This window comes from Seriola dumerili, unplaced genomic scaffold (assembly GCF_002260705.1).
Source record: "Seriola dumerili isolate Sdu_G_001 unplaced genomic scaffold, Sdu_1.0 BDQW01000309.1, whole genome shotgun sequence".
NCBI lineage: Eukaryota > Metazoa > Chordata > Actinopteri > Carangiformes > Carangidae > Seriola > Seriola dumerili.
In genome coordinates, this window is record NW_019174564.1 from 740,970 (window position 1) to 884,491 (window position 143,522).

The 143,522-nt window shown below is 41.0% G+C and overlaps 6 protein-coding genes across 10 annotated transcripts; all 6 read left to right on the forward strand.

Moving 5' to 3' along the window:
• The first annotated feature begins 294 nt into the window (after positions 1 to 294).
• sepsecs (Sep (O-phosphoserine) tRNA:Sec (selenocysteine) tRNA synthase) lies at positions 295 to 10,696 on the forward strand. Of its 3 annotated transcripts, none has more exons than XM_022758824.1 (12): positions 295 to 398; positions 1,330 to 1,445; positions 1,523 to 1,677; positions 2,023 to 2,141; positions 2,619 to 2,777; positions 2,973 to 3,126; positions 3,295 to 3,397; positions 3,593 to 3,722; positions 4,716 to 4,807; positions 6,671 to 6,764; positions 7,408 to 7,498; positions 9,986 to 10,696. In XM_022758824.1, the coding sequence occupies exons 2-12, from the start codon at positions 1,332 to 1,334 to the stop codon at positions 10,230 to 10,232; spliced, it is 1,458 nt and encodes a 485-aa protein (XP_022614545.1). In that variant the 5' UTR covers positions 295 to 398; positions 1,330 to 1,331; the 3' UTR covers positions 10,233 to 10,696. The 3 variants fall into 3 exon arrangements, with proteins under 3 accessions (XP_022614545.1, XP_022614547.1, XP_022614546.1); XM_022758826.1 differs by lacking the exon at positions 295 to 398 and adding an exon at positions 1,164 to 1,180 and having other exon boundaries at positions 1,311 to 1,445; XM_022758825.1 differs by lacking the exon at positions 295 to 398 and adding an exon at positions 1,185 to 1,252.
• Positions 10,697 to 13,935: 3,239 nt separating this feature from the next.
• On the forward strand, positions 13,936 to 20,043 carry lgi2 (leucine rich repeat LGI family member 2). The gene is made up of 8 exons (XM_022758758.1): positions 13,936 to 14,181; positions 14,429 to 14,500; positions 15,576 to 15,647; positions 16,424 to 16,495; positions 16,784 to 16,855; positions 17,026 to 17,195; positions 17,418 to 17,582; positions 17,679 to 20,043. The coding sequence occupies exons 1-8, from the start codon at positions 14,003 to 14,005 to the stop codon at positions 18,494 to 18,496; spliced, it is 1,620 nt and encodes a 539-aa protein (XP_022614479.1). The 5' UTR covers positions 13,936 to 14,002; the 3' UTR covers positions 18,497 to 20,043.
• A 1,324-nt stretch (positions 20,044 to 21,367) lies between these two features.
• On the forward strand, positions 21,368 to 27,616 carry LOC111231613 (serine/threonine-protein kinase/endoribonuclease IRE1-like). 2 transcript variants are annotated; one of them, XM_022758794.1, is made up of 6 exons: positions 21,368 to 21,492; positions 24,248 to 24,411; positions 24,497 to 24,720; positions 25,922 to 26,051; positions 26,128 to 26,228; positions 26,417 to 27,616. In XM_022758794.1, exons 2-6 carry the CDS (start codon positions 24,349 to 24,351, stop codon positions 26,643 to 26,645), a joined length of 747 nt encoding a protein of 248 aa, XP_022614515.1. In that variant the 5' UTR covers positions 21,368 to 21,492; positions 24,248 to 24,348; the 3' UTR covers positions 26,646 to 27,616. The 2 variants fall into 2 exon arrangements, with proteins under 2 accessions (XP_022614515.1, XP_022614514.1); XM_022758793.1 differs by lacking the exon at positions 21,368 to 21,492 and adding an exon at positions 22,925 to 24,123.
• A 500-nt stretch (positions 27,617 to 28,116) lies between these two features.
• Positions 28,117 to 34,722, forward strand: LOC111231614. Its single transcript, XM_022758795.1, has 6 exons — positions 28,117 to 28,274; positions 29,734 to 31,576; positions 31,690 to 31,853; positions 31,936 to 32,159; positions 32,651 to 32,751; positions 33,490 to 34,722. The coding sequence occupies exons 2-6, from the start codon at positions 29,776 to 29,778 to the stop codon at positions 33,516 to 33,518; spliced, it is 2,319 nt and encodes a 772-aa protein (XP_022614516.1). The 5' UTR covers positions 28,117 to 28,274; positions 29,734 to 29,775; the 3' UTR covers positions 33,519 to 34,722.
• A 931-nt stretch (positions 34,723 to 35,653) lies between these two features.
• ccdc149 (coiled-coil domain containing 149) lies at positions 35,654 to 49,270 on the forward strand. The gene is made up of 12 exons (XM_022758813.1): positions 35,654 to 35,767; positions 37,217 to 37,378; positions 37,513 to 37,551; positions 38,606 to 38,713; positions 38,852 to 38,968; positions 40,077 to 40,249; positions 40,604 to 40,676; positions 40,872 to 40,956; positions 41,665 to 41,809; positions 42,041 to 42,117; positions 46,146 to 46,250; positions 48,110 to 49,270. The coding sequence occupies exons 1-12, from the start codon at positions 35,717 to 35,719 to the stop codon at positions 48,649 to 48,651; spliced, it is 1,677 nt and encodes a 558-aa protein (XP_022614534.1). The 5' UTR covers positions 35,654 to 35,716; the 3' UTR covers positions 48,652 to 49,270.
• A 6,007-nt stretch (positions 49,271 to 55,277) lies between these two features.
• Positions 55,278 to 80,869, forward strand: LOC111231623 (pre-mRNA-splicing factor ATP-dependent RNA helicase DHX15-like). Of its 2 annotated transcripts, none has more exons than XM_022758811.1 (14): positions 55,278 to 55,499; positions 57,354 to 57,696; positions 58,720 to 58,913; positions 59,200 to 59,359; positions 60,660 to 60,878; positions 64,260 to 64,427; positions 70,245 to 70,331; positions 70,793 to 70,942; positions 71,371 to 71,479; positions 76,086 to 76,277; positions 77,337 to 77,459; positions 77,548 to 77,738; positions 78,643 to 78,812; positions 80,232 to 80,869. In XM_022758811.1, the coding sequence occupies exons 1-14, from the start codon at positions 55,492 to 55,494 to the stop codon at positions 80,347 to 80,349; spliced, it is 2,232 nt and encodes a 743-aa protein (XP_022614532.1). In that variant the 5' UTR covers positions 55,278 to 55,491; the 3' UTR covers positions 80,350 to 80,869. The 2 variants fall into 2 exon arrangements, with proteins under 2 accessions (XP_022614532.1, XP_022614531.1); XM_022758810.1 differs by lacking the exon at positions 55,278 to 55,499 and adding an exon at positions 55,526 to 55,673.
• Positions 80,870 to 143,522: the final 62,653 nt, after the last annotated feature.

Consider the following 143,522-nt stretch of genomic DNA (forward strand, 5'->3'; position numbering starts at 1 on the left):
ATGCCATTGGTTTCTGGTGAAAAAATATGAATAAATAAAAACTACCAATGTACCAATATATCAGCTTAATAAGTAAGTTCAACTAAGGGTTTTTAGCAATAAAATAATTTTCATTAAAATGTTATTTCTTCCTTTCTTTTTATATATATATTTTTTTCTTAAAACTATTAATTGAAATTTTTTATTGAGTTTCAAGTTGACCGGCTCACTCCTCTGTGCAACACTATTGACTTGAACTCTGGTCACATGATCCGCGCTTAGAGGTCATGTGACTCCGTGACGTAGTGTGTTCGCTGATCTTCCTCCTGCTCCTGTGTCTGCTCCTGCTGCTCCTTCACGCTAGGTTATAGTCTGGAGTCGGTTCGACGGTTTCAAACACGAGGGTTTGAAAGGGAAAGGTAAGAAGACATGTAAAAACTGCCCCCTTACAACTGCACGGTCGTGTTCTTCGCATGAAAACATTAGCTTAGCAGAGCTGCTAGCAGCCTCGTTCCCAAGGTAAACAACATGAGTATCAAACTGAAACCATGCTTCCTGTAACTTTATATAGCAGCGTTTGATTTACAGTCTCTGTGGCTGGGAAAAGGAAGTGTAACACTGGTATAACCGACGTTTCCTGCTCGTATGTGCTTCTCTTTGATGCTCCGCTGTGAAGATGTGGCAGCAGACAGAAAACTAACACTTGGCAGGTGACAGAAGAACAAGCAACATTATATATGACTTGATTTATCCAGGAGAGGGCCTTGCTGAGATTAAACATTTTGAATGAGTGTCCTGACCAAGATAGCAGCACAAGATATGAAACAAAACATAGAGTTACAAAACATCCATTTGCAGTGAATTAGTTCAAAAATATAGGCTGTGTGTACATTTCTATTTCCCCGCAGCCGTGTTGATCTGTTTCATGAACATGATTATTTTGGACACTGGATGCACCAATGTGTATCAGCACACTTGCCCTCATCAGGGTGTCTTTACACACGATGAACCCAAACTACGACTATATACACCAGTGTGCCTGTATCTAAATATATATATATGTGTATACAAAAACAACATTCAGTACCAACATGAAACATGAAAGCTACTAGAATAATCATTAAGAGATTCACATCACATCATTTCTCCAGATGCCGATCTCCTGTTCAACCACATCTCAGAGGTGCTGGATTCAGATCTGGTGACTGGGGAGGCCACTGAAGTTCACTGAACGCATTGTCATGTTGATAAAAACCATACTTAAGCAATGAAGGTATTTTTGGTTAAATATGTGCCAAAAGTATATGAAAATTATCAGCTAATGTTATCAGGATTATCTGTGTTTGACAGAGATGAACAGTGAAAACTTCACCCTGAGTGAGAAGATAGTGTCACCCTCCTACATTCGACAGGGGTCTCAGGCGCGTCGTAGCCATGAGCAGCTCATCAGACACTTACTGGAGCAGGTAAAGTCAACTGCTGACATCGGGCTTATTCAAGGTCGCTGCAGACACATCCACATTTCACCTTATGTGTGTTGCAGGGTAAGTGTCCGGAGGAAGGGTGGAGTGAGAGCACCATAGAGCTCTTCCTGAATGAACTGGCTGTGATGGACAGCAATAACTTCCTCGGCAACTGTGGAGTGGGGGAGAGGGAAGGCCGGGTGGCATCCAGCCTTGTGGCAAGACGACATTACAGGTGCATGTTTTATATCAGCTTAATTATATTTGGCTCCAAATTTAAAAAATATCATTCATATTATATATTTTTATATTTCAATACTTTATAAGGCATCTAAAATTAGAGCTCAGCAATCACTAAATTTGAGAGTTAGATATCAATATTTGAGATATTGATATTTAAAAAAAAAAAAACTGGTAATGATGTATGTCAGCTGATATTTGTTTGAACATAAACAAATTAACATATAACATTTTCTTACTAAAGAAATGTAACCTAAACATGTACTCATTCTTGTCCACATCACAAAGTTTAGTAAGTTGTTTCATGGTTCCTGTTGTGACATTCAGCTGCTTTGTGTAGGTTGATCCATGGCATAGGTCGATCAGGTGACATTGCTGCTATTCAGCCCAAAGCCGCAGGATCCAGTCTGTTAAACAAGCTGACCAACTCAGTCGTCTTGGACATCTTAAAGCTAGCAGGTGTGTATGTCTTAGCAGCTAAACAAAGACTATTAAACTGTGCAAGAATGTTTAATATTTGTGCTAAATATGAACTGTTGAAGAAAGGTGTGCTTTGAAAAATTGAAATCTTAAAAGCCCATTGCAGCAATTTAATATTACACTTCCAGAAAGTTTGGGGATTCAAAAGAGACAAAAATTCAAGATCAAAACCACAGGATCCTACATTTCCCACAATGCAATTAAATCATTCATGAGGCCCTACCTGTTTCATAAATTTCTGCTCCTTGCAAACCTCACTTCCATCTCCAGTTTGTGATACAGAAGTCTTAGGTCCAAGCAGAAATAACACCGATGACATCACCAGGGTTATTTTCTTCAAAGAAGACACAATCCAGATGTTTCCACAGGCTGACTATTACTCCTCGTGTGGACTTTTTACTTGCAGGTGTAAATGGGGGGAAAAAATAAGCATGTTGTGTTTCTTCTGGGTATCAGGTGTGCGGAGTGTGGCAAGCTGCTTTGTAGTTCCCATGGCAACAGGAATGAGCTTGACTCTGTGCTTCCTGACCCTTCGTCATCGGAGGCCCAAGGCTCGCTACATCATTTGGCCTCGCATCGACCAGAAGTCCTGTTTCAAAGCCATGATCACAGCAGGTGATGATATGACTTTAATACCCAATGTCATGTTGCCCTTACGTCCTGTTCACAGGCTAGGCTGGTGTTTGAAATATGGCAGCAGATAGAGTTTCAATATTGTTGGGAGAATTTAAAAAAAAACTCCAAAAATCTGAAAGTGTGAAAACACACACACAATCCCACCTGAGGGCTTACATTCGACTGTTTTATCAGGCTTTGAACCGGTGGTGGTGGAGAACGTCCTTGAAGGCGACGAGCTGCGGACGGACTTGGAAGCAGTCGAGCGCAAGATGGAGGAGCTCGGAGCCGAGAACATCCTGTGTGTTCATTCAACAACTTCCTGCTTTGCCCCGCGAGTCCCTGACAGGTCATTTAAGCTTTCAGTCATGCTCTTAGGCTTTTCAAGGTGTCACAATAGGATTACACATATTTAAATGACTCACAGGTGCCTTTTTTTTTCTTTTTCTTTTTTTTTCAAATAATGTAAGCTTTTTAATTTTGTTCATTTCTGAAAGTCCAGTATCTTCTCTTGCAGGCTGGAGGAGCTGGCCACTCTATGTGCCAAATATAACATTCCCCACATAGTAAACAATGCATACGGCGTTCAGTCGTCCAAATGCATGCACCTTATACAGCAGGTATGTACCTCTCATTTGTATTTTTGAAGCAGCAGAATACCTGAGCTAACGGAACGCAGCAGGTTGAACTGGAGCTCACCTCTGAATATAACAAATAAATCATGTAGAAGCACCTTCACTGTCATCAAATGTACTTCACTCACTGGTGACAGTTGTGGAGGTCAGTGAAATCTTTCCTCGACTGTCTTTGATCAGGGGGCTCGTGTCGGAAGAATCGATGCCTTTGTACAGAGCTTGGACAAGAACTTTATGGTTCCAGTAGGTGGCGCCATAATCGCAGGTTTTGATGAGTCCTTCATACAGGAGATAAGCAAGATGTACCCAGGTGAGTGGTGAGTGCTGTTGTAAACATTTTTGCATTTGTTTATACAGATTTGGATGTGTGCATAAGTATGTAAGATTAAATACACATATACTGTGTATATCTGTCTTTACTGGTGTATTACTGGGTTTCATCGTATTAAGGACACACCTCTTTGTGACTAGATTTCACAGTTTTACATTTATGTTACAATTTTAAAATGTGATGAATTTTGGGGGTATGACACAATTCATTGAATAAATTAATAACAATGATGTATGATAAAAGTATTAACAATACTGCCATATTCTTCCCATTTATCATCTTTTTTGTGTTTTCAATAAGCAATGATACTAGAAGGATTTTTATACCTTCAGGATTAGAAACATTTGTCTGTATGGAAGACTTTTCATGTATATATTATAGTCTAAAATTATGAAGTTGAAGCTGGTGATATTCTATATTTAAATTATTGTCAACAAATATCTGTAAGCACTCTCTGGCTTCCCCTCCCTGTCTGTTGCTTTCAGCACCGAAGCCCAGTAAAGCACAGGGCTTATGTTTGTCTTGTTCGTCGTTCTGAAGAAGCATGTCACACAGGGCAACAGTGTGGTTCACTGATGTGATTTAAATCTCTGTGGCACATTTGAATACACTATATTAGACTTTGGCTTTTGACAACAATCAAAAATATACAATAACATTAGAATTGTCCTTTAAATCAAGAAATAGATCCATCCGCTCAAAAAAGGAGTAAACAAAACTTAGAGTCTAATGCCAGTTTTTGACTCTTTCCAATACTCTAGCATACACACAGTCAGAGAAAACTGATACCTGGTCTGCCCTAGACATATACAAGATGCTTCACCTTCATAGCCTATGATTCTTATTGTATTGTTGTTAAAAAGTGAATGTGAGGAGTGGATTTTTAAACCTATAATTAGGTTTGCACATCGCAGACTGTGTCTAGTTTCTGTAACTGCTCGACAAAGTCACTTCTTGGCCTTCTGTGTCCAGGTCGAGCATCGGCCTCACCCTCCCTTGATGTCCTTATCACCCTTCTCACTCTGGGAGCCAGCGGCTATAAGAAACTCCTGTCAGAAAGAAAGGTGAGAACATGCACACATCATTTTATAAGGCTAAGTATAGTGCAAGACACACTTGAGGTAGGGTGTGATATCTGCTGGATCCTCTCAGATGGTTTGATTAGATCAATGTAGATTGGTATAAAAACACTGCGGCAATGTCAGTCATGCATTAGAATCATTCTGAATACCGCTCTGTGCGTGCTGTGGCAACATGTTTCCCCTGAAGACGGCAAAGAACAGCTTACATAAGTTGGATTGAATTGCAGGATCACATGGTGTGTGTGTATGTGTGTGTGAGTTTTGCTTTACCTGCAGTCTGACTGAAGAGGAGTGAGACTGTCAGCTTGAACAAGCAGTGAGCTTTGTAGAGGGAGGAGTATGCTATAGCAAGATAAAATTGATCCAGAAGTTTCAGAAAACATCCCCTGGTGGCTCCCTGCTTTAAAGCACAGTTGCTCACAATGCAGCATCCCCCTCTTTAAATGGGAGGCACTGCAGCATTCTCACACCTCCGAACTGCTGTGCCATAAATGTACTGTAAATGTGCTAGACTATATCTGTTTCTGGTGATGCTCAGACCTTGGGAAGACTTTTTTTAAGAAGCTGGAGAAGATATTTTTTGTGCAAATAACCTCAAATGGAAATGTACAGTAATCACAAATTAGACTCAACCTGCAGTAATCATATCTAAAGATGATACTATTACGGGATGGCGTACAATACACAAAATGCTGTGAATGTAAAATTGACTCCGTAGCAGAAATATACATCTAGGAAATTCCTCTGGCCTCTCGAATGACCCGGCGCCATCAAGGCTTATTGATTTCTCTTGGTCCACATTATGCATAATTAATGTACAGGACCTGTTTTTCCATGGTGTGTGAAGAACTGAGTGATTTCCACACATCCCTCCTGGGGTCAAAAGCTTTAAATAATTCAAACATTTCATCTGCGGAGGTTCATTTACAGCCTCGTGCATTTTAGCAAATGTCTAGATGCTGAAAAGAACCAACAGCTGATGTGTGTTTTTGGTACACACACACACACACACTTATTGTCTGCAGAGTCGCAGCCATGCACACTCCCCACCACGAGCACCCCTCCTCTAAGGATAAGAAAGTCGTCCATTGTTATTAGAGAACAACGAACACTTAGACACACTTGACATCATTGAAAGGCTGTTTGTGTTTGATTCATGACAGAGAAAATATTTTCCTTCTTGATGCTTTAGAATTAGGAAAGTATGAGTCAGCAGAGTACGCTGACACACACACACACACACACACACACACACACACACACACACACACAGCCAGTGTTGCAGAGAGCAGATCCTTTAATGTGCGACGCTTCACTGGGGAATCTGGCGCCAGTAGCCAGCAACAAAGACACTGCGATTTGTTGTTGTGCAGCTTCCCCTCCCAGCCTGGTCTGTGTTCAAAACCCCATCGTCCTTGTTCAGCCTTCCACACACTGCTTTGATCCTCTGAGCTAAACACTCTTTGTCAGCATATTTGAAAACGTGCGGATGCTAAAATCTTAGGTTACAAGCATGTGTTCATCCTCTCCTGCCTCTGTAATTGATCCTAGAGATGGATGTGTGATGTGAGCAAAGATCGCGGCCAGGGATGGAGAGGAAGTTTGGTGGGAAACAGGCACACAGAGAGGAAGTGAGGGGGGGGGGTTGGACATTGAGCGGCCCGCTTGTGGGTAGATCTGCTCGATTAGCAATAAAACCAAGGCTGCTGCTGCTAAAATAAGGCTGTGACAGTGTGTGGAAGCAGCAGTGTGCTACTATTTATAGTTCTTTTGTATGGCCCTTGTTCCCTCTCTATCTGTCGCTTCATGTTTTTTTGTTTTTTTTTCTGTCTGCCTGGCCTGCAGGAGATTTATTTATTCCTCGCTCAGGAGTTGAAGAGTCTGGCCTCTGCACACGGGGAGAGATTGCTTCACACCCCACATAACCCCATTTCACTGGGTAAGCTCGATGCACTGGTTACACGCCACAGACTGTATAGTTTGTCCATATATTTAGATTTATTTTGGGTTTCTTTGAGCAGTGAAGGTTATATTCCTACATTTCTTTAAATGCACAATGGCATTTGCTGCTGCTAGGGGTCTCTGAATCAAAACAATAATAAAAGATGAAATTTAATGACATCGTGAAGTAGTAGGATCATGGGATTTGTTGTCTTCACTTAGAATTCCTTGAGTGTTAATCATTCAGGAGTTTTTTACCAGGAGCTTAATTATCTGCAGAGGTCTCCTCCTCTAAAACAAATGGACCATGTGATTAAAACATGTGAAGTAAAAACTTAAGATCCAGACGTCTAATGACAAAAATCTGTCATCTTGAAAAAATACAAGATTTGAAAAGTGTATCATAAGAATGTAGCTTCAAACTGGGTAGATGTCAATTTAGGCCATTTCTGACAGACAACCCCGACACTGCCGCATGTGCGAAGTGGATATGACGCCATTGACAGCTGACCAAATTAAACTGACTGTTACCTTGGTTGAAATGAATGCAGAAAAGCTTATTATTATACATTTTTAGTGAAATAATTATGTGTGTGTGTGTGTGTGTGTGTTGGGTGTGTCATCTTTCATCTTTCTTCTAGCCATGTCTCTGGATGGTCTCCAGGCTGAGAGCGACAAGGCAGTGACTCAGCTGGGCTCCATGTTGTTCACCCGGCAAGTGTCTGGAGCCAGGTATGAAAACTTTAAAAGGCCATCGACACGATCTGGCCTGCAAATGGGGGGGAAAAAAGGGGAGGGGAGGAAGAACAAGGGTGTGTTTGTGTGTGCGTGTGTTGTGGGTAGGGACGAAGCTTGAAAAGACACTGCAAGTCAAAATAGGGTTTGTTGGTGTCCTCAAAAACAAGGGGACGAGCCTGTGCTGCCAAATAAAATGGCCAGTGGAAATCAGCAATCAGGCAGATGGATCTGCTGAATATGATGGAGCAGAAACTACTTTAGATGATTACACAGCCCACCCTATCAGGCCTGCCTCCTAATTTAACAGGATTTTTCCATTACCATCCACAGAGCTACGTCGTCTCCACAACAGGCACAAACTGTAATGCAGCACTGACGAGCCATGTTCTCGCTCCCATCCCACCTCTAGGGCTGTTTCTTAGCAGTAGGGAGGAGGATTTATCAATTCTTCTCTGTTGCCTTCTGCTTCAGTCACTCATGGCCGCATGAATACCAAATTTCAAGTTTATGGTCATTTGTTTCTCTGTTTTTCCCTTCACTAGTTTTTGACCAAGCGTGGGAGCCCGTTTAAATATTTTAGATATCCAGAATAAATGATTTATTTGGGTCATTCTATCGTGATTGTTTGGCGTTGTTAAGATTCAAATGCACTCATGGCTCAATTGCATAATTAATGCATCAAAGAAATTCCTCCACACTTCCACCTTCCTCCCTTGCTTTCTTCCAAATGAGCATTTTTCCAAGGTCAGGGTGTAGCGCCTGCTCACGTCTTTTATCCTTGTGTCTCAGCAGCATACGAAATGAGAGGCGTTGACTTCTAAAGTTTATGCTTCAATGACACACATTAATCTTTATATTTACACTCCCATTAAGTTAAGTATCCTCAGTTCTGACTGTGAACACTGTGAGAGGGAGCTGGCGTAGCTGTAGCTGTAAGCTATCCCCTTATCCAGAAAAACATTAACAGAGATCTACATCTTATTACAATGCATGTCTCCACCAAAACAGTCTTTCACATACACATAGTCCAAATTGCTGGCCAGTAATTGATTTCACATTAAAGTGAGTGTAAACTGTGCTGACAGTGGTGAAACCCTGCCAGATTTCAGAAGCATAGGTGTGGCAGAGTTTGACTCTTTGAAATCAACTACAGTTTAAAAGTTTACCAGTTTTCACTTCAGAGTTTCACTTTCAGAGTTGCAGTATGTTGATAATGTAGCACTGCCTCAGGTCTCTAGTCTCTGCTTTTTAAAAACTGGCAAGTTTGGGAAATGTACAGTACTTTGCTAAATGAAACCTTCCTTCCTTTACTTCTTTCCTCTCCTGAAGCTACCTTTCTTGTAAGGATCTTGGAGACTTGTTTGACACAACTAATATATGTTTTCAAAGTCTTTGGCAGAACTGTCACATGCTACCTGCCTATGGTTATCAGGCCGGATCAGATACCAGTCAAGACAGCCAAGAATGAGCTTCATTAAAGAAACTTGCTCTTTGAAGCTGCTGTAATCAGTAATGAATATTAACAGTGGATCCCATGACATTTGTATCTGAAAACGGTTTCTCATTGTGATGAGCACACAGAGAATTATCACCCAACTCTGCAGCACTGCAACACTTTATCGTGTCTTCGAGGTCGTCGCTTTGGGTTCTCCAGCACACAACAGTTTTGGGTCACACTCGCCGCTCCTATAATGAAAATACACGCTACGTGGCCAGCACCAATCAACAGACTGACAATGTTAGCTGGTGAACATAGTGGAGCATTTAGCAGCTAAAGAGCCAGATATTTCCCTCAGGAGTTGGTGGAGATCAAAACAGAACTAAAAGGTGACAGGATATCAGAACTAGCATTCACCGGGTGCTCAGAAACATGACTCCAAAGAAATGTTAAGTGGTTTGATAGTTACCATATTAACTTAAAAGATGATGGTGTGTCAGTGTTGTGTTGATAGGTTGTTTTCGCTGCCCTCAAGTTGCTGAAAAAATCAGTTAGTACAGGTTTAATTTTACACATTCAACATGCAGTATTTGTAATATAACATACATTGTATTGCAACATTTACAGTAGCATCTTCTGTATAACTGAGAACAGATTATCTCCGAGACTTAATACAGTAAATTGTTACAGTCAGACAGAGTGATGGGTGATAGGTGCTGCTTGTTTTGAAAGTGACATTTTCTGAGTTAAACAGTAAGTTTGATGATGCTTAGTCTGCATTGTAATATTGAGTAAGTAATACAAATGTTAAGCTCGTTTGACTTCCCTGGTGAATATTCTTACTGCCACATCTTTTAATTAAATGAGTAGAGTAGATTAAATGAGTAGCAGTACTTGGTTGTCATTGCCTAAGTGAAGTTTTGGCCAGGTCATAAAAAAAAATTTAAAAATCCTGCTTTAAAAAAAAATTAACGGTAGTTGTTCCCTGTCAGGTTAAATAATTACCAAACTACATCATTCTTGTTCTTCATCCATGCTCCTAGGGTAATACCGCTGGGCAAGGAGCAGACCATAAGCGGACACACGTTCCGCGGCTTTATGTCACACTCGGAGGCATACCCCAGCCCCTACCTCAATGCTGCCTCAGCTGTGGGCATCACTCGGGAAGACGTTACACTGTGCATCAAACGGCTTGACAAGTGCCTGAAGACTCTGAAGAAGGAGTTAAATGTGGCTAAAAGTAGTTCCCCAGCGCCTCCGTCGAGCCAGGAGGACACCGCAGGAGAATGATACAACTAAAATAAGAACATTTCAACAGCCAAAAGTACACAAAGTGATTTCTACTTCCCTCTGCTGCCTGCGCTTACGTCTTCTGATTCGAAGTGTGTGTGTGTGTGTGTGTGTGTGTGTGTGTGTGTGTGTGTGTGTGTGTGTGTGTGTGTAAAATAAGGTCAGAGACACAAGCTCACCTCCAACAGCTTCCGATGAAATGGTGTGCAGGTGTTTGTTTCAGACAAAAAAGACGCTGATGTCACTGATTAATTCCCTCCTCTATGAAGGTTTGCTAATTAGTAGAAATGACATACTCTGCACACAAATGCATCTCGGGAGCACATGGTTATATGCCACTGATCTAAAGTTAGACCAAATGCTTTAATTTATTATGGATTTTGGACTCAAAATAGATTATGTATCTCTCATTTAAGATGGTCTTTACTGTGCATCGTGTCTTAATTAAAGTCATCTAAAACCTCCACATTGCAGTTATTGGATGGAATATTCTATAAACTAGCCAGTCCTTCATTTTGAAATGAACTGAGATGCCTCTTTTTTTCTTTGCTAATGGAAAACAGTCATACTTTATCTGCGTTCTGTTTTGGGAATACATTAAGCTTTTCCAACTGCAGTATGTTGTTCTATGTCTTCTGCTGTGTATTGTAATGTGATACAGGCGCTGTTGAGCCATTAACTCCATCTGAACCCTGTGTATTGGATTAGCTTGTTTATTTTCAGGCTTGGTAACAGATAGCAAGTAACAGATAATCAATGAAGTACACCAAACATAGATCTCTATTGTATTGAGTGAAGGAAATATTCATTATTAGTCTAAGTAAGAGCCTATACTGTATGTAACATCAACAATTTAACAGATATGTAGGTAACTCCTGTACTGTATTTTACGTTTAACAATGTAGGATGAACTTACATTTCAGGGGAATTGATCTTTAATCAAACAAGTCTCCTCCATATTTGCACATTTCAGAGGTTTTTTTTTTTTTTTTTTAAACATCTTCTGTCTCTTCCCGCTGCTCTCCGGTCTCAGTCATTAGGAAGCAGGGAAGATAGTGCTCCGAGGCACAAAAATAGACTACTACTAAAGCCTCTCTGACTGATGACTAATCTATATCTCGCTACTGCACTGTCCAAGTTCTCCCTGTGCCTTCCCCTTCATCTGCTGCATATTATCAAGGTTGATTGCCTTTATGAAAATCTTGGGCCAATGTTAAAAAGATGCCGCTGCGTGTTTTGGAGTGGAAACAATCGTGTGTGTGTGTGTCGGAACGGGAAGTACAGACTGTCACAGTTGCTGCATCTGTGCTGGGCCCATGTGCGATGGGTATAGCAGTGAATACAATCAGCACATGTCATGCAGGTTGGAATACGTATGTAGCAATAACAACAGCAGAGCCAATCTGCCCGACAGCCTTTGAAAGTGGGCTGGAGTCAGATAGATAAGATTGCTGTATCAGCACACTTTGACTGTTCCCAAGCTGTACTGAGCCATTAACAGAGTATAATAGGAAAACACTGTGCACTGTCACAGAGCTGGTACAGGGCAGCTTTCTGAAAAGCTGAGGTGGCTTTCAGGAAAGAGCTTAATGTTCAGTCTTCAGTCAGAATTAAGAAATAATTTGCTCTATGTGGAACAGTACATGTGGTTTACAGGAACACGTGGTAGTAATATTAAGAAAGTGTTTTGATGTCCTAAAAACTTGATTTGCTTTTTGTCTTTCTCTTCTCTCTCCATTCCCTGTCACCAGTTTTCTATGTTTCCGCCTATTTTGCTGATGTAGCAGAGATGCTGTGAGGATAGAGAGCCAGGCCCATTATTCTGTGCTGGACTGTTTTAAAGGACCCCTCTCTATTGATCAAATCTGCTGCAGTGTGTAAATCAGAAAATGGCTATACCACTGAGAAACTTGCACAAGACATTACATTGTGTTTTTTTATGCAATCACGTAATCAGTTTGATAGTTAAAGTCTTTTCTCAATGTTTGAATGGTTAAAGATTCTTGCCGTCTCTTTGTTTACCTTAAGTGATTGTTTACCATCAGTCCTCCTCACCAAAATAGACTGCCTTTAAAAATATTCCTCCTGAATCCGCACTCCACACACTCAATCATAAGTCTAAGTACCCCAGGGATGTTGCTGCTTGACAAATGGCCCTTCACTCCTGGGCTCTCAGCAGCTGCCAGCTAAAGTTCAGTGATGATGGAGTGCAAGTGCCACGAATGAGCAACCTGGTACCAAAAGGACCACAGTTTACCAAACCACCCACTGACAATATCAAAGCAGCAAAGTTGCCTTCTTTAGCTTTCGAATTATATTAATAGTATATATGTGGACCCATATTTAACAGAATTACACTTGAAAATGCTCCAATTTAGAAAAAGAAAAATGTCTTCACTGAGTGTTAACAGTAAGTGATTTACTCCTGTAATAACTTTGAAACACAATGCATGTTCAGAGAAGGAACAGCCAATGAAATACAAGGATTTAACCTCCCTGTATCCCACCATTCATTCTTTTTTAAAAATTCTAATACAATTGAAAGTTCATTTTATTTGGATGAAATCTTTAAGATCTCCAGTCGCAATTTACCCGTCAACAACAAATTCATATATTTCTAATATATAAATTTGTAAATAGGGATGGAAGGATGGAAAATTGGCTGAAATACAAACAAAAAGAAAAACTGGAGAGTATAGCACCATATTGACAAGATACATGGAAATAATCAATACCAGCTTTATTCTTGATGTTTGAAACCCTGATAAATGCCAATAAATGCAATAAAATAAAAACATGAAGTTTATTTAGATTGAATGAAAAATGATTGGAAAATATCTTGTTAAAACCAAAATAAAGGACATATGAAACAAAAGTTATGTCCTGAATGATAGGTCCAAATTTACACTTGTAGCAGTTTGATGCAGGTGCACTGCACATATACTATAAACATACTGTAGGCTATACTGTATATACAGACAACATATGTAACCACTCAGACTGCTATTGTATTTAGTTTTAAAGGATGTATCAGCAGAGCAGCTCTGCGTGGACTGGCTCAGAGGCGCTGTCCATGGTGCTGCAGTTATGCGCCTCAGAGAGCTTCAGTGTGGAGGAGGGGTTCAGTACTGTACAGCTGACTGTATGTGAAAATTACCTGTGTAACAATATATCACGTCTCAATGTGCTTGGCTCGAGTCGAGGGACTTTTATGTCATGTATTTGATAATAAATCTTTTGGACAAACCCACAATGTAAAACGCTGCCAGAAATAAAACACATTTACATTTTGTTGCCAATTTTGACATGTTAAGAAACATATAACTGAGGTCATTTCACATGTATTTTTCAAATCTGCAATTTCACTACATGCTCCACATCTGCTGATATATTAAACTATATGTGGATAAATGCCATCTATGTTCGTTTGCATGCTTTTAAGCGCTTTTTTGAATGTAACATTAACTCTAAATCTATGAAACGTACAGGTTAGCAGATCGGCTGTTGTAGCCTGAAGCAGCTTCACAATGGCCTATTTTTTATTTCATTTTTTGTGCCATGTATGGTTGTTGGTTGTTTAACCAACAGTTAAACTGGAGCTGGAGCTGTGGCTTAATAAATAATGAAAGTGGACGGAGGGGAGCTGCAGCTGATTTGCTGATGTCAGGGAGCCAGTGCAGCATTTCATGGTGCAGGGTGGAAACGCGCGGTGCCATCTGCCTCGATCGGTGCTCTCAGCGAACATCACACATGCGAGCCCGGCAAGGAAGATGCTGCCAACTCTCAAGATTTGGGCATTGCTTTCTGTGTCGCTGTGCTGCCTGTCTCAACCGGGTCATTTGAAGAAGGGTTTTCGATGTCCTTCAACATGCAGCTGTTCCAAGGAGTCTATCATTTGCGTAGGGTCCTCTTATGTCCCAAGGATATCCCCCAACGAAATCAATTCTTTGTGAGTAGCCTCCCCCTGTGATCTTTTCACTAAACAAGATATCCTTAAACAGTGTATGTATAAAATGCTGCAATATTGGCTTATAGTTTGATTTCTGCTGTCCCTTGCTGTATTTCACAATGTACACCATCTTAATAAGAGCTAAGGCAGAAAGGCAATGCAGTCCTGCCTTCTCCTGTTAATCACTTCACTGCATTTTATTTCCTGTGGTGGCTTCATGTTTATCATTTCTGCTTCTTCTTTTCAGGAGTATCGTCAATGGAACTTTCACTGAGGTCAAAGAGGCTATGTTTAGTCACATGCCATCTCTCCAGCTACTGTAAGGATACCCCAACTGCCTGTAAAACCTCTCTATGACAAGATTTCACGGGCCACCCTTTACTTGTAGCTACTGCTAGCTCCTTTCAAAACGAAAATATGGAGGCAGATTGAGTTTGAAACTTATTTCAAATTGGTGACTTTGGAAGATTAAATGCACCTTTTAATGTGGGTGTTTTAGATGACGAATGCATCAGATTGTGTACAGCCATCTAAAGCTGTAATACACACAACAAAACACTCATTACAAATAAAGAATTAACTAGTGTTGGCATATAATATCACAAATTAATTAAGGCTTGTTTGCTATTGAAGCACTGTGACTAACGATCTGTTGTAATACAGATACAGTAATGCACCTTTTAAGTCTGTTTAGTGCGTGTTAAAGCTATTAGCAGGGACAGCCTTTAAGGATTGGATTATATGATGATTATACTTATGATAAAGCATTGCACACCTGCAAATGAATAATGAAAATCAAGTTTTGAGCTTTCAGTGAAGTCCCATACTGTACTGTACTTAACAGAGGCCATCACTCTGGGATGTCAGCACAAACAAAGGCGTGGCAGATATAGAGCACTTAACGAAAGTGATGACACACTTGATGAATTACGTCTTGTTTTCTGTGTGCTGTTTCTGTTACAATTTAGTGTTTGTTTGTTTTTTTTGTTTGTTTGTTTGTTTGTTTGTTTGTTTGATTTTTTTGGTAGCTTCATACCATTCCTTATGATGAAATGGACCATTTTCATGAGATAAGAGATATATGGGCGTTCTGTCTTAGTAACAATATAATTAACTGTGGTTTACATCCTCTGTGACTTCTTTGTTCTTGTGCGTTTGTGCGATAAGATGTGTTTTTCTTAACAGTGTGCTGAAATGGTGATAGAGGTCAAAAGAATCATTATGTTGTATAGTTACTTTGTGTCCAGTCTTGATTTCATCAGTGTCAGCATTAATAACTGGGCTGAGAGCATTTGGAGTTGACTGTGTGTTGTCTGCTGATTTGATTGTGTTGTTGTTAAGCAAGCTAAATCACAATCTGAGAAATTTCATCTGATCTTCATTATTCATTACAGGCTTTTGAATTCTAACTCGCTAACAACTATAAGGGATGATGCATTCACAGGCCTTTCACATCTGGAGTACCTGTAAGTTCTGTTATTGTTTTGTTTTTTTATTTAATGCAAAGACATTCATTGAATTAGTATAATAATTACATATATTGGATACACACACGTGTTTGCTATGAACTAATTATCTGTAGCTGGGTAAAATTGCACACTTTAATCTGACATAACACAGCAGTATACTAGCAATGTTGTTATGGGCATGAGGTTATGTGGTTGAATGTTAGTCTTTCAGAGTGAATGAGACAGGAAAGTATAGACTGTACGCCCTCTAGTGGTTTTAGTTTTTTCTCCCCAGTACAAAATCTTCAGTCATTTGTCAACATCAAATTTATAGAAAATGTATTACAAATCTGTATCAGTACAATTACAGATGTATTTATTAGTTTGTTACAATCCCCAAGCCTGATTGAAGTGAAATTGTTGTTTAAAGTTATTAGTCTAAAACTGCACAAAGCTCACCAGAATCAGTATAATTTTCATAAAAGTCCAAATGTTTCTTCCTGAGACGTGAATGCCACAGGAAAGAAGGATGTGACTTGATCACTTTCTCTCTTCATTGACAGAAACAGGTGCTTATTGTGTTCAGTATGTGTGTGACTACTTTTTTCATGTGTCTTGAGAGGCAACAAAAGATTAATTACAAGCAACATTATTGAAGACTTATACTATAACTTATAACTTATAATATCCCAAGTGCATTATCAGTTATACACAATGAGTTCTTTGGTGCTGTAGATGTGACATACTCTAAACTGATCACAAAATTCACAGTATTTTCTTTTTATCTTCCACAGGTTCATTGAGAGTAATAAGATAGAGACTGCATCCAAATATGCCTTCAGAGGACTCAGGGACTTGACTCACTTGTATGTTTCAAACGATTGTAAATATAATACTTAATCTGCTTAAAGTGAATTTTAATATTGAGTAACTGTGACACATGCTAAATAGTTTGGTTTTATTAAGATTACAGCTAACAATGTTGAACATTATATACAGAAGAATGATACAATTTTATGTTAGTTATTCAGATATTTAAATATTACTGTGACTTATTTATGTAAATTTTGTCTTCGCCCATTTACTTGACAAGGAATAATGATTATCTTACATAGGTAGTTTTTGTTGTATTGATCTTTTGCTGCTGTTTCTAGGTCTTTGGCAAACAACAACATTAAAGCCTTGCCCAGGGACCTCTTCATTGACCTGGATTCACTGATAGAGCTGTAAGTTTGTTGCTCAGTTCAGTGAGATCCATAGAGTAACATCCTCTATTGTCTCGAGAATTGGTCCTGTGTCCAGTGTAAAGTTTATTTCTCCTCCTTTTTATTGTTCTTCACTTCTACCTTGTGTACTTTGTTTCTCAGCAATGACATACAGTTCTCCCCTTCTGCAGGGACCTGCGAGGCAATGCCTTTGAGTGTGACTGCCGTGCAAAGTGGCTGATGATGTGGCTGAAGAACACCAATGCCACAGTGTCGGATGTCATGTGTGTTGGACCAGAGGACCTGAAGGACAAGCGGCTCAATGATATGACCAGCCTGCACAATGAGTGCATCTCAACGGGTGAGAAACACTTTGGCCAGCTGGCATTGTCTCTAGTGTCCAGTCTCTATCTGGCATCAGTATCTGCCAGCTAACCCCTCACTTACATGGTACGCAGTATATAGCCTACAGAAAGGGCAGAAGTGTTGTTTTATCTGTTTATCCTTTTAATGTGGCCAATTTTGGCTTTTAAGAGCTTGTTAATTTGTGGGAAAATTTTATTCTGGATGCCCCTTTTCACAGATTTTGTCCTCCACCAGTCCGTGGCATCCGAGTCTCTGTCTGTTGACACATTCAGTTATAAGGATGATGTCTATGTGGCTATTGCTGCTCCCAGCATAGAGAGCTGTATGGTTTTCCAGTGGGACCACATAGAAATGAACTTCAGGACTTATGATAATATCACAGGTATGTCAATGCCTTAACAAACTGTCTCAGAATACTCTAGTTGAGTTTTACGCTCATGTTGTCAGTCTAATTTATTTCATTTTCACTGCCTTTTAGGTCAGTCCATTGTGGGGTGCAAGTCAGTTGTCATACAGAACCAAGTGTTTGTCATCGTGGCTCAGCTCTTCGGTGGTTCCCACATCTACAGGTTTGATGAGGACCAAAGCAGGTTCAGCAAGTTCCAGGACATTGAGGTGTCCAAGATTTCCAAGCCCAACGACATAGAGGCTTTCCAGATTGGCTCTGACAGTTTTTTTGTGATCGCTGACAGCTCGAAAGCAGGCCTGTCCACCCTCTACAAATGGAACGATAAGGGCTTTTATTCATACCAGTCGTTGCATGAGTGGTACCGCGACACAGATGCAGAGTTCTTAGACTTGGATGGGAAGGCCCATCTTATCTTGGCAAGTCGCTCACAGGTGCCCGTGATCTACCAGTGGAGCCGGAACAACCAGAAGTTTGTCCTGCAGGGTGAGATCCCCAACATGGAGGATGTAGTAGCTGTGAAGCACTTCCGCATCAAGGGGGAGCTCTACCTTGCTATGACTCGCTATATTGGAGACTCCAAAGTTCTGCATTGGGGTGCCAAACAGTTTGCAGAGATCCAGGCCTTACCGTCAAGAGGCTCCATGATTCTGCAGCCATTCTATTTCAAAGAACGTTACTACCTGGCCTTGGGAAGTGACTACACCTTCTCACAGATCTACCTGTGGGACGATGAGAACAAACTCTTTGACCGCTTCAAGGAGGTGTACATCCAGGCACCACGCTCCTTCACTGTGGTTTCCACTGACCGCAGGGACTTCATCTTTGCCTCTAGCTTCAAGGGAAACACACAGATCTTTGAGCATATCATCATCGACTTGAGCTTGTGAGGGTCTGTGCCTTATTGCCCCTCCAGCAATCGAACGTCTTCCACTAAAAAGATACATTTGTGAAGGGAAAGGGACGCACCAGAACAGAGTTTTTGAACTGGTAAATATCAATTCCTACATAGTTTTTTTTTCACAAATAAGAGCTGGGCCAAGTAGTGTTGAGATCCTTTGAGTTTCTTAGGGTGTCTTAACTATTTCTCAATGGCCTATTACCTGTCCTCATGGCCTCTCAGACTTTCAGAAATACTCGCATTTCAGAGAGAATGAGGAGGAGCATGTTGGAAATTGTACAAAGTAGCTGGTTATCCTACTGAAAACCCAGCAGACATTCCTGAGGGTGGAAAAAATTTAAACCTAATATGTTCAATTTGGATGTATAGATTTTTGTTTAATATCCCCTGTTAATAGTTTTATACACAAATCAATGAACCAGGACCTGAGAGAAAGATCATATTACAAGTTTTGTTTTGTTCTCATTTGGGGCAACTGAGGTTGTAACAGGGTTGGTTGCCACTTACCTCATGTCCTCATGTCCTCTGATAATATACAGGATGTTGCCTTCTGGGTTCTGATGGACCCACAGTGCCTCCCTCTGGCCGTGATAAGGTATCACACCCCCTTGCTTTTTTCATACAGGGAATGTCTTGAAAGCACAAACCTTTAATTATAAGAGCTGAGATCACAGTCCTTAGAGTGTAGTTGTATAGTGGAAAATGGTACTGTAGGTGCTATAGATTATATTGCATACAGTAAAAAAATAGAAGTGGTTGTTTTAGGAGGTGAACTCTTCAGGACTGGATATAGCTAACACCTTTTTAGACAGATGTATATGAATAGAAAATTCCCAGTTAGATACCCTATTAGTTCAGAGGTACTTTAAGTGGCAAAGTAGATAGAAGCTCTTTTTATCCATTTAGTGGAAAGGGACCTGTGTTTAGGTGATGTCAGGGAAATTAAACCTACTTACATGTTTGAAAAAATAACTTGTTATTCAACTACTGACAGAAATTAACTTTTGTTTTAGGCTATCACGAAAAGAGGCTTCTCACAGCTAAAGTCAGTGGCCTCAAAATATAAACATTTGATAGAGGACATAATTTGTCCAAAAATGAAGGAAACAAAATTTATGTAAATATATCCACTCAAGCTGAGAGACTTTTTCAATCTTTTTGTTCTTTGAAAATACTGAATGTTGACTCACAAGCTATAAAATGTACATAAAACAAAGAAGGCAATGCCACCTCCTGTTTGTCACACATACATCCAAATGGATATTTGCACTTACTTTAAAAAACAAAATTAAATGTTACTGCAGCTTGCAAGTGCATGACATTCAAAAAAGGGTGTTTGCCAAATTCTTTTTAAATGAACCTAACAAGCTCAGAAGTCTAGAAGTGCTTCTACTTATTAAATGAATGGTTTCGCAAATTAAAAAAACAAAACATAATGGAATATGCAAGCTTTATAACATGCAGATTTTTTTCTATGATTTTGTTTTAAGCATATTGAATGTTATTCTCAAAATATACTGTAAGTTTAATTAGTTGTGTATCAAAATAAATGTGTAAAAATATGATCGTGAGATGTGTGTTATCATTCATTGATCATTAGGATTTTGGAAACAATGTCAAATTTAATTTTCTCTACACGTTATTTTGGTGAAAGTATAATGTCAATTTACTTTTACTTCCTAAACAAAGGTCATTTCTGATCTTTAAGCTGCACTAATTTTTATATTAACAATTTTTCAAATGAATTTATGTAATGTGAAATGGGTCTCTCATTATGAAAGTAACAACTGGCTCTGCAGTCCACCTCAGTTCTATTTTGTTATTTAGCACGTTAGCTCATAGTTTCAGTTTTACAGCCTGCGACTTCACTGTTCTGTTTTCCACCACTGCATCCACTTTTATAACTTCAGCTGCAGCAGGAGTTTTCAGCAAGACATCTCTGATAACCCATCATACGCTACCTGCCCAGCAACAATTATTATTAGTAATAATAATTGAATATTTTTTATAATTCTTTTTAATTCTTTTTATATGCATGCTATTTCCATTTATGTGCATTTTAGTCAATCGAGCAAATAGCAGGTTATGATACAATTGGTTACTGTGTCTATAGGGTTTGTATATACACTGTTGCCCATAAAGTTGGAATAATTTTGTTTTCAGACACAGTCCTCTGTTTATTCCTATTTAAATGCATCAGTAATCACTTTTGTCCTGGTGCAATGATTACATTATGTGTCCCAATTACCCAGGTGAAATGAAATAAATCACATTGTCACAATCATTTCATGGAAAGAGGTAAAAAATATTTTATTCCAGCTTTATGAGCAACAGTGTATATATATAGACTTTGTATGTGAACCTTTATAATTGCACTATCCCTACATCATTTTTTTCTTTTTAGTTTTAGTATAGCCTATATTTTGATAGATGATGTTCCTCATGTTATAAGTAAAATATTAACATTGCGTGTAAATACGGATTTATTTTTTGTTTTGTTTGTTTGTTTTTCTCCCCTAAAATGCAGTTAGCAAAACCTTTTTTCAGCTTCTCAGGCTACATACACTCTCAGCAACCTTTGCTGATACGGTAGGGAAGGTTGTAAGTCACCTGAGATGCAAAAGTGAGGACAGAAAAGCTTGCTGTGTTTGTTAAACTCATGGCTGTGAGCACATGTAAAAAAAAAAGAAAAAAAGAAAACACACTAAGATGAGCATATTAACATTTTTATCGAGTCAGGTCTTCCTGCATTCAGACTATAGTGACGGGACACTCAGAGAACAGTGTGTGGGGTGACTTCAGGAAGAAAAGCAGGGCAGGCCCTCGCAGTCACTTCCTTCCTGTATGCAGAATATAGCCGCTTGCTGTAAACAGAGAGAGCAAGAAGAGGGAAGAGAGAGGCCGCGAGATAGACAAATTCAGAAAAAGCACAGAATCTTTTAAAATATATAATTCATACAACAGGGGACACTCCACTCCGACAAGGTAAGTTAAGTTCCCTACATTCCTCTAAAATTTACCTTAAAATTGAATTATGAAATAATCAGTATTTATGGTTATTTGTGGTCATCATAATGACCAGAACAAACAGAAGATTTCATAGTTGCACCTACTTGTATCTTAGACTGTTCTGCCTTCAGATAGTATTTCTGCCAAAATTTCCCACAGCACCCGCTTCCACAGTTGGGTTTAAGGCATGGATTAGATTATGGTTAGGTGTAGCACGAATAAGTGGTTGGGTTTAGGGATTTGGTCTGGTTAGGGTTAAGTGCAGCGGAAACACACTTCAACACAACACCTGCCTGAATGAGGAAGTCGAAAGTCTCAACAGTGAGGGCAATGTGTGGCACATGTGAGCCATGTAGATGTTTTCTGATGTAAGTGTTGTAAATTTTATATTATGCACCTAAGTACTATGGTGGTAAATAGAAATCATGTTTAAGCTTTTCAAACCAAAAGCAAAGCAAATCCTAAACCTGAAGAATTACACTTGAAAATGAAATACTGTCGATTTCAGTCCTCTCTGTTTTTTTTAAATGCTATATGAAGCCACTGTAAACATAATGAACCTTTAAACTCAAATTCTAATGATAGGTTTTGGCTGTTTGTCTAAAGTTTAAAATTGTATCAGTTGTAACAATCAGTTGTAGCAATAATATAATTTTGTCATCCCACAGATTATCTGAAGCAAAGAAATGAATTTTTTCACACAGTTACAAATGACAATCCCACCAAGAGAGACACATCCTATAATACAATGTATAATCGACAAAAACCTCAAGAACCTCAAAAAATTACTGAAAGACGGTGACATTCATAAAGTCTTCCCATGCATTAAGTGCAATGATTATATCACCCCACTGATTGCTGCTGTTGTAAATCACAAGGAAGATATTTGCTCTTACCTTCTACAACAGGAAGTGGACCCAAATGCTGCTTCCCAAAATGGCTGGACACCTTTGCATTTTGTCTCAATGTCTAGAGCACCACCTATATTTGTCAGGAAACTACTTGAAGCAAAAGCTCATCCAAATGTATGCACTCTACAGCAATACACACCACTGCACATTGCTGCCATCAATGACAGGGAGGATGTTGTGAAAGAGCTCCTGTCTGCTGGTGCATTGGTAACAGTGTTACCTTCTCATCCTGAACATATTAGTCACAATAAGAAAATAGTAAAGATAATTCACAACTTGGCATCCAAGGGACATGAACTATGCTCCAAAATCATATATTTTGTGGAAATGGACATTGCTGTGCGAGAGAAACCACATGAAGAAGTGTTCAGAACTTTTGACAGTCACATGTTGCAGGAGGATCCTCAGACCCATCTGACCATGATTGAAATACTTTTCACTGTAACTGGAAAAGGTGAAGAAAAATACCGCAAGGAAAGTATGAAATGGCTGAAGGACACTGAAAATGTGAACTCCTACATTGATGGGGCAGTGAGTCGCTTTCCAAACATTCTCCAGCAAAATGTGTGTCAGGCAATTGATACTTTACATGCAGTTTTCTGCACAATGAAGGAGATTCCAAATGAGCAAGCACTAGCTATAATTACCCAACTACTGGAACTACTTTGCTCAAAAAAGAGACCTGATATTTGGCAAGCTGTTCAGCAAACACTGTATGTGATAACACAGAAAACAAAAGGCACAAATGAATGGGATCGCAGTTTTATTGAGGAGTTATGCAACACAATTGCTCCCTTTGTGAAGGATCAATACTCCTCTGACATTAGAGTCTACACATATGGCATATTTGCAAACTTGCTCTCAGTTGAACATGCTCTTAACATCTTTACAACAGTGGGGATAACTTCAGTGCCTGACGACATACTGACATCTGCAGATATGAAAATGAATGATAAGCTGAAAGAAGCGCTCAGACGATTGAAAAATCATTTCAGCCATACAGATGGGGAATGTGAGGATGGTACAGCCTCACCTGAAGCCAGGAAAAAGAAGAAGAAGAAGAAGAAGAAAAAGAGGAAGAAGTCAGAAAAGACTGAAGACCCAAATGATGAAGTTTGCAGTGCTTCAATTGATCCAGCAGCAGTTCCTGTTGAGGAATCAACTTCAAATGCAAAGCCGTTGCACTTAAATCCGACTAAATCACAAGTGACACAAAAATGGTCACCAATCAGCAAGAGGTGGAGGGAGAAACTAGAGAAGCTTGTGAGCACTGATGAAAGGAAACTCACCAGAATTAAGAGCATCATTTATGTAAATGATGCAGAATTGCGCATAGCAAAGGGAAGTGATGGTACTGAAGTCTTCTTGGGGCTGAGAGATGATGGCACTGAAGTTGCAATCAAGAGAATGTCTAAAAGCAACTATCAAGTTCTGAAGAATGAGGAAGGACTTCTACGACTTCCAGAGCTCGATCATCCTTTTATTGTACGATACATTGACTTTGCGGAGGATGAGAACTTTGGATATCTTTGTCTTCAACTCTGTGAATACACCTTGGAAGAATATATCAAAAAAACTGATGACAGTGAGCTGAGAAAGAAACTTGTCAGGGAGGTTCTCGAAAGTTTAAGTGCACTTCATTGTCAAAATCCTCCAATTCTTCACCGGGATCTCAAACCACAAAATGTTTTGATTGGTAAGACAAGTTAGAAATACACTGGAATGATGGAAATCAGTATCTGTAATTCAAAAAATGCAATAATATTTGAATTTTTAATAATCATGCATGTTTTTTTTCTCAATGTTATTTTATCCTGCAGATGTTAAAGGAAAGGCCAGATTAGCTGACTTTGGCATAAGCAGACGTTTACTCAAAGGCCAAACAACTTTGCGCACAGCCAGCGCAGGAACAAAATGCTGGATGGCCAAGGAGACTTTAGCAGGAGAAGCCAACATACCATACAAGTCCAACACTGATATACAGGTCAGTTTTTCAGCTACACAAACTTAATTGATGACTTGGTGAGAAATACTTCCCTAAATGCTAATATGTTGTGTAAATTCTTAAGGTGGCGGGGATGCTGATTTATTATATCCTCTCGAGAGGACACCATCCGTTCGGTGATAAACCGTATGAGTATGAGTACAACATTCATGAAGGAAAGTACACTTTGGACCATGTTCAAGACATTGTGGCAAAGGATCTCATTGAGTGGATGATCCATGAAGAACCCAAGAACAGACCTAAAGTGGAACAATGCTTGAGTCATCCTTTCTTCTGGGCCTGTGAAAGGTGAGGAAGAAATTCTGATGGATTGATTCCAGTTAAGATTCTTGTCAAATTATTTTTTTTAATTTACTGTGGGATGGCCCAGATGTTCTACACTTACTAGACTGAATGGCACAAGACGTGATACAATAATGGTTCTCATACAATGTATCTTAACAATTGCTGATCTTAGCCCCAATAACAGTTTGATGTTTTCAGTTTAGGGTGAAATGTAAGAATGTTTCCATCCCTATTCTGAGTAGTAACACTCAAACGCAGGTTGAAACCTGCTATTCTAGCCTCATCCTGGCTACATCCCACTGTCTCAACGATCAACAATTCTGTTTTTTACATGTCTTTATGGTCTCTATGTAGTGAAGTGTAAAAATTAATGGAATGTCTGCACCAAACTTGATGGCAAACCATTCAATAGACATTTCACTCAAACCCACAAGTGTCACCTTCATCGTGACACTAGAAGAAAAGCCAGAAGATTACCAAAATCATTACGATTCATCCTCCGTGAACCATGAATGTTTTCTGTACCAGTCCATCCAGGATATGTTGAGATTCAGCAGGATAAGTGAAAATTTGGACTTACTAGTTTCAATGAAAGTTAGAAATCTCAAATTGCTGCTGGCATTATAGAGGTCAAATCAAGGGAATTACCATCTATCTTCTGAGGTTGGATTTTCAATTATTAGCGATGTTATAACTGTCATTGGGATTTTGAATGAAGTTTTTGTACTCTTGAAACATAACCTGGAGGTTCTGGTTTCACTTCAGCTCTCTTCAGAGTGGAACAGAGCTGCTGATGCTAGCCTAAACTATCTTAAACTATAGTATCAGCCAGGACCAACTCCTACAGAGTAGATGTGCCAGTCTTGAACTGGGTTTTTTTTCTAACATAACCTGTGACTCCACATAATATTATAGTTAAAGCAGCTAATGAAATGCTTGTTGAATTTATAACACTTTTATAAGTCAGTAAAATCCATTCCTCGGACCCTTGCTCTTGTGTTTCATTCATGCACACCTCTTTGTGGAGAAATCCAAAGCATGCAAAGTCTGACGTGTGTGGTTAAGGCTGCTCAGCAACAATTGGACAACTGCTGTTTGGAAGAGGGGTGTAGCAAAAGATCAGTTTCATCATTTTTAAGTATCATATGATAATTTTTTAGGATTTGGTATTTTTCCATATTGCTTAACTTTAACTTTTTTTCAGGAGAGTAGTTTACCTGCTAAGGATTGGTAACAGGACGGAGGTGGCAAACTATCGAAATGCTGACAAGGAACTGATTTGTTCACTGGAAGAATGTGCTGGGGAGAAATATTTCAAACAGTGGAAAAATAAGGTGAGTACAATATAAGTGCTGCATCGTCTGTGTTCCTCAATACAACTTCAGGTTTGATTATTTTATGGTTTTCCAGTTTCCACCAGAGTTGGTCCAGAAGATGGACGGCAGGAGGAAACCCTATCATGAAAACACATTGGGATTACTTCGCTTCATACGAAACCTCCATGAGCATTAGTGAGTGAAACCAAAAAGTGATACAGGACTAAAGCTAAAGTTATACACTTGGCTTAGCTTGGGAGTAAATATTTCAGTGCCTCTCACAATCTTAACCAGTAGATTGAGTTTGCTCAATATTAAACATTAGTTTTTTCGAATTACTTTAGCTAATAGAGCCAATTATAAAATTGCCCTTTTCTTTGCAGTGCCACGGATGCAGCCCAAGTTGATGTGATGACAATATTTCCTGATCTCTTTGGATGTGTTTTCACGTTTGCTAAAAATCACGGGTGGAATTCAAAGACTCCCCTGAAGGAAATGTTTCGTAGAGAAGATATCACCACCAGCTTTGTCAAGCTGTCCATAAGCCATGAAGAGCACCATGGTGTCCCAGTTCAAGAGTCTGATCCCAGTGGAAATTGGATTCAAAAATGATTAAGGACTTCAAAACATTAGAGTCTTATAAGCTGTCACAGAAAAAAACTATATAATAGGCAAAACATCAGCAATACTGGGACTCAAGACTGCACTAGAAATCATTATTGCAAGACTAAGAACTAAGATCAACAAGTTTTTGTACATGTATTGTAAATAGTCACCATACTCCAAAGCTTACAGTAAGTCAGTAGTCTATAAAGGAATCACATACTGAAGTACATACATTTATTGTCACTTGTGTATTTTCATTTTTTAACATTTTATACTTTAGTTCAACAACAATCTGTATAAGTTTGTACTTTTATTTTGCCACATTATCTGATGGCTGCTGATTCTACTTATTTTTCAGTTTAAAGCCCACAGGACTGAAATGTCACTGTCGGGGCAATAGCTCATTCTGCAAATACAGGAGCAAAGTAGTGAGGGAACTAGTGGAACTAAGTGTAGGTTCGCAGCATGGGAGAGGTCCTCAAAAAGGTTGTGATTAAAAGTAGATGCATAGTTTGCCAGACTATTAATTTTATCTAAAGCAATATTTGTGCCTCTCCGGGCCCCTCTCCTCCACTGAGAGGTGCACATGGTTTAGTGCACTCTTGTTGGGGGGTGGACAGAAGTATTTAGTCTCTAAATGTGGTTTTGCTGTAATGCTCAGGAGTTAAGGTGAAGCGGTCATGCCATTTCACAAAAGTAAAACCAGGCTACAAAGCACTAACACAAAATAGAGAAGAAAAACTGTAATCCTTTGATCATTCTTAGACAAGATGAAACTTAATGTGTTTATACGGCACACTTGTTACCGTGGCAAACAATTATGTGCCCTCTCATTTCAGACACTGACCACTTCCAGCCGTACATCAAAATAAGAATTTACAATAATATGTAGGCCTATTTCTCTTCTTTAGCTTTTAAATTCAATGAATAATATCATGTGAATAAGATTGATGAAATAAAGTTTTTTTTTGTTTCAACATGGTTGTGAATCACTTGTTTTAAAAGAGGCATTTCTTGGTTGCCAATTACATAGCCTACTGGTGCATTAGTATTAGCTAGGGGCAGAGTCAGGCAGCAATTTGATGTTTCTCTATTTTTTTAAAAATCTTTTTTTATTTTGTCATAAATTTGCTTCCATGTTTATATTCCATGAAACCCACCCACACCCAACAAACACTAGAAGTAGGCCTACACACATGGCTCCCATTGAACAACCATGATTATATTTCCCCACATGACAATATGCAGTGGGTCGCCTTTTTGACAGAATAACTGTTCATTTTGTGTCTTACATAACTCTGGGGTGTTATTTAAACTTTACTTAAGGATTGCAGGCAGCTCAACTACAACCTGTCTGAACATGTCCAGCGTAGATTAACATGAAGTGTGCTCGGGTGGAGCAGGGGAGGGGCGCTAACCGAGAGACGTGTGTCCAGCTGCTTTTCCGGGTTCTTGCTGAGAGTACACAGCCGTTGATGCTGCTGTGGGCGCGCGGCGGAGTAGCTATTATTGTTCAGCATAGCTACTGCTTTATAGACAGCAACAGCGAACCTGAATGAAGTGTGAAGTTTGGAAAGACAGATCCTCCATACTCGCAGGAGACATCTTATAGGCTACTCTTGAAGTATAAATTGTGTAAGTCGTTACTTTTTCTAACTTTCCAAGTCTAAAGAGTAAAACTCAAGTTCAGTGCTAGCTACTTGCAGCCCAGTATTAGGGCATTAAGGACCACAACCTAAAGATGTGGCGGCGTCAGACGCCGCGGATATTTCTGACTTATGAAATACATCCATTGTGGATGTCAGCATGTTGATTTTAACCTTTATTGGTTAAAGGTATATATTAGCAGATGCAAAGATCGTAATGTCTTTATTTGTGGTTTTAAGTCTGTGGACATATTGTAGTCTACCACTTGCTGAGCGTTTTGGACATGTTAAATGCTGAGCCTGCAGCTTTCAGGAAACGTTCCCCAGAAGTGTGGCCCTACATTTACTGATACTGGCAAGACTGGTCTGACAGTGTGGCTGTGATGTTGACAAGAACAGAAAAGTTCATTCATCAAAGATGTCTGTGAATGTTCTCATTCGTCCAGGTCATAGTTATCTCTCTCTCAAATTAAATCGAAGGCAACTGGACTTGTATTTGTCTGTGGAAGACGTTTCGCCTCTTATCCAAGCGGCTTCATCAGTTCATCATGTATTGGTCTCTCTAGTCCGCACTAGTCTGACAGTCCACAGACAAATACAAGTCCAGTTGCCTTCGATTTAATTTGAGAGAGAGATATTCATCAAAGATGTTTTTTAAATGTTGTGTGTGGTGGGTTTTTAGATCCACAAGTAAAGATGATTCAAACATTGACTCCTTTGCATTAATTAGAAACATGAGCATTTAGGACCACACAGAGTTTCTTACATTGAGAATTGACATTAGGCCTTTTACATTAGCATGTGCAGGTGAAACAGAAACTAGATTAGATCTTAAGCAATACTTGAGCAATACCGATACTGAAGTTTAAGGGTTGAAAAAAATGTGATCATGGTATCAGTGCCTTAAATTAGCAAACTATGTAATAAACCTTTTGGCACTACTTGTGTATTAATTAGAGCAACATTCTTACAAACCAGCAATTGTTATCAACAGGTTCATTAACTCAAAAACTGACTATAAAGGAACCAAAAGAGAAAAAAGATCAAGCATACAATCACTTGTACTCACTTTATTAATGACTCGTCAGCCCTTAGGCCATCATCAGATTAAAATTGTGAAGAATAACAGCACCAAATATCATAACCAGTATATATAAGCATAACCTGGGTATTTCTCTACTGTCATTTCCTGTTAATTATAAGCAGACACAGAATATCTTACTTTATCAAGATAAATGTAAATTATCAATATTTAATGTATTTTCAGTGCATGGAATATATATTCATGAAAGACCAAAATACTACTTCCTGATTAGTGACATAGAATTCCTTGTCTGATATAATCAAACTCATGAATGGTGGTCATATATTTTGGTCTGACTGATAGTCTGAAGTTTTGTTTGGCATCAAATAACTAACAGTAATCTCATGTTTTTGTCTTCTCGTAGATACTCTGAAGCAATGAATTGAATATCATCCTATACTTACAAATGGAAGTCACATCACAAAAAGCACCTATATTGCAATGCATATGTGACAACAACCTGCAGGAGCTCGAGAATTTACTTAAAAACCATGACATAAATGAAGTTTATCAAGAGTCGGATGATTGTATAACCGCACTGATTGCTGCTGTTGTAAATCACAAGGAAGATATTTGTGCTTTCCTACTGAAAGAGGGTGCAGATCCAAACAAGGTGTCAGAAAATAACTTGACACCTTTGCATTATGTCTCATTGTCTAAAGCTCCACTTGCTTTTGTGAAAAAGCTGCTAGAAGCAAAAGCTGATCCAAATGGATGCGCTCTCCAGCATTTGACACCACTGCAAACTGCCGCCATCCATGATAGGAAAGATGTCATGAAAGAGCTCCTATCTGTTGGTGCATTGCTAACATTGTTACCTGTAGAACCTGAACATATCAATCACAATGAAAAAATAGTTCAGATGATTGGTAACATTCCATCAAAAGTAGATGAATTGTGCTCCAAGCTAAAAGATTTTTTGCTTGTAGAAAAAGCTGCCCGAGAGAAAAGAGCTGAAGAAGTGTTCAGAAATTTTGACAGTCGCTTGCTACAGGAGCATCCTCAAACCCATCTGACCGTGATTGAAACGCTTTTTGATGTACAAGGGCCAGATGGTCAAAAATACTGCCATCTTAGTATCAAATGGTTGAAGGACACAGGAAGTTTCAACCTCTACATTACAGGGGCAGTGAGTCGCTTTCCAACCATTCTCCAGCAAAATGTGTGTCAGGCAATTGATACTTTACATGCAGTTTTCTGCACAATGAAGGAGATACCAAATGAGCAAGCACTAGCTATAATCCCCAAACTGCTGCAACGGCTTTACGCAGAAGAAAGACCTGATATTTGGCAAGCTGTTCAGCAAACACTGTATGTGATAACACAGAAAACAAAAGGCACAAATGAATGGGATCGCAGTTTTATTGAGGAGTTATGCAACACAATTGCTCCCTTTGTGAAGGATCAATACTCCTCTGACATTAGAGTCTACACATATGGCATATTTGCAAACTTGCTCTCAGTTGAACATGCTCTTAACATCTTTACAACATTGGGGATAACTTCAGTGCCTGAGGACATACTGACATCTGCAGATATGAATATGAATGACAAGCTGAAAGAAGCGCTCAGACGATTGAAAAATCATTTCAGCCATCCAGATGGGGAATGTGAGGATGGTACAGTTTCTAGTACTTCATCTGATCCAGCAGCAGTTCTTGTTGTGGAATCAACTTCAAATGTAATGCCATCTCACTCGAACCCCAGTAAACCACTAGTGACACAAAAGTGGCTACAAATCAGCAAGAGGTGGAGGGAGAAACTAGAGAAGCTTGTGAGCACTGATGAAAGGAAACTCACCAGAATTAAGAGCATCATTTATGTAAATGATGCAGAATTGCGCATAGCAAAGGGAAGTGATGGTACTGAAGTCTTCTTGGGGCTGAGAGATGATGGCACTGAAGTTGCAATCAAGAGAATGTCTAAAAGCAACTATCAAGTTCTGAAGAATGAGGAAGGATTTCTACGACTTCCAGAGCTCGATCATCCTTTTATTGTACGATACATTGACTTTGCGGAGGATGAGAACTTTGGATATCTTTGTCTTCAACTCTGCGAATACACCTTGGAAGAATATATCAGAAAAAATGATGACAGTGAGCTGAGAAAGAAACTTGTCAGGGAGGTTCTCGAAAGTTTAAGTGCACTTCATTGTCAAAATCCTCCAATTCTTCACCGGGATCTCAAACCACAAAATGTTTTGATTGGTAAGACAAGTGAAAAATTTAAAAAGAAAAGTAGAAAAGTATACATAAATAGTAGAATTTATGTTGTTCAATGTTGTTTACTGATTTATCTATCTACACCATTTATCTTGCAGCTGTGACCGGAAAGGCAAAATTAGCTGATTTTGGCATAAGTAGACGTTTACCCACAGACCAAACAACTTATCACACAGCCAGCGCAGGAACAAGAGGCTGGATGGCCAAGGAGACTTTAAAAGAAGACAGTGATGTAGGATACAAGCCGAGCACGGATATACAGGTAAGTTTTTCTGTTGTACAAATTTTCTAGGTGATTAAGTGAAAAATTACTCATTAATTAAACTTGTATGCTAACTTTTAAGGTGGCAGGGATGCTGAGTTATTATATCCTCTCTAGAGGACACCATCCATTTGATGGCGATCACTTGGAACGTGAAAGCAACATTTATAAAGGGAAATACACTTTGGACCATGTTCAAGATGTGGTGGCAAAGGATCTCATCGAGTGGATGATCCATGAAAAACCACTGAACAGACCTAAAGTTGGACAATGCTTAAGTCATCCCTTCTTCTGGACCAGCAAATGGTAGAATCTCTCTTGTCATAACAGTTAACTCAGATTAATTCAACTGATTTGCTATTGTTTTATTGCTTGGAGTTTGTATAGCATTAACAAGACTTAAAAGTCCATATGCTCATGCTAGTGGTTATCATCTTAGTTTAGCAGGTTACCATGCTAATATTTTTGGAGCATGCCAGTACTACAATTTATTTATCCGTATGACAAAAAGGTTTAAGTTTATGGTATTTTGTCAAGCATGCACGCTAAACGTACAATCATTTTTCAGGAAAGTTGATTACTTGATAAATGTTGGAAAGAGAGAAGAGGTGGCAAACTGTCGAAATGGTGACCCAGAATTAATTTCTTCAATGGAAAAATGTTGTGGGGATGTGTCCTACAATCATTGGAAAACGAAGGTGATTGCAACTTCATTAAATTCTGTATTCTTTATTTGGAACACCAAATCATTTAATTTTATCACTCACTATAATTGTGAATAATGTTTGTTGTTATAGTTTTCAGCAGAGTTGGTCGAGAAGATGGACCGCAACAAGAAAGCTTACCCTGAACACATATTTGGATTACTTCGCTTCATACGGAACCTCCACGAGCACTAGTAAGTTAAACTGAGTAAAAAATGGTGAAAGGCCTTAAAAGATCACACAGGAATGAACTTATTCTCAACAACAAAAGACATGCTCTACTTGCTCACTTATAAGAATGCAATGATACTGAGTTTTTTAATTGCAATAAAAAACTCCGTCTGAGGCATCACGGCTCCATTCACCTTCATTGTATTGGGGTACAAAAGTGATAAAATAAGTCCTGAAAATTTTGACATTTTGTCATAGTCCTAGTCTTTGGAACATTGAGGATTTCAAGAATTTGTTTCAAATGATCGATCTGATTCAAATGATGTATTTCATGTTTTCCCCACTGTTTTACTGATTTGTTGGTACAAGTTTAATCCCCTCTCCCTTTACATCCCTGATTTACATCACACCTATCTTCATAGCCCCATAACTTGTTGCTTTCTTTACTTTGTTCTCTTTTTGTTGCTGCTGTTCTAACAATTATTACTAATAATAATAACACAAAAACTTTGCTCTAATCTGTTTTTTAACAGCAATTGTTGGATATTTTTGCCTTTTCAGGGCCCTAAAATTCTTAAAAGATGAAAAAAATCACTGGTTAAATGTCACAACCAGTAGACATGCAACTTAAGATAAGGGATTGCAAGTAGATACTGCTTATTTTGAAGGGGTCACAAGCAAAACGTTTTGGAACTGCTGGTGTACTATAGGTGACTGTCATGTATTTTCTTTGTAATATAATTTTATTTCTCTGTTTGCAGTCTTGAGGATGCAGGCAAAGTGGATTTGATGTCACTGTTTCCTGATCTCTTTGGATGTGTTTATAAATTCTGCAAAAGCCAAGGGTGGAATTCAGAGAGTCCCCTGAGGGAAATGTTCACAGAAGAAGGGACGAGAGACACCACCAAAGATCTAATGCCTCTCAAAAACAACGAGGAACATCTCACTCTTCCAGTTCAAGAATCTCAAAACAGTTTTACTGAGCCAACTGCAAATTGACACTAGGCTCATCACTGCAGCCTTTCAACTTAGCACGGTATTTACTAAGTGGATGTGTGGATTGGATGAACTGTGGCTAAATGCAGCAAGACCAGATGCTGGGTGTTTGTGCTGCAGATTTTACACTTGCACATTTTTCATTGATCTGAAGATACAAAGTACACTATAAAGGTAAAATGTAGATCTGCAAGCTTCTGGATAATGAGAGAAATCTGGTCCACTGGCAGACTGCTTAACTTCACTGCATAGGTGGATGTAGAGAAGATTAGAGCATTATTGTTTGCAAGAGAGAACCCCACTATCTTTCTGATTAAAGATGACAATGATCAGGGTTTCCTTAAAAATCCAGTATAAGAAAAGCATTTGGTTTCACAGAGACCCCTGTCTCCTATAACCACACAACCCGCCATTGGTTTCAGATTTGTTTTTAGATGAATCTACCCCCTTCACAAAACCTATTAAAAGGCTTGGGAACAATATCTTTAGGTAGTAATTTCTGTGAAAACTTGCACCTAAATGTATCCAATCATGTTCTATGAAATTGAGACACCATTAGATTTAAAATAAACTGATTCCTGTTTGATTAGGTTCAATATTTCCATCAAGGTGTCCTGCATGTGTAAAGTATAAGTATTGTAAGGGGTCTCTAGTCCTCAAACTTTGTCTTGAAGTTCGGCTTTGAGGTGTCGCAATGGAACTCATATGTGAACCTCAGGTCCAGAAATCTCAGCAATCTTACCTTGGTCATCAGAATGAGTAGATTGTCATCTTTCACTATGGAAATTCAGCATGGTAATAGAGAAGAAATTGATTTGAATCCCTTTGGAACTACGGCATTACCATAATGATGATTGTCTGAACTTACTGCTGGGACTCAAAGTACCTGTAGATTTTAGTTTATCGTTTTTTCTTTTTGATCATGCTGTGTGTATCTGATAGGAGTGAGTGTAAATTAAAATGGCTACTTTTTTATTTACTGGGCCACAATAGAGCTATTCCATTTCTCTTTTTTACTCACACCTTACAAATGAGCTTCCATTTTTCTTTCCATGTATGTGTGTATGCCAAAGATCATTTTTTTATTACTGTAGTTTTAGCATAGTGATAATATAATTTTTGACTAAAAAATGAATTTTTGTTGTGAATTGTTTTCTCAGTTTTAGAGAAATTAAGGTAGATTAAGCATTAATGTACTTGTGTTCCAGCAAAAGTGTCTCACTTTTGGCACTAAAGATTGCGAAAGGAATAGAGTGTGGTTATTCATTCAGAATTACACTGATGAGCTTCATTAACATTTTTTAATTGAAGATAATTTTTTTGCAAATGTGAAAAACGTAATGAAAATGCAGATGTTATTCTCAAAATCTTCTATACATTTAAACTTGACTATTTAAATATGTAAAAATATTATATTTCATCATGTTTGTGTTATGGTTATGGCACAATATCAGTAAAAGATCATTTCTCCCCTCTCAAATCACTTAATATACTGTTAATAAGTTGTATAAAAAGGGAGATTTGATGCTGAATTTAGTCATATTAAAGAGTTAAATGTAAACATAGCATATTTCTATATAATTTGTAGGCCATTTTCATTAAATGTTTGCCCTATTCAAAATATGCTGACAGGGACTGGCTCTGTGCTTTTATTGTGAAGGAAGCCTCAATTTTTGTTCCGCTATTGCTGATTCCTATTCAAAAGTGCCCCGGTGCTTTATTTCCAAATAGTGTAGGTTATCCAGTGTTTCATATCGAAATGGTTTTAAATTTACACAAAATTATTGCTCAAAACTCGCTTTCTTAAACAATTATTTTATTTTTATTCGTGTACCGGAAGTTTTTTTTCTGATCTCATCGCGCGCGACTTGACAGCAGAGCCACCAAAAGTGACGTTGCAGGATAAACAAACAGAGTAGGTGTCGGCGAGGCAGCTCGAACAGAGGCTGAGAGGCAGCCTGTATCTTGACATTGTGTATAATATTTTGGATAATGCAGTCTTCTAAGAGGAGTGAGAGTGACTGGCAGGGGCTCGTCAGCGAGGTAAGTGAGCACCGAATACCATGAAAAGCTGCTGCAGAGACGGGCTGTCGTGGACGCTTCCCTGCTCCATATGGAACGAGCTTCAGTCTATTGGCTTAATACACAGGAGCTGTTAAACATCTCATAGCAAACTCAACTTTTCCGTCTTTAGCTACATAGGCTCCTTATGGATGGGTTAAGCTAACATGCTACACTGTCAGGCCGATAGCAACCGACCCCAGTAACGTTCCTGCCCACCTCTTAAACACACATAGTGATATAGACCAGATACATCACCCACCTGTGGGACCAGATTTACTTCTTAACATACGACCGCTATGGACATATGAATAGTTGTGAATATATTATTTGGAGGTTAAAACGTAAATAATCCCATAAATTGACTGTAAGGAGCATTATATAGCCTACCGCTAAAATGCATTCATGGAAAAAAAGAAAACAGCTTTTAGATAACTCACCTGTGATTCTCAATATGAATTAAATTGCTGTAATCAGTTGCACTCTACATTCAAAAAACATTAATGCTGAGTGACCCACAATACCTGGTCAGGTAGGGATAATATATTTGAATCATTATTGAAAAACTGAATGAGTAAATCAGATATTCAGAGATTCTTGCTGCCTTGAGGGACTGTTTATTCAACTGTGGATTAGAAGGAACTTCCAACCTGTAATTGGAGGACATGACTGATATTCTAATGATGAAAACAACTGTTCTTTCTTAAATTTGGATGACGCTTTATGGCTCTATCACAGAGCATAACAGTAGAGCTGAAACGGGTCGAATTGATTAGTTGATCAGAAATTAGTTGGCAACTACTTTCATAATCGGATTGCTTTGGTAATTTTTCAAAAGAATGTTTGCTTTCATTGTTTTAAGTCATATTAAACTCAATATATTTAGGTTTTGGACTGTTGGTCACAGAAAACAGGCAATGTGATGACATGACCTTGGGGTTCTGAAAACTGTTATGACGTTTTCTCTATTTTCTGACATTTTAGAAAATGAGAATATAATTGTCAGATTAATTTATAATTAGATGAATCATTAGATGCATCTTTACATAAAGGAATAGCATGATTGGGGTGCAAACCATACTACAAACTTTACTACACACTGCTATATTCACCTCTGTGAAAGCAGGTGGTGTTTAATTTGGTTATGAGCTGGTCTGACAGCTATCAAGGTTTACTCTCTCCCTTCTGCTGTGTCTTATCTGCACTTTAAACACTTGGTTCCAGTATGTGTTTTTCCACCTGTGGGGAACTGGTCTGGGTTGGTGTCATGTGTGCAGTCAAGTAATTTGACCATTTCCATCTCACAGTAGAGACTGTAGGAAATTATAAAGCAAAATTAGCACATACAGCTACAATTAACCGTATCCATTATATTGTAAGTGATAATATCTCTGCTCTCTGTTCTGTCCTTGTGTATGGGGTGTGTGATAGTTCCTGGTGTGTAAACGTAAACTGGAGAGTAAGAAAGAGGCCCTGCTCATTCTGTCTAAAGAGCTGGATACCTGTCAGCAGGAAAGAGACCAGTACAAGCTGATGGCCAACCAGCTGAGGGAGCGTCACCAGGGACTCAAGAAGAAGTACAGGGAACTCATTGTGAGTGATGTTTATTTGTCCATGTTCAACCAGCTTATTCTTGCTTGAAGACAAATGTATGCATAATGAAATATTTGCAAGTTGTATCTGATGATAAAGCTTATTCTAGTCGTATAATTCTCTTCATGTTTCAGGATGGTGATCCGTCTTTGCCACCAGAAAAACGCAATCAAGTAAGTTGCTGATTTCTTACTTGCATTAGTGCTAAAAATACTTGCCTTCATTATGTTACAGTGTAAATTCTATGGTGTGCTTAAATCAAGTGGTTCTGTGACCAGAGGTCACATTAAATACAGGATCACAATGGACAAACAACCTCATAATACTAAACAAACACAGATCACATGCTGACTTAGTGACACTGAATAGGTCAACTTTTCCATGTAGACTTGAAGAGTCATTTATGACATTTCACAATAAATACTTGCTCACAAAGGTTCAAGACACACACTTGACCACATCATTTTTGTTAGGAGAAATGTCAGGGTGGATTTGTCTTGTAGGACTCCTGTATGACGACAGTTGAAGAGTTGGCTGTGGAATAGAATTAGAAAAAGGACTGTTGTTTTTTAGAGGACAAACAACAAGCACACATCAGCGTTATGAAAAGGATAATGCCGACATGAACACTACTTTGCTTTTGTACACAGTAAATAATGTGACTCTTGTAAACTGGTTGTAGAAATTTAGACTAGGAATAGACTGAGAGGGTTTTCTGGTTCTGATAGTGATTATTTAGAATTCTGTTTTCATATAGCATATATATCAGCCAATTTATTATGTGAAGCACTGTATTTTTGTGTTAGTTTTGTTTTCACATGTTCAGTGTGCCATCTGTGAAAGTTGTGAAGCGAGTTGTGACTGCTCTCAGCGTAATAAATAAAAGGGAGAAATCTGCCATTGCCAAGAAATAATTTAGTGTAATTTTTGCTCAGTCTGATGCTCTATCTTTGTCTTTGCACTCTGTTGATCCTGAAAATCTATTTACTCCTATGGGCTCAATGTGTTTGATGACGCACAATTGTTCCTGCATGTTAACAGTTGCTCCTCTGTATGTTATTTCTCTGAGCTGAAGATTGAATGTCTTTTTTTTTTTTTGGTGTGTCTGCACTCTCTTTATTATGGATCAAGAGGCACGTCACCAGCTGTGTTTTGACCATGTAGTCTATGTCTTTCTCCTTCTCTGTCCATTCGTGTTTTTTCTTGTCTTCTCCACCTTCTCCTCAGGTGAACCTGGCTCAGCTGTTGAGAGACTCGAGGGAGCGAGTGAAACAGCTCGCTGAGGAGGTGAAGGAGCTGACTCAGAGGCTTGCGGAGGCCCAGGGGGATAACAAGGTGAGGTTACCGGTGGCACCACACACATAAACGTACATCCAGTTTAAATACCACTCAATTCACCTGACCCCTCACTCTAGTGCCTGTATAAATGTGTTTGAGAGAGGCAGTGAATTTAACATGTTTTTATTTCTACAGCTCCTAAGAATGACCATTACTCGACAGAGGCTGGGAGATGAGGAGGTGGGGGTGCGCCACTTCCCTGCCCATGAGCGTGAGGATCTGGTTCGCCAGCTAGAGAGAGCGGGACTACAGGTTTATACATCTCTCTCTCTCTCTCTCTCTCTCTCTCTCTCTCTCTCTCTCTCTCTCTCTCTCTCTCTCTCTCTCTCTCTCTCTCTCTCTCTCTCTCTCTCTCTCTCTCTCTCTCTCTCTCTCTGTCTCTCTCTCTCTCTCTCTCTCTCTTATTTTTTTTAATTTTTATTGAATTTTTTTTACAAAATTGTCATCCAAAACCAAGGAAACCATATGAAACCTTGATGCCTTTATGTCACATTCACATATTTTCAGTGCAAACCTAAACTTGCTATAAATGCTATAACTTGTGAACAGTTTTAAACAGACAATAAGCCAGGACTGGCTGCCACTAGTATCAATACGAGAATTACGAGATTTCTTGTAATGTTTATTGACATTAAGAACAAATTTATGTTGTCAGCTTCCCGACTACAATAAAAGAAGCAAGTTAAAAAGAGAGAGAGCGTGCAGAATTGCTACCGTCGTCTCTTAATCCATTACTGGACTAATTCTGCCTAATGTGCAAAAATGATTTTTAGTTTTTTATTTTCTACCTAGGTTTCTGAATGAAGTTCCTGTGGCTCTGTAGTTCCTGGAACTATTTGGTCAAAAAGAGACTAATGATACAGAGAGAAACCCATCATAGATTTCTTAAACAAAAGCAGCTTCAGTAGTTCATTATACAGTTCATTCACATTCTGCGTTGTGCATCAGGGACATTCCTCTCTTTTCCTCGGTTGGAAATACTCTAACCCCACCACTACCGTCATTCTCTTCTCTTACAAACACAGTGCTGTACGTACTGCCTTTATGAGGCTCATAATGTTTGCTTTTTTTGAGACTGTGGTGGTGTGGTTTTGGATTGTGTTATACTGATGAAACAATACTTTCCCCTCCTTTAAACCTGCTGTTGAGGTGTACTTGAGCAAGGCACATGATTTCTATCTGCTCTAGTGGAGCCACACAGTTGTAAACAGTTGGGAGCTTCCAAGTTGCTGAATGCGGAAAACAGCGTGTGCACTCTCAGCAAACTCTATTTAAGTAAACAAAACTTTGAAACATCTGTCACCTAAACCTTTCAGCGACTTCTCTTACAAGCACTTTTTACCTGATTGCCTTTTTCTAGATGGAGGACATGGAGCACAACATGAAGGCTCTGACAGACGAGCTGCAGGACGTGAAGGCGGAGCGCAGTGTGTTCAGGGAGAAGGCTGATCGACTCAACATGGAGCTCAACCACATCTTGGGCAACCGCGAGGCTCGCATTATTGATGTGGACGCACTCTGCATGGAAAACAGGTGAGTGGGACACAGAGGTAGATATGTAGAAGACAGAACCACTGTCATTAGTCTCATTATTTCAAGCCTGATCCCCTTGTAGTTCTCAATCTCTCCAGCTTCTAGAGAAACCATGTGTGTTCTATGAGCTGCAGAGTGAAAGCATAACCAAAGTATAAAACTATATAGAAATCTCATTACTATTTTTTTCTTTCAACAGTTTTCCATGTTTCATATTCAAAATAGTGATGATTCTTTGATCTTCATCTTAAAACAAGTAGTATATGTTATGTTTTGCATGTAATCTGCATTCTCATCTCATCAATCATGTTGTATGTGTTTTGACTCTTCTGATCTTAATCGTTGTTACTGTAGGTATTTGCATGAGCGTTTCAGCCAACTGCAAGAGGAGGTGAATCTGCTAAAATCAAACATCATGAAGTACAAGGTACAGATGGCACGTCTCTATTAAAATGTAAAAGTAAAATTTAATTATTTTTTTCTAGGCTTATGAATCCTGACAAAATCACTAAAATTTGTATTCTCATGCATATGCACTAAGAGTAAAAGAGGTTGCTTTTATTTAAAATGTTCATCAAACATGGCAGGGCCAGCTTTATTCTTCGTTTTCTCCTCCCCACAGACAGCTCTTGAGAGGAGGAAAAACTCCAGCACATATGGGAAATCAAACAACAGTCCCCTCACTGGAGTCCTCTCCGCCAAACAAGGTGAAAACACAAACGGTTCCGCTCGCTTTGAATTCTCTTTCAACTCAGACATAGATAGATGCCAGAGCAGCGGATCTGAAAACTGTACAAAATGTTTTCCATCACCTCTGTTTTAGAGCATGTCGGTTAGTTTTTGATCAGATAAACTCTGCAACTGATTCTTTCGTCAGTTTAACAAATCACTGTCTTAAAACACCTTTGTTTCTAGCCGTAAATCATTGCATTATTTAATGAAACTTTTTTTTGCCGATCCTTCAAGCCACCGCCCGGGCACCAGCTGGGTTACTAATTGTATTCTGAGTGGTAGAGAGCACCACTGGCAGGGAAATGAGCCTGCCATGATGACTGACAGTTGCTGGCAGAAGCAGCACAGTGGGCTCTGGAGTTAAAGTTAGGAGTGTCACCTAGTAGACAGCTGTTTCTAACTCTCTGTCTTGCTCTTGTCATGCTGTTTTCCCTGTCTCTTGCTATATCACCCTGTTCTCTCTTTTATGTATTTTTTAAAATTTTGTGAAAGTTTTATTGCTGCATTATTGGCAGACTGTAAGTTATTATCCAATAGCGTGAGGCCATGTTTTCTTCACACTAGCTCTCTGGCTTCTAATAAAAATAACTCCTCTTCTCCCTCCATTCCCTTCCCATCTCTCTTTCTTTTATCTGCTTCACCCGTATTTTTCTTCTGCCCACTCTTTCCCTTCTCTGTTTTAGTCCAGGAGATGCTCCTGGAAGAGAAGGGCTGCAGCCTGCCAGCCACACCTCAGTCCATCTCCGACCTCAAGTCCCTGGCCACAGCTCTGCTGGAGACCATCCATGAGAAGAATCTGGTCATCCAGCACCAGAGGCACACCAACAGGTACTGACAAGCCACATGATAATGATGTTGGAGGAACCCTCACCTGCTCTTCCGCTGACTGCATAAAGCACCGCTTCATAAGGGTCAGCCTTTGAATTCAACAACCATACACACTTACGATGTTTGCCTACCTGTTCTAAGAATCCTCCTCCACCTCCAAGGCAAACACTCCACATGCACACACTATTCATCAGTCCCAAGCGATCCTGACCCTTTCTACTTGGTCTGCAGGATCCTCGGAAACAGAGTTGCAGATTTGGAAAGAAAGCTGAAGACCTTGGAGGTTTCAGGACTGTGGAGCCTTCCAGGTGGGTCTCAAGTCCAAGTGTTAAAGCTTCCATCAAAAAAAAAAAAATACATTGTAGTCTCCTTATTGAAATCTTGAAACGATCTCGCCATAATTCAATATAACATTGAGCTCAATCCAGTTATTAAACAATTACAGAGTAATAACAGTAATTTTACTGTCGTCCAGTATGAAAGTATGAAAGTATAAAACAAACAACTGGTGATTCACTTCAGTGCATGCTTTCTTAATGAGCTGTATTTTAGCAGCGCAGCAATTTGTGATGGATACAAATTACTGTGGTTTGTGTATAAAATGATCATGCTCGTCTATCACCTTGCAATTTTTTAGACTTTTTAATTTTTGTAATCCAGCTAGTAAACTGGGTTTTAAGAATATGGAAATATAGCAAAGTCAAAGAAAATTGTAGCCGTGGTTTGTAATGAAATGACCGTCAAGGTGATAAATACGTAATGCAATCTCAATCTCTGTGTGTAAGCACTCTTAGAGAGACTCTGTTTCAATATTCCTGCACAGAGAAGAAGAACCTGCAATCATACCACACCATTAGCAAACAGCACTGTGTGTGTGTGTGTGTGTGTGTGTGTGTGTGAGAGATTTTGCATACCCTAAAAAACAAACTTGGCATTATCTGATGGTAAACTGTGCCACAATTTCTGTCCCTTTTTATAATTAATATTTTGTTATAAAAATTGAAGAAAATGTTTTTTTAACACTTACAAATACAAATACGTTGCTCGTGATTAATAACCCAAGGATGTTTTATCTAATTGTAGCCAGACAGCTGGTTGTACATGTATTTCACTTCTTCTCTTTTTAATCTAAATACATTAATGAGGTTTTTATGTTCATAACAGTGTGTCTTTCTCTCCTCTTTCGCTGCGTCTCAGGCTTGACCTACCGTGTATCTGTGGGAATTGGGAGTATGTATTCCTTCTGCCCCACTTAGCCCATCCATGCCCTCCGCTATGTCATGCCAGGACAAATCTGGGCAGACGCCCAGAAAGCATGTCACCTCATGCCCACCGTTTGCAATGTGTCGACTCCATTGACCACCCGCTCATGTGTTCGCTCATGACACCACTGAATGAGCCAGGCTACCTGAATATCTCACACTGGCTCTTTTGGTCCAGTGGATCTGTCTTAAATTTTACGCCCAGAGGGAAAAAAAGGATAATTTTTCTAAAATTGGGGTTGGGAATGTTTTAAGGGCAGGGGAGACCTTTTTAAAGCAGCACGCTACTGTTTTGTTTGCACATTTTAAAATACATTCGGATTCTCACCGGCAAGAATTTGAATCAAAAATCAAAATACAAATAGATTGAAGGCTGTCATAGAATAGAATGATATCTGTTGCAGACTGTCAGAGAAAAAAAAATTGATTTTGATAAGCAGAAAGTTTTCTTATTTGTCTAGGCATTGTAGACAAACCAAACCAAACAAGAGTGAGAGGAGAAATAAACAGAGAAATATGCTCTCAAATCTCTTGTATGTGAGACAGTGGAGAAATGCTCCTTTAAATATTGGGGCACAATAAAAATTTATGATGCAAATATTAGTATTCAAAATCACAATTACATATACAGCACCTACTTTGTTTTTTGCACTCACATTCGTGCATTTGTATGGGCCTGTAAAAGAAATACTTTGATGTACACTGTATCTGTAACAGCCTTCATATTTTGCTAAGAGACACGACTGCCAACTGTTCCCCTCCTGTAAACAACTCCCCCACCATCCTCAGGGAAACCAAACTAAAATATAAAAATTGAACACTCTCCTTCCTAATTCAACCAGGAGACCGGATCCGCCAAAAAAACAGTTCCTTCTTGTCCCCACTGGAGGGAGATGTTGTGTCGTGTATGAGCCAGAGCGAGAGGGTGGAGGGGCTGCGGCTGGATGGAGGTGCCCTGTCATGAGACCGTCATTCTCACTGCCATAAAACTGACAAGCATCCATTACTGAAAATGATTGCCCACATTACAAACACATTTAGGGGAATGTGCCGTTATTAGGGAATTTGTAGGCGAGGGCCCAGAGTGCCTGACGACCACGCTGTCCACCACAGTTAGGGAGACAGAGATATCGAGAGAGATGTGAGCGTCTGTGGCCTTGATGTGATATGAAGTTGGGCTGATGGATATTAAAGGCAAACAGGATAGGATAAAGGGGCCTTGGCTGCCTACCTGAGGCCCGGAGAACACTAGGGGTGACTACATTGTCTCCGGGTGAGAGAGAGCGGAAAACAATAACAATCACATTGACGCAGTGAGTCAGATAAAGTTGTGATTGATATATCCCTCCAGTCCACCCCCTAGTCCATCCCACCCCCAAAGCTGAATGAATGCAAGCTGAAATGTAGCACAGAGTGCATCAGATATCGAAAGGACAGAGGTGGATACTGAACGCACCCGTGTAGCTCGGTTTTGGTTCAGTGACAGACTTTTTCCGGTCTCATCTTTTTGTCTCCATGTTTGTGATGTAGAGTTTATGATCTGATATGTTGGGGTGTCATGTCGAGCAGAAAGGTCTGTCATCTTTGCAGGATGGGTGCATACGCATATACAGTATGTTGTATGTGTGTGAGAGGGTTGTGAGGTGGTTAGATGACTGGTCAAGTCACTGGTGCTTCCTGCCTGCTGTGCTGTCAGCCTCTAGGAAATACACTGCTATGCTGAGCCTGGGCCTTGCTCTGCATACCTGATAACCAGCACCACCTTATTATTGGCTTTAAAAGGCAGTCTGCAGAACTCCCCTTAGGTCCCGCTCTCAAAACTTAAAAACTGGCTCAGATGCAGTGGCCTAAGCTTAACGCTTCAGGCCAGTTATCTGAGCTTAATGAAGGAAATACTTGCCTCTGGACTCTTTTGTCTTTAGACAGCTGTAGCATGATACTACAACATCAAAGAATCTGTTATTTGCTTCAAAAACAAATACAGCTCAGGGCAAAGTCAGAGTTTGGGTAGGGAAATTTCATTATATCGATTATATCTGATCATAAACCAAAGAACTTATTGAAATTTTGACCCAGGATCAGCAAATCATAATTCATCCTGAGAGTATGCATGAATGTTTTGCCAAATTTCATGGCAATCCATCCAGTAGAGGCTAAGACATTTCAATCAAAATCACAAATGTCAACCTCATGGTTGCGCTAGAGGAAAAGTCCAGGGAACGTCAAAGTCTTTAGAATTCATCCTCTTGGGGCCATGAATGTCTGTACAAAGTTTCACGGCAATCCATCATATTGTTGAGATATTTCAGTCTGGACTAAAGTGGTGGACTGACAGACAGAGATTGTCATCCCCAGAGCTGTGCTGCTAAAAAAACCTGAACAGGGTTCATTTTAAAAACATGACGATTGAAATCATAGTCTCTGTAGAAGAAGAAAAGGAACTCTTCAGACAACCAACGACTTTGTTGCTTCTCTATTTGTAGAAGCCTCAGAATCCAAACAGCCCCCACCCTGCTTCCTCATTCACTGTTCCCACGTCAGTGTAAACACTGAGCATCCATAACAGTATGGATTGCATTCATAACAATATGGTCTCCGTTCACCATTCATGATTCTCACGCATCGTGTCACCCAGTCATCCATTTTCTCATTCTTCTGTTTGTTTTTGTGCCTCACACTTGGATGGTCAGAGAAACAGGCCGGGTTGTGCCTATTCACAGGGTTTCTCTGAGGCAAATGCTGATGTGCACGCTTACAGATTTACATGCTTCTGTGCGTAGAGTTTTGTGTGTGTATTTGTGGTGTCTGGTTGGTAGTGCACAGTCTCCTATGAGTAGCATATGGTGTCAGCCTAAGAGGCACGCAGCCATCACTAATGAAGACAGATGACAGGGAACTGAAGCCACTTCCTGTAAGCACTGCAATGCATACATGCGTTTGTATGCTATGTGAAAGCACCCACGTTGCAGCATCATACTTGTGCTTGAATGAGACTTCATGTCACTTTGTCTTTTTATTGTCATTTGGAAGTGAAAGTAATGGCGACTGTATGTTCCGTGGTGGTGGTCTTACAGGGACGCGAGACAGTATCACACTGAATGAAAACCTTCAACCACAGCTTCATCCAACACGTGCCACATCACAGCCAAACATGCAGCCCAGAGTGCAGCCACCCAAAGGTGAGTGTGTAATTGTGTGTAGCTGGCTTCTCCTCCCATTGATAAGAGCACCCACCGCTAACGGCATAAACACTGTAATTAGCCACTACGTGCTAAACGCTCCTTGCTTTCTTCCATGTTTAACCCAAGTCCTTTCCCTTCCCGCCTCCACTCCTCTCTGCTTCTCATTGGTGCAAGCTGCCCAAATGCCATGGCATTTTGGAAATGTGAAGCAAATTCTCGCCCGCTGACATTCAGAAACTTCTGCCATCTTCTCTTTGAAAGGGAATGGGGGGTGGGTGGGGGGGCATAAATATGGATGCCAGTTCAAGTAATGTTGCTTTCTTCCTGCATGTTTTTGCGCGTGCGTGTGTGTGTGTGTGTGTGTGTGTGTGTGTGGGAAAAGGTGGCTGGGACTCTGTGTGCAGTCTTTAACCTTTCTCCCTGCACATCCACAAATATGGGTCAGTAATCACCAAAGTGAGAGCATATTTTGGCAGAAAGAAGCAGAACTAAGCTGTTGCTGTTGCTGAGATGCGGGGCGTCACACTTGTCTTGCGTCCCGTTGTCTGGGGCACTGCTGCTATATTTAGCCTGTTGCCATGGAAGCACTTGAGTCACATAAGTAATTGAAATAACTTTCTACATTGACACAGAGGTATAGCCCCAAAAGAGGAAAGTTTTTCTTATGTTTCCTTCTGCATTTTGAAAAGACAACATGAATGATGAAGTGGTAGACGCAGCACATTGCCCTGAGAATCAACAGGCAAAGGGCTTTTTGTACTAAGCTCCTTGTAACATTGTAGCATTTTTCTTTCTGCTTATATATTACAATCTTAGGCTATCATCACCATCAATAGAAAACAGAGCAAACAAAAAGCAGGATGTGCTAAATTAGACATCTTGTTGGTGCATCAGTCTAAGACACGTATATTCTTGTCACCTCTTCTGTCAGCTGTCATAAGGACAAAGATTGCTTGCTGTAATGTTACTGTATGTTACTGCAATGTTAAATGTAACATGTAATGTCCCATATTTTACATGTTTGAAGTGAGATCCATAAGAAGATATATTTGTGGTTTTAAGTAACTCTCAGCTCTAGTAACAACAGGTCAGTGAGCCAATCAGAAGATGGGCTGCTTTGTTGTGACATCACAAAGTTACAGAAGTCCTGAAAGTTCGTTTCTGAATACAGGCTGTGTGTGTGTCTGTGTGAGTGTTTTGATACTTTCATAGTGTCAATACAGAACTTAGATCTGCTTTATAATCAAAGAAGACGTGGAAATCTAAATGTCTATTGCTGTTAATATTTACCAAATTGTTACTGGCTGTTTTTAATTGTTTTTAATATTCAGTTTTTTCTCCTTTTAAAATACATTATAAACTCTAAAAACTCTGCCATTCAGAAAATTAATCGCAACAATTTTGATGATCAGTTTATTGTTTTATTCAATTTTAGCATTAATCATCAAAAAATTCCAAATGTTTGCCTTGATAATATTGTTAATTAAATACATTTGAGTTTTTGATGATTGTTCCAACAAAATCATAAATTTGAATATGTCAGCTGATGCTCTGGGAAACTGTGATGTGAATTTTTCACAGTTTTATGATGTTTCTGATTAACTGAATGATTAAACAGTTCATCAGAAACATAATCACCATATTTTTAATACAAGATATTATTGTTGGTGTTGTTACAAGCTAATGCAAAACACACATTTGTTTTTTGGTAGGAGGTCACGCTAATGTTGCCAGCTAACAAAAAGCAGAGTCTTATATTTAGAGGAACACAATAGAGCAAAAAGTACTTGTTTTCTGACGACCACAGATCAAGGGAGCAATTAAAATGACCAGTTGTCTCATCTCCCATCTCCCAGTTGTGTCAGACGACAGGAGCTCACATGAATCACCGTGGGAATGCCACACGGTTGGCAGCGACCTCGGCACAGATGGCGTCAGCAGGGAAGACACACCTGCGCTGCTCAACAGTCTGGAGCCTCTAGCAGGGGTGGAGACGAATGGGATTGACAGGAGAGGGGGAGAAATAGTGACCCTGACTGAAGATGGCGCCACCCTAGAGCTGGAGGATGGGCGAAGTCCGGTGGAAGAGGCAGGGCATGAGGTAGAAGGGGTTGAAGATGAAGAACTAGGTTCCACGGTGGAGGAAGGAGAAGAGGCGGCCTTGGCGTTGGATGTGCTGCCCACTGAATCAGACCTTCCGTGGCTTCCAATTAAACAAGCCTCTGTCGATCATTCAGAGGTGGGTCATCAGTCATGCGAAACCCAGGACAATGAGTCTAATAATGTACCTGAACATGTAGAAGTCTCTATGTCAATTCCAGAGAACCAGGGCACAGAGGTGTCAAGTACAGGGGAGAGAGCGCAGAGTGACACCTGTCATAGTGACAACCTGGCATGATGTTAAGTCACAGAAAGAAGTTTATTTAAATCCTTATCCGTGTCGTCCTTATTGATGATTGCATTAATCATCCCTAGTTGCATTCTCACAACGTAGCCACCGCTCACCAGCTCTCTGTTCCGCCTGACAGCTCTGTTTTAGTCAATAAAACACAGAGAAAACACTTTCACACTTTCACTTTTCATCCACCGTTGACAGAGCCGGAGGTGCATTTGTATCTAGACAGGCTTGTTACTGCGCAGGAACAGACAATCTTGGAATCAATGGAGTTGCAAACTTCATGCCCTACAGGAAGAGTGTAGCTTTGAAAATAACAAATATGGCAGCCTCAACTCCAGGTCCCCATATTCCCTCCTTCTTTTCCCCTGCGATAAGATAATCCCAATTGTTTGCTTCTTTTCCTCTTCCTAGGGGATGCCAATAAGTGTTGAGCGCTGCATTTCTCTCATGGGGGATCCAAATTGGCTCACCAAAACTTGTAATGAATGTGTTGTACTTGTGTAAATTAATAATATTGATATAAGAGATTCTATTGATGTCTATTCATCTGTACGGGTGAATCTTACCAATCATTCAGTTTTTATTTTGCCTCATTTAGAAGTTGATATTCAGATGAGACTACATGTGCCTTATATGTGAAAATATTTAATGATATTTATAAATATAAATGCATAAACCTGCAGTATTGTTGATTGTTATTTTTCTTTCCAGCAAGCGTAATCGAACTGATGCAACTACAGTAATGTAGCTTAAACACAAGATAAGACAAAATATCTGATTTGTCTAGTGCAGTGACTGATAATATCAATTCAGAGATTTGGAGTATGACCAGCAGTGGTCAATACAAGGATATATCTGACCAAAAAGGTTGGGAACCACTGGTGTACTGACATTGAAAGCTTGACTGATGTTTGTATCAGCCCCCTCCTTAAGCTAGAAACCACACAAGTAGGAGTTTTATCTGATCGAAACTTCACCTCTGTCACAGAAGCTGACTTTGTGAACTGGGTGTAATATTTGTTTGAGCTTTCAGACTCACATGTGGGTTGTTTGATGGTAATGTTCTGAACCAGAAAATGAGGCCAAATCCGCAGAAAATCACTCTGACTAATTTCTAAGTGTTCACAAGGTTGGTCTCTCATTAATTCTAAATGCAGCAGCCTCGGTCTTTTGATTGTTTTACAGATTAGAGCAGCTTAACTTGATTCTCTTCCTTCCAGCCTTGGGAGAGCATTGTTCCAGCATCACAAATCTACAGCGAGTTGTCATAGGAATATTCAAACTCATCTTAAGATGCTAACACATACTCAAGAAGCACTGCAGTTTGGTTGTGTAACTTAAAAAAGACAAAGTTATAAAGACCAGAAGTTTTCCAGCTCTGTAAAATGGATGCACAGACACACCCGTTTTGTCTTCCAGCCAAAGTCCAGAGCCCACTGTGTATTGAGAATCAGTGGTGAGGCCTACTCTTCCTGCATGCAGGTGACAGCTGGCCTCTCCAGGCAGACGCAGCGTCAAAGCCAGAATCCATGAACTGCTTATTCTGCAGAAGGCCACTTGCTATTTTTAATCTCTGACACAAAATAGAGGCGAGGAGAGAGACAGAATTCGAGCTAGGGAGCCATGGTGTGTACCCAGTGTCGGCCGTGTGCCAGGCAGCTGATTTGGCACACGGCAGCGAGCATTTTTTTTTTTTTTCAAGGAGTTTGTTAAGTTTATAAACCAGATGGAATCTGAGCTGAATTGGGAGATGATACCAGTGGGTTCCTCATAAAGTCATTTACCAGATTTTTTTTTTTTCATGCATATGAATACAAAATTAGTGAGCTGTGCATATCTATCAGAAAAAACCCAGTAGTGAGATTCATAGTCTGATTCAGGGAGGATGCGACTGTGGGAGATTTCAGCCCTATTGGCAACTCTTTTGGGCTAGTGAGACATTCCTGTGACATGAATTGAAGCTGACAATATTTATTGTCTGTCCTGCCTTTAGTTCCTTAACCATTAGCCATCACTTTAATCATTCCCTGCAAGGCTTTTTCACTATATCACTTTTCAACTGCAACTTGATTATCATTATAACCTAAAAAAGGTTGCAGTGAAACATTTCAGCAGGTTTTGAAAAATAGTTGTGACTATAAATGATGACCAGAAATTAGAGTGTTATCATCCCATATACTGAGCAATGTTTGCTAATGACAAATCTATCTGTATCGGTGTATATGTCAGTCAATAAGTAATAAGTTGCATACAGAAATGCCACAGATATGTTTGAGGAAATCCATACACAAAATCTTTTTTTAATATATTTTATGTTAAAAAAATCCACAATATATCATATGTGGACGAGGTTATTACCAGAAACCACAAATCTTAGCTGGAATTCATGTAAAGTAAGGCATTTAAAGAACAGGAACAGCATTAGGTGCTGGTACTTGCTAAAGATTCATCAGAGACGTTGCTTCTCCGACGGCTTCCCGTCAGGATCTGACTGGTCAGTATCTGGTCGTGTCACACAGCTGATAGATTCGGGCTCCTTCTCCAGGACCCCAGAGAGGAAAAAAAAGGATAGCTGAGAGCTGTTGTAGCCAATCATCACCACTGCTGATAAAAATGAAGCTATGGTACCAGCAAGTAGCCCATGCCAGAAACTAATCTTAGCCCCTTATCTGTGACAGTAACATCCCCCAATAGAGGGCAAGTAAAAAATGTGCATTGCAAAATGCTCCGATTGGCCCCACGCTGCTGAAATCACTCAGGTGTGCGTTTGCCTCTCTATATTTGTGCCTGAGAGAGAGCTCAAAGGAGGAATCATTTGTATGTGTGTGCATGCCTGTCTTGTGACTTTTGTAGCTTTGTGCTAAGCTGCTACCCTTTCATGCTTTAGATTTTGAGATGGGTTGTACCATATCATATATACCGCTAATCTTATCACAGTATCAACTTGCTTTGTTCTGATCCCAAGCCCCCCACTTATCCCACCCCGGAGTCTGGGTAGTGAGAAAGACCAGCCGGGTCACAGCAATGCGCACCAGCTCTAATAAGTGTGACCAGGGAGCCAGGGGGCTGCAGGATGGAGGAGGGTTTGACACCCCATCATATCTGGGTCCTCCAAAGGTTTGAGGGATGGGGGTGGACAGGGGCATTTGGAGCCAGCAGTTTCCAGGCCAACCACTCAGCAGGGTTAATTACTATACCAACCAGATGCCCCTTCCAGTGATGGTCAATGCCCTTGTGATCCATGCTTCATTCACTCACCTTGCTTTTTTACGCTTACCTGAGTTTTATCATGTGGTGCTTCATAGACACTCGAATTCGCCGAGCCCTGCAGGTTTGCTCCCCAGGTGCTGTGTTTCGAGCAGTGTAACTTTCTGCTCTGTTGCTGACAAGGCTGTTATTATCTGAGATAATAGAGGAAAGAAAAGAACGGGCAAAATATGTCAGTCACCTTTTTCCTGCTCGTTTCATGTGCAGTTAATAGTTCTAATATATCATAGATACGATACGCATGACTGCATCATTTGCTTGGTTTGCACTTTGATGTGGATTCGGTGTCTGCAGTTCCTGTGTGCATTTTCTCATCCCTTCGGCTGCCAAATTAGTATAATATAGTATAGTCAGTTGAAGATAGGTAAAGTGTGTCAGCCTAAAGCTCTACTCCACTTTGTATTGGCCATTTAGTGTTAAGGTAGACGACACCAGGTGATATTGTCCTCCCACATGGGCTTGGCATCTCTTGAAAGGTTTAGGTTGTCTATTAATTTTGTTTGTCTTATTTACACTTTCAGTACTTGCCGAGAGTCAGATGAGAAGATAAATATATCACTCTCCAATACATGTCGGCTAAATATGAAGCTACAGCCAGTTTTGTTTCCAGTTTTTATGCTAACATAAGCTAACTAGCTGCTAGCTTTGGCCTGATATTTACTGGACAGACAGTATTGTCCTGATCACTTAAGTCTCAGCAAAAAGTGTACTGTAAATAAACTGGGACTGCTATCAGCCCTCATGTTCATATAGAAGTTTACGTGATCACAGAATACTGCCTGCTGCTTGTGGTTCTTCGCCCCCTCTGACCTCCCTCAGTAGTTTCCACATTTCCTGGAGGCAAAACTGAAACTGCTGCAACCACAACAACAACAACAACAACAACATGGCTCCCAAGGCCCTGCTGGGAAGCAAGGCAAGCAAAGTCGCAGGATGTTGGAGGAGCGAGAGCTTGCGGACAGAAGATAAGCAGAAAGGCCACACCGGGGGTCAGCACGTAGCCACGGCATACAGTCAGATCTCTATTAAGATAGAAGATGGTGGTCCAGTGCGATAAGAGCCGACGGGACCTAGTGATGTGATATCAGTGATGGGGCACTGGCAGAACATGCCACTGTCCCCAACTAGCGGGGGAATCGGGGGTTGGACCAAACTTGTTGGTATAATGAGATGGTCCTCAATTATCTTCATTAAAATTTCACAGCATTTTGGAAATTTCAGAAGAAAACAATCAATATTTTGACATTAACTTTTTTACATTTAGATTTAAACTTGAAAAAACACTGGTTGAACTACTTTCCAGGATTTTTGGTAACTTAAACACAGCAGCAAAATATTGAACAAGTGTTTTCTTTTCCCAAGCAGTGTTCCCTTCATTCTGTAATCTTGCGCAGCTGTTGCAAAGCAAAAAAGGAGCACAGAAGTAGATATTAATGAAAAGATTTATTCAGGAAGGCAAGCCGCTTTGGTATTTCATCAAAGTTCAAGAGTCTCATAGTTCATTGTAGCTCAACATTTCCTCTCAAATTATGCTACAATACTTGTTCACCAACATAATATGTCATTAGCCACGTGATTTCAATATAGCAGTCACAGCATTCTCAGTTGCGCTTTGTTTGTCAGAAGCTTTACCACAGGACTATTTTCCCATGAACTCGACCTTTTCACTCCACTAACAGGCAGTTTTGTTGCTTGTGTCGTCCATCTGACTCGCCCTGGTTATAAAGGACGTTTCCATAGATCTCAGGCTGACCCAAAGACAGTGTGATGCTGGGCTTCATTTAACAAGCAACACCGCATGAGTGTCCATTCCCAACACTTGTAGGCAGTGTGTGACTGAAATAACCATGAGCAGTATAATAATACTAAAAACACCATATTATTTTGCTGACTTTGCACATCTTCAGGCAGAACTTACCTACTTACTGTCTGATATTAAAACCCACATCAAGTCCCCAGGTTATAATTTTCAAAATAAATGCCTTTTGCAAATAAATCTATGATTGAAAATACATTTGAAAGTTTTGCAAAGCTTTAGCATATTTCTTGTAATCTCCCAATAGCCTCTGTGCCAAGCACTTAATTCTCCATTGTCCAATTTGATGAAATGCCTCATCCTTATAACATTTCATTGGTAGCCGAGAGACTTGTTAAAACTTCTTGTTAATGCTATATTAGCACATTATGCAAACCCACAAACTGCACCGAAAAGTGGACTACAAACTGATGCAACAGAAACACACGACCTCACAGGCAAAGAGCATTTCATGCTTTAGATTTAAAATAAAAAAAAAAACAACTATCAACGTAAGTTACTTATATTGTGTGTTGTTGAATGCACTCCTCCTGACTGCTGACTACAAATATCGTTTTGCATTTCTTTGTAGTTATTTTGCATCTTTGCAGCTGTTTTGCGTCTTGATATAGGCCTAGTTGTGTCCCTTTGTGGCCCTTTTTGGGGTCATTCTGCATCTCTGTAGTCATTTTGTGTCTGCAAGGGCAATAATTAATCCAATCCACAATCCATTCTAGATTCTATTTTTCTACTCTGGACAGATGTAAATTATTGTTGCAGTTTGAATTCATGTAGCAATATTGTAAATGCTTAGTCCTCAGTATTGTCCATGCTCTCCCCACCAGCTCTGCAGCTATGTTTGCCAGAGCTATTTCATACACAATTGGACTTCTATTTAATAGCCTGTGAAAGAGAGACAGACAGAAAGGTGGAAAATCCCCAGTATTTTAAATTATCCTTGAATATTAGAGCATTATGACTTTGTTCTAACGCTGACTTCTCCTTAACCATCACCATCAATCCCCTTGCTATATGCAATGAGCCATTTGCCATTATGCAGCTTGTTAGCAATGTCCAGGCTGTGTAATTACCTGTGTCAACGGCAATGATTGTCTTCAGTAACAGATTATTCATCACTTTATAATTGTAGAGGTTGAAAAGGGTTCTAAGCCTTTATAATAAAACCCAGAAGTACAAATTTTCATGCTCCTCACCTTTCTTGGTTGCAACTTCCAGACTGGATCAAGTGTTTGTGCACAATTAGTCCTGTAAACTACAGTACAGGTAAAATAAGGGTGTCCCCATATAGTAATCATATTGCAGCTTACTTTCCCTGGAGCATCAAACCAACAGACACTTCACATTCTCAGCTCTGTTCTGTTAGATGAACACTTTTTCAAAGGGGCACACAAACCAAACATGGTTTCAGATGTGTTGCTCAGTGTTTGAGACAAGACACAGACCTGCTTTTACTGCAGTGAGAGAGGCTTCGGACTGAAGGGGGCGAGGCTGTGTGTGTGTGTGTGTGTGTGTGTGTGTGTGTGTGTGTGTGTGTGTTGTTTGGCGGGCACATCATCATCCCGACCGAGAGGCAGCAGACCTCCTGCATCCTCCCACGCATCCCCGAACCACTGCACTGTATCTGCGGGCACAGCAACGAGCATTCAGAGGCAACATCATGTGCAGTACTCGGTAAAGCTGGGACCTTCTCGCTGTACCGTGCTCACTTGGTCTCACAAGTAAATCGCGGCTTACGAGTCATTTTGTCAAGGATAATAATGATGAGGTAAGAGCTTCCGGTCGCCATTTTGCCGGTGTTTAACGGTTTAGAGAATATCTGCATGGAATAATCATTTGGTAAAGCCGTTGTTTGGATGGATCCCGGTGGCAGGATGTCCAAGCGACACCGCTTAGACTTAGGTGACGATTACTCATCGAGTAAAAAGAGGTCTTCTGATGGGTATGTAGCGTTAGCATTACCTAAAAGCATCCCGCTGTTGCGGTGTCTTTGAGGAGTGCTGCAGACTGTTTGTTGTTGTCCCGCTGCTAACTAGCCGTACTAACGTTAACTCGTGACAAATCTAGCTAGTAAGTTAGCATCGACTCATGAAAGGATAACTACCATGCACAAGGCTGCAGTTAATGGGCGAAAGCGGCTAATGTAGCTAACTTAGCAAACAGTTATCCAACTACTGGCCTGGTCTGGTCTGCACGTGGCTACATGCTAGCCGGTGCTAGGTTGAGCGATGCGTTAGATAGATAGAAAAAGGCATACATTTCATGAAACAAAGTGAACATGTCAGTACAGACTTTTGGTTGTTGTGGCATGTAGCATTTACAAAACACAGGCGGAAAGGTGCATTGCGGCTGCACACAGAACCCCGAGTCAGGCTAATGTTAGCCGCTAAGCCAGATGCCCTGTCAGATGTTACTGACATGTCTCATCTTACAGTCCCAAATCAGCTGCTATATGCTGTAAAGGCAAGCACAGTTTGGGCTCATTATAGGATTGCTGAGGGTTGATATGAGTCTATACATGACTCGACAGTCCTGTAGAAGTTGGAGGAACCTGGGTTGAGGCGCCCCGGCTTGTCTGTTGTCAAGTGACACCGAGAGTACAAGCTCAGGGTCACTGCTCTGGATTTGACGTCGAATTGATCTTATGGGAGAGAGAGGCGAAATAAATTTCCCACCAGGATAAATAAACAGTGCACTGTGTGAATTATAATATCAATATAATGTACAAATAATATAGGTAATAATAGTAGCATCATGTCTGGAGTGCAGACTGCAGCTTCCCCACAGTCAAGGACATTGAAGGTAGTTATGCCAAAATCCAGACAAGCTGTTTGGTGATGATGTGTTTCAGACCGGATGATGCTCATCAGCTCTCTAGTTGTCATGCCTGGCATCACCTCTGTTGTCAACTCTTTTACACTGTATGTAGCTGTCATACATACATGGACAAAACTGGATATTAATTAGTACTGTGTTATTATGTTGTAAACATAATTGCTCAATATAAACGTGCAACACATACAAATTGCTAGTTAATTTGCATATTTGCTAGATCAAGGTGTCATTGTCATTTACGTCTTACTTAATCGCTAGATACATTTTGTATCAGTCCTGTTATTAAAATGAGACATTCACACAGCATCTTTTCCATTTGGCCCGTGTGCAGCCACCTTAAAGTCTGCACTTTGCACAGCTTTTTCCAGCTAGTGTTGGGAAATAAATGATTCATATTTTCCATTTGAAGACGTAAAAGAATTTTTTTCTGGAATAGGAGAAAAAATTGCTGTACATTGTGGACAATTAGTTTATCCATGACCTTTGCATGCTACACTTGATTATGCCACTGTGAATAAGAATTTGCTTTAACCTTTTCATGTGAATTTTTTTTTTTCTCCAAGGAAAGAACTTGACATGGCCTAATATTTGTGCATTGTCCATTTCATGTTGTGGCTTTTATGTTTGGTTTAATCTCCTGTTGTGTATTCACTAGACCATTTCTAGGCCAAAATTGTTGCATGCATTCATGTTACAGCCAGCTGAGAGTTCTGTCGTTGATTTAAATTGGTTTGTTTGTGTGGCAATGCTTCATCAAATCTTAACCTTGTGCATCTTCCTCTCACAGGCGTGACTACGGCAGGGACAGAGAACGTGATGAACGGTCGAAGGACAGGGACCGTGATCGGGACCGTGACCGGGATCGAGACCGTGACAGAGGCGGGGATGTGAAGTCATCTGGGCTGCCCAACAGCTCAGCTGCATGCATTGGAGGCTTCCTCAAGCAAAACCCCGGACAGCAGCAAATCAACCCCTTCACCAACCTGCCCCACACGCCACGCTACTATGAGATCCTCAAGAAGCGGCTGCAGTTGCCTGTCTGGGAGTACAGAGAGAGCTTCACTGACATCCTGATGCGGAACCAGTCTTTTGTGCTGGTGGGAGAGACTGGCTCTGGAAAGACCACACAGGTAGAAAGGCAGGAGGTTTAGCGACACCAGACTTTTGTTGTCAGTTGCCCCGACAAATACACTTTTACTGTGATATGACTGAAACGTGTCAGATAAAATCAAAATTTGAAATTCAGCGATGAAATTGGTGTAATAAAAAAACGGTGCGGTGAACAGATGCTGCATTTCAAACAGTGTCTCTGTGGAGCTGATTCATAGTATGTGGTTATTAGATTTATGTGAAGTTCTTGAAAGAGAGGGTTGTCTGTTTTTAGAATTTGCAAGAGAGAAGATTAGAGTAAATCACTGGTTGGAATCCTCCTGAGGGGAATATAAACTATCTTTCAAACACTTCTTAAATGAAATGGTGTAATCTTGTCCGTGCTTTCTGGCTTGATGGTAGAAAATTTGTGTATTCCACCCATTGATCATGAGTTTTTGAGGTCTACTCTTTCGTAGAGGCTGCATTTATGGATCTTTTTTAGGGATCGTCATCTGTGGTGATCATTCTGTGAATGTAGAGAGGAAAAATAATCAGAGATGCACTTAAGTGTAAAAATGAATGGTATTTCTTTCAATTTAAGACAGAATGTTTGATACTGTATTTAGCCTAAAAATGCTCGTAAAAGGCTGGAGGATTGGTGATTGTGGATAAAATAAAATTCACAATTTTCTCATGTTTTCAGGGAAACCTATGTTTAAAATGAAAATAGAAAACTAACAAAAGGCCTGTCTTAGCAAGCTGCTTATGTTTTGAAACTCAAAACAAGAGCATCCCTTCAGTGAAATTGTGACAGGTATGATTTTTATAGGTATTTGATTTGCAGGGAATAGCAGGCTGTAGAAAAGCACTTTTCAGGTAGTTAATGTTAATCTTTTATTTTTGTGGAATATTAGTAATAGGCTGGTGCATCTGCTAATTAGTTTCATCCTCCTCCACCTGCTGCCTTGGATTCATCTAACTTCTTTGCCTTTTCTTATTAAGAATTATTTTCACATGTTTTATCTACTCAAACAAAACCCAACTTGTCTGCTGTCTTGCAGATCCCCCAGTGGTGTGTTGAAATGGTGCGGTCAATGCCGGGACCAAAGCGAGCAGTGGCCTGCACCCAGCCCAGGAGGGTGGCAGCCATGAGTGTCGCCCAGAGGGTGGCTGATGAGATGGATGTCATGCTGGGCCAGGAGGTGGGCTATTCCATCAGGTTTGAAGACTGCAGCTCTGCCAAGACCGTACTCAAGTAAGAAGGTCGTTTTGAAAATCCAGATTTGTTTAAGAATGGGTTTGAATTTATTGAAATCTATCTTTATGTTTTTTTTCTTACTGCCCCAATACATGGAGGCAAAGTGTAATGTTTCTTGCCCATAGCATTTTGAAAGGAAATGTCTCTTTGTGGGATTGCTTTGCTTATTTTTATAATTTTAAGCGGGGATTTTATCAGATAATGAAATTGCACATGATGATAAAACCTTTGTATGTAACTGTCTGTGTTCCCACCTTGCTGGATCTCTTTTGTTCACCCACAGGTACATGACAGATGGGATGTTGCTGCGGGAGGCCATGAACGACCCCCTACTCGAGCGCTACGGTGTCATCATCCTGGACGAGGCCCACGAGCGCACGTTAGCTACAGACATCCTCATGGGGGTTCTTAAGGAGGTGGTCCGCCAGAGGTCTGACCTCAAGGTAAAAACAAGGGTCTCTCTTTTACGGCCTTACTTTCAGGATTTGGTAGCAGGTGCATTTAGTAGAATTTCCTAAATCTTAATGTAACTATTTATCCTGCACAATCACTCTTCTGGGAAATCTAGTCTACCTACTTTTATTTTGCCCTATCTCCAGACTGGTTGTTGAAAATGCCCTTGACAGTCGTCTGATTTGTTTCCATAAATAAGTCCCACTTAATGCTTACAAAACACTGTTAAAGCTCTAAATATTGCTTCCCCCCCTAGGATAAAATCAGTGACATCCAGTGTTTATGTCCCTCTTTTGTCACTCCTTCCTTTTGTCACATTTTTCCTGACAGTGTCCCCATGTCTGACAGCTGTGTATCTGTTGAGGAGAGAGAAATGTTGCTGTTAGGCTCAGAAATGCACATCTATTCTGCACCGCAGCACTAGCGGAGATTGGTCCCAGAGTCAGCCCCCATTTTAAGCCAATCAAGCAGGGGGGAGAACAGCAACGTGTCGGATGTGGATGGGAGCGTACAGGCAGGCAGAAGTTTTATAGGCAGTGTGTGCCAGACATAATTCTCATACAGCAGATGGATAATGACTAGTTGTTTGTCAGTGTGGAATCAAAGGTTAGATTGTTGTTCGCGGACTGTTAAATGAGGTCTAGGTTATTGGGAATGATCATCCACCCACACCCCTCTATCTCCTTCATCCCCATCCCCTACCAAATTTGAAAGTTTAATTTGCCTTGATTAAGAGCAATTATGATGTCTCACAGAGCGTAAAGCGAAATGCAGAGACGCTGGCCCCTGAAAATGTTTGAGATTGAAAATCGGAGACATGTTTCCCATCAGAATCCTAATGCGCTCTATCTAATGGCTCTGGAGAGAACATTGTGTACCCAATATCAGGAACAAGGACTGTCATAGCTCTGTGTAGGTCAGTGACTTGGAGTGTAATGCCAAGTTCTACACTATAGACACCATCTTGGGTTTGTGCCAACGCGCTCATCCTAAATTCTAATTCAGAGCGTTATCCATCCTGTCTAACTTTTTGCACTCTTCATCTATCCTGTATTTGGTTGCACTGTTATCCACTTAGCCTGTGTTCTTATCGCCAGTCATCACCAAACCATACTCATCGTGTTAACTCATTCTTCACTTCAGCGCCCACTCCCATAATCACCACAGTCATTTACACTCTGCTGTTTTTTACTTTTTATTTTTATCTTTTCTTTCACCTCTTTTATGAACACGTCGTCCCTGACAAACTTCTCCCACCTCACTCGCGCTCCTGTGCCCTTCTCTGTCCAGGTCATTGTCATGAGCGCCACGCTCGACGCCGGTAAGTTCCAGGTGTACTTTGACAGTTGCCCACTGCTAACCATCCCCGGTCGCACGCACCCGGTGGAGATTTTCTACACGCCGGAACCAGAGCGGGACTACCTGGAGGCAGCCATCCGGACTGTGATCCAGATCCACATGTGTGAGGAGGATGAAGGGGACGTTCTGCTCTTCCTCACTGGACAAGAGGTACGAGTCCATAGGTTTTTAATGAGAGTTTTTTCATGGATTACCCATTTTGATCTCCAAAAGCCAGGAAATATAGTTATATTATCTTTAGACACTTTCTGATATACATATACAGGTCCAGCTAATGATTATTTTTAGTTAGTTAGTTTATACATTATAGTCATATTTTCTATTCATGTCAGAAAACTCCCCATCAGAATTTTCTTGAGCCTAAAATGCGATTTATAAAATGTGTTCTTTGTCAGGTCCAAAACACAAATATTGTCAATTTGGTATTAGTGCTTGATTTAAAAAAAAAAAAAAAAAAAAAAAAAAAATTATCTTGGTTAACTAATCTACTAATCAACTAATCTTACAGTTTCAACACTAGATTCATGTATAATATTGTTATTTCTGTCCAAACAAATCTCTGCTAAGAGTGTTCCCATTAATCTAATAACATATATGAGTTGCTCACATACACTGTGTCATGTGCAGGCACGCACGCACGCACGCACGCATCCATCCTCTCCACAGGAAACTATTAATCCTCAGACTGATAGATGTTAATTCATGTGACTGTGCCTGTTTGGGAAACCACCAGGATTTGCACAGCGAAGGGAAAAAAAATTACGAGGAGTGACCCAGATTCTGCCCTTCCCACGGATCTCTGAAATTAAGTCATTTATTATTTCTTTCCCTCCCACCCTGCAAATGTTGTCCACTGATGTGTAATGGGGGGCAGGGTTCATGCCCAAAATGATGAATTTTGTCACAGTTGGGTGGACGCACACGCACGCACATGCACGCACACACACACACACACACACACACACACACACACACACACACGCGCGCACGCGCAGAGAGAGAGAGGGGGAAATACACCAACAAATGTTTTAATCCCCTGATCGTTGGACAAGAGAAGCCTGACACAGCCGACAGTGTCTGTGCAGGTTTGATTAAATGGTTTTGGAGAACATGTGATAACTTGTGTTTTTTTTATCCACTCAAGGAATCATGTTGTTGTGTGCATGACTTCTCCGATCACATGTTTATTAGCAGTAATTATTTGTCACTCAGCAGCAGCAGCTTGACGGATGCAGCACACCTTCGTCAGATTTCATTAGTCAAAGCATGATCAATATGCAGCTTGTTAAGAAGGGGATGAAGTCATTGGAGGGCACGGTGTTTGAAGTGGTCTCCTTTGAGGGCTGGTAATTGATTTTCGATTACGTGGTATCCCAGCTGCTCCGACCGGCAGAAACACTGACAGTCACTCCTGTGAATGTGGAAAGTTTTAGATATTTGCAAGTGGTGTGTTAGAGATTTTTTTTATTTTTTTATTTTTTGCAGTTAGATGTAATTTGTTGATGCATATTCCACCCCCTCTGCACTGTGTCAAGCGAAAAGCATTATTGAGAGCACTCCCACAGCGAGTTCATTATCAGCCCCTCCTAATTGGGTTAAAGAAGTTAATGTGTGGTAGGTCTGGCAGAGATGGGTGTTCAAAGGGGTGCTGCGGCGTGCCCCTCAAGCGCTCCTTAACCTCTTCAGTCTCCCAGCAACATTGATGTAGACTAATGATCGGGAGGCAGATCCATCGCAAAGCCGTGGACTCTTTTTATCTGACTGTTTAATTTATAACAGACGAAAGCAAAATGCACAGTACTCTGCTTTTTTTTTTTTCTCTCTCTCTCTCTTCAACAGTTTTTCTCTGAGATATTTCGCTTCCACAAACAAATAGAACTGAAGCACCAACCCCAAACAAGAAAGTCGAAACTTATCACAGCTGTTGAGCAAAGATAAGTCCTAATATTTAAGCTTACCCCTCAGCAGCTAACATCAAAACATGGGGATTGGCAGGGGGGTTGTTTGCTAGTCAAGAGGAGCTCCTAAATGTGTCGGTTATTAGCTTGGCTGTAGATTGTTGCTTCTGGGGTCGCGGGGAGAGCTGGTGGACAGGTTCCCAACACTGGCCAACTGCCCCTATGTGTGTGTGCACACAGACACACACTCTGTCTTCATGTCCCTAAGGGACAGACAGCCAGCTTGCTTCCAGCGCTTTGGCAAAGAGGTCCATTTTTTTCTCCATGGCAGCTGCTGCATCCAGAGGCTTGATAGGCTATTAATACCCAGGATAATTTTACCAATCCATTCAGATTTACCATTTTCCACTTGTCACTGTGTTGATTAAGAGGCACATGGCCATCAGCAGGGTTTGACTTAATGCAATGAACAAGGGGACAAACAGGGCTAATAACACACTTTCACTCCAGAAGGAAAACAGGAAACATCACCATGGTTCTCTCTCATGTCAAGGCAAGTGCTACTGGCTTCACACGGTGGTACAAATGAAGTCACTTTCAGCCATCGCTTTAACTAATTTAAACACAGTGGGATTTTATAAAAGGAAACATCAGGGTCTGAGAAGTTTTCTATGTTGTCGTGTGGCATACAAAATAAAAACCAACCACAAGCAGCAGTAACATGATTTTGTTAATCTGAGAGCCTGTTCATCAGCGTCGCCTTCATTGAGCTGCTGCATTGTTCCCATGGGCCTGCAGGTGGTGCAACAGTATAGGCTGTAATGTGACACATATAGTAACTGCTGCTTCATGAGGATTAAATGATTGTTGTTAGGAAAACAAGGAAAACGGTTCTTAACAGCGGAAAAAGAAAAGCTGTTACATGTTGTTCTGGGCCATGCCAGAAACGACTTAAAAGCTTCAAGTGTGATCATGTGCGTGTGCGTAGGCGTAGGTAAAATAAAACACCTTTTCCTACGTTTGTGAGGCGGTTGTGTCTGTGGGACATGTGGGTGTGTTTTTAGTACATTTAATATTGTATTCCAATAGGCCTTATGAGAATAAGCCCTAGCCCTGTGCTCACTATCATGCTTTCTTATTCCTGGTGCTACTCAGGTCCTCTGTCTGTCTGCCAGCCCACCGGCTCTAGAACGTTCAGCTTCACTAAACTGATCTGCCATGATTTGCCGCTGGTTATGCATCAGTGCTGCAGTCTCATCTCACATTCCCCTCTACAATACTGCACTGTGGAATAATGAACCCTGTTTGAGTCTGTCTGGCTCTGGTGTGTGTGCACGCGTGCCTACTGAGCGTGCGCGTCCATGTTTTCCGTGATTGCTGCATTTGACAACAGAGCCACAGGGAGTTCAGCAAAGCATACTGCAGTCCAGGTTTAATTTCCTCCGTCAGATGGAGCGATAGTTAGAACAAATGTACTGTAGCAGGGAACCACGGTTTCCCCGGCCGCCTCGCCTTCCCCTATCATCCAGACTCGCCGCCATTGTTTATCCAGGTGTTGTTCAGATCCTATTTGATTTCGCTGTTTGCATACACAAGTGACGCCCGGATTAATTGCCATGCTTCTGTCTTTCAGGAAATTGACGAGGCCTGCAAGCGAATCAAGAGAGAGGTTGACGACCTGGGGCCTGACGTCGGTGATATCAAAATCATCCCATTGTACTCCACGCTGCCTCCACAGCAGCAGCAGAGGATCTTTGAGCCACCCCCGCCCAATAAACCAAACGGTGCCATCGGAAGGAAGGTATAACTGCCTTGTTGCTATAAAAACACTCAGAGGGGGAGGTTGAGGCAGGGCGTTCGAGGGAGAGGGTAAGTAAAAGAGAAATTGAGTGGGGTTGATGTAGAAAGGACAGATGGGGAATAAGGTGGGTAAAGGAAGAGAGCTGGAAGGTAGGGACTGAAACTTTTTTCCCTTTCTCAGCTTTAGTGCAGAACTGACTCACACAACATATGCTGCTTTTGTCAGCATGCGATTCTCTGCTCTAAATTATAACTGGGGTATTACTCACGCCCTCTGAGCCTGAGGAAAGTATTGCATTCTCAGTCATTTTTATCTTTCTACTACATTTGCACATGCCCTGCTGCTGCTCAGAGAGGAGGCCTAAGACCTTTGCTGTCTGATTTGGGGAAGGTTATATAAGCTGACCAAAAACAGGACTTTTTCCTCTCTGAACATACTAGGATGTTCTCCAACCTCTTAATCTCAGAGGAGTGGATGATCCTCTTATTGATACAGACACAAGACAATTTCTCTCTTTTGTGTGACAGTTTGTATTCAGATGGGCTCATCACTAGAGTAGCAGCAGCACCACCTGCGCTGCCACACTGTTGGCCAGGGATCTGACAGAATATCAGAATATCATCACTGCCAGTGAATGAGCAAACGTTCACCCCCAGCATCTGATAGGGGACGGTGTTGATGAATGACTCATTGCTACAACCCCTCTAATTGAGGCAGATCAGGCTGACATATGAGCAGTGAAAAATATTTATGGGCTGTCAAAGTTAAACAAATTGCGATACTTTAAAAAACGCTGAATTCACCCTGGATTTTTTTTTTTTTTTGTGGATCGCAATGTGAATAAGTGCAATGAGTCAAACTTTTAAAATGTTTTGTTTGACCGTGAAACAGGCATCGAGTCCCTCATCGAGTTTATATTTCCAGAGGGTTTTCCTACAAAGTTTGGATAATACATTACCACGACTTTGTAGCCCCATCTCCCTGTACAGTCTTGATTTTTATAATTTAATCTCTCCAGGCTTTCAGTGTCACGTGTGTGTGCACTGTGCAGGTTTAAGTGGCTCAACATTCTTAGTTGTTTGATTGCCCGCTGTAGGATCTTTTCCCAAAGATCAAATGTCATTCCCAGTATTTGCCTCCGCTGTTCAAAGGGATGCTGACGTGACGCAGCGCCGTAGTATATTGCTTCTTCCTCCTGGTGAACATCTTATTACCAACTTCCCTCGAGCTGAGTTACCTCAGAATATAAAGTGAACGTAGCGGGGTAACGCTGTGACCTCTGAACTCTTGTCGACCCAGCAACCGCTTTTAGCTTTGCGAACAGCGCGACCGATTCCCTGTTTTCCCCCAAGATCTGATGTGTCGGGCGCTCGTCGGATCGGTCGAGGTCGCGTATTGAAAAGTTGCCATGCTTGAAGTAAATGTGCTCCTCCTACATATCCGACTGAGCGACTCATCAAGTGAAGAATGCAGAGATGTCATTCCAAGCCAGCCCAAGAGGAAGTAGTGAAAAAGGATTAATGTTCGCCATGTCTGCAGCTACGCATGCTAACGACTGCATTAGGCACCCTTCAATTAACATAAAGCACTAGCTCGTCATTGCTCTATTTCTGCAGGAAAGCCACTGATCTTCCATTTTTGAACAGTTTAATCATTTAGAGCCAAGGCAGCAATTGACTAATTACAAACAAAGACTATAATCTCACTTTGCTTTCCAGCGTCTCAAAGATTGTCTCTAACAAATGTGCCGTGATGAGTGTTAGGTTTGTTTTTAGCATTGTCACGTTTGGAATATTCCCTCAAATGTCACTTGTGATTCCACCACATATCCATTTCAATGAGCTCTGAATGCGGGCGCGTCAACGCAGCTACAGGCACGTTCTCCTTTCCGCAGTTGGGGGAAAAGGCTTTATTTGTCAACAAGGCTGTGTCTCCCAGCAGGGAATGTGAAAGATGGCCCGTGTTAGCCATAGTACTTGCTCTCCTGCAGGTAATAACCCAGAAATAACATGCAGAGATGATGCTCTAATGATATTACTGATGAAGAAGCCAGGATTATCCAGTGCAGCAACAGACTGGAAGGAGCCAGCCTGCGTTCAGTGTAATGGCCCCAGCCTGGATAATCCTTCAGAATCAATGCAGTCAATGAGGCCACCCATATGATCATGAAATGTGAGAGGGTGTCATGTGTGGCATCTGCTGGAGCACTGACTGTGTCCCAACACACAGGGCAGCGCAGTCTCACCTATTCCTTTTTTTTTTTTTTTTTACTGGACTTTGAAGCATTCCATGCCTTTCATTCCTTGCTGGGACGTTGGCGTACACTGTCTGTCATGAGACACTGTCTGATAGCCTGGTCTGTCTGTGTTTGGCCAGCCACTTTATTTTCCGACTGCCACGGTGTGGCTAATTGCTTTCACAATGTGACTCCTCTACACCTTTGGGCTTATGATAGCTCTTTTCCACTGCAGGAACTTAACAAGCTGTAACCTGGGGCTTCCCGCTGAATTCTGTGCCGCGAGTGAGTCCGTGGTGCGAGGTTCTTTTTGGCGTTTTCACTGTATTTTACAACCTGGGATGTTTTTGGGTGTTATGCAGTTAAAAAGATGAGAGCAGGATGTCGACTTTGTAGTTTTTCAGCTTCTTCCACAGCATGCGTTGTAATCCTTTATTTTCTTAATAATCTTGTTTCACCTGCAGATTTTTTTTTCCATGCATTTTTTTTTGGCTGAGAAAACTTTTGCCGGTCCTTTTCGTTTCATTCTCCGCTCACTTCAGCTTGCTCCAAATGGCTTATGTTAGTTGGATCTTGCTGTGCGGGTGTTATAGCTGTCCCTGCTGTGATGTGACGACACGTCTGCTCGACCAATCAGTGTGGACAGCACTGTGGGCGACCCCCGAAAGAACCTGGAACTTTGATGTGGAGTTGTTAGAAATGTATTTTCAGGAACTCGTCCACAAAGCAGGTGGAGAACAGTGGAAAAAAAATAAAGCAAACTCACATTTGTCATGGAGTTCTTATGTCAGTCAGATTTAGATCTCCATTCATCCAAAAACTACATGAATAATAACGCATCCATTCTCCAGATACCACTGTCTGATCAGTTTCATATGGATATGGACGCTCACTGCCTTCTCTTCATCCCTCTGTTTGAATAGTAAAGGGAATGAGTCTTTCGACAGGTGAATTACCCGAGGTCAAGGGCTGAATGCAGGGGAAAAAAGGCCCTCCCTGGCATTAATAACTAAACAGTCAGGCATTCTCAGGCTGGAGAGAAATCCTCACTTAAAAGGTGGGATTTAAAAGTCTCTAAGGCTCACAGCTTGAAGACAGCTGAAGAGGCACAGCTACAAAGGAAGTGTGTCAAGTGTGCAAAATTGGTTCTGTGGGCCTGTATCAGCAAAGACTACAGAGAACTGTTTGGTTTTGTGCTTGGCATTTTATCATAAAGACTACCAAGAAAGCAGACGGCTACCACCAAATGACTGCTTAGGTCAGCCTACAGCTTGTTCCTGTCTCGGTAGATGTTGAGCAAGTGAGCAAGGGAAAGATTTTGTGGAGAGGCGTTTTTCCCCCAAACGCCCACTTCCATATTAAGCTGTGACACTGCAGTGGCAGTTGCCAGTAGAGTGGGCTATGACCTGGTTGCCACAGTCTGAAGTGCTATGATGAATCTAAAGGATTTCTCTGTCCAGTCCTGTTTCCACTGTTATGTAAGGAGAACTCACCCTAGCGGCGGTCAAGGTTCGCGTGAGAGCAGCTGCAAATCTGTCTCCCACTCCTCTCCTCTTCCCTCCTCTCCCTGTTTGTGAATACGCTGACAGCTAGTGACCCATAGGGTGATGTGACTTTTTTTTTTTTTTTTTTTGCTCCAATTCAGCTGTCATTTCTCATAGTCCATCTTGCTATAGGGGATAATTGTAATAGAAAAAGATCTGAGACTGGGAAATGGTGCAAGTTCACAGTTCACCCACACACCCACTTCTCTGTTAACAATGACATCTGCCCTGACGCTTGAATCAATTCCCACACCACCCTCACATGAGCACGGTCCCAAAAGCCGCCTGTGTTATCACCATTATCAGATGATCATTACGTCATTAGCATGTGTTAGCTCACTTTGAAAAGTAAGAAATCACATTTTCTTTATTTCAATCATTTCATTATACGCACAACCGTAAAACTTACAATGGAAATATCTGCGGTAGCTACAGAGGCATGCACATATCCGCCGTCGTTTTTGCTGTGGGCTATGCCGTAGCTAACATGTCAAGACATGTAACGTGTCAGCTAACATTATGTATCTACACGTCAGGGCTGTGGCAGCTACAGAGATAAGAGATGGAGCCAACAAGAACTGTAACTGGTCAACTTGTTTTCTCCTGCAAGTCTCTGACGCTAGTGGGGATTGTTACAACTGAAGACAGGAGACAGACTCAGCCATTTGACACACATCTAGCCAAGCCAGCTCCACTGCAAACTGCACATTTCTGCTCCCTATCCCAGTGAATTAAAAAAAAAAAAAAAAAAAAGCAACCAGCAACTGCATGTAGTAGCATTTGTAATATTTTCTTATGCAGTAATGCATCATGTAGTTACTGTGGGAGATTATAATTAAGGCATAACATGTCCTGATCAGATACAATACATCCATCCAGTGATGTGATGGTATCAACAGGTAAAATCCAACACTGGAATGAAAAGAATGTCTTCCATGTCTTGTCACACTATTTTTTATATTTTATTGATATTATATTGTAATATTTCAGTACCACATCCTCCTTTTGACTTTTGTGACGACGAGCGTTGTTAGACTAGTTGCTGTCTGCCATGGAAACACTTACGTGTAACACTTTTGTGCTGGTCAGGTCAGTGACTTTCAAAATGTTTCAAACTGAAGTTAATGCATTGCACTTGCAATGCTGTGTGTCTGTGGTGGTGTTTGCAGCACAGCTTTGACAGAGCCAGCTTTGCGTAGCACACAGCAAGAGCCAATCAGCGACAATGAGCTGCGCACAGTTGGCGTGTCTGCAGACAGCAGTGCTCCAAATTTCCAGACATGTGCTGGGTTCACATTAGAGATCTACAGCAGCCGTGAATTTTGGGGGAGAAAAGATGCTTGGATGAAAGCAGGAACCATTGTTGAGCTCTCAGCGTGTTAAAAAGCAGGTCACCTAAGAGGAACCATTACATCAACTATTTTCTGCGATTGTTGAAAATCTTTGGAAAGAGCTTTCCAAGAGAAGGAAGCTGGCATCTCCACAAAAGCAGCAACATGCTGAGGAGAGTCAGACAGAAACTCCAACCTCACACACACACACACACATCATAACAGAAAGGACAGAGGTAATGCATTTGGATGGCACACTGAGCACCTAGCCAGCTCTCTCCACAAATACATTGAAAGCACATTGAACTTGATTGCAGGAACTGCTGTGGTACTCCCCTGTTGGGTTGCATTAGACAGAGTGTGCACAGAGCGCCACAGAGTCATCTCCACAAGCTCCTTCAGTCAGCTTGCCTACATCAGGGAATATTTTTCATGTTAAAGCAAAGCTGGTATCTGCACTCTTTTCTTCCTTGTGCTTAAGAATTACTATGATTTCTTATTTCCCAATTTTGTGCTGCACTTTGTTTTCTAATATTTCACACAAAGAAACTGCTGTGATCTCTAACATGTCCAAGTTGTTCATTATTTGAATGTTTGAAGGTTGGAAAGGATTTGCTAAATAACCACGCATACCAGAGTCTGAGGTCTTCTCCTCCAAACCCCTGAGGTAGATCATTTCTTAACCCTCGTGTTCTCATTTCCACAGGTCGTCGTGTCAACAAACATAGCAGAGACGTCCCTGACCATTGACGGCGTGGTGTTTGTAATTGATCCCGGATTTGCCAAGCAAAAGGTTAGGCCCGCCCCCACCCCCCCCGTCCCCCCCCCCCCCCCCCCCCCCCCTTCTCCCCGCCACCCCAATCTTCTCCCACCACTCTTTATCTGCTGCGATCATCTGCGTCTGTTGCCTGAGAATCCCCAGATAAACACAGCAGTGCACACCTGACAGCGGCAAAGATGGAAAAGCCAGTTATTCATTCCTCTGACATTTCACCAGCCTGGAGCCAAGTCTTACACACAGTGCAAAAAGAGATTATATATGCACTGTAGTGGATTGTGTGTATGTGTGTATGTCTACATTTTGAGCTAGCTGCTTGTATATATAGTAGATTGTGGGTGTTAGTATGTTTTTAGCTACTTTTTTTTTTTTTACCTGTACCCCTGAAAAAATCTGCATCATTGCAGTTTTAGCTTCTTCTTCTTTTTTTTTTTAATCCACCTGAAATGTGTTTCATCTTTTTCTTTTGCCATCAGGTGTATAACCCACGGATTAGAGTCGAATCACTTTTGGTGACGGCCATCAGCAAGGCTTCAGCCCAGCAGAGGGCAGGTCGTGCTGGACGAACATGCCCAGGAAAGTGTTTCCGCCTTTACACAGAGAAAGCGTACAAGACAGAAATGCAGGTAAGAAACAAAGCAGCTTGAAAATTAAAATTCTACGAGGTGGAAACAGGCGTTTGATTCTCATATCTCGCAATTCTTCAACGCCACAAGCTCTTTGTATCCCCCCAGAGCAGCCTTCAAGCCGGAAAAGCTCTCTGTTATTCAGTATTTGCTTTTACAACTGCTAGTTTTTACCTGAATTATATTTCCAAGAGCTCGGTGCTGAACCTGCGGAGGCCCAGTTCTCCACTTTCAAAGCGCAATTCTTTCACATCACGCCGTGTGGCAAAGGGAATCTTTATTAAACAAGTTAAATAGCCCTTCAAATGCCCTAGACTCACGGCCTTTGTTCAGTCTGACAAATAAGTGACACATGAGGAGATAATAAGATCCCAACTAATACATTTTGAATGGTCTTGGGTTTCTCTTGTACCTCTTAACTGACACAGGACAACACATATCCAGAGATCCTGAGGTCTAACCTGGGCTCCGTGGTGCTGCAGCTGAAGAAGCTGGGTATTGATGACCTGGTGCACTTTGACTTCATGGATCCACCAGGTTAGTTTGAAGAAAGACTGTTTTTTGTTCAGCTCAAAAAGACATATTGAGAGTATACTCATAGTTCTTTATGTTGTTTTATTTTGCATTCAGTTCCACAAGAGTGTGAATCTTTGCCTGGTAAAACAATAATTTAAAATGTATTTAAAAGTGTTTCATTTTTCCCAAAATCAAATTGATCATGATTATTGATAAGAATTGTGTGCATTGCATTTACATTCTGTACTTTTCGTTGTTGGTAGTGGGGTCCGCCATTTGCACTCTGGATTCAAACTGCCTTCACACACACAAGAGGATTCATAGGAAACAATGCAGCATGTAATCCAGTGTTATCTCTGTTTTTATCTTGGAAAAATACGTGCGCTATGTGCAGCAGGAAATCAGATTGTAGTCGCAATTATTATTGACAAGACTTTTTAAGCACAGCTGTTTAATGAGTGTTTTTCAACCACACCTGCTGTCACTACCAGTGACCAAGGGTGTCACCAGACCAGCCAATGAATGAGATCTGGAAGGGTTATAACTTCAATATCGAGTGAAATTGAGATCTTGATCTTCGGTGCCATTTGAATCAATACAAATGCAGCTCCTATGAAATCTAGCAACATTTAGTTTAACTGTGGTTGTTCTGATGTGCAGTATCAAATCTGGGTCGGCTGTGTCTCTCGGGAGCTCGGGAAAGACTACAAAGCAAAAATAAAGTGATCTTGGCAGATATCAAATAGTGCATAGTGAATGTTGAGATTTGCGGATAAGTGCTCTGGCAGACACGTCAGTAGCGTTTTGCAGTTTTTATGAGAAGTCTACTTTAAGTTTAGATTATTGCTGTTCAAAGAGAGAGTTAGTACTCTGTCTGAACAGACAGTTTATGTTCTGGCTCTCTCTCCGTTTGTATTTCTTAATTCTTGTACATCAGAATTATGCTGGATCTATTCCAAAACACAGACCTTGTCTCATTGAGGCGCCAAGTTATGGCATTCCTCAGGAGAGTGTGTTCCTACATCTTCCTGAGGAGACCACCCCCTCCTTTCCCTATCCTTAACCCCCCCCCCCCCCCTTTTTCTCACCAAATATAGTTTCATTTTCTCACCTCTGAGATTAAACCCATCTCTCCCCGTCCACTGTGGCAAACGCCATTTTGAGAATGAAATTGGTTACATCAATAGCGGTGCTATCACCTTGGCTATTGCCTTCCCTTTATATTCCTCCAGTGAAACGTGACTGACCTCCGCCGCCACCCCCACATTTCTCACAACACGTAAGGGTAAGCGCCAACATATGGGATTGGCCTTGTCTGCCGAGCCTAACTGGGAACAGTGGGGTGAAGGGAAAGGAGAGGATTACCTTTTATTTACTTGATCCACTCATGGCAGAAGGTTTCTCCTAACTAGCTCCTGAGCACACTGGAAGCTGGAGCTAGTGGAGTGCAACAAATGATGTGTGCTTTGAGTCTGTGAGAGTTCCTGGACAGGCGCTTCATAATATCTAGTTACAGCAGATCAATTTTGATACGCTGTGTCGAAGGCCCGCCTCAGAGTAAGTGGACAGGTCAAAGAGGTGTCTTGGGAGAGTCGAAGATGAAACAATAGTTTTTTTATGTGAGTTTTTTTTTTGGCACGTTTTAAATTCTAAATAAGTGGATGGAGGAGATTCTTGTAATTGTCACAGTCAAAGTCTCCCTTGTTTGATGCTACAGCGTTTATTGTGGTACATAAATTTTGTATTGTTTCTTCCTGTTTAAAATGCTTTCCGTCCTGGTTTATTTGGCTACGCCTGTAGTTACTGGTGGTAACGGCAAATGCGGTTTAATACCACAGGTCGCAGTAACCCAGGGAGCAGCAAAACAAACTATTGTTGTTTTAATAAAGAAGTCAGGCAACAATTGGCCTTTTTCCATCATCCTGTGAGCAACCGTGATCTCATTTAATGCTGCACACGGCACAAGTCTGCAAACAGCAGAGCATAGTGAAAGGAGTTGGTTACCTGTCTGAGAAGTTGGAGGTGTTCAGCCTGTCGCCTGCAGCTCTTTATCTAACCGCTCACTGTGGCTGCTCCTTCTTGTTCCATTACTCCCTGCAATATTTCAAACTGATCCGCTGTCAGAAAAGTGCAGAAAAAGACCGTTGTCTTCTTTTGGCGATGCATTTCGGGATGAATGATAGTGGTATGCGCTAAGCTCACTGACAAACGCGTTGCATTTTTTGTGACTACTTCATAATAAAAGTCAACGTGCAGGTTAAATGCTTTTAATGTGAAGCTGCCTCAGTAGGAAACGTTTGGTTTGCATTAGAAAAACAACTTCTTACAGCGTTTTTTTCTAGACACCCAGTTCATAATACTGCAAATATATGAATATTACAATGCTTTCATCACTGTGCCATAGGCTCAGTAACCATTGTGTCGCTTTGTCCGGCGACAGATACAGTGACTTAACAGACATTTATTTAAATGAAAATCTCTGAGGTTGCCACTTTAAGTTTCAAGTCATCTGAATTTGAGTTAAGATGTCCCTGATAATCAAAGTAATCAATCCCAAATGCCAGTGGCCTTTTCCATTTGAGCTTGTCCATAATCTTAATGCATCCCTGATTTTCCTTTTACTGTGAAACGCTCAAATATCTAGTTTATTTTTCCCTTTGCCCACCTCGCTCCCCGCTCACTAAACACAGGAGCGACATTGTGAGCCAGCCAACCAAATGGAAAATCCAAAAGAAATCAGTAGCGATTTACACAAGGACTTGGCTGGGTGGGATTCATTTGCCTCGTGACATTTCCAAAGAAGTACCTTTCAAAGCCAATGTGGTTTAATGTACCTTTAGCCTTTCGTCTCATTGATTTGGCCCTTGGTTAATATATCGGATTCTTGTGTGTTGAGGCAGTCAATACTTACTTTTCTGATGAGCCGCATTGTGTATAGATTGAATTTCCACACTGGTTCATCATGCTAGCAGAACTTGGAAATCAGATTTTCACCTTATGTTCAGCCCCACACAAGCCATTGGTGTAGTAAGTAATGTGGCCGGCACTCACTTTGTGTTTAAGGAAGAAAAAAAAAAAAAAAAAAAAAAAAAAAAGTAGCTTTGATGCCCCAAATCAATATTTGTTAATCATAAAAAAATGCCTCCCTGCTGTTTGAAATTGAATTTTTTTGGGAGCACTTGAGAGAAATGAAAGTGAACAAGCATCGCAGCCAGAGCTTGAAGCTAATTTTCAGTTAACATGCAACTGGTCATTAGGCTTCAGCTCTCGGGAGCCAAAGGTCAATAATTGCATCTGGAGGAAAAATCTTTTAACCAAACGGTGGAAGCCTTTTGTGTTGAAGCATTAAGTAGAAAGTTCTCCTGTAATTGCATTAGTTGTTTAGGATTGCCTGAGCGGAGGATGAAAAATGAGCTCTGCCATGATTACTTCTCCGCTAAGTTGCTGTCTAGCGTAACTCTGGCCATCACATGCTGAGAGCCTTCTCATTTTGATTCACCTCATGCTCCCTGCCACTAAACCTGCAAACAGCCTCCCTTTTGTTTGAGCGTCTGTGTCTTTTCTTAACTCGCATTTGTCTTCTATTCAAGGCCCAGGTACAGCAGGTGATGAAACTCTATTGTTTTCTCTGCCTTTTTCTCTCGGGGTGCCTCTTATTTTTCGAATACTCCGTCAAATTCGGTTCATCAGGTTGCAGATCTTCTCCACTGCAGAGTCAACAAGAGAGTTTATATCTTATCCAATAACCACTTAACCACATGGCATAAAATCACATTTTAACTTACGTTCTCTGGCTAAAAAGAAATCAATTTCAGTTATTACATTTTTATTTTTGCCTGGATGTTTTTTCCTCTATTTGGGAAAATTATGTTTTGATATTCAGTTGCTTGAATGTGAAAATTTGTGCAGTGAATATTCTGTGTTGATGGAGTACTCATGTTTGACAGTTTCTTAAAAACAGTCCAGTCAATTTAATTTGATTTTGAAGACGCAAATAGGAAATGAGGTATGATTTTTAAATGCCCAAAACAGCCAGATTTAACATGAATCTTTGAATCTTACATTCAATTCCTGACAGATGTATTATTTAGCGTGACGGTGAAGATCCACAAACCTAAATAGATCTGCAACTAAGGATTATTTTCAATGGTGATTAATCTGCAGGTTATTTTCTTGATTAATTGATTGAGGAAACAGTGAAAATTGGCCATTAATACTATCCCAGAGTCCAAGGTGACTTCTTCAGGTATCTTATTTTATCTGACAACAACAATCCAGAATGTAAAGAGATTCAGTTTACTATCATATATGACAAAAAAAAGCAGCAAGTGGTCACATTTGAGAAGCTTGATAATGATGTGAAAGGATTCATGGTTTATCACAATAGTTGCAGATAGATCTTTTTTGACCAACCATTTCAGCTGCAATAGTAAAAACACGCAGTACTTCTTCTCCTGCAGGTTCCAAATTCTTCTCGAGTTGAGAACAATTGGAGTGGTCTCGTGTTCAAGTGTTGCTGTAATGAAAGAATGACAGTTTTGGAAATTGTCCTCTCTCCGTGTGTGGTTTTGCCCGTGAGACTGGAACGTTTTTTAATGGCCCGTGTCTCCCACTCTGTCTCCCCCAGCCCCAGAGACCCTGATGCGAGCCCTGGAGTTGCTGAACTACCTGGCAGCGCTCAACGACGACGGTGACCTGACGGAGCTGGGCTCCATGATGGCAGAGTTCCCCCTGGACCCCCAGCTGGCCAAGATGGTCATCGCCAGCTGTGAATTCAACTGTTCCAACGAGATCCTCTCCATCACTGCCATGTTGTCAGGTAATGCTCAGGGCTGGTCCGCTGTGTGGGTCTGAGCTGCTACTCTTTCCATTTCCTGTGCTCATGGACCAAGCTTTAGAAATGACCAGTGAGCAGCTGACTTATCTTTTAAGTCTCTTAAATGTCTTTGACCCCTCTTTTTATTTTAGTTGTGTTGACATGAGGCTTTTAATGGGTCTGTTTAAGTCCTGCCAAAAACTTAGTTTAAAATAATATTTACAGCTGACTTCTCTGTATGATCAACTCAGACCCCAGAGGTCTTAATCTACTTAGAATAAGTGTCATGTGTTCCTACTGAACTTAACTACAAGGCAAGCAGAGGATGAAGTCAGTGGTGTCAGCTATTATTTGTGAAGGAGGGGAAAAATACATGTCTGGACAAAATGTATAGGTGTAGCTGGAGCAGCACCAGCAACTACTACAGCAGTAATTGCACTTCAGGCTTTCCAAAGCAGAATGCTGCTCATTGAGATGAATCTTGACGCCTTTGAAGGGAGTGCGAGGGTCTTTGAGTGGGGAAATGGATTTAAGTAGCTGTTTGGACGTGGTGTGCACTTAAAGCAGGTGTTTCAGGATGACAGGTTTTTGCTGAGTTCATTAGAGTAAGCAGCAAAAGTACACCTGAGAATGGTGCCGCCACAGCAACCAACCATGAGGCTCAATAAACACAGCTTTTACCCATTATAGCTACAATCAAGCAGGTTTGACATTAAGCAATTCAAAGCAAATTCACTGAGGGGAGAGGGCAGAACCAGAGTCCTCTGGGTAAATCATACACCACTGCTTTTAGATGAGATGCTTGTTTGGACTGGGTGCCACACGTTCACCATATCTTGTGTAAAACCATACAGTAGCACGTCAGGACGGAGAAGCCCCCCCCCCCCTCCCCTTCTCTTTGACCCTCCACCTTTCCATTCCCACAATAAACACTTCGCAATACAGTGTGCCCTGTGAAGTGTTCTGTGCCTCTCTTGAGCTGAGGCCTTGTTCCCCTCTCTGGGATTTGCTTAACTTATCCCTATGGGCGGCTGTGTTGGGGCCTATACCAACCTTGTTTAGTCCCACAGTGCTTCGTCCGACCCACCGAGGCTAAGAAGGTGGCTGACGAGTCCAAGATGCGCTTTTCCCACATCGACGGAGACCACCTGACGCTGCTCAACGTCTACCACGCCTTCAAACAAAGTGAGTGGCCCGATCATACGTGCACTCGCTTTTCACCGAAATTCACGGGTGTCCTAATTTGTCTTAAGTTGACCCTTTTCTCCCACAGACCACGAGTCCACTCAGTGGTGCTATGACAACTTTGTCAACTACCGCTCGCTGATGTCAGCCGACAACGTACGCCAGCAGTTGTCCAGGATCATGGACCGCTTCAGTCTGCCGCGACGGAGCACTGACTTCAGCAGCAGAGACTACTACATCAACATCCGCCGAGCGCTGGTCACTGGCTTCTTCATGCAGGTCGGTCAGGTCGCGGCCCCTTGGCGAAGTTCTGTGCTCACGAAAAACAGTGTATTTGTCACCTGTTGACGATAGCTAATTAGTCACCCGCGACTTTGTTTTTAAAGACTCATTATTAAACTTCCTCATAATTCTTTTTCCTCTGTTATTCTAGCAAAGGCAGTCTTTGTATTCAGCTCCACTGCTGACCTGATGTTCACTGAAGTTTGCCCTTGTTGAGTTTGACCATTTAAAAAAAAATATGTGTTGTTGTGCAAAACATTTGCACTCACTAAACATGCAGCTGAGGTGTTTATTGTAATGGATCAACACCTTTTAAAGCACACACACGCGCAGACACATGCACACACACGCACACACACGGCTGCTTTGTTTTAAACACATAACAAGAAATCAAGTCAATTTGTGCCTCGTTCAAGGAAACAAATGGCATTCTGCAAGGAGCCATTTTCAGGGCTACCTGAAACAAGCAACCTGACAAGTTGAATTATGGTGTTAATATTTAAATATTTGTCAACATTAACCTTTATCTCGCAGACAAATTTGCGGTTCATGTTCGAGCTTTCACAGCATTTGAGATCATGTCTTTGTTTGGAAAGGCCTTTATTGAGACTGATTGCCTTGGTTAATCACAACAGCCACTGCAGCTTTACCAAGTATCTGCAGAGTAGGAAAAAATTCATCACTGCCTGATTACAAACAAGTTCGTCTTCTGTCAGGTTGACTTTTATTTTTTTTGTCAATGTGTGATTAATTTACATAGATTAAGATAGAACAGAAATGTTACAGAAATTAAATTAAGCACCAATAAAGGCTGTGTGTGTGTGTTTTTTTTTCCCCCCTTTCTATCAGTGTTTTTTCTTTTTCCTGGCAATGACCCTCTTTGTTCCTGTGCTGTAAACAGATCGCTCACCTGGAGCGCACCGGCCACTACCTGACGGTGAAGGACAACCAAGTCGTACAGCTGCACCCTTCCACTGTGCTGGACCACAAGCCCGAGTGGGTGCTCTACAACGAGTTTGTGCTCACTACCAAGAATTACATCCGCACGTGCACTGACATCAAACCAGAGTGGTAAGTTTCAATTCTGGGGTGGCATGTTTTAAAGGCAATTACCAGTATTGTATTGTGTTGTGTAATACAAGCAAAGCATTTGATTAACGCATTTACTTGAGTACTTTTTTTTATATGGACACTTCATTGATAGAGCAGTCTGATATCCTGTATGTCACCCATGTGTTATCTCATTACTATTGTAAAATCTTACTCGGCTTGTGTCAGACATCTTGGATTTCTGCACAATCGCGTAATTCGTGTTGTTTTTTTTAAGTAGCTTCTTTTGATTTGCTTGTCTGTGTTTTTTGTTTTTTTTTTCCCATGAGTGTTTCCACACATTTTATGGTCTGTCTCCTGCAGAGGATGTATTTCCTTTTTTTTTTTTTTTTTTTCCCCCACTTCAAAAATCAACACATGTTATAGGATTTGCCTAAGGGTGCCTAAACTTTTGAACAGAACTATAAATACCTTGAATGGGCAACACACACTGGCAGTGTATGACGCACGTCGACACCCACACCTGTAGCTGTGAGCGTAAACCAGCACACCGGCAGCATCTTGACGCACATTGTTGTGTCAGGATGCGCCACTGTTCCGAGTCCTCGTGGCGACGCGCGTCATTGTTTCAGAGAAGTAGCGGTTTTATCACGTTGATTCCCTCGGACCAGCACATTCTGGCTACTGTACCCTGACTACTACTGTCTGTACAGTACGTCCAGTGTTTGCTGTGAGAGACGATTTGATGTGACACTACATCTCACATCTGGTGCGGTTAAAAAGTAAAGTTGAAAGTCTGCATTTTACCTTTGTACTCGCAGTTTTATTTCACATGTGCTCAAGTACAGACCCATGACAGCTAGAGCTGCAACTAGGGATTACTGTCACCATCAAGTAAAGCACTGATTATTTTCTGGATTAATCTGTTTATCGTTTAGTGTATGAAATGTCAGAAAATAGTGAGGGGGGAAAAAAATCCTATCACATGTTCCCAGAGCCCGTGGTGATGTCTTCAAATGTCCTATTTTGTCTGACCAGTAGTCCAAAATGTTAGACTAAGAAAACAGGAAATTTTCATATAATTACTTTTTTTAAAAATGACTGAAACAAATACCCGATCGTCAAAATTATTGTCGATTAGTCAGTCAACTAATCGGTTTATCGACTAATTGTTACATATGAGTCTTGACTGAGAAAAGTCGAAAAAAAAATTAGACGCCAGCCCCACCGCTGTTGGCTTGTATGCACCGCACACCCTCGGTGAAACGGACAATCCTACCTGTGTTTCTCTTCCCCCCTCTGTGACCTCGTGCAATTACGTATCAAATTTGTTGTGGCCGCGCTGGCAGTCAGCGTGTGAATATGGAAGAACAGCGTTCTCCCACAAGTAAACACCGAAGACAATTTTTGTGACTAATGTTTACTTGCTTTCTTTCCTAGGTTGGTGAAAATTGCCCCGCAGTACTATGAGATGAGTAACTTTCCCCAGTGTGAAGCAAAGAGACAGTTGGAGCGTATCATTGCAAAACTCTCATCCAAGGAATACACTCAGTACTAAGAAGGTTTGCATGTGCTGCAGCAGCATCCTCAGTATTTGTACAAAGAAAAATCTGAACTCATTTGAGCGTTCTATATTTTTTTTAATGTCCACCAACAACCTAATTTTGAATTCTATTTTTGTCTCACCGTGTTTAATGTATTTTCATAATGACTGATGAATTGTGTCCAGTTGCTTTTTAGGGCCACCTTGTGTCATTGTTTTTGGAGCCAAGAGGGTGAAACACTATTAGAAACTGACTGTATGATTGGTTATCGTTTCTGTCTGAAGCATGATATTTTATGTAAATTTCAACATTTGTCTTAAAGACATCAATAATAACAAATCCCACCTCGGGATTCTTGGCTGGTGTTTTGCTTCTACTGCTAAAACAGCATTAGTCCATGAAGAGACGCTTTTGATCAAATGTAATTTATACTGTATTTTGATGCAGGCATAATGTGATGTTCTCTTGTCATGGAGATACTAAGAGGGGCACATTTCCTGTCAACTGTTCAACTTAATAAAAAATGACTTTGTAATAAAATATTTTTCTAGTGTCAGCATTAAAATAACACGATAATCTGCGCATAAACTTTTCACTTAACCCTCAAACACACACGCACACACTCGCAGTGAGCAGTCACGTTTTGACCTGCCAAATCCTTGCTTGTTTCTTGGCTCTTCAGGGAAGTTAAATCTTCTTACTGGGATATTGATAGCTTCAGAAACAGTTGGAGTGAGGGGGAATGTTAATTACAAATGTTTCGGAACAAGATCAGTGTGAAATCCCTGCTGTGCTGGAGCCTGTTTCGGCTGTACTGCTTTGTGTCAGTGCCTCTCTGATGTGGAAGGTGCAGCTTTGCAGTTGGGAGAAGCACGGATTCGAAGCACCGCACTGATCTGAAAAGTAACCAGAGTGATGATTGGCGCTGCAACTTTTATAATAGTCAAACTACAGGCTCGTCAGCTTAAAACATAAAATGTAGCATCCAACAAACAAACTTGAGAATTTCTTAGCAACAAACTGTCTTGGGAAGCTTTCCCCTCTCGTTCTGTGGGTCAACAGCTTAACGAGAACAGCTGCCAGTGGCTGGCGAAGCGTGAATTCCATGAAGAGTTTGTGAAACGGGATTCACAGGAAGCCTCTGGAGATGTGGGTGGGGGTCCTCACCTGAGTTCAGTTCAGTCAGGGTCCCCGGGAATGTCAATACACTCCTGGCCCTATTGCCATTGAGGACTGAATAACACTATTTGGCAAGGAGCAGTTAAATCTTTACAGCATTTCTGTTTGAAAATGACTTAAACCATTAATCCATTATCAAAACAGTTGTCAATTAATTTTCTGTGGATCAACTTATCGATTAGTTGATTATTTCAGCTCTACTTGTGTAGAAGAGTTGGAAGCATGAAAAGACAATGACAAATGTAAATCAAATATCCCATTTGGTTTCCATAGGGATTACCTGTTTCCTATGCTTTTTTTCAGGTACACAGCAGCCTTTATGGCGAGATAACTTTGCTCTCCCCTCCTCTGCATCTCAACTTTACATTAGTTGTAAGGGAGTATACATAACATTGATGTAAGGATAGAGGCAGAAACGAACCTGTAAGCATTTTTTCAATCTCTGTAGTGTCTGGAAGTAGGCAGGCAGAGATACTAGACCTGCTAAGGGAGTTTTAAATTAAGCCTGCAGATTGTATAATATGCTAAGTCAGGAAATTAGCATGTGTGCTTTAATATTTTTGGACTGTTGGGAGACAAGTTTTTAAGTGGATGGCCTGTGGCTAGGGAACGTACACAGGACCACGAAATGGTGCCAGGGAGATTAGTCTCTCTCCAAAGTGAAGCCAATAGAAAACCCATTAGTTTGAGCTGATCTGGAAATTATATGGGATTGATCCTGTGGTAAGAACAGTTTTTCATGCTCAATACTTCCCATTGATTCGCGCTGCCATAATTACAAATGAAAATCATTGTGTCTCCCAAGTTTTATTTTGTTAGTGTCTGATGTGAGGGTGTGCGACGATTGCATGTGGTCTGACTTTTGGCTTAATCATTAGACCGCGGTTGTTCAGATGTTCATACATAAGAATCCTTAGATTTGATTCAAAATGGAATTCTGACGTCACTGGAATGAGTTTCGTTGTTTACCATTTGCACTTGAGGTCAAGGATATGCAGAGCTGAGCCCCGCAGGAATATACTGTATATCTTGCCCCACAGCTGTCGCACACCCATTCCTGCACCCTGTGCTGATGTGAGGGGCCATTTTATGTGGCACTTTGACAGTAACTCAACAAAAGTAGCAAACACAAACAAACACCAGACAGGTATTGTTCAGCGCGTTTCCAGTGTGAATCACCAGCTCGCTACAGCTCAATCTCCCACCACCCACAGAGTCCTGGATGGTGCCTCATCATCATTTGAGACCGTGGGTAGGGGGAAGTTTATTGCACAACACCTCAGCGTTTCAGGAAATCCATCCACCCACCCACTCACCCCAGTCCTCCTCCCATCCCACGCCGGTCCTTTTTCCCCCCACCGGGGCCGCCACCAATCGCAGCCGAGACAGGTGTCTTATCTCCATCGCACAGCACAAGCACAGCCAATCTTCCAGGAAGATGGCGACTGGAATGTGACAAATCCATCTGTCCTGGTTTGAATTTGTATGCTAATTTGAAGTAATAGCCCCTCTGGTGACAGTGCAAGGGAACAATTCAATCATGCCATCTATGACAGTTGCTTTCCAGCCTTCTCTGTGATATGGGAGTATATGCACGTACCGCCGGGTTAGGCTTGATAGATTGGTTATGTAGGGGAGATGTGGCATGTAGACTGTATGTTTAAAATGGGCTGCCAGTTTGAAATGAATCACACAACTACTGAAGGCACCTGTGCAGAAATACGCAGCCACTACCTGTAGGCAGAGAGGAAACAATATTTGATTTGACCTCATTTATTTCCCCCCCATCGCTCTCGGATTGGTAGCTGTCGTGAACTTTCACCCAATTTCACCGTCACAGCCTTCATGGCATATGTGTGAATGATAGAAATATCCCCACATGAAATCAAACTAACACAATTGTTACATTGTCACACTGAATTATCTCAGGCTGTTGATTTGATTCAGTGAAAAGCTTTCATGTGTCACCGGGCAGAAGAAGAAAGATCAGAGAAAGCACAAGTATATGAACAAGCCGAGCTGTGCCATATATTCAGAGAGGAGCCGGCTATATGATGTGATTTCTCTCGTGCCTTGGCTCTCCCCTGCACTGTGCAAATGTATGGCACTCCCTAATCTTTAAATTAATCTACAACACAGGACAGATTATGGTTGATGGTGACAGATAAGGCCACAGGAACAAACTGCTCTTCATTTTGCTTGCATCATTCTTTTTCTTTACCTCCAGATCAGGGCCTGCTTTCTTTCAAGCCACTCAGTTTGTTTACGCCATTTGTTCTTAGCAATAATATATTTCCATTAAAATGTGCAACACAATAATCTAAAGGTGTAAAAATCACTCAGACTTGCAATCGTGGCAGTTCAAAGGCATTGCAAATTAATGTATTTTTATTCCATAATTTGATTCTGCAATATTGATACTGCTAACAAGCCTCATGAGAATTAACTAGATGAAATATGTCAGCTGTGTTATGGCCAATCACTATGGGGAACATTCACTGTCATTTTTCTGTCTTTCTATGCTCTCACTACTGCAGTGAATTCTTGACAATTTCTGCAGGAAAAAGAAAATGCACAGCGTTGCGCCAATTGACCACACTTCAAACGGGTGCAGATCATGCGTGGCAAACGCATCTGATCAAACAAGGAGGCCAGCAAAGAAAAACTGATGAACAAAAGACCCGTCTAACTGCATGGGTCTCACATCACGATAAATAGTGTGCTTAAAGACAGCTCTCCAAATGGGCTCTGTAGCAGCCCTCCTTACAGTTTTCAGTGAGCCTAAAGGTTTCCTGTGCTCAGCATGGCTGCACGTGGATAACACAAATTCAGCAGCACAGTGTTACTGGCTTTGTTGTAAGAGAGAATACGAAGCTTTACAGTTATTCTAATGGTTGACATATTGTACTTAAACCAGTGGCTTTTGTCTAAGGCTGTTCAAATTTAATATAAAACTATATTACATAAAACTTTTAATCCATCATAATGGGCTTGATTAAACTTGCATCTCAGTCTGTCATAGTGTATGTAACAAATAGAACAATTAAAATGCAATCAAACAACATTCAGGGGAAAATCTTAAAGGCAATTTTGATGTTGAAAAGTGGAAAAAAAAGTCATATTTACACCATAAAATATTCTTCCTTATCTGTAAAACTTATATTTACATGTAGTTGATGCTTCCAGTCTACATGAATCTCTTACATCATTACAAATAAAGTGTCTATAATGTAATGCTTTAATACATTCATGGAGAAGAGCACTGTATAGGTCCATGGAGACTGAACTGTAAAATATGAGTAAGAGAACAGTGATCCAGCTCAGCAAGATTTTCATGGGAGTATAAACTACTTTTAAGTGCAAAGTGCTGTAATGGAATTGCAGTGACATAACAGTTAATTGTATGTCAGACTATAAATCTAGTGAGTTACTTAATCTTGAGGTGTTTGCTGTGAAGCTCCTTGCCCCTGAATCCTTTGAATTTACTTTCAATTCCGATTGAACATTGATTTTCTGTAAAAAAAAAAAAAAAAAAAAAAAAAGGCTGTGTTGATATGTAGATGGTCCAGAATCAGGTGCAGAGCACTCCTTATACAAATATATAAACTGTACAGTATTTGCTGATCACAAGTGAGATAGTTGATACACTGTGATAGAGATCATCACTGTAACTGAATACAATTAAATTTTATATGGTTTTGGTCTCTACAGCTAATTTCGCCTTTCGTGCCAACTGTACGGGGGGAGGTGTGTGAATTTTTATACAACTCACCCATTTAAATTTTATTAGGGCTTAATGTTATGCATAATTGAGGGTGTGTTGCTTTGGGTGACAGGTGTGTGAGTGTATGCTTGCCATCAACTGGCATGCACTGAAGTCTTGGCTCCACACGCGCCCCACCTCTGTGCCCATTTTTGGATTAGCCGGGAGTTAGGCGGAGTCAGGTACTGCCAAGATGACGACAGTGGAGCAGCTCACTCTGAGCTACAAAACTGCTCTTCAGGAACCTATGGGTGATGTCCCACAGGCTACGTCTATCTTTATTTACAGTCTACCGTGTAGACAGACAAAGGAAAAATAAACATAAAGTTTCTCACTAAGGTGTTGGGCCACCATGTGCCACCAGAACAGCTTCAGTGCTCCTTGGCATCAATTCTACAAGTATTGGAACTCTACTGCAGGGATGAACACCTTATCCTCCAGAAGATATTCCCTCATTTGGTGTTTTTATGATTGTGACTGGCGACTGTGAAGACCACAGCATATGATTCACATCATTTTCTTAGACATCAACCCCCATTCAGTGTTTCCTTGTGCCCTATGGAGGGGGCATTGTCATCCCAGAAGAGACCAATCATTTCTCAGTTTCAGTGGCACTTGATTTGGAAATAACCAGACGCTAATTTGCTTCTGTACGCTTGTGTGGTGGAGTGGGCTGTGTTATATTTTTAATACCTAATATAAGAAAGAAGATATTAAGGTACAAAATATTCTACACTTCATCCTAAAGGTAGAAATTTTAGCATACTTCTTGAAAGAATTAAAACATTTTAACTTTAACTTCAGTATTTCATCTTCATTAAATGCTGTGCTCACCCACACAGGTATTTTCACTTATCCTGGCAGATTAGCCCTCTGCTAAAGCTGAAGCTGCACAAGACCATGGAGCGAATTATGCAATGTCAACGGTCTCTGTGAAGGAATAGTTCAAATGATAAAGGTGTCAGTTGCCCCATGGTAACAGATGTCAATCAAAAATAGTGCACATACCCACACAGACCTGAGGGGATGTCTGATCAAACACTTGTGTGGGTGTGACATGGGTCCATAAGGCTTTAAATAAATGATAACTCAGTTTCTTCAGGTTGCATTTCTGCTTTTACATTTTAAAATCAGTTGAAGATTCTGTCTTTATGAAAACATTAATGAAGACTGTAGTTGTTGGATATTTTGTTTTTTTTGAAGCAGACTTTTAGCATCGCAGGAAAGACACATGTGAGTAATAATTTTAACGAGCACAACATCAGGGCTTGGAAACTGGATCACCTACACAGAATGCAGCTATAATTAATGATATTAATTGCACCTGTGTTAGGGCACGTCAATGTGTTTGCCAAGAAAATGTCTGTTGTTGCAGTGATCTCCAGGGCTGTGTCCAAAATCACCCTGTAATTGCTATTTGGTGCACTTTATTTACCCTCCATTTTATTCAAGTGTGTAAATACTAAGTGTAAAGTATAGGCAGCAGAGGTAGGACAAATTGTTTCGCAAATTACAAATTAGTGTCAAGTCCAGAGTCAAGTCTCAAGTCAAGTGCTAAACTTACAAATCTTACAAGTCATGTGACTTTTGAAATGAAAGCACCTCTTAAAAGTTACTTTCAACTAAACTTTAAATCATTTAAAAGCAAAGTGATTGAGTGTGCCTTGGTGTTTTCGATGTGTGACCCAAATAAAATCATTTGTAATTTATGAGCTTAATGTTTTGCATGTTGTTGTCCATCTTTGGCTGAAAAATTAATGTCTGAATCTAATAAACTGAGGTTTGCCTCACACTTTATTATAACATAATCTTTAATCTTTGTGTTTGGCGAGGAAGTCATTCCAAGTCAAAAGGCTGTCCAACAAAGTCATGACTCCTTCATGTTGAAGTAAAGCTGGAAACTTTCCCAGCTATATATTTAAATCTAATGTAATCAGACAAATTTGAATGTAACTCACCTCCACACCTCTGACATGTCCTAAAAGTTCCCACAATGCAACTTTTTGCTAGAAGCCCACTCTATGCAGTGCTGCACATTTGATAGATGCTTAAATTACAATTCTGTAGCATGTCATTGGAAGTCAAAATGATGACAAGTGTCTGAGATCTCAATGTGAGAGTAACCTATCAAGTGTTAAAGGAAAGGGATATTCAGAGAATTAGCCATGAAGCCATGAGCTAACTGCAGCTAGAGCGCCAGGTGAATTTAATTAACAGAAAAAAAACATTAGCTTAACATGTTCAGGAGGAGCAGAACTACAGGTGTTGGGTGCTAAGAGAGACAATAACACGAGTAATACTTTTAATATCCTGTCATTCAGCTAGTGGGTGAAATACTGTCAAATTAAAGTATTCTTCATCACCTTGGGGGCACTTATTTACCCTGGGTGGTCCGCGCACCCCTCCTTGGGAACCACCGCCCTTGAAAGCATCCCACTCTGTTTTTGGGGAGAAGTCGCCCACGTGACCGGGGAAGCAGCAGCCAGCACACTGCCGCCGTTCGTTTGATAGCTTCCACGGCACCGGACGGAGAAGAAGGAGAAGAAAAGCGGGACACAGAGAGAGGCACACATACACAAGAAGAAGAGACACTCGTCGAGGGAAGACTTGATTAAAAAAAGACAGAATCTCCGTTTGCAACGTAACAACTCCGCAGACTCCTCCACCCGACACGGCTGGCACACACCATGGACGGCTATACTCGGACCGATGATGAGCTGTTCTCCTCCTGCCTCCTGAACCTCACCTGGGAGAATTGCTACGAGCAGGTAGGACACCACTCTATCCAACATGACGGCGTCACTATGGGCTGTCTGTGATGCACATGCTAAAAACAATTAGCATAATAAGTTGTAAGGCTTGTTTTGAGTGAGTCAGCACATGAGGTGAGAGCAGGTGGCAACTTCACAAACTCAATTTTCGTTCAGGAGGAGGGTCCTGAAAAGCTTCCCTGTTACGTATTTTATGAGCAGGTTTGTACCAAACTTTTGCTGTTTGACATTACATTATTGAATGGCGTGTGACTACTTTTCTGAAACGTTGCCTACCGAACTTCCACCGCTCCGTGTAAGGGCTCAAACATCCTGCCCTTGAAATCAATAATGAATTAACCTAGTAGACAAAATAAATCTTATGCCAGGAATTCTATCAATAAATTAGAGGCAGACATTCGCTTAGCATTCCTTTTGAAGTAACTAAACATGCGTCATCTTCATTATTATGTGGACTGAGTGATGCTTTTCACGTAGAGATCATTAGACTCATACCTCTGTGTCATGAGACGCATGGGTTGCCAGTTAGGTGTTAAAATCAGGTAATGCACACGTGGATTGGACTGAGTTTGTTGCTGAGAATAGACTTGATGTGGAGCACTTTGATCCTGGAGTGTTGGGGCCTGTTCTCACACAGCAGAGCAGCAGTGGTGTCTGTTTTGGAGATAATTACCTAATTCCTCCCTCTTCCCTCAAGCTTAATCAGTTCTGCCTTTAAAATACACTTATCGTGCCGTATGAAATCCCTCTTAATTCTCACATTCTAATTTGTGTGAGGAATGTGTGAGGCTAAAGTCATCTGCCACAAGAATGCCAATGAAATCATCCCCTATGAATGCAAAGAGGGCTCCCAGCTATTTAGCAATTTATGCTCAATGATTGATGCCAAAATATTTGTACAGTGATTTTTATGGTAATTTACTTGAATGCCACCATGAGAGCTCAGGATATATATACAGGATATTTATTTCTGTTATCAGTATCCAGGTTGCAATACAGTGGAGGAGGACATCTAAACAATAAATCTCCTGTGGTTAAGTGGGCTACCATTTTGAATTACAAGTAATCACAAATTAAAGAGGATTAGGCTGTTTAAGCCAGCGCTTGCAATTGGCAGTGCTAAGAGTCATATTGTAACAGTTATTTAGGCACAGGAAACAAAAGCCACCCCAAACATGATTCAGAATTGCAAAGTCATTGTGAATGGCATTTTAAGTTTGCGACAATTAAGCCTCAGCAGTTTCTGCTGTAAAATGGATTGTGGCACATCACTTGGGAGCCACACGTTTACAAAATTAAGACACTTAAATCCACAATGAAGAATTGACTTAGCAATGTAGATTTTAGCTGCATCCAACCCTTTGGGTTCAACTTCAACACAGAAGGCTTAAAAATAAAAGTTCACAACTTTACTTCTTTGTTCGTTAAAGTGACCATTAAAACGTAGCTTTGATTCAGGATTTAAACAAAACTTTTCATAGTGAACGTCAAGATTATGGCTTTTTTTTGTACTTACTCTGCAGTTCTGAAACAATTGGTCCATTAATCAGCTGATAAGCTGATCAACAGAAAATTAATCAACATTTTATTTTGATAATGAATCCATCTGTTAAAGTTTAGTTATCAAGTGTCAAAGACTGGCTTGTTCCAGCTTCTGAAATGTGAGGTCTGCTGCTTCTTGGTTATATCACTGTGAATTGAATATTTTGGGGCTGGGTTGGTCAGTCAAAACAAGGAATTTGTGTTACATTCACTTCAACTTTATTGTCATTATACTTGTGAACAGTGAAACGTAGTCTTAGTGCAACTTTCTTAAACTAATACAAAAGAAGTTTGAAAATAATATTTTAGGTTCTGGGAATTTGTTATAAGCATTTGTTTGTTAATTCATTAACAATAGGATCTTGTTGGATTAATCGATAATAAAAATGATAGTAAGTTGCAGGTGGCCTAACATTTCTGTGTCATATGGCTCGTTCAAAAAAACTTCTGGTCTCCCTAAAAAAGCTTGCATGCAATCTCCTAAATTCAGTTTGGTACAGTCCGCACTCTTCCCCTCACAAAGTGAACCCTCTGAAAGCAGGTCATCTGCTTGGCCAGCATGTTGTTAGCCATGGACATATTCTCCCTCACCCTCCCCAAGTCCTACGGCGGGTGGGTAAATAAATAAATAAATAAGGAAGTAAAGGGAAATGTTGACACAGCCTGTCCTTGTGGCCAGATTATCCACTCATGCTTGAGCTCTGGGTAAAGGCCCTGCATTATTCAGCCTAAGACACAGAGACGGGGAAAAACTGTGGAAAAGCTGGGCTTGCCGCAGGAGTGTGTGTATATGTGCGTGTGTGTGTGTGTTTTGGGGTGAGCGCCTTCTTCTTACTGGGATGGGGATAGCTGAAATGCACAGGGTGGGGAAGATGATGTTTTTGCTTAATTATGAAATGAACTCATTGCCTGCCACTTTACTCCATTTCTTTTTCCACTCTGTGCACCCTCCTTGTCAGGCTTCTTGAGGGCTGCTGTCCATGGTGCTGAAAGTTTCATCACACATTTTGTGCATGTCTTTTCAGAATTCTAGGCTCCAATCCCTGTCCGACCCTCGCTGCTCTTCAAAAGCAATGTATTCAGTTTGTCTCGACAAAAAGCGTGCCAGCACTTGGCAGTCCACCTCAAAAGGGTGAAGCCTATCATTCAAGACGTTTCAAAAAAGCTGCAGGTAACACAGCGTGCTCTCAGAAGCAGTAAGGACTAATGCGTTTTTTTTTTTTTTTTTTATGTGTCTGCTTCTGCCTACAGCATGTTTCATCACAGCAAGGCTCAAGTTACATTACTACTCGCTCAGTGGCTTGGTTAAATGAAAGCTGCTTTGTGTGCACTCTTATATACAGTATTTAATCCATGCGAGTCACTCCTTTTTCTGTGTAATGAGTCAGTAGCCTGAACAGTTTGGAGAAGGCGCTCTGAACAGCAAGAAAGGGATAAAACATTTTAAATATGGTAGGTTTTTTTTGGAGTTTGTGACTTTTGTTTTTTGAGTTCTTAATTTTGTTTTGAGTTTAGAAAGAAGTGCCCCATGTTGACTGGCAAGAAAATGTTATATTTTCTGTGATAGTAGGTTCACAGACGCTTTGGAAGTTTTGTCTTGCTTCAGGGGGCATGGGTAGAAGTTCTCATCTCAAGCTGAAAAGTCAATTGACAGAAAATTAACTGGCAACTTTTTTCATAGTTGATTGTCATTCTTAAGACAGCTCAATCTCTGCTTCCAGCTCCTCCAAAAAGAGGATCTGTTGCTTTTCTCTGTTTCATATATCTCTGTAAACTGAATATCTTTGGGTTTTTGACTTCTGGTAAGACAAAATATAGCATTTGTAAGTAATTTGTAAATGGGAAGCCAGTGAGGGATCATGCTGTTGTTGTTTTACTAGCGACTTCTGCTGGTTGGTCAACGTGCCTGTGTGGATCGGGTTGGTTACCCAGTGGCTTGTGGGGACTCCATGGTGTGTCCAATGTTGTCTACCATTGACTATATACTCATTTACTTATCATGTCATTTGTTGAGTTGATCCAATTGATGGGTGATAGATTGCAGTTGGGTTTAGCTCATGTATCAGCAATGACTTTGACCAGAAGTGGTGGAAGAAGTGTTCAGACCTTTTATTTAAGTAAAAGTAGCAATACAATACTATTATAAAATAACGTAAAAGTCCTGTATTAAAAGTATAGAGTACTCACTCATGCAGAATGGTCCCATTCAGAGTATGATGTTATTGGATAATTATTGTGGATGAATGAGCATGTAAGCGGTACCTTATTGTTGTAGCTGGTTATGGTGGAGCTGTTTTTAATTACTTTATATACCAAAAGCTAATTTAACTATGGCCATAACAGTGCATTATAGTTTAGAGATAAGTTTTGTGTTTAGTCTGAATCTGAAAAGTAACTAGTAACCAGTTGTTGTTAAATAAATGCAGTGGAGTAGAAGTATAAAATGGCATACAATAGAAATACTCAAGTACAAGTACCTCAAAATTGTTCTTTGTTACTTAAGTGGAGAACCGTGGTTCCAGAAATGCAAGGCGACACTGACAGTGACAGTAAGAGGCAAAGTGGTCATTGCAAATAGGGTTAAAAGGGTTACAAGCAAGAAAATATAAGGAAAAACATTTTTTAAAACAGCCTTGGTACCATTTAAAGTTCCACAAACTCACTGTTTGTCATGGTTTCAGTCCATGACCTGCTCCATGTACAGTACCACCTCCTTCACCTATCCCCAAAGGAATAGATCCAATTTCCATGTTGGCACATCCTCTTTTTTAAATCAACAAGTGCGTGCCTTCTGAACACTATGCTATTGATGGCAACCCACTGGAGCAGGGCCTGTCAGTGGTTTAATGAGAAGCGTGTTGTTCTGTTATGATATAAGATGTTAAGATATGGATGGGTAATTATCTAATCAAGACTTTGTGAAAGTGTCGCCACTTACTCACCGCTGACCTACTAACTGTGTGCCAGAGTTTTTGCTTCAAGATGTGTACTTTTTTTTTTTTTTAAATTTATTTATTTATTTTTTTTAGATATATTTTATTTAATCAGGAAGTCACATTGAGATTGGGATCTCATTTACAAGCGAGACCTGTGTGCAGAAAATACAATAAATAACAAAAAGAAATGCATACTCTTAGTTAATACTCTAAATTGATCATATACAGTAGCTACATTTTGGCACTTGTTTTAATTGGTTTAACTGATACACAGGACCATGTCTGATATAATATGCAGACATTAAATAAAAAAGGAAGTAAGATTTATATAGAAGATGAATCTTTAGTTTTCAAATACAGTGCTTTTGATATGAATATGATGTTACTTAGTGGGAGGGACAACAGGGTTCTTTAAAGCCGTATTGATTAAGCAGACATACTGTAGTTTTTAAATAATTAAAACGGCAACATCATTGAAACATGGCTCTTGGTTCTTACTTATATACTGTCTGATGCTGCTCTCTATCTCCACAGTCATTTTTTTTAAGCTTTAGCAGTGCAGTCGGTGCATAAAGGAGAGGAGATAGACTAAAGCAGAGACGAAAGCGGGTTTTGTGGCCACATCTTACACATGAATCTACCATAAGCACACTTTATTTCAATTCCAAAGGGATGTTTGAACCACCAGAGGGAGCAACAAGCTTTGATTCCTCATGGAACTGTAAAATTTGTCATTAGTCAAATCTAGCCTTTTTACTACCCCACATCCAAATACATGCTTTATATCGGTTAGTAGGGGGAAAATGGTGTTGATGCACTTTGATGGGACATCGCTCAGCTCCTTTTTCAGCCTTTACCGTGTATCTATCGGGGGTGGGGGTGCTTGTCTCATAGATAAATTAATATAATCACAATATTAGTTTCAAGAGATATTAATCTTGTTTTTTTTTTTGTTTTTTTTAAAGCCTTCTCGCACTGTGCTGTCTGAATCAGCGTCTTAGCGGCAGGAGTGCATGCACTCCAGACTACATTCTTTGATTATGTGTGGGAAAATGTCTTCCTCACCATTAACAATCTGTTGATACCTTGCAAAATCTGACATGAAAGAAAATGCAGCTTAGACTGTGAAAAATCCTTGCCTTCTCACCAGGAGGTAAAAGTACTCTCACAAACATTGAATTGTACATCTGAAGTGTTATCAATCCCACCTGAAACGGAGGGCCCCGGTGGCAGAGCTGAACCCCTGTGCTTTTGATCGCTCCAGCAGTGCCTGTAAACAAGTATTTTCCCATCTCCCTCTCTGTCTGTATCTCTGTTTCTCTCTCCTCTCTCTCTTTCTCCTCTCTCTCTCTCTCTCTCTCTCTCTCTCTCTCTCTCTCTCTCTCTCTCTCTCTCTCTCTCTCTTTCTCCTCCTCCTCCTCCCCCACCAAGATTTCTGGAGGGGGAGGTTCCTTTGATTATCTCCGCTGCCGATTAATTGCTTTTCTTAACCTCTGCACAGACGTGCTCCTACACCGCCCTGGAGCCTGCTGCACGCGCCCAGATGGACCCCTGCCAGGAGAAAAACAAACCACACCATGCCTCCCCCCCCCCCACCTTCTCCCAATTACTGACCTTCATCATTTCCTTTTGCCTTGGATGTTATCACTGGCATTATCAGTGTATTTACTTTGTTTGTTTAGCTTGTTACTTGGCGCACTGCAGCATTCTTGGCTAGATTTTGAAGGCAGGCTGAGCATGTGTGAGAGTTGTATTAATTTCTGCGAATAGTTACAGCAGTAGATGAGATGAGTCTGTGTTGTCAGGTAAATGTATTGTGTCATAAAGTGTCTGTGGGTCACCATCTGAGGCGGGGGAATATTACACTGCCTTTTTTTTTTTCTCTCGGAAATGTCCTTATTCCATGATTAAATAGATTTTGGCCTTGAGTTGTGCTGGCCAAGCAATTTCAGTCACTCCAACACTGAGTGCTCTTTTCCATCTCACTTTGCCTTTGAGACACACATGTGCATCAGGTCTCTGAAAAGGTCTCAGTGCCTTCCTCCAAACGTTGTCATATAGCCTTCTCCAGACCTTGGCCTCTTTTTTTTTTTTTTTCATCCTGAAAGCACGTGCAGGGTCCATCTCAATGATTTATGCACTGCATCTCACATGCAGACCACCTACTGTACCGTCACTGTTTGGACTGTGCTAAAATGTTCTCAGGATGATTCAGAGTTCGCTTGCTAGGACTAAAGAAAAAGTAAAAAAAAAAAAAAAAAAAAAAAAAAAAAAAAATAGAAGAAATTCTGTTGTTGTGACTTTTTCCTGAATTTTTAATGCTGAGTGAGTTCAAAATTTAGACATGAAGAAGTTTCTTGCTTAGCCTAGAGTTGTTGGCAGAAAAGTGTTGGGATATAACCTTTCTAGTCTAGCGGGAGTTTCATAATCCATAACTCAGACTTTTTGGTCTTGGTCTCTCTCCAGTTCATCTTTTTTTATCTCAATAAGTGAATCCAGACAAACTTCTCTTATAACTTAAGTTTTGCATGACTGTTTATGACATTACTGTAAGTGGCTTTCGGGATTTCTTTTTTTTTTTTTTTTTTTTTTGATGTATGCCTAATTGGTTGAAGTGTTTGATATAGAGAGCACCGTGGGGCTCTGGTCTCACATAGACGAGACAGCCCACACATACACAAATGCAAAATCTGCATGTGAGACATGAACAGACCCATAATGTGCACACTCTCTCATTCACTTACTAACAGGCCAGACTCCCTGGACTGTATAGTACAGTATGGTGTTGCTGATTTTCCCCATCAGCAGAAAGCTGGGATGAGCTGAGCTAATTGAGCTGGGAGGCCCGGCGGGGGAACAGGGCCCCCTTGCACACCGGCTCGTCACTTCCTTTCTTCATCCATCCACCACCGTGTCTCTAGTCCCATATCTCCAAAACACTCTGTGCTGCACAGAGGATAGTACTCTACTGTACTGTTCAGTGTTTTAGTAAAGCCAGATGCATGTTAATATGATCTAGAATCTGTGCTTCATGGTAAACGATAGCAGTGCTCTATGCTGCTTTTTGATGGTTAGCCTGTAGTTTGACACTTTGAATTGTTAGTATAAACAACCCTTAAGAAAATAACTATGTCATAAGCTTTCACATATGTGGCCACGCTCACAGGGAATAGTTTGTTTTGAGTTCTGTGCTACACCTGAAGCAGAATTACAAGCTAAAATGGACAAACTGCATTGTCTGTATCACAGCAGACTAGCCGACAACAAAAGCAGATTACCTGTTCTATTTGAGGGATATGAAGACGTTACATGCCATTCGATGGGCCCTGGGAGGCCCGTCATAAAAGCCACTGCAAGCTGTTGAGACGCAGACTCAGAGTTGTTTCCATCTTTTAGCTGCACTTGGGGACTGATTATGGTCAGGCAAACGGCCTTTACCTGGAAAGTCACTTTCACTTTCTCGTCCACCATTTGTTAGTATGGCTAATGTCTCATTAAGTCTCACAGAGGGGAAATGATGTGCTCTTTGGGTGAAGGTTAGGCTCTTAACTTATCATGAGACAAAAGAGAGGCTGATTATCGTAGCACAGGCGTGCCGTAGCCTATGTCTTTCACAACAAGTCCTATTTGTGTTCCTGCTGGAGCTGCTTCATTACCCATAATCTATTAGCCCTCCCTCCACCTCCCCCCAATAAAAGTTAAAACATTTGGGCTAAATGATGAATGCACGATCACTTTTGCGTGGTGTTCTGCGGATAGGAGTGGACGGAAAGGGGGTGGGGGGTAAATTTTACATTATCAAGGAGATAATTACAAAGCAATCATAAGCTGTTTCCATTAAAGTGGTAAACAAGCCAAGGGCTTGTGCTCTTTTCCCAAGAATAATTAAAAGTCGCTTTGCATTCTATGCATCAGTGTCCTTTCCTCCACTCAGTGGCCACCTCTTGGCATAATAAAGCTGGCTGAATCTTACTGCAGGGGAGGGGTCCTTCACTCATAAGTGATTTTGCATTTTCTCAATCTTTTTCTGTCTGTCTTGTATCTTTCGTAAATTTGTATATGTTAATGATCATTTCATCAGCACTGCAAACAAGCGCTCCTCTGCTTTACCTTTTCCTGAATAGTATTATCAGTTTCTTACTGGTGCCAACGGGCACATCTGAACAGCTGTGAATGGCTGTGTCATGAAGCAGGGTGGTTTCCAAATATGGAGAGCTACTCCTCCATGGCTTTGCCTTTAATGTCTCAGTAACAAGTTAATTCATTGATTGGTCTAGACTTGAGAGAATGGCGACTTGCCGGCGGAGGTGTAGGAATATTAGATGAAGACTATCCATTTGGCTGAATTCTCAACCATAAGGATTACAACAACTTTTAACTTTAACTTGTTCTTAAGTGACGATAAAAAAGGATTTATATAATATATATTCATATTCGGTTTGAAATTCAGCCACAACTCAATACTAAAATACAGGGATTGTTTAAGTGTAGTGGATTTTGGCAATTGTTGATGTTTGTCGCTTCACATGTTTAAACCAAGTACATTGTAATGACCTCTCGTCACAATCTGCTGAACCCTTTTAACACTGTCCAATGCTCTCAGGAGAGAGCTAAGGATAGGAAAACGAAGGATAATTTCCTTTGCATGTTATCAACTTCCTTTCTCCGTCTTCAAGTCATGTGTATAACTTAAGATGCCTGCGGGCTATGTCACATCACATCGCTGACAAGTAGTCGTTACTCCCCTTCTAACAACACTAGAATCAGTCAATTATCCGTGGAATCGATCAACATAACCCCACTGCCACTCATTTAAAAGAGCCAATCAATCTGCATGGGCCTTTTCTCTATTTTCCTCACCGTGGTACAAGTGTGTGTGTGTGTGTGTGTGTGTGTGTGTGTGTGTGTGTGTACATCTCTGTGTTTGCATGTGTTAGGTGCTGCAGGTTGGCTCATGACGGATGTACTCGAGTGACAGCTCGTCTTCTGATTTATGGTTGTTTATTGCCGGAGTAAGACTGGAGTTGACCTCTCAGATCAGTTGCCACCACTTCCTATGATGCCTTTAAAGCCGCACATTGAGTAACATGATTGCCTTGCTGGCCGAGGTGTCATCTGAAGAAAATTCATATGTTTATGAGCAACTGAACTTGAAGCGTTTGTACTCAAAAGCTCTTACCTCTGACTCTGTTGCTCCTCTGTTGGTATGTGCCGGCTGCACTCGCCAACTCCTCTGTGACTTCATTACTAAATGAAGCGGCCCATAATTCCACATCCCACCATAGATAAATGCTGTAGCGGCAGTCTGTGAGGCAGAGAGGGTGGAGTGGGGAAGGGGGACACCTTGTCCTCCCTACCTGATGACATGCAAGGTTTATCACGTTGAGCAGAGACATGGTCACCTTACCCCGGGCCTCATTGTGACAGCCAGCAAGTCACTTGAGAGCACCATTGGAAATCAATAAGCCCCCGCTCTTTAATTGTTAGAAAAAAGCTTCCCTGTTTACAGCATCACATCATCAGTCAGGACAGCCTGACTTTCATTTATTTTTGCCTTTTCCTCTCTTCCTCCCTGTCTTCCCCTCCTTCTCTGATGCTTTCTCCTCTGTGACATGTGCCGGCTGATTGTTTGGTAGATTACATAAGAGGAGCTGGCTGGATTTTATTTTTGGAGACCTGTTTGATATGCATACAGAAGCTTTTCTGGTTAACTTCAGGGTGCTTAAGGCATTTGTTTGTCTTATCTCAGTGAATGTTTGCCTCAGTGTGAGCTCCCTCACCGCTCTCTCATACTAACAGGGGACATGTGCTTGCTCCTGTCCTCTGTTGACTTCCAGCTGCAACTGCTACACTGTGCTTGATGTGTGTTGACTCCCATCATACTTTCCATCTCTCCGGTGGCATACCAGGGCCTTGCACCACTGGTTCTCATCTAGCAATGCCTACTCCCGACCCAGGTTATATTATGTCTATAACTTGTGAGCAGTTACACATTGTTGAGTAGGTTTTACTGCTGCTATTGTTCAGATGGTGCATATAAAAGTTTGATCAATTCAAAAAACATACAAAGATCACCTGAAAATAAATAGTGTGTCTCAATGAATAATTTCCAAACTAGCAAACTAAACTCTGCCTAACATTTGTCATTTCACGGTTTAAATTCTTCTAGCAGTCTCCCAGCAAAGACAAGGAATGTCAACATTGTACAGTTTTAAAATATTTAAAACATTGGTGTTGGAAATCTTTCATGAGAAAGGAAATACATTCAACATTGAGCGTATACACAGAAAAAAAAAAACCTCACAGGGCACCTTCAATTATCTTGGGACCCCTTGATCTATCGTTTGTCCTACTGGGGGTCCTGAGCTCCAGATTGGGGACCACTGCCTCGCATTGAACAACGTCATGATTTAAAAATATATTAGAATATCTCAAGTTCAGCCAAATTCACAGTCTCTTTATTACACACAGGTCAAAGCAGGTTATTGTGTCTTTCTTATGAGAAGCCCAAAGCCAACCGTTACCCTGTTTCCACACTCTTTACTCCATCTGTGGCTCCACAAGCTTCTCCTATTAGTGCGTTACCTGGGGAGGACCACAGCTCCAAAACTCTGATTAGGTCCTCTCTGGCTAATTAACTGCTCGGGCCACAGTTGGCCATTTGCAGCGTTTAATGGGGGGACGATGCCGCAGCTGTCCTTCGTCTGTCATTCATCCGATTTGTGCCCTTTATGCCACAATTTGTGCCATAAAATTTATAAATAGCCAAAGCTAGCATAGCATTTATCACTCTCATTAAAGTGACAGAGAATATGGTGCATACTACATCGTCATGTAAGCAGCAGTGGAGGCTGTGCTTTAATTATGAGAGAGAGGGACAGAGGAGAAGGCTTTTGTCCTAGTAGAAGAAATTCCTGGTGATTCCTAGAGAGAGGACCTAATTATGACGATGCTGTGGTACTTTAAAATGCCGCAAGCGGGATGATTGCTGTTAATTTTCCTCTGTCCTCCCTCCTCTCTTTTTGCTCTCTGGTTATTCAGGGCAACAGGCTGCTTAATTATTTATACCTATCCGTTACGGTATGAAAATCGGGAGGACAGTAACATGCATACAACAGAGGGGATCTAATATTCCCCCCCCTTGTGTGTCTAGTTTAGACTTTGACTCTCTCCAAATCCTTCCCTCTGTTTAGTAACAGTGGTAGGGGGAATTGTAGCATTGAATTTAATCCTGAACAGATGGCTTATTTTGCGTTTTACCTGCTTGCACCTACGCACCAACATGAACACACTCTAATAAAAGAACACCAAAAAACTACAATATAGTCACACACTCAGCCACCCACTTGCTCACACAAGCTCCAAGCGTGATAGTATCATCCACTTGTCATGTGTTCATGAGGCAGGGAGAGTGTTTGCCCACTCTGCCCTCTTGTGTGCATAGAAACGGTTAAATGTTGTTGTTTTTTTTGTTTTTTTCTTGAGCAGTGCTGCGGGATTATTTTGAAGTTGTTTGGTTTCCTTTTCTACTTCTGGCTGTGTTTTGCATTCAACCTGCGTGGACTTCTGCACAAGCATGTTTGCAAGTTTTATTTATTTATTTATTTTATTATTTTCACTGCAGCACACACAGGCACAAATCCATTTAATGTAGACTGTTGTGCTGTTTTGAGCAAGTTTAGTACTCAATCTCTCTCTGTGTGTGTGGTGTGTGTGGGTGTGTGTGTGTGTGGTATGTGTGTGTGTGTGTGTAGCCTGCCCTTTTTTTTTTTTTTTTCTCCAGTCCTTCCCGAGGGAAAGTGGATAGCACATGTGAACGGATCACTTCTGATTAGTGGGGGTGCTTTAAAAAGATGCCTGTAGTGTTTTTCTCCAGAAACAAACAGTGGTGTGGCCTCCCCAGGGAAGACTGCCATTTTCTTAGCACAGCACAACCCCCAAGAGGAGCTGTTTTATCTCCCAAGTGCTGTTAACTTTGGGTTTTAAACTGTGTGCTTGCCACTGCCTTGTTTTTCACATCACAAGATGATGATATCGTGCAGGATGGCAACAGAGCTGACTTTTTTTGAAAAAGGGGGAAATGGAGTCTGTTGGATTCAGCCTCATCTATTCTACACTGAGGATGGCTTTTTTAGTCACAACATAAACTCGCTGTCACTCAATTCTCACTGCAAATTTCCATATAAAGTGTCTGATAAGTATATTTGTGTGTTGACTGTGCACGTTTGCACAATTTGTGTCAAAACATAAAGGTTGGAAGAAATTTGACTTTGTTTTGAATAAATGTGAATCATCTGGCATTTTGTGTGAGAAGAGGGAGAGCGAAGGAAGATGGGGAGGTAGGTAAATAGAGTGGAGGGAGGGGGGGCAGAAGCAGGCGACTGATTTGTCTCCGTTCTGTCGGGAGGATTTACGGTACAAGTGTGTTGAGCCATCAATCAATTGTGGCGCACTCCAAGGACAACTTTGCCTCTTTATGCAATTTGTAAGGCTGTCCAGTCAAATTGATTCCTTAACCAGGAGCCGTCCAGCTCCCGGAGAAGAGTAAAACCCCCCTGAAAAGAACATCAACCTCCGTGTTTGATGTAAACCAGACAATAAATGATACGACTGTTTACTATTGATGGCCAGAATCAGACTGCAAAACAAAGTGGGTGACAAAAAACAAGATTAAAAGTGATTGCAGAAGTGATTGACTAAATGTGATTAAATGGAGTGACACAGGATTGATGCTGTCGAGTGCCTGTGACAAATGACTCTGGCATTATGATTGTTTTACTCTCAGTCCTTCATGGATCATATCTCTAGAACAAAAACAAATTATATTTACAACCAAAAATGAACATTTACACCCCTCAATAGTGCACACACTCAGCCTTTGAAGTATGGAGATATCAGTTATGCAATTTGTTTCCTTGCAATCATCATTTTGGGGAAACTTGTATCAACTTGTTTAGATTTGTTACATGTCATTTTTCATTTTCTTAGCAGTGCTAGTGCTGTGGCTCTGTGGATGGCACTGTCAGTCCCTTGTTTGGTCCACGTTTTCATCCACACTGAAATATGTCAATAACTATGGCATGGATTTTCAGGAAATTTCCTCCAGATATCCATGGTGCCCAGAGGATGAATTCGAATGACTATGGTGATGCCTTGACTTTTCATCTAACGCTACTAGCAGGTCAAGTTTTCACTTTTCCAGTGAAATATCAACATCTGCTGCAGGGGGTTTCCACAAATTTCCACAGTCGTCGTTCCCAGATGATGAATCTCATCGACCTTTTGATGGATTCCTGTGAAATTTGTTGCATTCATGTTCCCCACAGGATGAAATTGGTTTGGTTTATGGCTAAATACTTGCACATATAATGGCATTGTCAGCCTCAGCTGTAGTCTGTGTGCATTGCTAATTAGCAAATGTGAGCATGCTAATGCACTAAATTAAGGCAGTAAACATGGTAAACATTGTACCAGTAAAACATCAGCATGTTAGCAATGTTATTGTCATAGTGAGCTGCTGTAGGTGCTAGCATGGCTGTAGACCCAAACTTGTCAGTAACAATTCTCCATATGTTACATTTTGGAGTGGAAATAACACTCTTCAGCCTGTAAATAGATTTAAACAAACCAGTATATTCAAAAATATATGTAGTTTGATATAAAGTTCTGACCAACTGTTTGTCAAATCATACCACTTTAAAAAGTGCCCAGGAATGGTACATCATCACTTCCTGCTGAGCAGACACTCAGTCTTCTTCCATGTCGACTCTGTGGTGATGTGGGACGTTTAGCGGACAATATGAAAGCGATTACCGAAGCAGGCTGTACACTTGAATAATTGATGCAGGAAATCAAGCTCAGCTTGTCAGAATTCATAATGATCCCCCATCTCACTCTTTACCCCAACACACACACACACACACACACACACACCCCAAAATATTCTATTCTATTTGTGTACAAACGCCTACGATCAACCACTGTGACTCACTTGCCTGGGTGCAGTGATCACATTAATGCGGAAATAATAAAAGAATCCAACTTTAATAGCATATAATGAATTACACTGCTGAGTAAATGTCTTGGCATTGCTTTTAATATGGTCTTTAAGATTTGAGATTAGCATCCCCTCATTTTTCTGCTGTGAAAATCAAATTCAAAGGAACATTTTCCTTCCATTCCGCTGACTGAAATGACTAGAAACATAAATATAGAAACAAATTGAGTCAAAGATTATCTAATGGAGCATGCGTCAGTGCAGTTTGTCACAAGCTTTATATAAGAGTATTGCTCTATCGCCACACTTCTTTAACTGTTGAAACCATTTTATTTACCAAATAGCATTTGAGCACTTTATCATTCATTTAAGACATGAAAACAGTCTGCCACCAGTAAGCCTCTGACAGCTGGCACAAGACACATATCACATCCATGTGAAGAATGGTTGAGTTTGTGACAACAAATAGCCTGAAAATATAGTTCATTTCAGAATGATCAGGGAAAAAAAACATTCAGTCTGAGGGCTGTCTGACGAACAGCACCGTGACATGTCAGCCTCGCTGCACATTTTGTGTGTGATAAGAAAAATCTAGAGGGAGGGAGATCCATTATTAACAACAGTGGTTTCTTTCACAAGAGATCTTTTTAGATGTGACATTCCTGGCCATCACAGCAAGTGAAATGTCAGTCAGCATGATATGCTGTTTAGGGCTTTGGACCAGGGTTACCCGAGCAAGGTCCTCAAATTGTCCTTTTTAGAATGTGACATATTCATTGAAAATACAAATCATTCTGGGAAATTTTAGATGCCATTAATGACAAATACCGAGTAAAATGATGAAACGATAAATGTCCAGTACTATAGCTGCAAATGAAAGTGTGCTAAAATCCGAACTGACCTTCAATACGCTGTGCCATGGCTGCATCACACACCTGAAACTAGTCCTGCCTGTTGAAAGTAACAGCAGTTTAGAATTGCAGATGTAGACACACCAATGTGCATCCTCTATAAACGAGGTAATAGCTGCTCCAGTTTGGACAGCTATAGAAGAAGAAGGTGAATTACCATTTCGTTTGAGCTTTGGTGAGCATATCCTTCCCGCAATGTTTTTCACATTGATCAAAGAAAATATGTGAATTTAAGAACTATTATTTCACACATCTTGGCCCTGTGCCGCTTTGATCTGTCTGATATGACGTTTATGTGGTAAAGTCTTTAGTCATCAATCCCAAATGGTGGTCCTACATTGCACTGAGACATATCCGCTGATGGCCTAATAGTGTGAGAAATTTAGGACAAAATGTACACAATGTGGCTGCTGCTATGACCCAAATTTACAAACTAATTGGAATACTTCATGAAATGAAAGAGAATACACAAGCCAAAATTTAGGGGGAAAAAAATAAAAGAACTCACAAAAATGATGGAGGTTCTTCTCCTCCCTCTTAAGAGACTTTCAAAACACGAGCAGCACAGATGGATGATGCCAGCTGATAACATGCCTCTACTCACATTTTTCCAAAAGTTGGTTTAAGTAGCTTGAATAGTCATTACCTGCTGGTGGTGCAAGTATTAAAACTGCAGCTTACGGTCACTGTCTTGTTTGTCTCTGTCTGTAGAAGGTGATATATATATAAATGTTTGCTGCCATTATTTTGCTTAAGTGTTGGTGGCACAGGGAGGTCATTTGTTGAACTGGTGTGAAAGTGACTAAACAGCTGCTGGGGAGAATTCCTGCTAAATGTGAGTGAATTTAGTTTTTTCAGCGAGTTAGAAGTCGGGTCCATGAATTGCTTTACAAACAAGTAGTAATAAAAGGAGTTCATGAGCAGGTATTTGATGATTGTATCACTGTATCAGATGGCAAACATGTGCCAGGAGAGACTTAACCACAGTGACTGGTCTTGGCTACAAGACAAAGTCTAATCAGTGACTTTGCCGTGAGGCGAGTTTGGTATTTGTCATTCAGGAAACAGCAGGACACCATGGTGTAGAAATAGATTTTTTTATTTTTATTGGATTATTTCGACAAGGTTTCTTTGTGTGGCAGAGAAAATGCTGAGGGATAATTTTGTCCTGGGTTTGAGAAATACACATGGCAGCCGTGTGGAAAGTAGAGCTTAGTTTAAAATAGGATGAAGGACTATGGATGGAGTGATTTTTAAAACGTTTCATGCTTGGTTGTGTTAAAAAGCCCAAGACATGTTGCACGTGATTTCCTCAATAATTAGCCTCGATGGACAGATTCGATTAGTGACTGTGTGTGTAACCTAAAACCTTTTTTGTACCTTTTATGTACCAACTAGTTCTAAACTCTATCCAGGGCCAGGGGAGTTCACAGGGAACAAATGAACACTTCTTGAACCCAGCTGTGCTCAGATTTCAGTCAACAGCTCCCTCCTCCACCACCTAGCAGGAAATGACAAAAAACAAGATATTTTGATCAAAGGAAAAAAAAAAAAAGGTGCATCCAGACAATTGGGAGCAGAGGTGCCTTTCCACCCCTTCCACGATTCAAGGCTGTAGACTTGGCTAAAGTGTGATGTCCAACTGCTTGGACATCACACTTTAGCTTGGCTCAGAATAGCTTTTTGTGGCACCTGTCTAAAGCACTGGACATTTCAGCCAGTGCTGCCACTTCTGGCTCCATTAGAAAGTTGGTCTTTGTTCAGCTCGGTTTCTCGCTGCTTATTCGACATTCTGCTCACCTGTGCATTTGCCAAGCGAGGCATTGTGCTGCTATTGATTGGCCAAGACCTGGTCAGTCAGGAAGAGTGTGTGCCCGCCAGGTTATCAGTGACATCACTCCTCAGAAAAACAGCATTTGCCTCTCCTTTCCCTTATCGATAGTTTGGGGAGTGCATTAAGAGTGGCTGCTCAGCCTGATTTATTGAGACGCGCCAGTGCCTTTCTGTGCACCCAAAGGGCACTGGGTAACAATCCAGTCTCACTTCCTTTCCCTGCAAACAGTGTTTATTTACTCACTCTCAGGGAGGCAATGAAGGCAGCTCTGACAGACAAACAATCTTATGATGCACCCTTCATGTCAGGACTGGATTTTTTTTTTTTTCTCTCTCTCTCTCTTCTTCCTCCCTCCAGAATGTCTCAGTCAGTTGTCAGTCCTTTTTCCCTAGCCATGGGCCCTGTTGACACAGGAATCCGTCACTCCTCACATGGGGGAGAGTGGGACATGTTGGCGGCCATTACTATTCATGAGGCAGTGTGATCCACTCTGTCACCCGTTGTCAGCGAGAGGTGTCTGTCTGCACCGCCGCTCCCCTTACTCTCTTTATCAGCCAGGGGTGGCTAATGAGAAGCACCAGGTTAATACCACCACTAGAACAGCAATGGCTTTAAACCTCTTAATTCATTTAGACACTGCTAATTGAAACCCATGTGAACCACACTCTGGACACCATCCATTTTCCTGCAAGCCATAGCTGAAAGGGAAATGTGTATGTGATTTGATCTAATTTTTGAAACTGATGCCAGGATTAACTCACCTTGAACCAGATCGTTTTCCTCTGAATTTGCATTTTTTTTTCTCTTTTTTTTTTTTCTTCTTTTCTGAGCAATTCCCAGCCCTGCACTTGAAAGCTATTAAGCCAACATTAATTCTTTCTGGGAAATGTCAGAAGACAACCACAACAAAATATACTTAGAACCAGTGGTGACATGTGACACCAAAAAAAAACCAGCTCTGGATAGTCAAAAAATGTCTTAGTCCAATTACAGTGTGTAAAAACAGCAGCCATAACTGAGACTAGACATCCTCCCGCATGTGGCAAAGTGTAAATTAAAAACTCTTACTCACCCCGCAGTTGTCAGACATGACTTAGTCATCCTGCACTTCAGTGTTTAATCAGCATGCAGTGAACACTGTGGGCTTGTTGACTAAAACCAGGAGTTCTAACTCTTCCTCCTTCCACCTCCTTCAGCCTTCATGCATATTTATCCCTTCAGCTTTTGTCAATGCTGCTGGAAATGAATATTGACAACAGTGAGAGGGTGTTCTCTCTCCTACCACACGGTCAACTGGGTGCATCTTGCACCTTGGGGCCTTTCTTTCCCTCGCTGTGTGTGAGATTGCTGAGCACAATGCATGCCAGCTCCTTTCTTTCTTCCCTTGCATTTACTGCTGTCTGTGATGCATCTTTATGCTGCACTGAAGGGCTGTGGCCTAATGATATGAGATCATTCTACCTACCTTAGATGCAGCTGTAAATATTCAAATGAGCCATCATCAGTCGATGGTGTGAGAGATAACGGGTCCATCTTTTACCTGCCCCTTCTTGTGTGCGACAGCAGGATATATTTAGTTGACGGCATCATCGTCTCCAAAAGCGCTTGATTTGCCGGCATAAATTTCAGCAGACACACATCCCTCCCCGCGCCTGCAGAGGCAAATGCTTATTCATTTACCCGTTTGTCATTTCAATAGTTATTTTATGGTGGTGCTGTATTAATTGAACTGCTTCTACTGCACAACAATTCAAGGCCCACTACATCTATTACAAAGGGAGTGTGCCGGAAACATCGCTCAACGGGCTCACAAATCAGCCTAAGCTGAGAGGGGAACCTCACAATAATGTAACAGAATCGCACCAATCTTTCATTTACAATGTGCTCCTTCCTCAGCCAGGCAAGGAAAATGTCTTAAAAGCCCAAAGTGGCTGCGGCGAAAAATCAGATTGGTTGCATTGGAGTTCCAGTAGATTATTGTGTGCTTAGAGTTGTTGTCTAGCTTCATTGGAAGAAATGTCCCGCATGTTAAAGAAGATTACATAAGAGTTCAAATGATGAGCAGCAGAAATGACCTGTCACCTTGGATGATTGTATTGTGCAGGATTGTTTTTAAACTTTGGCGTAAGTTTCAAAGCAGGAAATATCAGGAAGTTTGCCTTATTATATCCCATGATCGTCATGGTACGGGTGGTAGGTCATAGAAGATTATCACCTACAATCAGCAAAGTATTTGTGACTGTGTCTTCTTACAGCCATCAGAAGACTGTAATATTTCCTATCTTCTATTTTAGCACTGTCACATATTCATGTTTATATTTATTTTCAAGCTTTGATGAAATTTTGATGACGGTATTTACATAATTTTAAAGTAAAAGATTTTATCAGTTTATGTCCCGTTTGATGAGGAATTCAGATATTAATATTTCTATTATCAGCAGGTATAAAATGAGATTTGAAAAGCTTTATGAACAGATCACATCATACTAATGGAAAAAATCTGTGGAAACAATCAATTCAAGAAATTAAGAGATTAATAATTACATTTTTAGGATTAGAGTTTACTTCAAATTTTGTTTTTGACTCTATAAAAATAAATTGTCTACTAATTTTTATTTCAGATTATGTTTAAGTTTAATGTCAAAAAGAAATTAGCTTGACGTGATCCTGGAGAGGTTGATTCATATCTGTGTGTTTTACTTGCAGAGATAAAGAAATCTAAGCCAGACTACCATGACTCAACTTTAAACTTTTTTTTTTTTTTTACAGATAACAAGTGGCATGTTAAATATAAAATAGAGCAGATAAAAGACGGGTTGCAGAGAGAGGAGAATTGTTGTACTGAATTTTGTGTGTGTATATATCACATTATGACCTTATGAAATATTTGAGGCAGTTACTGGCAGACGCAGTGTAAAAATAGCATTCATTCAGAGCTATGCTTGTGTCCACCTGATCAATCCTAAGTCAGATATTTACAGATCGGTTTTCACTACAGAATTATCTGGTCCTTCTGTGGCAAAATGCTCTGCCATGTTCACCAGGTGGTCGCTACCTTTATGTGTGTCTGCCATGTGGTGCTGAGCAGGCCGTGTACAGCAAGTTTATCAGACCTTTCTATGCTGAAAACAGTTGCCTGCTACGGCTGAAAACATTGCTGGTGAGAGTCAGAAACTGTGTGGGTTGTAAAACTGAAGCAATAGAGCAAAAGACACTGAAACATAAAACATACTGATCATAGCATATTGCTGTAACTACACCTAATATCTATCTATCTAATATCTATCTATCTTTGACTTATATAAACTTAACTATGATGTATTTTCTCCATTTCTGATTTCCGGAATCACTTAAGTACTGTTGGTGTGCACACTTTCAATCTCCTGCCTGTTATCAATGGCTCTGCTGCGTGCCTTGATGTCACACATTGAACTCATGAAGCTTTAGGACGTTTCCACTAAACGAAAAATAATTTGAACAATGCTAATTTATCTTTGAATATGGATTGTGGCTTAACGGTATTTTGATTTCTCATTTTCCTAATAAAGCTGGTAGGAGGGGAAAAAAAAAATACAGCAGCCTCTTGTTTGCTTTGTCGCTTTAATTCATCTGTTATCTTCTGAAAGACTTAATAATACTTCTGTGACTCAGCATCCCGTTCTCTAAAACAAACAACATGCTCCAGAGCTGATGGGGACATCCAATTTAACTGCCATCTTAATGGAATCTATAATAAGCGCAGGGGCACAATAATGGCAAAGCACTGCATCTTCTGATAACACAGCAAGCATTAAACCCCTGTGATCACCACACAAGTCCAGTTTTTTTTCCCCCTCAGAGGAGCGAAGAACAAAATGTCCAGATGTCATTGTCAGGTTGCTGGTAAGGCATTCCCTGTGGGTTCGTCACAGGGGGCTGCCTCAGCTCTCCAGCGGCCCTCATGCCATATAGAGGTAATCTGCAGTCTGCAGCACAGGGGCTCCTCTGCATTTCCTTCCACACTTCTGAAAACCCCCCTGACTTTAATTTCACGGGCACCTGTTCCCTCATGCGCTCATGGCGGAGGAGTCAAATCACAGCCTTTCATATAAGCAGTGGGACCGGGCCAGAGACTTGTGATTCAAGAAGAGAAAGAAATGCCTTCACTACAGGAACATGCTATATGACGAGCTTGTCCGGTGGTGACATGTGGAGCCGCGTCTCACAAAGACAAATTTGTGCCAGTGTTTGTCATCTCAAGTGGCCGCCTCAGTGTGTTACTTTGATGTGCAGGTATGGCATGAAAATGATAAAGCAAGTAATAGGGTTGAGTCAGAGCCCGTTATGGGAGCTACAGGGGCCGCAGATGGCTTGATGAGGTTTGAACTACGATGTAGAAAGAGTGTGTGTACATCCTTCTTGGATGTCCCCTGGTGGTCAAAGGTGGAGCAGAGCTAAAGGAGTACATGAAAACTCAAAAGAGTTCAAAGTTTCCAAACTTTTTTTCAAAGCTAGCAAAAAGATTGCTGTAACAGTCAGGCAGACTGGGCAAACACAGGCCCGATCCGCGGAGCACGCATGCGACAGCCTGATGAAACGATAGCGACTTTGGCTCCTCAACAAATATTCAAATGAGATTACATGAAAGCCAGAGGAATGACAGACAAATGGACACAAATCAGGTTTCATTTGTTTACTCTTCTGCAATTGTGTTAGGCACCCCCCTCCTGGCTCCAGAGGTAATGATTGCGGTGGGACCAGATTAAAGGCTGTAGTCAGCTGTTTAGTGGGGCTCTGCTAACAGAGATTAGCGGCAGCTGCTTGGCGACAGACTTGGTGGGAGGAAGGAAAGAAAAAAAAAAAAAACATCACGGCAGAGGGTTTCATTGTCTCAGATCACAACCACCTTGATGAGTAAGAATCTCGACAACAGGAGGCAGTATGAGCATGGAGGACTGGCGGGCTTTTATTTATTTTTTTTTAAATTTCCTTTTAGCCACATCAGAACTCAGCCACCAGCTCGAAGTCTTCCTCCTCTACTTCTCTCCCCGTTGATTTTCTCGCTCTCCCTCCTTCTCGGCGGCGTACGCATGGCGAGTCGTTGCAGATGTTGCCTGTAATGATGCAGACGGCACACACAATCATACAGAATGGAAGCAGAGCTAGCTGAAATTAGTAAAAATTACTTTCTCATTACCTCCCTCATTGCTCCTGTAAGTAGTCTGAGTTTCCGCACGATTAGGAGAACGAGTCGTGGAGCACTGGGCCTTACCACACTCTCTCTCTCTCTCTCTGTCTCTCACAGACATATACACACAAAAACACAGAGGAAAAATGTAAGCCAGGTTAGCCTTACTAACTATTTCTGCAACCCACCCAAACACTCATCACCACGTCACCTTTACACTAATCGCTGAACAAGCACCATGTCAGAGGCAGGAGACTATTAGGCGACATGCAGCTGTGTCATGCTTCACACTTGGCCCTCACCTTCTCTTTTTTTCTTCCTCCTTAAAACTTCACTGTTTCAACCACTCAACCATCAACCTTTCTTGGGCTTGACAGGAGCTAATTATTGCATGAGCCTCACAGAATGCAGTGTGCCCATTTGTCCTTGTCTGAACACAATCAGACTCTCCATTGGCTCAAATCTACAAAGCCTGGGGCCAAATAAATTAGAATAAATTCACATGGTGAAATTACCTGTTTTGCTTGCAGGTCATTATGAGTTATATATACAGGTCACTGTTGCAGCCTTGAATGCTACCTCAAAATGTTTTAACACTGAGATGTAGACTTAAGAGTAGTTTTCTTTTCTTGTGGGGTTTAAACGGGAATGAGTATGCATGTGGGCGCTTGGACAGAAGAAAATCACTGATTTGCAATAGAAACATGCACTGCAAGAAGCACCCAGGATGAAATTTCTGACTGTGCGCCTGTTCTACAAGCTGCCAAAGCTGGAAGACTTGAAAGGGTGCAGTTGGCATGGCTGAGTAATGGATCACTCGAGACGGTCCGGAACAGTGGTGTGCCAGGATCGCTTTACACGAAACCCAGGAACAGAGAAAATGCAATGTCCGCACAAAGCTTTGCAACAGGAAACCCGGAAACTGGTAGCTTGTGAGCCACAGACAAAAGTGTTTGCTCCTTTTTATAGCAATGTTCACCTTATCCTTTTTTCTTTTTCTTTGCTCAGAGTACATGAGTAAAGTGTGCAAGGTGTGCTGTGTGAATCTAGGACATGGCAATGCGCTCAGGAAGGTGTTGATAATGTAATGAGTCTCTGCAGAAGAAGAAATGAATTAGAGTCCAAAAGTGTCCATTTATATTTGCAATGTGCAGCATGTTCCTGCGCCAACAGAATCCTCTATTTGGTCAGTTTACATTGATTCTTTGCAGAAAATACCTTCAAGACGAACATTGATTAGTGAAAACACAGGTATTGTCTAGATTACAGTATAAATAAAACACATTTGTGTAGTAGTCCCCTTCTTACAACATTATTACAACAGGTTTGTAATGTTACTATCAAGCATGGCTTAGGAAGATGTGAAGCTGCTCTGTTTTTAGAAGCAGGGAACAATATTACACCTGTAAAATTAGACTTGTTCTCCAGCCAAAACCTTGGATGTGACTATATGTAGGATCCAAGCGTTTTAGCACCTATCTCTGGCTGCAGGACCTCACACAGTGTCAGATGTGTCATGCGCCTGTTTCTTCCAACTGTGGGGTATTTTTTTTTGTCCGCTGTGCTTGATGCCTTGTAAAGCATCACCCAAAAATAACTTCTCCACTGGAATGCTGGAATAGGAAGGAATCGTGTTCATCCAGTTAAAATTATCTCCAGTCACTCTTTGGGAACCCACGCACTTCATCCCAAAATATACCCCTGCCTTGCGTCACGGGCTGGACCTTTACATAGGTTTGGAAGGGGAAACTGATGCCAGCTCCAGCAAGCGTGTGAAGCTCCAGCAGCTCGTGCCAAGGTCTCATGGTTTGGAAACGGTGCCAGCTGACTCCCCTCCATGTAAATGAAAAGCAGCTTCTTTTTTTTTTTTTGGTTGCAGGTCACAAGGTCGAGTCAGCTGAACAAGACTGTTGATCTCTGCTAAGAAAGCTGTTTTCCCTCAGCATCAGGTGGGCAACGGCCAACTGATACGTGTTGTGTTGGCTAATGCTTCCCGTGTTGGGGCATTTGTGTCAGCACGACATTCGTGTCACATGATTGAGGTGATATAAGAAGAGTCCTGCTACATCACCACAACCCATTTTTTTTTTTTTTTTTAAATATACAGGCACAGCATTAAGGTACATAACATTATATTGCTTTTAGAAAGCATGGCACATCCTTTTGGCTGGTAGGAAATATAATTTTATAATTTTATGTATTTTTATTAACAGAAAATTATACTATTATTACTACTGCAGCTGCTGCTGCTACTACTTTCACTACTGCTGCTACTACAACAAATACTACCATGCAGTACTATGTAGTCCAGTGGGAGGCTGTTCTGCTTTTATGGAAATGGAGAAAGTAGCATTTTTGGAGCCTATTTATTTCTGCTGGTAAGTTTTATTTTGCTAAGGGTCCAGTAATTGCATCTGTAAGCAAAAAATAATGTGAGTGAAAGTCACCCAAAACAGAAAACCCCCAGTAAACCAATACTTTTGAATTATGCTTGAACACAGACAAGAATGTGAAGCTAAGGAACTTTAATGATCTAGTGCTGAGAAACTGATGTCACAGCAGCAGAATACAAGAACATATACATAGTGTATATAGGTAACTTCAAAAAACTAGAACCATCTTCTACACACAAAATAAAATATGAAAAACAAAAGGTACTAAATACTATATACCTGAACAGCAACTGCAAAGTATACTACCAGTCAAAAGTTTTACAACACCCCAATATCAATGAAATTTCAGCAGTTCAAGTCCGGTGAATAACCTCAGATGGTGTAAAGGTGAGTGGTAAACTGCACGAGTTCACCAAAAACTGAAACCATGAATCATGGAGCTGGTTTGGGATGAACTGGACAGAAGGTGAAAGCAAAGCAACCGGCGAGCGCAACACATTTGTGGGAACTTCTGCAACAGTTTTGGAACAAACTCTGAACAATGTTTCATTTCTATTGTAGAAAGAACGTCACAAATGTGGTTGACTGCTGATTGAGTAAAAAAATTGATATTAAATTGCTTTTTCTTTTTATGATTTAATTTCAGAACACAGACACTGAATTATGTAATTTTAACTGGAACTGGAAAAATGGAGGTGCTGTAAAACGTTTGACTGGTAGTGTTCATTGAGTAAAACTTCCTAGTACTTGAAGTCAGTCCTTAGTTACTGTATGTTTCTTATAGCCTGTTGTCTTCCCATCAGTCTTGAGTGTTTTTGTTTTTGATTTGAAAGAGACATATTTGGTATTACCCCAGTAGATTTGTTTTCATAAGAAAAGTCAGAGCTGTTAATCTTGGCGTGGCTCCAGGGGCCTGTGAGGACATGGGTTCAAACAGGCCTGGGAACAGCTCTCGGGCGTCTGCTGTGGCAGCTGGCTTCAAGCGGTGACCAATAAATGATGGTCATTTTTTAATTTGCGGTGGGTCTTTCATTGGGCTCGCTGTGGGGGTATTGTAGAACAACTGATGATTTAAGACCATCTTTGATTACCCAGTTTCTCCCCCAGCATTTACCACATTCACTCACTCAGGCATAATTAATTTGGTATAGATCAGATACTTTTTTTTTTTCTTTCTTTTTTGTAATTAATGTAGCTCTAAAATCTAAATTGGACTATGTTTCCAAAGTGTGTTCAGTGGATGGATACGCCTGGATGCTCAAAATGAGTTTAAGTGTAGGCTTAATCTTTACTCTTTAATGGCAGATGTACAATCACAGTGAATGAACAGTTATACTGTATGTTATCTAATCAAGATGGAAAACAGTGGAGAGGAGGGTCTTGCTGATTACGAAGGAAGTGTGATTGAATAAACTGCACACTGAAATGTAAAAAAAAGTACACATTACATTGATGGGGCTTTTCCACAACTGCAAGAGGGAATTATTTGGCTCAAGTGCTGCATGTCAACACGCTGCCATCCTGAAACTGATCAAATCTCAGTGACAGCTTTTAGCACTGATCTCAGGCATTACAAAACGGATTCTCACTCCTGTAAAAGGCTGGTCAGCCGAATGAATCTGTGAATGGGCCTACAAGCTATTGATGCTCAAATAATCTTAACCTGCAGGATTACTCGATCCTGTCTAAATGGCAGGTTATGTCAGTATTAATCTGCATTATGAGGTCACTCAAACAAGGTTGACATTTTGCCTGCCTGGATCCCCCTCCCTGTCGCTTTGTGTTTGTGATACCAGCCTATGTAAATAAGGGAGCTCTGCTCTTCTGTTCCGCCTTGCCTCAGAATTTGTTTAGGATTAGAAATCTCATTTTGCCCCGAGCCCTGCTTGCTTTAGATCAGTCAGCTCATCTGCAGATCTCGGAGCAGATAAACACCGCCGTTCTCCGGGCCTCAGCGTTTTTTACACTCTGCAATTTGCAGAGAACCAGTATACTCTGTTCTTGTCACATCACAGGCCGAGTGGGGGAACGAGTGGGGGAGAAGGGAAGGGGGGTGAGGAGGCGTTGGCACACCTGCAGGTCGTGACAAGTGTGCAAGGAATGGCAGAAAGAGTAAGCGCTCCAGGGGTTATCTACCTAATTTCAAATCCATTCTGGGAGGAAAGCCTGGGCGCTCGTCCCATCTTTACAGAAAGATTTAGAGCGAGTCAGTTGACAGGGCAAAAGGGCAAGGACAGCCTTTGTGTGGGAGATGAGTGACAAAATGAGTCATGGCCGTCAGTTGGGTTATGGAGTGTGATGAGGAACAAAGAGACTGTAGGCCTGTCAAAGAGCAAAGCTATTAGACCAAATCTCACTATACCCATCTTCACCACTGGACCAGGATTTTAGATTTTTTTTTATTTTTTTTTTTTAATGACAACCTTTAAGTTGTGTCCCATGTAAAAACAGGATTGTGTTTTTGCCAAACAAGCAGGAAACAGTGAAAGAATATTTTCAGCATTATTAACTATATGAATCATTATTGTTAATGGAAATATATGTACAGGTCTATAATCAACAAAATGAGCAAGAAAAATAAGGGGCAAATATGAAAACAAGATGCCAAAGCTAAGGTTGAGTGATGTCTCCTGCAGCTTTTGTTTTGTCACGCTTCTTGGGTGCTGTCATGCAGGGCTACCCAACACTGTGCCAGGCCCACGTTGCTATTTCTGGGTGCAAAATATGGATGTTATATAATTTTTCTCTCTGTGGAGAAAGCACAGGTTGCACTCGGGCCATACACCTTGCCACCATGCAGAAACTGAACTGGAAGGGGCCTGGGCAGAGCACTGAATGTACTTACTTTGTATGGCACACCAATCTGTTGGGGTTGAGTCAGAATGGCCACCCATGAACACCTTCCTCTGTATCAACGCAGGCTGGCCGCTTGCTGTGAGACGTCAGCCGCTAATCTAGCATAACGGGGACTGAAAATGAAGCAGACCAGAGAGTGGCGAGGTATTAGCATTTGAGCGTAGCGTGCAGGAGGAAAAGCTTTTTAACAGCCCACTGCACCCATATGGCATTAGCACATAAAATGCCACTGTTGACATTTTGGAGGCTTGGTGCCTCTGTAAGTGCAGGGCATCGATATTAGAGTCATTAGTGAGGGTACTCGATTCCATGTTGATGGTGAAACAGTCGAGCGCCACCTAGCCAAAAGATTTGGAGGTTCTGGCATTACCTCTGCTGTGCCTGGGCTGACTCCCTGCACTAGGGGATTGGTGCAGGACTTATGTTTTCCTGAGCTGTGAGAAATTAAATGACAAGCCAAGATAGCCACATCCACCAACCCTCAAATTCCTATCAACTCTTTACCTTCACTTAAAAGAATTCTCATATTTATGTGGGTTTTAAATGTGACCACTGCAGGATTATACCACTGCAATCATTACTTCTTCTTAGCTGTTTGATACATGTCATCCTGTTGCAAATCCTACTCTTGATAGACGCAACAAATTAAAGCTGCTTAAAGGTCAGTTAAAGGTGACAGGCACTCATCAGCTGCTCCCTGCGTCCCAGTAGGTCTGCTTTGTATTGATCTCAGTTTTTTCCACTGCAAAAATAAACATTTCTTCTATGAGATATTGGCCTGAGACTGCAGGAGACTTGAGTCTGGACGTTCTAATAAATGTTTTTGTGGTGTTAGGGTGAGGTTTTTTTCCTCAACAGGTATAGGTAAGAATTTCAGGAAAAATGTAGAGGTACAGTTTCACCAGTGTTTTTTTCAGGAGGGCTATAGCTTGTAACAGGCTACATCCATAAAGTTGTTAACGCAAAAGAGAGTTGCTCGCAAGAACTGTATTCCCTGGAGACATTTTGTACCTGAAATCATCTTGCAGCTCCTGCTTCTAGATAACAACACTATAACTGATATCTGAAGGCTAATCCATGTCAATATGTGACCCTTTCTGTTTCGTTTCATGTTTGGGGTTTTCTCTGCTAGGCTAGTTTAATTTCAGTGGAACTAAATTGGAGTTGCATGGCTTGGATGGATCAAGGCTTTTGCTCTGCTCACACAGTGCTTGATGTGTTCTCTGATCTGAAACTATAGGGCAGTAGATGGTCTAGTAGATTGATCAATGCATTCTGTAATCTGTCAGTAGATCTTGTAGTAGTGTTTTGCTCTGGATGGTTATGAAATCTTCTGTCATACAAAAACAACCTTGGACCTTGATACATTTTAAATAAAGCTGAATGTCCATATTCACCTGCACTTTATTTATCCTTTTTAGCTGTCTAAAAACTTGACAGTGTGCACTCCCCTCATCCTCTCTGTGGTGTTGTTATCCCAGACACGTATTAGCTAGCTACAGGCCCCCCACTTGTCCATGGATTTGCCTCTTTTGTCGAGCCATGACATCTAACCCGTGGTCAAGGTCTCATGGGAAATGTTAAATGCTGCTATTAGATTTGTTTTGATTGCTATCCATGTTTAAACATATTTAGTGAACCACATGGCATGTCGTTGACTAAGGATGTGTTCCGAGGCTTTCCAAGGATTTGTTAATTATTATGTGCTATTACAAATGTCAATGTGAAAGAGGTTTTCTTATTTCTGGGTCAGAACCAGGAAGTTCCAGGTTCACTTTGGTTTTCTATATTATTTTTGGAAGGCACTGACACAGAATGTATTTTGTCATTTAGTCCTTGGAGGATTTATTGAGCCCTCTCACTCGGCTAGGAAAACTATAATCAGCTGCAAGCAGGATAGAAGTCAAGAAAAATCAATTTTCCTGTCAAAGATTATTTTAGCCCTACCTGCTGTAGAGCTTGGCAATTATTCAAATTTTATTTTCAATTATGATTTTAGCTTCCAACAATTATGAAAACAAGATAAACAAGATAATCAAGATATAACGATTATTGTGCCGCATTCTGTTTTACAATGATGCTCTCGTCTCGTCATGTGTTATAAATCCAGCACACCCTTCTCCTTTACAGCGGTGCGCTTTTGCCCCTCCCTAAAAGCCCAAACTCTCTCTCAGCCAGGCTGTGGCATGTTTATTTCAGCTCAAGCCAAGATGACGGAAAGAGAGCCAGTTTGGTCAACAGGAAAGGTAAAACTAATTCTGCTGTTTGGAAACACAACAAATACTGTTACATGGTGGTGTCTGCACCACAAGACAATACAGCCAGTTTGTTGAAGTGGTCTACGACCAAACAATGAAGGAACAAAAAACCACTGCGACACAGTCATCGATTAAGGACACTCTTTATAATGCAACCGCCTACCCATCCAGCTTTCAAAGACATAAAGAAGTAACAGATGCCATCACATTCTTCCAAGCAAAAGACATGTGCCCAATTAGCACTGTTGGCAACCAGTGATTCAATACCATTGTGTCACCATTGCTCTACAGTTGCACTGCCTGCGCTGTTTAATAAATGTCATTCATTACATTGATGCTGATTTCAACTTGAAAGCAAAGTTTTCTCAAATGGCATTTTTTCCTGAGGACCACATGGAACAAAAAAGAAAAAGCAATGGTTTAGCTTAAATGAGGAAAAGCTTGTCTGTATCACTATGGAACATGCCTCAAACATAAAGCTGGCTTTGGGGGCTCTGCAAGAAACTGGTCAGCAGCTTCTCCTACAGTTGGAGGGAAAAAAAGAGGGAGCAGAGACACAGAAGAAGCTCAATCTGTCTGAACACTCGCTAAAGGCAGAATGTCCAACCAGATGGAGATCTAGGCAGGCCATGATCGACAGGGTCCTGGAGCAGCAGGAGGCCATCGCCCAGGTCCTTTCTAACGACAGAAAAGTTCGACATCTCACCCTCTTGTTAGAGGACTGGAGGCCATTTATAAGTCACTCAGCGCTCTGGTTGAATTGACGGATGAACTTTATGGAGAGAAATATGTAACTGTCTTTTTTGAAACCAACTCTCCACCTCTTAAACTTAATATTGGCAGCATGAGGATGACGCAGACCTGAGCAAAAGCATCATTAATAGTAGTAGTAATAATAATAAAAGTAATGCCTGCTGATGACACTGAGAATGCTGCTGCACCCTAGAAGAAGAAGAAGAAGAAGAAGAAGAAGAAGAAGGCCCCGGGCAGCTTCTTGAAGGTCACTGTTGGCAAAGCTGCAACAAGACCAGGCCATAGCTCTTGAGCTACAGTCCTACCTCCAGGGACACTGGATGCTGAGGAGGTACCACTGGTGTGGTGGAGGGGACAGCTCTCTGACCTGGCAAAGAAGTATCTGTGCATCCCAGCCACAAGTTCCTCCTCATACATGGAGATATTGTCTCATGCCTGCGCTCATCTCTGAAACCAGACCATAAACAAGCTGGTTTTTCTGGCTATTACTTATTTATATATATGTATTATTATAATTATTATTACATTTAGCTTGTTTTTCATCTGAATTATATTTAAAGTTCAAGGAAATTCACTGTTGAAAAGACAAATTTTTTTTCTAAAGTTCAATAAATACATGATGTTTCCAAAGTCAATGAGTAATTGTGTTGCGTAATCTCAATATAGTCTCAATATTGACAAAATAATCTTCATGATTATTTTTGGCATAGTCGAGCAGCCCTAACCTGCTGATTGTTTGGCACAATCAGTACNGAGGTACCACTGGTGTGGTGGAGGGGACAGCTCTCTGACCTGGCAAAGAAGTATCTGTGCATCCCAGCCACAAGTTCCTCCTCATACATGGAGATATTGTCTCATGCCTGCGCTCATCTCTGAAACCAGACCATAAACAAGCTGGTTTTTCTGGCTATTACTTATTTATATATATGTATTATTATAATTATTATTACATTTAGCTTGTTTTTCATCTGAATTATATTTAAAGTTCAAGGAAATTCACTGTTGAAAAGACAAATTTTTTTTCTAAAGTTCAATAAATACATGATGTTTCCAAAGTCAATGAGTAATTGTGTTGCGTAATCTCAATATAGTCTCAATATTGACAAAATAATCTTCATGATTATTTTTGGCATAGTTGAGCAGCCCTAACCTGCTGATTGTTTGGCACAATCAGTACTGGCACAGTATTTGTTGTGCTTGTGGTGACAACCACACCACTTCCACTGCTCACCTTTTCCCTTTTGTTGAACACTCCCTATCACCTCAGTCTTTTCCCTCCCATCTCACAGCCCCTCCTCCCCTAAATAATCTCCTGATAAGAAATAACACAGCTGATGATTAATTATAGCCATTGTGCTTGTGGACTAATATACTCCCTCCTCACATCCATCTTTAACCCCCCTCTTCCCCCACTATCATTCTCCTCCACGTGACCATTCGGCTCTGAGGATAGTTTTCAGAGGGACATAAAAGCTAGTCAGCTGTAAAGCTAAATGAAAGTCGTTTGCTCTCCACATAGTCTACTAATGTAACATGCAGCTTTAGGGACTATTGGTCCTTCTGTAGTTATAAAGTAACTCATTCTTAAAGGCGGTGTTTTATAATTGAAAGTGATGGAAGGGAACAAAATTAGAATGGGCATAATTTCATGATTAAGTCTTCGTTTCTTTCTTGTTCTCTATCCCCGCACTGTCTTCTTTCTCTCCTCTTTCATTCTCTCCCAATACTCTGTCCTCAGAAAGATGGTGGTGGTAATTTAGTTTTCCATTTGTGTATCACTCTTCATTCAGCATGTTTTTGGTGGTTGTCGGCAGTGTTTGTCAGTGTGCATTGTTTGTTTCGCTCAATTGATTAAAAAAAGATGTTGTCTCATGCATTGTGACGGGGTATTTCCTCCAGAGATTGCAGAGTTATTACAGAGCGGCGGTCTGGACACCCAGTGATGTATTGTGCTGGGCTTTGGGACAAGGTGAGGTAAGGAGGGGGAGAAGTGGAGCAGGGAGAGGACGGCAGGGCATGCTCGGTTAGGAGTTAAAGACGGACAGAAAAACAAGTCGCTCGCAGACACACCAACTTCATCACACACCTCTCAGAATGACAGCGACTAAGACTGCATGTCTTTTGCCATGTTCCATCCCCTCAATCATCTTTCCATCAAACACCCTTACTAGTGTTCAGATACACACACACACACACACACACACACACACACACACACACACACACACACACACACACACACACACACACACACACACACACGTTACCTTACTAACAGGTTGTCATAGCACTACCGCATGGTTGTCAGTGTCAAGGAATCTCCACATGTCTGGAGCGGAGAATGTGGAGAGGATAGTTTGTGTTGTCAGTGACAACACCTTGTCTGAGCTATCCCAGGATGTGAGACTGAACAATATTGCAGGAGCGGAGAGTCACAACACAGCCCAGGTAGGATGATAATCAGTGTGATCTAATGCCTGAAATGAGTGTGAGATCATTCTTGGTAACCTCGAGAAGCACTGCGCAGATCCAATAATAAGATGGCCTCAGTGCTGTCTCTTTTCTTCTGGTCCTCCATTCCAACTACGATTTAATCCATGTATAATAAAAAAAAAAAAAAAACTTTAACTTTAAATTAAAAGAAACTTTACTTAGCAATATAAAGTAATTATAAACATTGTTAATGCTTATCCCCTATTGTTGACTAAGGAATTGCACCACCTTCAGTGTGGGACAATGTTGTCACCAAGGTGGTACAGAACCTAACAAGACAGTAATTAAAAGCCATTAAAACAGACCTGTAATGTAATACCCTTAAATATGTGTGCAAGATGATGATTTCGGCATTCACTTGAAATGTAGAATTTAATTTCTGCATTTGAAACCCCCCCCCCCCCGCCAGGAGTTCGATTTAAAAACACTTTTAACATGTGTATCCAGCCTTTGAAAGAGCCATGCTCTGAAACTCAACCCTCAAGAAGCAGACTGAGCCAGAATCCAGGTGCATGGGGAAAGCAGGAAATGCAGGTCAGTGGGCAGGGAGAGCTCGAAGTGCATTTGTTTTACTGGCACTGTTCTCGTCTTCTGTGACTGTGTTGCGATAGCGACTATGTTTACTGCAGCCTACTTTTTTTCCTACGTACTCCTCTGCTGGCACAAGATGAAAGATTTTCGAGGGCCGTCTTGGAAAGTGTGGTTTTTGGAAAGTTGTACACAGTTTTACTTTGACTACATTCACCACGTATGATATTGATTTTGAAACCTTTTATCTACAGTTACCAAACTGATCTAATTTCATGAAAAAGACCGTAATTTTGAAAGATCAAATACAAATGTGCTTTATCGAATTCAGATACACATGGCAGCAAAAAACTACATAAATTGAAATGAACTCTTAATTTTATTGAAGAATATACACATGCGGACCATACCGTTCAATTTTGTTTGTTTAGTGGTACAACTTTTACATCAGAATTGTGATTGTGTCACATTTTTATCTTTATAACAAGATGTTTATGAGTGAGCATAAAATGCAAATACAGTATGACAACAAATGAGCTCAGATATGGACAGGCAGAGTATGTCTCAATCTTTCAGTGGCTAAATGGATGAAGAAGAATCGGCTTTGATTGTTTCCTAAATGTGTCAAGTAAAATTTTTTTTAACCAGTGGAAATTAAGAACGGTTATAGTAGGGTTGAAAAGTCCTGAGGTGACATGAGGGTAAAACTATTTTTTCACATTTTCATTGTCATTGTAATATTGTTATAATAGGAGCAGCCCTTTCTGATTTCTTTACCGTCTCGAGTTATATGTGAAATCACTTTATTGCTGTCAAAAACATCTCGGAGCACAGAAATCATCTCCATTTAGATTTGCTGTTTGTTCCTGCATCTCATGCATTTTAAAATCATTATTTGAATAAGCGGCAACGCCTTCACGGACTGATGTAACATCCTTCTGCCCAGCCATTTCATGCCATAGTATGAAACGGTTTCAAAACATGGGAGATAAATTGGCAGATGTACCCAAATTTGAAGTACTCTACCTCTCTAGTTCCTCTTTGATCAGATGAAGCGCTTTCAGATCCACAGTAACATGTGCTCCTCCTATAGGGGGGCATGAGGACAGACTCGAGCAATCAGGAAATTGAATCTCACATGTGCATGACAATGGGAAGTGTCCAGGTGACCTCTAATTGAAAAGCCATCCATTCATCCCCACCGTCATGTTCTTAAGCCATAACTGATGCAGGTTTCATTCAACTCCGCCCCGGCACCTCCCTCCTGCGCCCGTATCAGCAGCAGATGTTTGATCGGAGATAAGCACATAGGTCAATGTCGACCTCATCACAACGGACCTGGTTTCGCCCATCATGCCAATAACTGCCAGGCGATGGGTCCTCCCCTTTGCTGCGCTCTGATTGACAGCTCTCCACTGACAAGGTTTATGGGGGTCAGGACCTTCCTCTCTGTCACCTCTAATTGGAGCACCGTGCCATTAGCTGGTGGACCCAGACCTTGGCTGGCAGTGACTGGACAGTTATCCTCCTCCGTGTGAAAGACAATGGAAACCCTTCTGATGAATTATCTACAGCATCGCCAGAGTCTTCCCGTTAAGATGAGCCAAGTGTTTTTGAGTAATCAGCATCTGAGTAAGCGCGCGTGTATGTGTGTTCAATCAATTGTTGAGAGAAAAGTACTTCGCGTGGGCCATTAAGATGGCTAATGTCAAAGTAAGTTAAGGCTAGCCCTGATAGAGCAGCACCACTCAGCCCTAAACAAACAAATGAGTAAGAATAATTGACCTTCAGGCTGTGTTACACTGTTAACCTGTCCTGCTGGGAGTTAAACCTCCACTGTGATTCCTTGGCACCCCCTGCTATGCCAGTAATTCCACACTACACGCGTTGCCTCACACACCAACACTGCAGGAGAGCTGACCATATTTGCATAAGTCCGTGTAACCGTGTAAGTGTGCGACCCCTGCCAAGCAGAGGTGAGAAGAGATCCCATTAACCATTAAGTGAAGGAAATGTACAGTAACACATGAGAGCGGCTTGCTGTTTGCAGGAGTATAAATATTTCCTGTATGGCAGATTGTGGCTTTGTGCTGGATTACAGCAAAATCTTATAATTAGCATGAAAGGCCAGCGGGGGAGAGAGAGGGAGAGAAGAATATGAATGGACAAGGGGACTGACCTCCACTATCTCCCCCAGGCATGCCTATTGCTTATCTGGCTCCATGGCTGCAATGTTTATGTATAACTTAAGCGGTGTGCAGATGTGCGCTGCATAAGCTCCTGTGTGACAGTTCAATTTCTGAACTGGTTTTTGATGAAGGAGCAAGCTGGAGAAGCTTTCACAGAAATCTTGACGGACTCTGAACAGGTTTTTACACAATAGTAACTGATAATGTTCCAGTCAGTTCATTGTCACAGTTTCTAACCTCGGTTTTGATGAGAGGAAACAAAGATCCATAGTGTTCTGAGGCTGAACTGATTGGATCTCCTGGTCTGTACATTTTCATCAATCGCAAAAAACGTATTTTACGTACAGGGAGTAGCCAAATTTTAGTCAGCTTGGAGGTATTCATTGAGTCGGACATTGTTGTCTGTTTAAGTATAGTACAGATGGATTTTTGGATGGGTTCTTATAGTGAAAGGTAAGTGCTAAGGTCAGTGTTAGAATTCAAAATTATTCCATTTTAACCCTCAGCAGCTTTTATTTACTCGATCAGTAAACCCTGGCTGTCATGCATCCTGCACTCAAGTGGTTGGCACTAAGCATTTTATTTCAACTTTTATTTAACTGAAATATTACTTCAGTTGCTTCTGTGATCTCGAGCCTGGGAATTACACACAGAGCTGTACTGGATTTATATATATATATATATATATATATATTATAAAAACAAAATGAAATTATCCACATGTGAACTAGGCCCCGTTCCTACCAAACAGCTTCCATTGGCTCTCCCAGGAATCAACAAGAAAAATGAACACACAGGATATCACTGTTATTATCTACTGCTTTTGAAACATCTATGGGAAAACCTCTGCTTAAGAAGCCTGATTTGGATGTTAGTGACCTTGCTAATTGGCTGTCCTCATTCTGTTAGATATAAGTACTACATGGTGTATGCAGATGGTGTTCGTCAAGGAAGTATTTTAGGCCCAATCCTTTTCTTCTTTTTCTTCTGTATACATGCTCCCCCTGGGCAAGACAACAGACAACTTCATACCTCTGTTGCACCAGACAACCCCTGTTCTTTTCATGCTCTTTGTACATGTCTCACAATATAAATATTTGGATGAGTATATATTTTCTTCAAAGGAAATTAGCACATCATTAAATACGCAGGCTACAGATCAGGAATGACGTTAGACTTTAAATTTTATCTGCCAATGTTATAAGTTTGCAGAAACATTATATTTTCTTAGGAACACTGCCAAAATTGGGCCAAGTTATACTCAGAAAAATGTTGAAATGCTGATACATGCTTTTTATTTTACGCCGTTTAGGTTACCGTCACTGTCCTCTTAAAAAGTCTTAAAGAAAATTACAGTTAATTCAGAACAGTGCAGTCAGGATTTTGACTAGGACAAAAAGAAGAGATCACATTAGCCCCACTGCTGCGTCACTGCTTTACCTAAATCTTTTAGAACTGATTTTAAAGTCCTTTTACTTGTCTATAAAGCCTTACATAACCAAGCACCTTCCTATTTCCAACTGCCTTTCATTTTATGATCAGATCTTCCACTTCCTTTCTTCTAGAAGTTCCTAAATTCTGCCACAAGAAATCTGGTGAGGCTGCTTTCTGTTGGAGCACTCTCTGAGATCTTAGAACAGCACATTCCCTTGCTATTTGTAAAATAAATTAAAGCACTACCTTTTTAATTTGGGAGTAACTTCATCATTGTTTATGTCTTTTTTAATTAAACATATTGTGATGGTTTATTTTCATTCTGGGTTAGGGCTGGGGTTAATCTTAATCTCATCTGTGAAGCACTTTGGCTTGCATCTTAGCATGAAAGGTGCTCGATAAATAGTGATGATGATAATGATGATGATTATTAAAAATAATAATGATGATGTTACATAAGAGGAACACTCACCATCTCTGCAGCCACCATCGCAATTAGACAGGAACTGTCCTACCCATGTAGACTGTTATGAAAATCAACTTTGATCACTATTCTGTGAATTGACAGGATGCTAATTTAGCTGTTGATTTGAGGTTGGTTCTCAGCAGTCATTCGAGGGATTTGCGACTACAAATAATTCAAGGGAGTAAAGATGCCAGGGTTTGATGTAGATTCATGTAGAGTCACCCACTGTCACTGTCTGTGATGGATATTTTTATATTTTCCAGTGTGCTGGGGCCCTTTCTGTTATTTTCTCTCAGCTTCATTGCTTCCCTTTGTATCTACCCAGCAAGAAGCTCTGTGACTAGATAATAACAAAACATTTCAGTCTCTTGTTGTGAGTTGCCTCATTGTAAAGGTGGAGTTTGTGATATTTCAAGTCTATTTCAGTGATTTTTTTTTTTTTTAATTCAGCATGCTGCAATATGAACTTTTAATTTGAAATTGGACTTTTCTTAGTTTGATAAATATGTATGTGCTCATGTTTGGTCATATCAAAGTTTGGCAGAGTTACGATAAACCTGAGGTGAAAATTAGCCGTGTAATCACAAATGGATTATGCAAATTAAAGATCAATTGCATTCCCCTTGTTTTCCAGAAAATATAGAGACTTTGTTTCGGAAAAAGGCTTTTGGCCATCAAGGTGAGTTTGCAGAGAGCCAGCGGGGTTCCTCATCTCCCTCCAGCGGGTAACGAGCTTATTTTCCATACGTAGCCAGGTGCATGTTTTAAGATAGAGCCTTAACAGCATGGCGTGGCGTTGAATTCCAATTGAGCCCAGCCCAGGTACAATAACGCTGTTATGAATGCAGCCCGTGATGTTGATGGCATCCATATCACACTCGGAGGGACGGGGGAAAAAAGAGCCTGACATCTGTTTCAAGCACACTCCAGCCTTTACATCTCCCCACAAAGTCATGGGTTGGAAGGCGCTCGTCTGGCTTTCCTAGATTAAAATGTGTCAACAAGCTTAACTGCTGGCTTTGAAACTTGCCTCTCTCCCTTTGTAATTCCCCTGATGGTCGGTGAATTTCCATTTTCTTAAGCATATGGTTAACACAGTTGTACATGCAGCCCTTCATGATAACACTGGCCTTTTTCCAAGTTGTAACCTTAATGAAGATGATAGACTTAATGAAAATAACACCTGATTAATGTAACTTTTTAACGTTTTGATTCATATTTCAACATGAGTGAAACAATGTTTCCACAGTTGATAGTTGCTATTCCGTAAATATTAAGTGATGTTCAGTTCCATGTGCATGATAATCCCACACAACAGTCGTGAAGAAAGAAGGGTTGCTGTTTGCTATCAAGCCAGTGCTTTGGCTACCTCGTCCTATTGGACTAGGACTTTTTTTTTTTTTTTTTTTTGGTTTAGTTATGGGAATTACTCTTTTGGACGAGCTTTAAAGACTACAGTGGGAAGGGGAGAGGGAGAGGCAGCTGGGCTTAAGGATAGGATAAAACAGGGGGGTTGTTGCACTGGATAGAAGATGGAGAAACAGAGAGACAGAGGTGTTCAGTTGCTCAGGAAACATTTCCCTTCTCTGTTGCCTTCTCCTCTTTTCATGGCTGAAGGTCAGGATAAATAATCGATAGCATTAAAAAGAGCTCCCTGTCCCCGGTCTATTGTACCTGAGACTTGGTCCCCATTGACAATTAAAGGCCCCTGAGTCATTAATGTTCAAGTAGCCTGGAAACCCCTCAGCATTGTTCCTTCTGAATGAGAGGAAATCCAATGCAGGCTTGAGGTTTGCCACGGTGAGGTCATGACATTGACAGGAGGGGAAAAGGCTGGATGATTTGCTGCCACACTGACGCTGTTCACTCATAAAAAGCTAAAGAGAGAACGCCACCTTCTCAGACAGCCTCCTCGCCTCTTGACTTTACAGTTATTTTTAAAACGGAGAGAAAACAATTACATCGACCTCGGTAGAAGAAGCAGGAGCGAAAGCAGGAGAGGCAGAGACGGAGGGAGCAAAAAACAAAATGTGAAGGCTGGCTCCTTCTCAGTGCGCTGTGTCACTATCAATAGTGACACCTTGAACAATTCAGTCAGTGATATTGAAAGTGCTGTGTGTCAGCAACCCTGCCTGTGACACTCCCAGAAGGCACCAGCTCCCCCGGTGGCAGGTCACACTATAAAAAGAACAATCAGAGTGGCCTGATGGAACTAATTTCATCTGGCCTTTAATGTTCCTGTCCCTCCCTCCTTTCACTCACCCATCCCAGTCCCACACACACACACACACACGTGTACACATATTTATGCCTTCTTGTCTGCACTTCCGCTCCCTCTCGTGCCCCCCCCCCTTTGTCTCTGTGTGTCTGTTTCTCTCCTGTCTGTCTCACCTCCCCGTACCCTCCTCTCTCTCGCTCCATCTCATCTCTGTGCTCCTCTGTTCTCGTCAGGCTTTCCTTACCTTTTGCTTTGCAGTCACGTTTCATCTCTGTGCATGACTCATTCTGCTCAATAAGCTCCAAAGTAAGCAGATTTGTCCATCCTCTCCTCTCCCTCTCCCTCTCTCCCTCTCTCTCTCTCCCCCTCCTCCCTAAGAAGGCTATTGTGATTCACGGAGGAAACCCTTCAGAGCAAATATTCTCTGGGCATTTCATGTATAAACATGCCTGACTTTCTATCACTGGGGGGAGAAAAAATGAAAATGCAGAAAAGCTTTGTGTAATGCAGTGATTCAATACGTAACAACCAACAAATGTTTTGATGCATTGGTCTGAGCCGTTCGGTCAACTTAATGCCAAGTGTGATAAATAGATTAGTCTCTAGATGGTGGCCTCAAACGAGTTTCCTCCTACGCTTAAGGCAGAGTTGTCATTCCAGTTAATTTGTTGGGATTTTGCCTGCCAAGAGTCCAACTGGTGATGAAAGGAGTCAGCCCCTTTAGCATTTAGACAGAAATAAACAAATTCATACTCTCTATTAATATATATGTATTTTAACTGGATGTGAAATCCTTCCTCTGAATGCTATTGTCAGGATTAAGGGTCAGAAAATGCAATCTGAGTTGAATTAAGAAAAGCAACCTCAGTGTCAGAGGCACAGAGCACACACTCATACATTAAAAAAAAAAAAAAAAAAAAAAAAAAAAAAAAAAAAAAAGCATTAGCATTCTCACATTTGCATAACATTCCTATATATAAATCAAGTGTTGTGAAGAGCTTCTGGAGTGACTAACATGTACAGAAACGCATCAGAACGAGTGGGTTGTTTCAAAGCAAAGGGGGTGCAGTTGCTGTAATCATCTAGCAACATGTCAGACAGGCAACACAAAAGATTTTTGCACCTTTTTCTTCCATCTTTCATCAGCTGCCCAGCTCCTAAATTATAAGAGCAACTCATTAGGAATGTTGACAATACAATATAACATGACTCTGGCACCGCTCAGCAAAAAGTGCCTCACTAAGCAATGCAAACAACAACTTCAATTATGTTTTTTTTTTTTTTCTCTCCCCCTCTTCTGTCACACAGCCATTTATTGCCTCAGATGATGTACAGTATGCTGCACTGGGACATACATATGGAACGGCTTGAGGACTTTAGATTAAAATTGATTTTCCTCCCCTTGGGAAGTGGAAAAAGTCAAAAATTGTTACTTGCACATTTATGAAACAGATTTAGTCTGTTGACATTGAAGGCTATTTGATAAGTAATTAAATAGCCTTTACCCACGACAAGGTGACAGGTAACTCTTTGTCATCCCCCCCTGTGTACAGTAATGATGATATACAGTGCAGAGCTTGTTGTTTTGTGCCTGATACTATAAAGGGAATAGATCATATTTTGTGGTTGCGGCAGAGGACTGCATTAGTATTTGTCAGTCGTTGTCATTTGTGCCAATTATCGAAGAGTTTCAGGCTGGGATTGTGACAAGAAAAGAACAGGAAACATATGCAATATGTCAATTAATATACAGTATGCATCGCGGGCCGTAATGTGTTTATATCTGCGAGCTATGGAGGCAGTGTGCGGGGAAACACTTGGCGGCAGTAGCACCTTCCGGCTGGCGGGGTCCTCTGATTAATGAGTTATCCCAGCCTCGTAGCCTTGGAGGGGCGAGAGGCCACACATCTGTGTGTCACTCAGGTCTGACACCTTCTCCCAGCCCGGCTGCCAGCTGCTCACCGGGGGATTTTCCAGATGTTCCAAGGTTTCTGTAAGCAGCACGGGGGCCACTGTCCCCAAATCACCATCCTGACATTGCGTTTGTGACACCTGAGTCTGTAGAATAACTTTCCTGCAAAGTTGAGAGGATATCAAAGCAGTTTTTGCCTGTAGCTTCTGCACTTCGAAATGCTTTATCAGTTTTGTTCCAGATGATGATTTGGCTCGCAGGGGTTTGAGGTGTGTGTGATAAAGGTAGCTGCATATGATGCCATATTTGCTTTGAGATTAATTTGTGTTGTTAGCCTCCTCAGTTTGGTTGCTTAAACCATAGAAAAAGATGTAATTTCAGCCTCCCCACCCAACACACAACCTCTGTCTTATGTGAAGCAGTTGGACCCGAGTTCAAAATAGGACCTGTGGGTATCAAGTATCAATAGTCCATGATAAAAGTTCAGCAAGCAAAGCTGATATATTGTTGCTATCCCCAAAGGGAGGATCATTTATAAAACCTTGTCCTCGGTTACCTTTTGTGCACATAGTAGCTTTTACGCCAGAGCCACTGCTTCCAAGCAGTTACTGTATGTTGATGCCATTTTTATAATCTCAGTTTTCCCTTATTTCCCACAAATAAAGGAGGGGAAAAACTCATAATGGAATTCAGCCAAGGCATTGGATTATAAATGAGGTCTGCGCCAGGCTTCATAACGTTATTTAGATTCCTGTGTACAGAGACCCGTGTTCCAACTCCCATCAGCACTGCGAAAGAATCAAATGTGAATATAAGCTGATATAGGGAAATTGGTTTGTAATGTGCTGATGCTTTGGAGACCCTGTGCAGAAGCAAAAAAAAAATAGAAAAACAGCAGTTCTTTGGCACATGCGGAGTGATGTTTTAATTACTTGAACTGGAATGATAACAACCTCCCCTCCCATCCCAGAATGAAACAAATTAAAAGGGTTACACTGGAAGTCACCTCATTTTTTTTTCATTTTTATTTTTTTTTCAAAGGAATACCTCATTTTGTTATCAAACCATGTTGGATATATGCCTCTGTAGTATTTGTTCATAACTCGCTTTGAATGCTGGGAAATTCAGCTTGATTCATGTGGCATTTGCTAACATGGAGCAGGGTGTCGTCAGCTCCTCAGCACCGTGATGACTGTGATAAAGCTGAGACTGATTAGAAAGGATGGAGACTGAGTAATGTGTGTATTCAGTCTGTTTGCAGACGGAAGACCTTTCAGCACGTCCTGCTTGTAATATAATGAATATGTGTCCGCACCAAAAAACCTGGCTGCTCATTACCTAGCTTTTAAAGAGTTTCTATTTGATGTTTAAAATGTTGCCGTGCTTTGATCATACACTTCCGAAAAAGTGATGTCATTTGCGTTTTCAGTCTTCTGTAAGTTGTAGACATTAGTTTTCAGTGGAGGCAAACAAAATGGTTTGTTTGTATAGTTATACAGCTTTTGCATGACTGAGCATCGTGGTGCTTTGTCTCTCTTTATTACATACCGTTTGCTGCGTACCCAAACATGTCACATGGAGCTAGTTGTCCAGCACGGGGATGACTCAGGCACTGCAGTGACACACAGCTATTCACACATGCATGTGCTGATGGTAAACTGTGTTATGACGGGGGGGGGGGGGGGGGGTCGGCACAAAAAAAATGAGCACATTATTTGGGTTATGCGCTTATTTGCTTTTTTTTTTGGCAAGAGTTAGAGAAGAATGATACCACTAATGTAAACCAGGAGTGTTAAAATGACACCTGGTTGTTTTACAGGTGCTTCTGTGCCAGACTTTTTCTCGGCTGTGACCAGGGAACCCAGTGTTTCCAAGAAATAATCCGGCACATAAGCCCCTTTTTGTTTTTTTTGTTTTTCTTTTAAATGGTGGTTTGTTGTTTTTTACACTTTTGGTTTTTGTACAGAATAAACAAACACGATATAAGGTTTTAATTAGTGAGTGTAAAAGGTGCTTGTACCATGCTAGCTGTTGTCCCCTGTTTTGAGCCTTTATGTTCAGCTAGCCTACTGCTGGCTCTATCTACATACTATTCTATATTGGCTTGAATGTAAGACAATGATGGCCCTACTCCTTTTTTTTTTTTTTTAAAGTGTAAGTGTAGTACTGGCACCTATAGAGTGTTGCATTATGGGTTGTTTGTAGCCTTAATGTTGCTCGGCCAGTGGGTGTCTTCAAGTCTGTCTTTTATGGTGTGTGTTTTAGAGTTATTCAGCCCTCAGAGTGTTTGGTTTGCCCAGTTTAACCCGCAGGAGTTTCTAAAGGCTCGTGTGATGTGTTTTGCTGCCACGGATGAAATAAATTAACGACGAGTGAAAACAAGCCCTGACATCTTTACTCCAGAAACGGAAAATGGATCGAATCAAGCAGGCAAGAATTACCACCGTCACAGATGAGGAGCTCAAAAAGACGGTCTGAAAAATTGTAACTGCTGCAGAAAATAATTTTGGCTGCTTCTAAGAGCCTGATAGGAGAGTGTGTGAATATGTGACTGATAGAAAAGTAACGTGACTTTTGTGAAAGGCTTTCAAGGATGAGGACTGTCTTGGATTAATATTATCTCTGTGAAACTTTCCCAATGGGACTTGTGTGATAATGTGTTGTATTTTTAAAGTCCTCTTCCAAAAACAGGTGTTTGGAAAAAAGAGGATCGTCTTTATATTCAGGGCAGTACAGCGACAAACTGAGAGTGGTATCAATCTTCTCATCCAACTCTCGGCATGTAAACGAATAAGCCTTTCTCCCAGAATGTCTAACTACTCCTTTAAAAGCTAAATGTAAAAACCCAAAACAAAACAGCAAGTGTGATGTGATTGTAGCTGTAGGTTTGTTCCTGAAATACAGATGTGATGAACACAGCAGGACAAAAATGCTGTTGTTTCACCTTCAGCATTGAAAAGTAATATAGCCATTTGGAGATTATTGATTACAGCAGTTGATTTGAAATTGGGACACACAGGCTAAACAGACAAGTATGGCTTTTCACAGTATTGTGGGAAATTGAGAATCTTTCATCCTCAGGCACAAAAGAACTCATAACTTTAGCACTTTGTCAGTATGGCTTTTTTTTTTTTGTGTATGATTCACCTCAAGAAGCTACGAACATCGAAGCAGGGGGAAAAGCAGTTTGACATGTCTTGAGCTGTTGTGCAGAGATGCAAGACGTGTCGGTTTTTCCACCTTACTTGCTACAAGGTTAACTTTGGGGAATTTTGATGGAGGCAAACGTCGCTTGTTTTGGCAGCCAGACCTAGTGCACCTCAGAGGCCCATCCCGAGAAAACAAGCAGCGCTCCCCTGCAGTTCCAACCCACTTCACGTGCTCAACAAAACATGCAAACTGAATAGGCTAGATGTCTAATCCATCCATTAAATGTAATTGAGACTGAAACGCTGCATTAGAGCCAGTCTGTAGGATTGAGCTCAGAGACGAAAATTGTAGGGATTAGAAAAATATATGCTCATATTTTTCTGCAGCGGGAAAATACTGCAGAAAGTCCCTCAGTAGAACATCTAAAATTACCTTGTCAATCGTGTACCAGCCGCAGACTAGTTTTCTGCTCGTCTCACTGGCTCCCGAAGAAAAAGGGATGTAAAAGGGTCAAAACAAGCTCTGTTTGGATGGCTTTCAGGGCCATGTGTCTAGTGGATGGTTTTTAATGAGAAACGGCTATGACGCCTGATTTAGAACCGCAGTGACAGCCAGTCAGAGGGGAAAAAGCAACCCACCCCCCCACCTCCTCTACCACCACCTCCACAAACACCAAAAACTGCACCACCATCATTTGTTGTTGTGATGCAGACAATGTTCCAACTAAAATAGCAGCAGGAAAAAAAAAAAAAAAAAAACTGCAAACAAAGTCAAAGTCCCTTCCATTTGTCTTTTTCTAAAGTTGTCAGCTTTCTGTCAATGGCGTGCTTTAGACTTATGCTTACAAGCTTGGCAAATGTAAATATGAACCTCCAGTTGCCATCGAGCTTTGAGAATAACAAAAGAACAATTTGTCAGAGCAGTATCTTCACTCTGTGTTCTTTAATGTAGCAAAATTAACACTGCAGAGGGAAACGATGCTCAAGATTCAAGGCAATCCGTCGAATGGTCACACACTGAAGTGACGAAATGAGATGGTGTAAAGATAAATCTTATTATGGATCTCGAGGGTAATACACATTGCAAATGGACAGCCTTCTTTGATACTTATATTCCCCGGGAAACACAGTCATAATGTTGTACTTGGGGGAGGGGTAGGGGTAGGGGGGTGAGTAGGAGTGTGTGTGTGGGGGGGGGTGGACTAGCTGTGACTAGCTTTTTGATGCTCTTCCACTGTGAAATGAAATGTCTGAATATATTTGCATCGTCTAGCTGACTTAAGTTTGCTAGCAAAGCTGTCATTGTTGAATGTATACAGTTGTGTTTATGTATTACTAACAAGTTATTTACATTTATGCCAAGATTAGATGAATGTTAATCAAGACACGTACTTACATCAGCTGTAGATTACACGACCCGCAGAAGAAAACACTCGGGTAGCTGTTGCAAATGACTTGAGTGAATTTGCACCAATCATACTTTTTGCTAAGGGGGACTGACGGACTCATCAGCCCAGACTGTGATCTCATCAGATGGGGTCGCAGGCGGGGAAAGGAAGAAGGACCTCACCTATTTACCCAGAAGCGGTCTGTCTTCTTTATCTCATCATATATTTCAATCACAAGAGGCAGTTTTTTAGGAATTTTATTTCCTGCGCTGCAGCAAAAGCTTGACCCTCATCAGCGCAGTCAAGCTTTCTGTCTTCATCAAAAAGGCGCCACATCCATCGGCTTTCTTTTTGCGACTGAGGACCCGCCAAATTTTATTCTGAACAAGCAAGATTTGCCAGAGTTTGAGTAAAAGACAGACTCCCCACCACCAAATTCTCTATATTAGAACATGCTGCTAACCAGCACTTTATAATAACATGGTAAGCAGACTCCTAGCAGAAGTGAAGGGAACATAATGGGGATCTCCTTTCTATTTAGCACAAACATGCCACCCTGTTTGACGACCACGTTCCCCAATGATCATTATTACAAGTCCAAACCCCTTTGGCCCGGCACACTTGCGCACACACACTTACATACCCATCCTGGATATATAAGCCATGGGTAATTATAGCGGGGAAGCGTGTCTTAGTGGAGCTGTCAGAACTGTAATTGCTAGAGGGATGGTGGGCTATCGAGAAGCGAATCGCGCTGCAAGTGCAACACTGGCAGTGGCAAGTGACTTTGATTATAAGGAAAGGGACGAGAGATGGAGGTTATCACCCAACCCTTTCTCATGTCTTGCGTGTCATGAACAAGGCTGTCTATTTAACACAAGATAAGCAGAACGCTTTTGGAAAAGTGGCAAAGTAAATACTCACATGCATTACCTTGACTGTGAAGTGACTGCCCTTTTTTTCCCCTCCTCTTCATCACTTCCTCTTACTGTTTTCCAGAGGATGGCCATGCCAGAGTATTTAGTCTAGAGGGATATTACAGTGCACTTGTCTGGGCTTAGAAAGCTAACGTCCACACCTGTATCACATCAAACATGAGACGAAAAACACCTCATCTTGTTAGAAGAAATTGCCAAGGGTAAATGTGTGCACTAGTGTGCTCACTCAGCTTTGCTGTCATGAATTGCCCATTTCTGTGCCAGAAGCTTTGGGGGAGAAAAAAAAAGAGAAAGGGATTGAACTGGAGCCAAAAATGGGATTTTAATTTCTAAGAAATTCCCATCTGTTTGTGTATGTGTGCATGGGGGAGTGGGAGGACGGAGGGGAGGGGAGGGGAGAGTAAAGGATGAGAGAACAGGAAAAAGAATACCATATACCCAGGGTGAGGGAGAGAACTGAAATCATGACTTTCAAATGGACAGCAAGCTTCTTCTCCTGGAGATTGCTTGTGAAAATTACAAGTCATAATGTCATCAGGAAATCAATGGGGACTTTAAAGGTAATCATAACAGTACAGTGTGTTCGAGCTGGAGCCAAATTGCCACTCTGTTTGCCACTTTCCCCTCAGCAGATAATTGCTCTGGACAACCTGAATCAAGTCTATTCATGCTGAAACACTTTACATACATCTCCCTGTGCCATGAACCTAATTGCATTTCAAAAAGTTATTGTGCCACAACACCATATATTGATTGAATGCTAAACATGCAATCTGCAAGTGTAAGCATGTAAGCAAATAGCTAATTTGATTTCAATCATCGTGGTGTGGAGGGTTTCGGGGTGGACTAACCTCTCCTGTCACAGCCCAGTTTGAATCAAGATATGAAAGTCACTGCATGGTTAGCTTTAAAATTCGTCAAAATATCTCAATTGTGAGCTTTTATGAGGAGAAAATGAACTTAATTGAAAGTGGCATACAATTGGCCAGCATTAACCTAGCGTGAAATTTGTCTTCAGCTATCCTGGGCAGCGGCGAGCACCAACTTTGCCGCATTATCTTCAGAGTGATTGGAGGATTTGTAATTGGTTATGATCATTATGGCATGAGGTGGCTGCTCACCACCACCCAAATATCACAGTTACCAGAGACGGGCAGTTTTTTTCCAACATAAGATCAAAAGGTTTAATCATTTGGTAAATTAATTGATCAAAACATAAATCTACTTTCCAATACAAACTGATTAGTGATGAGCCAAAGAGGAAAGCTGTTCGATGTGACGTTTAAAACAAGACCAAAGTAGATATGATTAATAAGTATTAGTGTTGATATGACAACATCGAGTATTAATGTCATTACTGCAATATTGTCTCAGTTGGTAGTATAAAGCTTCATCTTAACAAACTCTGTTATTGTAAGTATTTTTCAGCCTGTTTAATTAGGACTTCAGTTTGAGTTAATCGCCTTTTATGAAAGTGTCCACCACATGATCTAATGAACAAAACAAATGCCTCTTCCTGCTTAGGATTTAAGAGAAAATAATTTAATAAAAGACTGAAATAATCTGAAAACAAATCCACCCAAAGCACAGACTCCATCAACTCGCACACAAAAAAAATCTGAAATACTTTGTTCAAGTATGTAAACTAATTCGTTGTAATTTTCATATAATCATATTTTATCTGCACAGTATCAATTTATGGCATTTCATAGGGCCACAGTTACAAACAATATTGCATTTGTTTCCAGTGTCCGCAGACAGTATGAGTGAATCTACATCTGCAGTACACGACATGATGTCGAAGACGTGTTTCAATTGCTGTCCCAAAGCTGTGTTTAGAGTTTTCAGGTCAGGGTTATTATTAATGGACTAACATGACACAACAGCTAATTATGGTTTATTGGTTTGTGATGCTGTCATGTTTTTTTTTTGTTTTTTTTTTATATCAGTGATTGTTGTAAACACAGTTTTAGTTCAGTTGAGAAACATAAAATGCACATTTTTAAGTCAAACGATTGACTTATGTGATGCAGGTTTGAGTTTAAGCAGATGTATTACACAAACATCAGTTTTGTTATTCTGCTACATCCCAAACACTGATCTGTGATGCAGACTAGACACTGTTTTATAGACTGAATCTGGGCTTTTCAGATAGAGACTTTATGTTTTTCCATAACTCATGGCCGTCATGGCCTGTGATTGAGGTGAGTTACCTGACTTGAGGTCCCCTTATTTTGCTGCAGCAGTCCTGTTTGAAGTCATGTTGGGCTCATCAGTTCACTTATATTTGAGCTGTTAGCCACAACATTGTACGATCTTCAAATGATGAAAACTCTTGTGAAGTGTTGATGTACTGACCAAACTGTGGCATTAATGTTGTTTATGTCTTAGGGTTGTCTGGAACTGAAACTAACAGTTTCAGTTGCAGTAAGCATGCATGTATGAAATTCAAATTGTCCAAAAAGTAATTTACATCAAACAGAGGATCTCAGATGGTTTGGGTTTGCTTGTGAGCTACCTCCTGCTGTGCGTTTGGTATTTCATCAGAGATAACTTTGTCTGTTTACTCAAGCAGCATCACTCTCTGCCGCATGCCAACTTATTATTGGAGACACTTGTAGCAGCTCTCAACAAACATCATATTGTCACACATGGGCGCCAATAATTGTGAACTCCACAAAGCATGGGCGTGCTGTTGAGGCAGGGCCTCGCGAAATCGCAGCTGCCACCACCACCCGCCTCCCGCCACACGGAAGAAGGATTCTGTTTTTCCGAGATGAAGGGGTGCCTCGCTGACACGGGAACCTAACCATCTCTGATTGCATTCTTCAAATGGTGCGTTTTCATATGCTGTTGTTTTGAACAGATGTGTTGTTTGGAACAGATAAGAGCTAAAGCGTGATGTGTACATGCATTATACCCTGCCTTTTAATGTTCTGAATCTTTCTGCTTCTCCTCCCCTCCCTTCTGCGGCTCTCCCACAACAGGTATCACGTAAAGCTCTGTTTATGTTGTCATGGCAGCTTCTCAGTTGGCGCCTTTGAAATGGAAACTTTGTGCGCTCTGTTTTCTCCAGACTTCCTTGACATAGACTTTTGTTCATTCTCGAGGCTTGATTCTCATTTCATGATAATCAAGTAATACACAAGACAGTTCCACTGTGATTCCCTCTGTGGAGCTACAGCACATAATCTAATGCACAGACCCTAATGGTACTATAAATATTATGCATTCAGCAAAGCTGGGCCACTGTGTAATCTACTCATGAGGGAATTGTCAGTTGCTTGACTGATGGATCATGGTGGAAGGAAAACAGGACCAGAAATGATAGTCTGGTGTACAGTTTCTCCTCCTATGAAAGCTCCGTCTTCCCTCCGTGCACGCCACTCTTCATTTCCTTCCCCATTCAACTACCAGGGGGCAACAGACGGCATTCAATCATCACAGGACCTGATAGCTGTAAATTGTATCCGCGCACCGAAAATGCATAATCAACAGCGGTACTTTCTTATTCATAATCCTCTCTGTGACTCCTTTTGCCTAATGCATTCGTATTCAGGTTCCTAGATAGGAAGGGGAGGAGGGGGGCACTCTGTGATTACAGACGATGCTTTGAGCACTTGCTGAAATGCAGTGATCCCCCACCCCCCGCAGTTGTTTTTATTTTTCTGCTGTTCGGTCAGTGTTCATCATTAATGGATTGGCATACCAAATAAATCCTTCTGCTCCGTTTCTCTTACTGCCTGCGTACTTCTGCTTCGCTCACTCTACTGGTTTGCATGTTCAGCGTATGGATAGACTGCGTGTTCGTGAGGCATGCCGTGTTTACAGTCATCTTTTTATAGTGGTTGTCGCGTCACCACAGTTCACCTGGCTGGATCAGGAAAATGTTCTATTCATGAGGCTGTGTACAGTAGTCTTTTTTTTTTTTTTCAACAAATGGCCCTAGTGGCAACATTTGAATTCAGTTAGTAAAGGCAGCATGTGGACATGCATGAGACCCTGCTGGGAGACATTAGAAGGCTGTTGTGGCTCCTCTTAGCCACAACAAACATTTTGGAATATGCCAAGGAGCAGGATTTCTGTGTTTATGTGAAATTGAGTGCACTAACCGGGTCACGGCAGACACATGAAGAAAAAAAAAAAGAAAAAAGGCCTGATTATGCATGCCGCTATGCATCACAATTATGCATAACACTGCACAATATTGTTCCTGATGCAAACTGTTGGAGACACACACATATTCTAAGGCTTTGCATGTTTTCCATTTCACTGGTGGTTATGTGAATCCTTATACTGTACATTTGCGTACAGAGAGTTACATCATTTGTTTTTAGCTCTGTCTAGAAATATTCGTTGACATTTGTTTAACTGATGGTACTTAATAAAAATGATACTTACCTGTGTTTATTTTTCTGAAGTGGTGCCTCATCATAACTGAAATCTGTGTCTATCCCACTGTTATGTTTGCACTAAATATTCACGTTACCTTGCCAGAGTGTTTCTCTGTCCACTCGGTTTTTACTCACTCCTGCTGGACCTATACTGTAGTTCAACTTCAGCCTGTCCATAACTCACACAGATACACCCTGCAGCCAGCTCTCTGTAAGAGGGAGAAAATTTACTCACACAGCTACAAGTCGTTGTCTCTCTGTCTCTGTTTTTTGGACCAAATTTAAAAAGCGATAATCCATCCGGTCCGACCTAATTTAACAAGGTTAAGCGTCTAAATCCTTTCCAGCAGCTCTGGTCGGCTGTACTTTAGCTCAACGCACCACTGTGTCTAACACATCTGAGTTTAGCATGTTTAGCAAATTTTCTAGTTTGGCTAATTGTCATTTAATGCAAACTAAAGTTATTTCAGTTCAGTTCAGTAGACATGTCTGCACCGAAGCTCATGGCAGTCTATCCAATAAAATTGGAGACATTTTACTCAATGCCACAAATGTAAATCTCATGGTGGTGCAAGAGGAAAAGTAACCAAAGTCAGTGGGATTCTCCTGGCACCACGGATAACTGTATGAAATATCATGGCATCCCATCCAGTAGTTGGTGGGACATTTCAGTCTGGACTCATGTGGTGAACTGCCTGACCAACATTGCCATGCCTAGAGCCACGCATAGCTAAAAAGCCAGAAACTTGTATGCAGTGGCAGACGCCAAACAGAAGGGTGGCAAAGTCAAACGGCCATCCATCCTGACGGGGCCAAAAGATTCGCTCTCCACTGGGATTTATGAGTCGGAAGTCCTCTGCTGTAGGTGAGAACAAAGGCAAAGGAATGTGGGCAACTTGAAGTCTGTCTTTCAGTCTTTGCAGATTTTTTTAAAGTCTCTAATCAGAGCTCTGAGTCGGACTGTCCTCATCACAGACCAATCCCATCCTACTCCTCTTCCTACCCTCCGCTCTGCTGTCCTCTTGACCTCTCTTCTTTCTGATAGCTTTTACCTTATTTCGTCCTCCTCCTTTACTTGATCATGTTCTCGTTTTTATAGTCCTTTCCCTCTTCTCCTCGATTTCCTCCTTGGAGAGGTCATCTCTTCACTCTTTGCCAGGCATTCACTCCTGAGATTACCTCTTCATTTACACACCCATGCAGACACCCACCCACCCACCAACACATGCACACACACACACACACACACACACACACACACACACACACACACACACATGCACTCACCGCTACCACTCCCCAGAACTCCAGCAGGCATTTTGTCCTTCAAGCTAGCATCTCGTATTTCAGCTTTACTCAATCACCCCCGCTGTACACCATGTGCATAAATACTGACCATGCTTTGAGGTTGATAATATCAGCCCTGCTCCATCCCGCATCATAATAACCTCAAAAAAGCCTTTGATTCTGATTTGTCTCATGATAACACAGATTTGGCAGAGAGGCGTGATTGCAGTTTGGTTGAAATACTTTATGACAGTGTATCAGTTTCCCCCGTGTGTGCACCTGGCTGGAGATACACTCTGTCAATATATCATGCCTCAAGAGATAGGTCAGAGCTCGGTTTTTATCTCTGTAGTGTAGCTAAAAGCAGATTGTGGCACAGTATATATTTATGTGTAAGGGTTCTGCAAGTGCTGTCATTGGAGAGTATCGCACCACACTGTAGTTGCAAGGGAAATATTTGAGATTTTCTATGCATGTGTGAATCCACAAAGACTGAAGGTCTTGACCTCAGAACCAGCTGTTTCCCCCTCATTGTACAACACAAGCACAAAGTGGAATGGCAGTAATTACTATCCCAGCATCACCTCATTGAGCCATACTGCACAGTGTAGAACACTTTGCTAATGTAATCACACTATGCTACACACGCTTATGGGCCAGACTTAATGTTGAGTGTGTGTCATTTGAGAGCCCGCTGCCACAGTAAGAGGTTCCGGCTGGTTTATAAAGGCACATGTTTATTGTATCATGCATTAGGGCCATTAGTCCTAGTGCTGGCTGAACACAGCTGGTTCCCAGGGTCATTCCTCAATGTGAAACTGAACTGCATGACATGACCAAAATTGACTCCTCTCAGAATACTCCAGAGCTAATGGACGTCTCGGTAATTGACATCAATACCTGGGAACGAGCTGGTGCTCTGGGTGCGGACGAGCACCAAGCAGAGGGGCTATTTTTGCATTCATATCTCGTGCTTGATTTGTGTTTACATATGCTTCCATCAGAAGGAAATGCTCCAGTTCTGCCAGCTCATCAGTTTGTACAGTAGTTATGCAGCGTAAACCCGGTAAATCTCGTAAAAAGGGCTAATGGTTACATGTTTGTCCTTTTTATGGTAATAATCAGCGGTCGTCCTCTTGAATAATCTAAGAAACACTGTTAAAAAAAGTGAGATGTCCCAGGTGGGAATTGAAAGCTCTAGAGGCCACTGCAAGAGGCCCATGTTGCTGATGCACTACAATATTAATGCTTATGGAGCCCATCAACTCTAATTACGCCTGCCTTGCTCGATCCTACCAAGAGTACCACTGAATATTAATGTGAAGCAACTTTTAACAGCAACGTCACTTCATCAGTGAATTAACATCATTAACAGTGGTGCGTTTCTGAATAGCGATTGATCCTGGGGTTTGGCGAGGTTCAAGGTTAGCTGAATCTGCGCGTTTCGGGATACCTCTTTGGTCTTCTATTAGATCAGTGTGAGGGAGAGACTCGTCCTCTTAAAGGTGTGTAACCATCATCCCAGTTCTTTCTCCTGATGGGCCAAATTTGATCAGCACTTGTATGTTTTCCTTAATTTCTCCGCGCACAGAGGAGGCAGCTTGCCATTATCATGCAGGGAACCATTTGTTGTCGCTTGATTACGCTAATGGGAAAGCACACACGAATATGAAATGTTGAACGTTATTGAAATTAGGCTTAATTGCTGATGGCATCTCAGGTTAATTTGTATTCCCCTGGTATGAAATGTGTCTGTGTGTAGTGTTTGTTTTTGTGTGCTGAGCTGAATCTAAGTGACTGTAGACGTACAGTACGCTCTAAGAGAATTCATTGTGGTTTGTTTTTGCTCTTCAAAAAAAAAAAAAAAAAAAAGAGGACAGTTGTGTGGAGATGGTGGCATAGATAACTGAATATCATTAATGATAAATGTAGTGTTCCCCTCACGAATCCTCTTGTCTCAGCCCTTCAGTCCACCATGATGCTGGGTCATCAGGGTATACTGAAGGGTAGGCGGAGTCGGAAGGAAGCGTGTTCAGCTGCTTCACTGGGGGATAATGATTAAAAAGCACTTCAGTGCGGGAACTCACACAACGCAGATGAGGTTTGCCTGTGCTGAAGACCTTTTTAACCCAGCCAATAACAAAAAAACAAAAAACGAAAAAAAAAAAAAACCCGCAAATAGCTTCTTGATCACTCCATCTCACTGTTATGCTTTCGTCTTTTGCTTCTTAATTATTAATGTTGATGCGTTTCACTTCCAAGTTTTCCATTAAAGACTTGCTCTTAATTGTGGTGGTGGGGGAAAAAAAGAAAAGAAATGTAATTTACCCTCAGTATTGATATTTGATGCACTCTTGATGTGCACTTGTGGAAATTAAGAAAATACATTTACTCAAATTCACATTGAATTCCAGTTACTCGTTTTTAACTT

What these genes read in the sequence shown, in the direction of transcription:
- sepsecs (XM_022758824.1), top strand. Translation starts at nt 1,332, where the DNA reads ATGAACAGTGAAAACTTCACCCTGAGTGAGAAGATAGTGTCACCCTCC. An exon ending in TCAGACACTTACTGGAGCAG is followed by an intron (nt 1,446 to 1,522) that starts GTAAAGTCAACT and finishes TGTGTGTTGCAG; the next exon opens with GGTAAGTGTCCGGAGGAAGG. An exon ending in GCATGCACCTTATACAGCAG is followed by an intron (nt 3,398 to 3,592) that starts GTATGTACCTCT and finishes GTCTTTGATCAG; the next exon opens with GGGGCTCGTGTCGGAAGAAT.
- lgi2 (XM_022758758.1), top strand. Translation starts at nt 14,003, where the DNA reads ATGCTGCCAACTCTCAAGATTTGGGCATTGCTTTCTGTGTCGCTGTGC. An exon ending in CAATGAGTGCATCTCAACGG is followed by an intron (nt 17,196 to 17,417) that starts GTGAGAAACACT and finishes CCCTTTTCACAG; the next exon opens with ATTTTGTCCTCCACCAGTCC. An exon ending in GACTTATGATAATATCACAG is followed by an intron (nt 17,583 to 17,678) that starts GTATGTCAATGC and finishes ACTGCCTTTTAG; the next exon opens with GTCAGTCCATTGTGGGGTGC.
- LOC111231613 (XM_022758793.1), top strand. Translation starts at nt 23,034, where the DNA reads ATGAAGGAGATTCCAAATGAGCAAGCACTAGCTATAATTACCCAACTA. An exon ending in AGTCCAACACTGATATACAG is followed by an intron (nt 24,412 to 24,496) that starts GTCAGTTTTTCA and finishes TAAATTCTTAAG; the next exon opens with GTGGCGGGGATGCTGATTTA. An exon ending in TCAAACAGTGGAAAAATAAG is followed by an intron (nt 26,052 to 26,127) that starts GTGAGTACAATA and finishes ATGGTTTTCCAG; the next exon opens with TTTCCACCAGAGTTGGTCCA.
- LOC111231614 (XM_022758795.1), top strand. Translation starts at nt 29,776, where the DNA reads ATGGAAGTCACATCACAAAAAGCACCTATATTGCAATGCATATGTGAC. An exon ending in ACCACAAAATGTTTTGATTG is followed by an intron (nt 31,577 to 31,689) that starts GTAAGACAAGTG and finishes TTTATCTTGCAG; the next exon opens with CTGTGACCGGAAAGGCAAAA. An exon ending in CGGAACCTCCACGAGCACTA is followed by an intron (nt 32,752 to 33,489) that starts GTAAGTTAAACT and finishes CTCTGTTTGCAG; the next exon opens with TCTTGAGGATGCAGGCAAAG.
- ccdc149 (XM_022758813.1), top strand. Translation starts at nt 35,717, where the DNA reads ATGCAGTCTTCTAAGAGGAGTGAGAGTGACTGGCAGGGGCTCGTCAGC. An exon ending in AGGCCCAGGGGGATAACAAG is followed by an intron (nt 38,714 to 38,851) that starts GTGAGGTTACCG and finishes TTATTTCTACAG; the next exon opens with CTCCTAAGAATGACCATTAC. An exon ending in AGGACTGTGGAGCCTTCCAG is followed by an intron (nt 42,118 to 46,145) that starts GTGGGTCTCAAG and finishes GTGGTCTTACAG; the next exon opens with GGACGCGAGACAGTATCACA.
- LOC111231623 (XM_022758810.1), top strand. Translation starts at nt 55,588, where the DNA reads ATGGATCCCGGTGGCAGGATGTCCAAGCGACACCGCTTAGACTTAGGT. An exon ending in AAAAAGAGGTCTTCTGATGG is followed by an intron (nt 55,674 to 57,353) that starts GTATGTAGCGTT and finishes TTCCTCTCACAG; the next exon opens with GCGTGACTACGGCAGGGACA. An exon ending in CGTACAAGACAGAAATGCAG is followed by an intron (nt 70,943 to 71,370) that starts GTAAGAAACAAA and finishes TAACTGACACAG; the next exon opens with GACAACACATATCCAGAGAT.